This window comes from Triticum urartu, chromosome 4A, assembly GCF_056163025.1.
Source record: "Triticum urartu cultivar PI428250 chromosome 4A, HENAU_Tu73, whole genome shotgun sequence".
Classification (NCBI taxonomy): domain Eukaryota; kingdom Viridiplantae; phylum Streptophyta; class Magnoliopsida; order Poales; family Poaceae; genus Triticum; species Triticum urartu.
The window spans coordinates 12,710,452-12,854,630 of record NC_141876.1 but is presented as its reverse complement, the minus strand read 5'-3'; positions in this window follow the sequence as shown (position 1 = coordinate 12,854,630).

The following is a 144,179-nucleotide window of genomic DNA, read 5'->3' as shown; positions in this document are numbered from 1 at the left end:
ATTAAGCTCGGGGATGCTGATACGTCTCCAACGTATCTATAATTTTTGATTGCTCCATGCTATATTATCTACTGTTTTGAATGTTTATGGGCTTTATTATACACTTTTATATCATTTTTGGGACTAAACTATTAACCCAGAGCCCAGTGCCAGTTTCTGTTTTTTCCTTGTTTTAGAATATTGCAGAAAAGGAAAATCAAACGGAGTCCAATTGACCTGAAACTTCATGGAATTTATTTTTGGATCAGAAGAAGGCCAGAAGACTTGGAGTCCACGTAAGGGAAGCTTCGAGGAGGCCACAAGGTAGGGGGGCCCGCCCTCCACCCTCGTGGGCCCCTCATGGCTCCCCTGACGTACTTCTTCCGCCTATATATCTCCATATACCCTAAAAACAACAAAGAGACAATAGATCGGGAGTTCCGCCGCCAGAAGCCTCCGTAGCCACTGAAAGCCAATCTAGACCCGTTCCGGCACCCTGCCGGAGGGGCAATCCTTCTCCGGTGGCCATCTTCATCATCCCGGTGCTCTCCATGACGAGGATGGAGTAGTTCTCCCTCGGGGCTGAGGGTATGTACCAGTAGCTATGTGTTTGATCTCTCTCTCTCTCTCTCTCGTGTTCTTGATTTGGCACGATCTTGATGTATCGCGAGCTTTGCTATTATAGTTGGATCTTATGATGTTTTCTCCCCCTCTACTCTCTTGTAATGGATTGAGTTTTCCCTTTGAAGTAATCTTATCAGATTGAGTCTTTAAAGATTTGAGAACACTTGATGTATGTCTTGCCGTGTGTATCTGTGGTGACAATGGGATACCACGTGATTCACTTGATGTATGTTTTGGTGATCAACTTGCGGGGTCCTCCCATGAACCTATGCATAGGGGTTGGCACACGTTTTCATAGTGATTCTCCGGTAGAACTTTGGGGCACTCTTTGAGGTCCTATGTGTTGGTTGAATAGATGAATCTGAGATTGTGTGATGCATATCGTATAATCATACCCACGGATACTTGAGGTGACATTGGAGTATCTAGGTGACATTAGGGTTTTGGTTGATTTGTGTCTTAAGGTGTTATTCTAATACGAACTCTAGGGCTGTTTGTGACACTTATAGGAATAGCCCAACGGATTGATTGGAAAGAATAACTTTGAGGTGGTTTCATACCCTACCATAATCTCTTCGTTTGTTCTCCGCTATTAGTGACTTTGGAGTGACTCTTTGTTGCATGTTGAGGGATAGTTATGTGATCCAATTATGTTATTATTGTTGAGAGGACTTGCACTAGTGAAAGTATGAACCCTAGGCCTTGTTTCAACGCATTGCAATACCATTTACGCTCACTCTTATCATTAGTTACCTTGCTGTTTTTATATTTCCAGATTACAAAAACCATTATCTACTATCCATATACCACTTGTATCACCATCTCTTCGCCGAACTAGTGCACCTATACAATTTACCATTGTATTGGGTGTGTTGGGGACACAAGAGACTCTCTGTTATTTGGTTGCAGGGTTGCTTGAGAGAGACTGAGAGAGTCCTGGATTAGGGGGTGTTTGGATAGCCGGACTATACCTTCAGCCGGACTCCTGGACTATGAAGATACAAGATTGAAGACTTCGTCCCGTGTCCGGAAGGGACTTTCCTTGGCGTGGAAGGCAAGCTTGGCGATACGGATATTCAGATCTCTACCATTGTAACCGACTCTATGTAACCCTAACCCTCTCCGGTGTCTATATAAACCGGAGGGTTTTAGTCCGTAGGACAACATACACATCAACAACCATACCATATGCTAGCTTCTAGGGTTTAGCCTCTCCGATCTCGTGGTAGATCTACTCTTGTACTACCCATATCATCAATATTAATCAAGCAGGACGTAGGGTTTTACCTCCATCGAGAGGGCCCGAACCTGGGTAAAACTTCGTGTCCCTTGCCTCCTGTTACCATCCGGCCTAGACGCATAGTTCGGGACCCCCTACCCGAGATCCGCCGGTTTTGACACCGACATTGGTGCTTTCATTGGGAGTTCCTCTGTGTCGTCGCCGTCAGGCCTGATGGCTCCTACGATCATCAATAGCGATGCAGTCCAGGGTGAGATCTTCCTCCCCGGACAGATCTTCGTCTTCGGCGGCTTCGCACTGCGGGCCAATTCACTTGGCCATCTGGAGCAGATCGAAAGCTACGCCCCTGGCTGTCAGGTCAGATTTGGAAGTTTAAACTACACGACTGACATCCGCGGGGACTTGATCTTCGACGGATTTGAGCCACTGCCGAGCGCGCCGCACTGTCACGACGAGCATGATCTAACTCTGCCGCCGAACAGTGCCCTGGAGGCCACACCCGCACCGGCTCCGACCCTTAGTTCGGAGCCAACTGCGCCGATCGAGGATGGGCGGTTGGACGCCACCTCGGGGGCTGCGACCCCAACGGCGATTGAGCCGAACACCAGCCCCGTACTCTGCGAGACTTGTGACTCCAAGGAGCCGGACTCCTCTTCGGACTCTGAACCCTCCGCGCCCCTGCCAATCGAATCCGATTGGGCGCCGATCATGGAGTTCACTGCCGCAGACATCTTTCAGCACTCGCCTTTCGGCGATATCTTGAAGTCGCTGAAGTCTCTCTCTTTATCAGGAGAGCCCTGGCCGGACTACGGTCAGCAAGGTTGGGGTACGGACGATGAAGAAATTCAAAGCCCACCCACCACCCACTTTGTAGCCACTGTCAACGACTTAACCGACATGCTCGACTTCGACTCTAAAGACATCGACGGTATGGACGCCGATGAAGGAGATGATGAAGCACCAGCGCCTACCAGGCCCTGGAAGGCCACCTCGTCATATGACATATACATGGTGGACACCCCAAAAGAAGGAGATGGCGATGGAACAGCGGAGGATGACCCCTCCAAGAAATAGCCTAAGCGCCAGCGTCAGCGGCGCCGCTCAAAATCCCGCCAAAACAAACACGGCGATTCCAGCACGGGAGATAATAATACCCCGAAAAGTGTCGAAGAAAATCCCCTCCAGCAAGATGTAGCACAGGAGGATGGAGAAACCAGCCCTCATGAGGGAGCGGCTGACAGAGAGGTCGAGGACGATAATTATATGCCTCCCTCCGAAGACGAGGCAAGCCTCGACGACGACGAATTCGTCGTGCCAGAGGATCCCGTCGAACAAAAACGTTTTCAACGCAGGCTTATGGCCACGGCAAGAAGCCTCAAGAAAAAACAGCAACAGCTTAAAACTAATCAAGATTTGCTAGTAGATAGATGGACTGAAGTCCTTGCGGCCGAAGAGCATAAACTCGAACGCCCCTCCAAGAGCTACCTAAAGTGCATGTTGCTACCCCGATTAGAGGAGGAAGCACTTGATGCAGCCGACCGGCCACCTCGTGGCCGCGACAGAGAGGCCTCTCGGCCCTCCACACAAGCCGCACCTCGTACCAAGGCATGGGAATACGTGCTGGACTTACGAGACATGTTGGAGGACAAGGCAAGGTAAACACGATCGATCTACGGATCACGTGGGCACCCCACGGCTCGAGATGGTAACCGTCACGCCGGCCACAAATTCGGCAGGGCCGAACACAGTAGACAAAGCTCAATGGAGCTACATGATGATATCACCCAGTACAGAGGCGCCGCACACCCACTATGCTTTACAAATGAAATAATGGATCATCAAATCCCCGAGGGTTTCAAACCCGTAAACATCGAATCATATGATGGCACAACAAATCCTGTGGTATGGATCGAGGATTATCTCCTTCATATCCACATGGCCCGTGACGACGGTTTCCACGCCATCAAATACCTCCCACTCAAGCTTAAAGGACCAGCTCGGCATTGGCTTAACAACTTGCCAACAGGATCAATTAGTTGTTGGGAGGACCTGGAAGCCGCATTCCTCGATAATTTCCAGGGCACTTATATGCGACCCCCAGACGCCGATGACCTAAGTCACGTAATTCAGCAGCCAGAGGAATCAGCCAGGAAATTCTGGACACGGTTCCTAACAAAGAAAAATCAAATAGTCGACTGTCCGGATGCGGAGGCCCTAGCAGCCTTCAAGCACAATATCCGTGACGAGTGGCTGGCCCGGCACCTCGGACAGGAAAAGCCGAAATCTATGGCAGCACTCACGACACTCATGACCTGCTTTTGCGCGGGAGAAGACAGCTGGCTTGCTCATAGCAACAATATGACCAAGAACCCTGGTAATTCGGACACCAGGGACATTAGTGGCAGGTCGCGTCGCAACAAGCAGAAGCGCCGCATTAACGGCGACAATGCTGAGAATACGTCAGTTAATGCCGGATTCAGAGGCTCTAAACCCGGTCAGCGGAAAAAGCCATTCAAAAGGAATACTAGGGGCCCGTCCAGCTTGGACCGAATACTCGACCGCTTGTGCCAAATACATGGCACCCCTGAAAAGCCGGCCAATCACACCAACAGGGATTGTTGGGTGTTCAAGCAGGCAGGCAAGTTAAACGCTGACAATGAAGACAAGGGGCTGCATAGCGATGACGACGAGGAGCCCCGGCCGCCGAACAACAATGGACAGAAGGGTTTTCCCCCACAAGTATGGACGGTGAGCATGATATACGCAACCCACGTCCCCAAAAGGGAGCGGAAGCGCGCGTTAAGGGACGTATATGCGGTAGAGCCAGTCGCCCCAAAGTTCAACCCATGGTCCTCCTGCCCGATCACCTTTGATCGAAGAGACCAACCCACTAGAATCCATCATGGCGGATTTGCCGCATTGGTTCTAGACCCAATTATTGACGGATTTCATCTCACTAGAGTCCTTATGGACGGCGGCAGCAGCCTGAACCTGCTTTACCAGGATACAGTGCGAAAAATGGGCATAGATCCCTCGAGGATTAAGCCCACCAAAACGACCTTTAAAGGCGTAATACCAGGTGTAGAGGCCAACCATACAGGCTCAGTCACACTTGAAGTGGTCTTCGGATCTCCGGATAATTTCTGAAGCAAGGAGTTGATCTTCGACATAGTCCCATTCCGCAGTGGCTATCACGCATTGCTCGGATGAACCGCATTCGCCAGGTTCAATGCGGTACCGCACTACGCATACCTTAAGCTCAAGATGCCAGGCCCTCGTGGAGTAATTACGGTCAATGGAAACACCGAACGCTCCCTCCGAACGGAGGAGCACATGGTGGCCCTTGCAGCGGAAGTACAAAGCAGCCTATCCAGGCAATTCTCTAGTCCGGCCATTAAACGTCCGGACACCGTCAAGCGCGCCCGGAGTAACCCACAACAAAACCGCCTGGCACATTCCGAGCAGGCGTAGCAATGCGGCCCCAACCCCAACCCTTGCAAAAAGGCGACACCAGTACTTCACGTACATAACTACGCTCTAGAAATACCATGGGCATAGGGGGAGGGGCACCATCACGGCACGCCCAAAACACGGCTTAAACCGCATCAGGGGCTGCCGATTTTTTAATTTTCTCTCACTTCCAGGACTCTACTCTTCGGAAGGCCTGTTCGGCAGTTCAATTGCCGCACAAACGATGCAAGAACCAGGGAAGCAGACAAGCCATGCCGCATTACCAAACTCCCACGTGGTCTCTATCACGAGCAGTATACCTTTTTCGCATACTATTCCGCAGCTTGCCCCTGGAGCAGACATGTTAAATAGTCCAACTTTTTGTTTATCGCATTACTTGTATCGTTCTGCTTCGATCGCAACCATTTTTAATCAACAATGCATAGCTTTTGTCTATTTTCGCATTACCTTTTTATAAATATATGTTCCTTAACAACATGTTGCTTCCGTACAATTTGGTACGGCCAAAATACGCCAGGGGCTTTTAGCACCCCCCAATATGGTGTGAGAAGTCCGAACACTTTCACAAGTGCGGCACCCCGAACTTATAGCATTATATGCATCGGCTCCGAATCATGTCTTGGGTCAATAGTTGGGTTTGCCCGGCTCCTATGTTTTGGTGCCTTACGTTCCGCTATATCGGCTAAGGTAGCACTAGGAGAACCACTGCGATTGTGCCCCAGTTGAGCTGGGCCGAGCACCTCAGTGGAGAAAGCTAAAACTGACTGTCATGATGAAGTGAGAGCTGGTCGCTGTTCGAGAGGTTTTTTCGAGTCCCTAAAGACTTATGCCTCTTAGGGCGAGGAGTCGGCTCTGTCCGGCCAAGGCGTGGATAGAGCCCCAAACTCGGTCTTCAGAATACTAGGGGCTTCGCCGAAATTTAAAATTATAGAATTCTATGGCTAAGTGAGAGTGTTCACGCATTATAGTCCGATTGCCTCATTCGTTGGGCTGAGCGCCTCCCTCGAAGGACCCAAATATGGGAAAAAGAGCGTCCAGGTTTATCCCCGAACACCCCAGCACTAGCGGCACGGGGGCAGAAGCCGACGACTCGCCATCTCTCAGTATTGATAAACAGCCGCACAGAAGGTAATATTTTAAATTCAAAAAGCATTGCTCCGCGCATATGAACAAGTTTTCAGCGCACACGACAAAAACGAGCGAGTTTTACTAAAAAATTACATCCCTAGTACATTCATCCGCCACAAGGCGGGCACCCTTCAGAACATCCTTATAGTAATTTTCGGGCTTGCGATGCTCTTTCCCCGGCGGTGGCCCGTCCGTCACAAGCTTCTCAGCATCCAGCCTGCCCCAGTGCACCTTAGCACGGGCAAAGGCCCTACGGGCACCATCAATGCAGACAGAGCGCTTGATGACTTCGAGCCTTGGACAGGCCTCCACCAGCCGCCGCACCAGCCCGAAATAGCTCCCAGGCAGAGCCTCTCCAGGCCACAGCCGAACTAGGAGGCCCTTCATGGCCTGTTCGGCCGCCCTGTGGAGCTCGACCAGTTGCTTCAGCTGGTCGCTCAGGGGCACGGGGTGTCCGGCCTCAGCATACTGAGACCAGAACACCTTCTCTGTCGAGCTACCCTCTGCGGCTCGATAGAATGCGGCGGCATCGGATACACTTCGGGGAAGATCTGCAAATGCTCCTGGAGAGCTCCGGATTCGGGTAAGTATCAAGTAGCTCACGTTTATATGTTTTCTTTGCATAAAGAATGCCTTACCCACCGCTATCTTCTTCACCTCATCCAACTCCTGGAGGGTCTTCTGGGATTCGGCCTTGGCAGACTTGGCATTTTCAATAGCCGCCGCGAGCTCGGACGCTCGCGCCTTTGAGTCAAGCTCCAAACTCTCATGTTTCTTCATGAGAACCTGGAGCTCTTGCCGCACCTTTCCAACCTCGGCCTCATACTTCTCCCACTCGGTGCGCTCCGCGGCTGCACTCTTCTCGGCCTCGAGCAATGCTTGCTTAAGGGTCGCCACCTCAGACGTGGCCCCTACAATAGCCATGTTAATCCTGTCATTTCTTGCAATTGCACCTTTTTTATATATTCAAACAAGGTATTTCTTACCTTCCTTCTCCTCGAGCTGCTTCTTGGCACGCCCGAGCTCTTGCTCGGACTTCTCGAGGCTCTGCTTCAGCGTGTCCACTTCCGCAGTCAGTGTGGCGGACGCCAGCAGAGAAGCCTGCATACGCATATTGACTCCTTTTGTTAGACTCCTGTGAATTCTTTGATCCTCTATTCGGCTTTTCTTCCCGAACGCCCAACAGAGCATCAGGGGCTACTGTCTATGCGGTAATATTATTTACACATTGTTTACTTACCTCAAAGCCTGTCAAAAGGCTAGTACAAGCTTCAGTCAGTCCGCTCTTGGCGGACTGAACCTTCTGGACCACGACACTCATAATAGTGCGGTGCTCCTCGTCGATGGAGGTGCCTTGGAGCGCCTCCAACATATTGTCCGACGCCTCCGGTTGGACGGGGGCCGCCGGCACGGTGGACTTGCTCCTCTTGGAAGGAGGTCCCCCGCCGGACTATGGAACCTTTGAAGGTTCCGGAGCGGTGTCCGGCCTAGAGCCGGACTTGGAGCCCTGGGGAGTTTCATCCCCTTTACTCCTGGAGTCCGGGAGGTCGCCTTGCGGCGCCTCCAGGACCACCTCCTCCCTGCTTGGAGCCTGTTGGGACAACACCTCGGTGTCATCCGTAGGACGGGGGGAGGAAGCCATCGGAAGCGAGTTCACATCCGAAAAGTCTAGTGAGCTGCTCGACGATGCGTCGAGCCGGTCTTTGAGTGGACTGCATAAACATATTCGACATAAGGGAAAGCTGTGCAATAAACGAATACTATGAATTACTCCGGTATCCGGATACTTACGATTTTGCCAAGGGCTTGGCCCTGGGCTGCCACTCCTCTCCGCCGTCGTCGGCGTCGGTGGAGTAGTCCGAAGGAAGGGTTTTCCCCTTCTTGGACCCTCCGGCCTCCTCAGAGAGGGCGGCCTTCCTTTTCTTCTCTCCTCCCGCTGGAGGGGGAGAGGTTTCTTCTTCTTCCTCCTCGTCTTCACGAGAGGAAGGCGCTTCGGGACCGTCGGATGATGAATCCGCCACCTCCTGGCGCCGGGCACTCTTTCGAGTCCCGGTGGCCCTTTTCGTGGCCTTCTTCTCCGGCACCACATAGGGTACCGGAACCAGCAGCTTCGCCAAGCGAGCGTCCGCTGGGCCTTCGGGCAAAGGAGCCGGACAGTTGATCTGTCTGGACGTCACCTGCCAATCCTGTCAAAGATAAGGGAGCTTAGATCCTGCATGGAGTCAAACTATGATAGCCTAATATCCTGTAAAAGGAAAAATAACAGCTTACCGCATGAGCGTGATGCTGCGTACTGAATCCGCGATCCTCGGTAGCGGATGCGGGAGCCTCGGCGCCCTTGAAAAGCATCCTCCAGGCATCTTCGTACGTCGTGTCGAAGAGCCTGTTTAGAGTTCGGTGCTGCGCCGGGTCGAACTCCCACAAGTTGAAGGCCCGTTGTTGACACGGGAGGATCAGGCGGATGAGCATAACCTGGACTAGGTTGACAATCTTGAGCTTCTTGTCCACCAGGGTTTGGATGCATGTTTGGAGTCCGGTCAGCTCTCCTTTTTTACCCCAAGACAGGCCCGTCTCCTTCCAGGAGGTGAGCCGCGTAGGGGGGCCGGATCGAAACTCAGGGGGTGCAACCCATTCGGCGTCGCGCGGCTCGGTGACGTAAAACCACCACGATTGCCACCCCTTCAGGGTCTCCACAAAGGAGCCCTCGAGCCACGGGACGTTGGCCATCTTGCCCACCATGGCACCGCCGCACTCCGCCTGGCTGCCGCGCACCACCTTCGGCTTAACGTTGAAAGTCTTGAGCCATAGGCCGAAATGGGGGAGGATGCGGAGGAAAGCCTCGCACACGATGATAAACGCCGAGATATTGAGGACGAAGTTCGGGGCTAGATCATGGAAATCCAGGCCGTAGTAGAACATGAGCCCCGGACAAATGGATGCAGAGGGAAGCCCAGTCCACGGAGGAAATGGGGGAGGAATACCACCCTCTCATGGGGCCTAGGGGTGGGGATGAGCTGCCCCTTTTCGGGAAGCCGGTGCGCGATGTCGCTAGACAGGTATCCGGCTTTCCTCAGCTTTTTGATGTGTCCCTCCATGACGGAGGAGACCATCCACTTGCCTCCCGCTCCGGACATGACTGGAGAAGGTTGAGGTGGGAGTGCGGACTTGGGCGCTGGAGCTCGAGTGCGCAAGAATGGATAGGCAAAGGAGGAAGAAGGCGTGGGTGAAAAGGTGGATCCTTATCCCCTTATATGGGTGGACACAACTACATGTCCCCACCAGCCTGGTAAAACTCGCTTATCTCCAAGCACCATAATCAAAGGCGCGGTTGGGTTACCCACGCCCGTATTGATGAGAATCCCGGAATAAGGGGACACGATCTCTGCTTTGACAAGATGTGCCAAGGAAACCGCCTCGCATGACGCGCTGAGGTGGGATAATGAAACGACTTGGATAAAGGCTTGGCCGTGGTGTGTCACACTATGGAATACGTCAGCAGATTAGATTTGTGTAACTATTATTATCTCTATGGCAATATGTGGAAAACTTATTTTGCAGAGCCGGACACTATCTTTGTGTTTAAAATTTTCTATGAAGTACTTGGAGGAGGAACCCGCCTTGCAATGCCGAAGACAATCTGCGCGCCGGACTGGTCGTCATTGAAGCCTGGTTCAGGGGCTACTGAGGGAGTCCTGGATTAGGGGGTGTTCGGATAGCCGGACTATACCTTCAGCCGGACTCCTGGACTATGAAGATACAAGATTGAAGACTTCGTCCCGTGTCCGGAAGGGGCTTTCCTTGGCGTGGAAGGCAAGCTTGGCGATACGGATATTCAGATCTCCTACCATTGTAACCGACTCTATGTAACCCTAACCCTCTCTGATGTCTATATAAACCGGAGGGTTTTAGTTCGTAGGACAACATACACATCAACAACCATACCATAGGCTAGCTTCTAGGGTTTAGCCTCTCCGATCTCGTGGTAGATCTACTCTTGTACTACCCATATCATCATTATTAATCAAGCAGGACGTAGGGTTTTACCTCCATCGAGAGGGCCCGAACCTAGGTAAAACTTCGTGTCCCTTGCCTCCTGTTACCATCCGGCCTAGACGCACAGTTCGGGACCCCCTACCCGAGATCCGCCGGTTTTGACACCGACAGAGACCATCTTCATCCTACGCCTCCTATAGATTGATAAACCTTAGGTCATCCACTTGAGGGAAATTTGCTACCGTCCTACAAACCTCTGCACTTGGAGGCCCAACAACGTCTACAAGAAGAAGGTTGTGTAGTAGACATCAATGCGTCAGGTGCATGGATGACACAACATATCGCCAGCTAGATAGAGATCCTGGGTCTTCGAAAACCATGTTCATGGGACATCAAAGGTGGCTTCGCGATGATGACTCATGGAGAAAACGCAAGGATATGTTCGATGGTGAAACCGAACCCCGAAGATGCCCGCGTACGAGGAGCGGCGAGGAAATAGACAAGCTGTTGAAAAATTGGAAAGATTGCCCACCGCCGAGAAAGAAGCAAAAGGCTCCAGAGCCGGGAAAGAAGCGAAAGGCGCCAGAGCCGCTGCTGAAGGTATGGAAAACGAGGTCTGTTTTCTGGGACTTGCCGTACTGGAAGATCCTCCGTGTGCCTCACAGCCTTGATGTCATGCATGTCACGAAGAACGTGTGCGAGAGTCTGCTTGGTAGCCTGCTCAACATGCCAGAGAGGACCAAAGATGGGCCGAAAGTAAGGGTAGACTTGAAATCAATGGGCATCAGGGAGGAGCTTCACGCTAATGATGATGATTATGATGATGATGAGGCGAAGGACACGAAAAGTCGTCGCAAAGGCAAAAAGGCCAAAAAGATCGGAAATACTGCTCTCCCGCGTGCTTCACTCTAAGTGAGGAGGATATCGAGCAATTTTTCACCTGCCTCGTAGGAGTAAAACTTCCTTATGGTTACGCGGGGAAGATAAGCAGATACCTAGACTCAGCGAAGCAGAATTTCAGCGGGATGAAGTCTCACGACTGTCACGTGCTGATGATGCAGATACTTCCAGTTGCAATTTGTGGGATCATGGACGTGCACGTCCGTGAAACGCTATTTGGCCTATGAAACTTTTTCGACGTCATCTCTCGGAAGTCGGTTGGCGTGAGGCAACTCAGAAGGCTACAGGAAGAGATCGTGGTGATGCTATGCGAGCTGGAGATGTACTTCCTGCCCGCATTCTTCGACGTTATGGTGCATCTGCTGGTCCATATCATGGAGGATATCATCCAACTCGGGCCGATGTTCCTGCACAGCATGATGCCGTTCGAAAGGATGAATGGTGTCATCAAAGGATACGTTCAAAACATATCACGTCCAGAGGGAAGCATAGCCAGGGGCTTTCTGACCGAAGAGTGCATCTCCTACTACACGAATTATCTAGGCATCGAGAACCCCGTTGGTCTGCCTGTCAACGGGCACCTCGGCAGGCTTGTTGGATGGGGTCACCGCAAGGGTTGCCGCGAAATGCATGTCAACTTCGAGGGTCGACTCGCCGACTTTGAAAGAGCAAACCTAGTCGTGCTACAACACATAGACGTGGTCGATTCTTGGGTGGTAGAGCACAAAACCTTTATTGAGAAGACGTACAATGACCGAGGCCAACAGAGGACGGACGGAGATATAATCAAAGAGCACAACTCATGTTTCATGCATTGGTTCAAGGAGAAGATTCTGTCGTATCCTTTACATGAGGATTCTTCTGTGGAAGAAAAACTCATATTCGCCTTGTCACAGGGCGCAGAGCACAACCTGATGACCTATCAGGCGTACGATATCAACGGCTACACATTATACACCGAGGACAAGGACATGAAGAGCGATGGTTACGAGAACTCTGGGGTAACGATGGAATCCTACACCGGTAACGACAAGGACAGATACTACGGAAGGATCGAGGAGATCTGGGAGCTGAGCTACGCTGGATAGAAGGTCCCGATGTTCCGTGTCAGATGGGCCAAGAGCGTCCTAAAAGAAGACCGGTACTTCACCACCATGGTTATACCCGAAGCCAATTCCAAGACCGCAGGCGCAAACGTCACCCCGAAAAATGAGCCATGGGTACTGGCTTCCCAAGTGGACCAATGCTTCTTCATTACCGACCCATCAATGCCCAGTCGTGTTGTCGTGAGGAGAGGCAAAAGGAAGATCATCGGAATCGATGGAATTGCCAATGAGCAAGACTTCGACAAGTACGATGACCCGAAGATGGAACATGACGACGACGATGAAGTACCATACACCACAAGAAGAAGCAGGACCACCCTACCTAAAGGACGTCTGTTTAAGAGAAGAACTCCATTTGCGGAAAAAAGGGCAAGAAGATTGTGAAAAGATAGCTAAGATTGTATTTTAACATATGGAAAGCTCAATTATTACGACATGTCGGCCGCGTGTGTGTGTGTCAGTGACAAGCTCAATTATTACATGCAACTAAATTATTACATTTCTCGATTGTATTTCGACATATGAAAATGGCATTTCTGCTGTTCTAGTCCTCTATCCAGTAACCTCTTTTGTTCAAAACAGTGGGGATTAATGTTTTCTTCTGGTATGTTAATTCTTTTTATTTATGTTTATTCTGGTAAAAAAATTTAGTAATGGCGCACCAGGAGAAGGTGCGCCATTGCCATCAAGGTATTTATGGCGCACCCCTAGGAGGTGCGTCATTGATATACCAATTTTTATTTATGTTTATTCTGGTATTTTATTTTTCAGTGTTTCCTTTCCTGCTTAAATTTGCAAACATTTTTTGAAAATGCAAACATTTTTCTAACTCACAAAAAGTATTGAATTTGTTAATATTCTTTGAACTCATGAATATTTTTAAATTTCATGGGCACTTTTTGAATTCATGAATATTTTTTCAAATTTGATGATATTTTTTCATATTCATAAATGTTTTACCAATTCACAAATGTTTTGCAACGCAAGTATTTGAAAATTAGTAATAACTACTTATATCGTAACATTTTAAAATTTATGGTCATTTTCTAAAAAATTATTACATCCAACTAAAAATCCAAAAAAAGTTAGTAATGGCGCACCAGGGGAAGGTGCGCCATTGCTATCACGGTGCTTATGGCGCACCCCTAGTAGGTGCGCCATTGGTATACTTATGTTTATGGCGCACCCCTAAGAGGTGCGCCATTGCTAACCCTCCCCCACTCCACTTGCCCTCTCCCTCTAGCCTCTCTCCCTCCCTCGCCAGATCCACCTCTCGCCCCAAACCTAACCCGACGCCGTCCGCCCGCGCCCGCTCCACCGCCGCCGCCCTGCCTCGCCCTCTCCGCCCTCTCCTCGCCCTCCCTCGCCCTTGCCCTCTCCCTCCCTCGCCCTCTCCTCGCCTTCCCTCTCCCTCGCCCTCTCCCCACCTTCCCTCGCCCTCGCCCTCTCCCTCCCGCGCCCTCTCCTCTCCCCCAGAGCCCAGAAAGCCTCGCCGCCGTCGCACCGTCCTGGACAACCACCTCTGCACATTGGTCGCCGGCCGCGGGGAGACACCAGCGCTTCTTCTCGCTCGGGACGCCGCTGCTCGTCAAGGTAATCCTCGATTTGCTCTTCTCTTCCCTTCCCTTCCATTCCCTTCCCTTTGATTTTCTCATGCACTTTGGCTTCCTTTGCTCATGCAGGTGTACGCGTCAGACGCCACCAACCTTCGATTTGCTGGCCGTGGCACAAGCAGCTCTGCCTGCGCATCTGGTTTGGTCTCTTAGACTAGGTATAATCCCATCCCCCTCTCCTCTGCCCTGCTCTTTCTCTGCCTGTGCTGTTTAGGGATGGAATGCATGCCCAACTGTGCGATTGCTTAATTTGTCTAGCCATTGTTCTAGCTGATTAGGTTGGTTCTTTAGCTGTCCTCATGTAATTACTCAGCCCGATCAAATTGCTTGGAACTCGTTGGCGAAAACCATTAGTAATTGGATAAGTGAACTTTTGCATCTTATTTTTCACACAAAAACCCTCTTTTGGCACTTGAAAAATGAAAATTTATTTTTATTACAAAAAGTTAGAACCTCCCATGTGCAATCTTGTTTGGCATGCTAAGCACCATGTTTGTGCCAACTATCGTCACATTATATAAAAATTGACATGGATATAGCCATGAACTTGGTCATTTGGCTTGAAAGCCATGAACCTTCATATTTTTTAGGAGAGATGCCTCCCAAACAGACACATCTCCGTCCCATTCACACATCTTGTTCTAGAAAAACTGTTTTGAGAACCATGAAACTAGATGGAAAACTATTTGAGAACCTCAGACAACATTTCAAATACTCCATCCAATTCAAAATAGTACACAGTAGTTTTGCCCCAAGCCAAACTTTGTAAATATCACCAAGTTTATAGAGAAACATATCATTGACATTTTTCCCTATAATCAACCTGGTCCAAATTTACAAGGTTTGGTTTTTGAACAGAAACTAACATGCAATGTATTCTGAAATGGTAGGAATATAGTATAATGCAAAAGCACTGCCAACCAACAATCAAACTAAACTACGATAACCATTGGTGATTTTATCTACTTGGTGTCCTCGTTGGCGCTAGGACCCTAGCATAGCAGCGTGCGTACGTGTCTGTGCTGTGCACGGAACTGACCGATGTCAGGGCGGGTTTCACTACGTTTCAATGGTTCTGGTAGGTTGAGCCACCTGCAATTTTTGTGCATTCCATCCCTAAACACCACCACGTAATCAACTGTTGGAGTATGTCTGTTTCCCAGTGCTATTTGGAGCAGCAGCAGGATCCTTCTTGTACTCCTAACATAGCAGGTTGCTTGTACTTCATGTTTGACAGTTTGAGTACTTCTTGTTGAAGGTTGCTGGTACTTCATGTTTGAGCAGTGAACATGACAGGTTAATTTCAGATATGATGTTGTTTACACATTTCAGATATGACACTGTTTGGACATTAATTTGAGTAGACGAACATTTTGTGGTTCTGCTAGGACTTGCTCCAGATTTTTTAACCCTAGGATTTCTTTTCTTTTAGTTCTTTCTTACAGAAAATTTACTGAAAATTCAGAAACTTGGAGTAACCTGTGGACTGTACTTTTGTGATCTCCTACTCCTGAATTTTCATGTTACTTGTGCTATTGCCAAGCATGACATGGCCATTTTTATTCTGTTTTTGATGGAGCTTGGTGTGTGTTGTTTCGTACTACTAAGCAACCTATTTTGAAGTGAGTAATCAGCATGAGCAAAAATAGACTTTAGATCTTAGCGCTAATGAGAGATGAAAATGTCACATATATATGGTCTACTGCTTGCATACAGAGAACAACCTATGAAGCTGTATTTCTGAAATGTGGTGATGATCTTATCTGCAAGAATGAAAATGATGAGCTATGTTTCTGAAATGTGGTGATGATCTTATCTTAGCTGTATTTCTGAACTGGTAGCTAAGTGTATTACTTGTGATGATGCTGCTGCTATACTACTTGTGATGATGTTGCTGCTGTACTACTTGTGATGCTGCTGCTAGTTGTGATTTTGTCAAGTGATGCTGCTGCTACTTGTGATCTTCTAAAATGACCCCTTTCTCCTGAAACATTGATTAATTTCCGTTTCGGTTGAGAAATGGGGCACTCCTAGGTCAAGAAAATTAGCAAAGGTCATGCCCAATTTTCTTGACCTAGAAGGTGCCCGATTCTCAACTGAAATAAAAATTAATTTGCTTTAGTGGTTGAATTAGTTTAGTATTTTTTTCACACACTCAGACACCCTTGCTTGCCATGTGTGTGAGAGAGATAGTGAGAGGAGACAAGAAGAAGGGGGTTAGGAAGATGTTGCCTGCTCATCAAAGCTAACCATCTCCCCCTTTTCACCCCTTTTCCTTTGTCTTTTGTGGGTTGCAAGGAAGCTACTGTCTTAGCTAGCTTAGCTTGTGCACAAATCCCAGTGTTACAAGCTAGAGAATTAGCCTGCAAAGATGAGGTCCCATGCTGGCTGTAGCACTGCATCATGCAACAGTGCCTTCAAGATCCAAGGCAATATCACAAACATTATAGGCAATTTGACCAAACTCACAGCCTCGTATCTTTGCAGCAACCAACTTTCTAGACACACCCCTTGTAACGCCTCAGATGTAACTTCCCAATTTGTACTCCAACTCTTGCCGTTTCCGGCGTTAAGTTATATTTATTTCTCGGGTTCGGGTCTTTGTCTCCGTGTGTTGTTTTCGTTTTCATGCATCTCATATCATGTCATCATGTGCATTGCATTTGCATACGTGTTCATCACATGCATTCGAGCATTTTCCCCGTTGTCCGTTTTGCATTCCGGCGCTTCGTTCTCCTCCGGTGGTCATTTCTAGCTTTCTTTCGTGTGTGGGGGTTAAACATTTCCGGATTGGACCGAGACTTGCCAAGCGGCCTTGGTTTACTACCGGTAGACCGCCTGTCAAGTTTCGTATCATTTGGACTTCGTTTGATACTCCAACGGTTAACCGAGGGACCGAAAAGGCCTCGTGTGTGTTGCAGCCCAACACCCCTCAAATTTGGCCCAAAACCCACCAAACTCTGCTCCATGTCCTAGAGCGTTCGATCACGATCGCGTGGCCGAAAACCGCACCTTATTTGGAGTCTCCTAGCTCCCTCTATGCCTATATATAGCCCCCTCCATTTTCGGATCTCTCCTCCCCCTCGAAACCCTAGTTTAAAAAAAAACAGATCCTCGCACCGACGGGCGTGTCTGCCCCCGGCCGGACAACGTCCGCCGCCGCAGCCCGCCCACTCGCCAGCCGCCACGTGGCACGGACCACTTCGCCGCGCCGCCGAAGCCCGCCGGCCCGCGGGAGGCCCGCCCATGGCCCCCACGGGCCAGATCCGCGCCGCCATCTCTCCGTCCCGCGCCGCCGCTTCTTCCCGCGCTCCGGTGGCCGGAACCGCCACGGCTGCCACCTCGCCTCGCCGACCTCACCGCTGTTCGCCTCCCCGCCGCCACGGCTGCCACCTCGCCTCGCCGACCTCGCCTCCCCGCAGCCCGGCCCGCGCCGCCCCTCGCCGCCCACCGGCCGGCTCCGACGCCCCGCATCCGGCCGGCCCCGCGACCCCACGTCCTCGCCGGCGGGAGCCCCGGCCTCTCCTTCCACGACGAGCTCCGGCAAGACTCCGGCGAGCTTCGAGTTCATCTCCGGCGTTCCTCGGTTTCCGCGCCTGCTACAGTGTTGCCCAGATCTAGATCCAAAAAACCCTAGCCGGTTGACTTTTCCCTCTCCCCCCTAATTTTTATGCCTATTTGACCGCACGTAACTTTGCATCCGTAGCTCCGATTTGGGCTTATAATATATCAAAATGTTCGCCTCGACGAGTACATCATTTCATTCCATTGCATCATTTTCATTTGAGTTCATCTTGATGCCCAAAATGCTGTTAGAAGGAGGCTTCGTGAGTTAATTGTCAGATCTGCTAGTTCATCTTAGACTTTTGTCATTTTTGCCATGATTATTGTGTGCATGCTATGCCTGTGAGTCCTTCATATGTTTTGTTAAGCATTTTGTCTTCTTTCCAGAGGTGCAACCCATGCATTTTTAGGATGTGTGTGGTGACTTGTGCAAGCTTGCAAAGTGAGGCACCCGGGAAATCTGTTTTCAGAGACTTGGTTGTTTTCACTAAGTCTGGGATTATTTAGTTCATGATGCCATATGTTCAGCTTGTTTCCTAGTGATCCGTGCCTCTTTTGAGGATGATCAGTAAGGGACTTTTGTTATTCATGTTATGCTCTATCCATCCATGTCTTTACTTGCTATTTTGGAGCAACATAGCTTGAGTAAATCAAGCTCTACTTTTGCTACGTGGTGAATCTGGGCAGATCGTCAACTCGTTTGCGATTTTTCCGATGTTATTGTAGTTGAACCGTGCATGCTATGCCATTGTTCTTGCCATGTCTAGCTTGTATTTTGTGCCTTCTTAATGGATGTATGCTTTCCTTGCCATGACTTGCACCGTGGTGAGTTCATCAAGCTCGTTTACATGCCTTCGTGAGTTATATTTCAGCATGTCTCAGTTTTCACTAAGTCTGAAAACTGATTGTGTTTTAGCTATGTTCGTGTGCCCGTTACTATATTTTGTGAACCCTTTTGGCCCCAGGTCACTTTGGGTATTTTGTTAAGCTTGTTGAGCAGCTCCATTCCATGTTCTTACTTGTCTTAATCAGGTCATTTATCATGTTGTTTTGCTGCTCCGAAGAGGGCTTCGTGATCTGAAATTTCAGACTAGTGATAATTTCACTAAGTCTGGAATCTGTTTTGCATTTGCGTTTTTGCCATGCTTGTTTGAACCTCTTAATAGATGAATTGGCCGTGGCTCAGTGCTAGTCTTTTGTTAAGCATCTTGTGTGCATCCCTGCCATGTCTTTTGTTGTCATGTTTGGTGGCTGTAGCATGTTCATTTCGTTGCATTTAGATGCCTACTTGCTGTAAATCGCAGACCGGTGTCATATCTTAAAACGCTTGCCTTTTCCAAACCGTAACTCCGATTCCAATGATCTTTATATCGTTTTCAAGCGATTTCATCCCCTCTATCCAGTGGCACCCTTGGAATTCCAAGTTGAGGCCAGGTTCATGCATTTCCTGTCATATCTTGCATTTTGCATCCCGCATCGCATCCCGCATAGCATATCATCATTTCATCATATTGCTTGGTCTTGCACGTGGTTGATTGTATCCTTGTTGCTTGTTTGTCTTGTTGGGTAGAGCCGGGAGACGAGTTCGCTACCGAGGAGCCCGTTGAGTCTGCTTGTGAGGATCCAGTCAACTCTGACAACTGTGCAGGCAAGATGATCATACCCTCGAAATCACTACTATCTTTGCTATGCTAGTTTGCTCGCTCTTGCTATGCCAATGCTACGATGCCTACCTTTTGCTTGTCAGCCTCCCAATTGCCATGTCAAACCTCTAACCCACCATGTCCTAGCAAACCGTTGATTGGCTATGTTACCGCTTTGCTCAGCCCCTCTTATAGCGTTGCTAGTTGCAGGTGAAAATTGGAGGCCGTTCCTTGTTGGAACATCTTTTATTTACTTGTTGGGATATCATTATATTGCTATGTTATCTTAATGCATCTATATACCTGGTAAAGGGTGGAAGGCTCGGCCTCTCGCCTAGTGTTTTGTTCCACTCTTGCCGCCCTAGTTTCCGTCATATCGGTGTTATGTTCCCGGATTTTTGCGTTCCTTACGCGGTTGGGTTATAATGGGAACCCCTTGATATTTCGCCTTGATTAAATCTTGTCCAGCAATGCCCAACCTTGGTTTCACCATTTGCCACCTACCCTTTTTTTGTTCCCTTGGGTTCTGCAGACTCAAGGGTCATCTTATTTTAGCCCCCCCACGGGCCAGTGCTCCCTCTGAGTGTTGGTCCGAACTGAGCTGCCTGCGGGGCCACCTTGGGGAAACTTGAGGGTTGGTTTTACTCGTAGCTAGTCTCATCTGAGTGTGCCCTGAGAAAGAGATATGTGCAGCTGCTATCGGGATTTGTCGGCACATTCGGGCGGTGTTGCTGGTCTTGTTTTAACCTGTCGAAGTGTCTTGAGTTACCGAGATACCGAGTCTGATCGGAACGTCTTGGGAGGAGGTCTATTCCTTCGTTGACCGTGAGAGCTTGTCATGGGCTAAGTTGGGACTCCCCTGCAGGGATTGAACTTTCGAAAGCCATGCCCGCGGTTATGGGCAGATGGGAATTTGTTAATGTCCGGTTGTAGATAACTTGAACCTTAATTAATTAAAATAATCAACCGTGTGTGTTACCGTGAGGGCCTCTTCTCGGCGGAGTCCGGGAAGTGGACACGGTGTTGGAGTTATGCTTGCGCAGGTTGTTCTTCTAGATTCTTGCTCGCGCTTTGCCTCCTCTTCTCGCTCTCTTTTGCGCATAAGATAGCCACCATATATGCTAGTCGCTTGCTGCAGCTCCACCTATATTTGCCTTATCCATTCCTATAAGCTTAAATAGTCTTGATCGCGAGGGTGTGAGATTGCTGAGTCCCTGTGGCTCACAGATACTATAACTCCAGATGCAGGTCCAGGTGACTTCGCTCCAGGTGACGAGTACGAGCTCAAGTGGGAGTTCGACGAGGACTCTCAGCGTTATTATGTTTCCTTTCCCGATGATCAGTAGTGGTGCCTAGTTGGGGTTCGATTCAGGGCCTTGTCGCATGTTGGGTTTTCTTCTATTTTGGCGCCGTAGTCGGGCCATGAGTGTTTGTATGATGGATGTTATTTATGTACTCTGATGTGACGTGGCGATTTAAGCCAACTATGTATCTCCCCCTTTTATCATATATTACATGGGATGTTGTAATGATTGCCTAACTTGCGACATTGCTTTCAATGCGGTTATGTCTCTAAGTCGTGCCTCGACACGTGGGAGCTATAGCCGCATCGAGGGCGTTACAAGTTGGTATCAGAGCCTTCCCCGACCTTAGGAGCCCCATTGCTTGATCGTTTTTAGCAGCCGAGTTGTGTCTAGAAAAAATGTTTTGAGTCTTTAGGAATTATATATCGGAGAGCTTAGGAATTCTTTTTACTTCCCAGTCTCTTCATCGCTCTGGTAAGGCATCCTGATGTAGAGTTTTGACTCTTCTCTTCTCAAATTTCACTAAAAAAAAATTTTAGGATCACGCGAGTATCTTGGATTTGTTCCGATGGCTTATGATGAGAACATTGACTTGGTGCCTCCTGTCAGGGGTTTAGTGGAAGTGTCCCGGGGAGTTGAGCTCTGAGGTGTTGTCATCATAATTTTATCGTTGCAATTCTTGAATACTTGAGATATGTTCGCCGACATCGAAAATCTCTTTTATGCAGTTCGTTGGTGAGATAACCTCGACGCCACCCAGTACTGGGGCGGGAGTTCGGGAGTATCGCCATAAATTGTATAACGGATGCTTTTCGAAGGTTGAGGTAGATGGTTTCCGAAGTTTTTCTTGGTTATGTGTTGAAGGATGGATACAGCTGGATGTAGGATTTGCTAGTTTGGGTGAGATATTATGCTTCCCTTGTATCCCCAACACCTGATTGCATAACCGGAAAAGTTCATGAGTTTCATAGGTGGGAATTCTAGTAGCTCTAGTTCTTCTTCCACGGATATTGGTTTGAAATTGGGATTTCTTACCGATTATTCGTTCTTGATCCGTACCTTGTTGATTTATTTTTCTACCTTAATTTTACGTGGCTTCTCAATTTATGGATATGTGACCATTTGAAGAGGAATGTATTCGTTCATTTTGTTCAGATGTGAAGACTATATGTTGCAATTTTCATTCCGTTGGTTTCAGCTTCATTTATCTGTCTATGTGCTAACGGTGGTCAACCTCTTCAGGATGGCTCCCGCTAAGAGCACCAGTCAGAACCAGAATCAAGATCCACCACCGCCTCCACCTCCTCCAGAGGCATGGCAAGCTGTGATGGCCGCAACCAATGCAAACACTCAGCTGATCATGCAAATTCTCCAAGAGTGCAATCAAGGCAGTCAAGGGAATCAAGGCAGCAATCAGAGTCACTTTGCTACACTCAACCAGTTCCTTGCTAATGGGCCAAAGATTTTCAGCAATTGTGTTGAGGCAACCGATGCTGACGATTGGCTTGTGGATCTGTGTAAGCATTTCGAGTGCAGTAACGTCAGGCCTGAGGACTTTGTCAAGTTCGCTTCCTTCCAACTCAAAGATCAAGTTGCAGAATGGTTCCAGCAGTACAAGGATTCCAGAGGTGGACGTGTTATCACTTGGGATGATTTCCGTCGAGATTTCCGAGCTCATCACATTCCGCAGAGCGTGGTTGAAAGCAAGCGTGAGGAATTCCGCAATCTGAAGCAAGGCTCTTTGTCTGTCTATGACTACAACAAGTTGTTCCAGAAGCTCGCCCGCTTTGCCAAGCAGGACGTTCCTGATGAGAAGAGCATGATATATCAGTTCAGGGGTGGTCTCAGAGAAGATATTCAGCTCGCTCTTGTTCTCTTTGAGCCCTTGGGATACGATGAGTTCTACAACATGGTACTGAAGCAAGAGGCTGCTCAGTTGAGGTGTGATGCTTCCAGGAAGCGAGTCAGAGATGTTACTCCTTCTTCCTCTACTCAAGTGGCCAAGCAGCAGAAGTTTTGGCTTCCTCCTCCTCCGTTCCGTCAGCCGTATCAGCAGAAGAGCAAAGGTGGCAGTGGTTCTTCCCACCCACCCAACCCAGGCTTTCAGAACAAGGCTTCGTCTCAAGCTCCAAGATCGAGTGCTCCGTATCACCGTCCGCTTTCAGAGGTCACGTGCAACAAGTGCCAACAGAAGGGTCACTATGCCAACAAGTGTTTCAACCAGAGGCGTCTTCCTCCTCCTCCTCCTGTGAGATCGGCAAGTACAGCTGTGGTCAAGCATAACCCCAAACATGCCAAGGTCAATTTGATGAATGCAGCTCAGGCAGAGGACTTGTCAGATGTGATCATGGGTAACCTTCCTGTTAACGATGTTCCCGCAAAAGTACTTTTTGACTCTGGTGCATCGCATTCCTTCATGTCATTCCCATTTGCATCGGAGAACAATTTTAGTACTAAGGCTTTACCTAGAGCTATGCAAGTTGTCTCTCCAGCTAAGCGTCTGAGTTCTAGTTTGATGATTCTGGATATTTCTATCTTGATGGGTGATTTCAAGTTTCTGGCTTCTCCAATGATTCTTGGCAACTCGGATATTGATCTTATTCTCGGGATGGATTGGCTTTCTAAGCACAAGGCTCAGCTTGATTGTGCAGCCAAACAGATTCAATTGACTCATTCGTCTGAGGATGTAATTGTCTTTGCCGCTCGGGATAATACTATCCGTCTGTTTTCTCTCAATGAGAAGGGTGAATTGGATGCTATCTCTCAAATTCCAGTCGTTTGCGAATATCAAGACGTCTTTCCAGAAGAGCTCCCAGGAATGCCTCCGCACCGGCCAGTGGAATTCGTTATTGAACTTGAGCCTGGCACGGAACCTGTGTGCAAACGTCCTTACAAGCTCGGACCTGAAGAGTTGAAGGAGCTGAAGAAGCAACTCGATGAGCAAGAAAGAATGGGTCTCATCTGGCCTAGTACTTCTCCGTGGGGTTGTGGTGTTCTTTTTGTGAAGAAGAAGGATGGAACGGACCGACTTTGTGTTGATTACCGTCCAGTGAACAAGAAGACCATCAAGAACAAATACCCACTTCCCAACATCAATGAGCTGTTCGAACAACTCAAAGGTGCCCAAGTATTCTCCAAGCTTGATCTCCGTATGGGTTATCACCAGATTCGCATTCGTGAAGAAGATATTCCCAAGACAGCATCCAGAACAAGCTTTGGTTCATATGAATACACTGTCATGTCTTTTGGCCTCGCCAACGCTCCTCCGACATTCTCTCACATGATGAATTTCATCTTCAACACCTACACCAATGACTTCATTTTGGTCTATCTCGATGACATTCTGGTTTTCTCCAAGAACAAGGAAGACCATGCCAAGCACTTGCGTTTGGTTCTCGATAAGCTCAGGGAACATCAGCTCTACGCCAAGTTCTCCAAGTGTGAATTTTGGCTCGATGAGGTTCTTTATCTTGGTCATATCATCTCTGCCAAGGGCATTTCCATGAATCCCGAGAAGGTATCCGCAATTGTGAATTGGGAACCTCCTCAGAACGTGAAGCAACTCCGAAGTTTTCTCGGTCTCGCAAGCTATTGCCGAAGATTCATTGAAAACTTTTCAAAGATTGCGAAGCCTCTCTCAAATCTTCTTCAGAAGCACGTCAAGTATGTTTGGTCTCCGGAGTGTGATATTGCTTTCAACACTTTGAAAGAGAAGTTGATTACTGCTCCAGTTTTGACTCTGCCTGATGAATCCAAGCCGTATGAGGTCTTTTGTGATGCCTCTCTCCAAGGTCTTGGCGCAGTATTGATGCGAGAGAAGAAAGTTGTTGCTTATACATCTCGCCAGTTGAAGCCTAAAGAGAAGAACTACCCCAATCACGATCTCGAGTTGGCGGCAGTTGTGCATGCTCTTTTGACTTGGAGACATCTTCTATTGGGAAGAAAAGTGGACATTTTCACTGATCACAAGAGTCTCAAGTACATCTTCACTCAGCCTAATCTCAACCTAAGGCAAACTCGATGGGTCGAGATGATTCAAGAGTATAATCCGAGTATTGAGTATACTCCAGGCAAGGCCAATGTGATTGCTGACGCTTTGAGCAGAAAGGCCTACTGCAACAGTCTGATTCTCAAGTCTTATCAACCCGAGCTTTGTGAAGCTTTCCGCAAACTTAATCTGCAAGTTGTTCCTCAAGGTTTCCTCGCCAACCTTCAAGTCTCTCCTACCTTAGAAGACCAGATTCGCCAAGCCCAGCTTCTTGATGCTATGGTGAAAAAGGTGAAGATTGGGATTGCCAAGAGTCAGTCCAAGTACAAGTGCTACCGCCTTGATGACAAGGACACTCTCTTCTTCGAGGATCGTATTGTTGTGCCCAAAGGTGAACTTTGTAAAGTGATCATGAACGAGGCTCACAATTCTCTCCTCTCCATCCACCCTGGGAGCACGAAGATGTATCAGGACCTCAAGCAAGCTTGTTGGTGGACTCGAATGAAGCGCGAGATCGCTCAATTCGTGAATGAATGTGATGTCTGCAGAAGAGTGAAGGCAGAACACCAAAGGCCAGTTGGTCTCCTCCAACCTCTTGCCATTCCAGAATGGAAGTTTGACCACATTGAAATGGACTTCGTGACTGGGTTTCCAAAGTCCAAGCGTGGCAATGATGCTATATTTGTTGTCATCGACAAGCTCACCAAAGTGGCTCACTTTCTGCCTATCAAAGAGTCGATCACTGCAGCTCAATTGGCGGAACTCTATACCTCTCGCATTGTCTCTCTGCACGGTATTCCTCAAGTGATATCTTCAGGCCGTGGCAACATCTTTACCTCCAAGTTTTGGGATTCTTTCCAGAAGGCCATGGGCACTAACATCCGCTTCAGCACTGCTTTCCACCCTCAAACAAGCAGTCAAGTCGAGCATGTCAACCAAATTCTTGAAGATATGCTCAGGGCTTGTGTGATCTCCTTCGGCATGAAGTGGGAGGATTGTCTTCCTTATGCTGAATTCTCCTATAACAACAGTTTTCAAGCAAGTTCGGGCAAGGCACCTTTTGAAATTCTGTATGGCAGGAAGTGTCGTACCCCTCTCAACTGGTCTGAAACCGGTGAACGTCAGCTGCTGGGTAATGACTTAATCACAGAAGCAGAAGAAATGTGCAAAGTCATTCGTGATAACCTCAAAGCAGCCCAATCCCGCCAGAAGAGCTACTATGATAGTAAGCACCGTGATTTGGCTTTCGAGATCGGAGATCATGTTTACCTCCGTGTCTCTCCTATGAAAGGTACTCGTCGCTTCGGTATCAAAGGGAAGCTTGCCCCTAGATACGTGGGACCTTTCAAGATTGTCAGCAAGAGAGGCGACCTCGCCTATCAACTCGAGCTTCCTTCAAACTTTGCAAATGTTCATGATGTGTTCCATGTCTCTCAGCTCCGTAAGTGCTTCAAGACTCCTGACCGCACCGTCAACTTCGAGGACATTGAGCTCCACGAAGATCTCTCCTATCATGAGCACCCAGTTGCTATTCTTGAAGAGACTGAACGCAAGACTCGCAACAAGTCGATCAAATTTCTCAAAGTCAAGTGGTCTCACCATTCCGACCGTGAAGCTACCTGGGAACGCGAGGATCACCTCCGTTTTGAGTACCCGGAGTTCTTTCAGTCCTAGATGTCGGGACGAGATCTTTTCGTAGTGGTGGAGTGTTGTAACGCCCCAGATGTAACTTTCCCAATTTGTACTCCAACTCTTGCCGTTTCCGGCGTTAAGTTATATTTATTTCTCGGGTTCGGGTCTTTGTCTCCGTGTGTTGTTTTCGTTTTCATGCATCTCATATCATGTCATCATGTGCATTGCATTTGCATACGTGTTCATCTCATGCATTCGAGCATTTTCCCCGTTGTCCGTTTTGCATTCCGGCGTTTCGTTCTCCTCCGGTGGTCATTTCTAGCTTTCTTTCGTGTGTGGGGGTTAAACATTTCCAGATTGGACCGAGACTTGCCAAGCGGCCTTGGTTTACTACCGGTAGACCGCCTGTCAAGTTTCGTATCATTTGGACTTCGTTTGATACTCCAACGGTTAACCGAGGGACCGAAAAGGCCTCGTGTGTGTTGCAGCCCAACACCCCTCAAATTTGGCCCAAAACCCACCAAACTCTGCTCCATGTCCTAGAGCGTTCGATCACGATCGCGTGGCCGAAAACCGCACCTTATTTGGAGTCTCCTAGCTCCCTCTATGCCTATATATAGCCCCCTCCATTTTCGGATCTCTCCTCCCCCTCGAAACCCTAGTTTAAAAAAAAACAGATCCTCGCACCGACGGGCGTGTCCGCCCCCGGCCGGACAGCGTCCGCCGCCGCAGCCCGCCCACTCGCCAGCCGCCACGTGGCACGGACCACTTCGCCGCGCCGCCGAAGCCCGCCGGCCCGCGGGAGGCCCGCCCATGGCCCCCACGGGCCAGATCCGCGCCGCCATCTCTCCGTCCCGCGCCGCCGCTTCTTCCCGCGCTCCGGTGGCCGGAACCGCCACGGCTGCCACCTCGCCTCGCCGACCTCACCGCTGTTCGCCTCCCCGCCGCCACGGCTGCCACCTCGCCTCGCCGACCTCGCCTCCCCGCAGCCCGGCCCGCGCCGCCCCTCGCCGCCCACCGGCCGGCTCCGACGCCCCGCATCCGGCCGGCCCCGCGACCCCACGTCCTCGCCGGCGGGAGCCCCGGCCTCTCCTTCCACGACGAGCTCCGGCAAGACTCCGGCGAGCTTCGAGTTCATCTCCGGCGTTCCTCGGTTTCCGCGCCTGCTACAGTGTTGCCCAGATCTAGATCCAAAAAACCCTAGCCGGTTGACTTTTCCCTCTCCCCCCTAATTTTTATGCCTATTTGACCGCACGTAACTTTGCATCCGTAGCTCCGATTTGGGCTTATAATATATCAAAATGTTCGTCTCGACGAGTACATCATTTCATTCCATTGCATCATTTTCATTTGAGTTCATCTTGATGCCCAAAATGCTGTTAGAAGGAGGCTTCGTGAGTTAATTGTCAGATCTGCTAGTTCATCTTAGACTTTTGTCATTTTTGCCATGATTATTGTGTGCATGCTATGCCTGTGAGTCCTTCATATGTTTTGTTAAGCATTTTGTCTTCTTTCCAGAGGTGCAACCCATGCATTTTTAGGATGTGTGTGGTGACTTGTGCAAGCTTGCAAAGTGAGGCACCCGGGAAATCTGTTTTCAGAGACTTGGTTGTTTTCACTAAGTCTGGGATTATTTAGTTCATGATGCCATATGTTCAGCTTGTTTCCTAGTGATCCGTGCCTCTTTTGAGGATGATCAGTAAGGGACTTTTGTTATTCATGTTATGCTCTATCCATCCATGTCTTTACTTGCTATTTTGGAGCAACATAGCTTGAGTAAATCAAGCTCTACTTTTGCTACGTGGTGAATCTGGGCAGATCGTCAACTCGTTTGCGATTTTTCCGATGTTATTGTAGTTGAACCGTGCATGCTATGCCATTGTTCTTGCCATGTCTAGCTTGTATTTTGTGCCTTCTTAATGGATGTATGCTTTCCTTGCCATGACTTGCACCGTGGTGAGTTCATCAAGCTCGTTTACATGCCTTCGTGAGTTATATTTCAGCATGTCTCAGTTTTCACTAAGTCTGAAAACTGATTGTGTTTTAGCTATGTTCGTGTGCCCGTTACTATATTTTGTGAACCCTTTTGGCCCCAGGTCACTTTGGGTATTTTGTTAAGCTTGTTGAGCAGCTCCATTCCATGTTCTTACTTGTCTTAATCAGGTCATTTATCATGTTGTTTTGCTGCTCCGAAGAGGGCTTCGTGATCTGAAATTTCAGACTAGTGATAATTTCACTAAGTCTGGAATCTGTTTTGCATTTGCGTTTTTGCCATGCTTGTTTGAACCTCTTAATAGATGAATTGGCCGTGGCTCAGTGCTAGTCTTTTGTTAAGCATCTTGTGTGCATCCCTGCCATGTCTTTTGTTGTCATGTTTGGTGGCTGTAGCATGTTCATTTCGTTGCATTTAGATGCCTACTTGCTGTAAATCGCAGACCGGTGTCATATCTTAAAACGCTTGCCTTTTCCAAACCGTAACTCCGATTCCAATGATCTTTATATCGTTTTCAAGCGATTTCATCCCCTCTATCCAGTGGCACCCTTGGAATTCCAAGTTGAGGCCAGGTTCATGCATTTCCTGTCATATCTTGCATTTTGCATCCCGCATCGCATCCCGCATAGCATATCATCATTTCATCATATTGCTTGGTCTTGCACGTGGTTGATTGTATCCTTGTTGCTTGTTTGTCTTGTTGGGTAGAGCCGGGAGACGAGTTCGCTACCGAGGAGCCCGTTGAGTCTGCTTGTGAGGATCCAGTCAACTCTGACAACTGTGCAGGCAAGATGATCATACCCTCGAAATCACTACTATCTTTGCTATGCTAGTTTGCTCGCTCTTGCTATGCCAATGCTACGATGCCTACCTTTTGCTTGTCAGCCTCCCAATTGCCATGTCAAACCTCTAACCCACCATGTCCTAGCAAACCGTTGATTGGCTATGTTACCGCTTTGCTCAGCCCCTCTTATAGCGTTGCTAGTTGCAGGTGAAAATTGGAGGCCGTTCCTTGTTGGAACATCTTTTATTTACTTGTTGGGATATCATTATATTGCTATGTTATCTTAATGCATCTATATACCTGGTAAAGGGTGGAAGGCTCGGCCTCTCGCCTAGTGTTTTGTTCCACTCTTGCCGCCCTAGTTTCCGTCATATCGGTGTTATGTTCCCGGATTTTTGCGTTCCTTACGCGGTTGGGTTATAATGGGAACCCCTTGATATTTCGCCTTGATTAAAGCTTGTCCAGCAATGCCCAACCTTGGTTTCACCATTTGCCACCTACCCTTTTTTTGTTCCCTTGGGTTCTGCAGACTCAAGGGTCATCTTATTTTAGCCCCCCCACGGGCCAGTGTTCCCTCTGAGTGTTGGTCCGAACTGAGCTGCCTGCGGGGCCACCTCGGGGAAACTTGAGGGTTGGTTTTACTCGTAGCTAGTCTCATCTGAGTGTGCCCTGAGAAAGAGATATGTGCAGCTCCTATCGGGATTTGTCGGCACATTCGGGCGGTGTTGCTGGTCTTGTTTTAACCTGTCGAAGTGTCTTGAGTTACCGAGATACCGAGTCTGATCGGAACGTCTTGGGAGGAGGTCTATTCCTTCGTTGACCGTGAGAGCTTGTCATGGGCTAAGTTGGGACTCCCCTGCAGGGATTGAACTTTCGAAAGCCGTGCCCGCGGTTATGGGCAGATGGGAATTTGTTAATGTCCAGTTGTAGATAACTTGAACCTTAATTAATTAAAATGAATCAACCGTGTGTGTTACTGTGAGGGCCTCTTCTCGGCGGAGTCCGGGAAGTGGACACGGTGTTGGAGTTATGCTTGCGCAGGTTGTTCTTCTAGATTCTTGCTCGCGCTTTGCCTCCTCTTCTCGCTCTATTTTGCGCATAAGATAGCCACCATATATGCTAGTCGCTTGCTGCAGCTCCACCTATATTTGCCTTATCCATTCCTATAAGCTTAAATAGTCTTGATCGCGAGGGTGTGAGATTGCTGAGTCCCTGTGGCTCATAGATACTATAACTCCAGATGCAGGTCCAGGTGATTTCGCTCCAGGTGACGAGTACGAGCTCAAGTGGGAGTTCGACGAGGACTCTCAGCGTTATTATGTTTCCTTTCCCGATGATCAGTAGTGGTGCCTAGTTGGGGTTCGATTCAGGGCCTTGTCGCATGTTGGGTTTTCTTCTATTTTGGCGCCATAGTCGGGCCATGAGTGTTTGTATGATGGATGTTATTTATGTACTCTGATGTGACGTGGCAAGTGTAAGACAACTATGTATCTCCCCCTTTTATCATATATTACATGGGATGTTGTAATGATTGCCTAACTTGCGACATTGCTTTCAATGCGGTTATGTCTCTAAGTCGTGCCTCGACACGTGGGAGCTATAGCCGCATCGAGGGCGTTACACCCCTCAAGAACTAGGTTACCCTGAGAACGTGGACTTGGACCTTAGCAACAACACACTAACAGGTTCCATCCCAAAACACCTAGGCAATATCACAAACATCTCTCAATTGTTCCTTGACAATAACCAACTTTTTGGCGACATTCCTCGAGAATTAGGTTATTTGGTCAACTTAGAGATCTTGTTCCTTGACAATAACCAACTTTTGACCAAACTTTTTTCCTATTTAGAGCAAACATGGCCCACAACGATGAGGCCGACGGTTCGGGCAAGGCATTCTAGGAGCTGTCCTAGGAGATGGAGGAAGAACCTCACCACTATGAGGACGCCGCGGAAGACACCGATCCCGACTACACAACCCCTAGTGGCGTCGGGGATGACACCACTGATGGTGCCGCCGAGGATGCCACCACTGATGATGGCAGCGCACGCACAAATGGCAGCCAACCGAAGAGGAAATGGAAGGACCCGCGCCCGAACATGCTCAGCATCGTCAAGGAGGAATTTACTGAAGTGTCCTCCAATGGGCATCCAACGACGCCCAAAGAATTAGTCAGTGGGTACGCGGGACAACTCGGGTGCATTCTCGAGCGCACTGTCTCGATCAACACCGAGAACCTAAGGCATCATGACCGAGGGAATTTGCACAACCTCCTCTTCATGAAGCTGCACGAACGATACAAGTTCCCCGGTGACTTCGCAAACACACACCTCTCAGGGAATAAAGTGAACAGTGCCACCCTCACGAAGATGAGCACGGCCCTAGCTACTTGGAGAGCCGCGATGAAGAGAAAGATTCTAAGAGGTGATGTTTATGAGAAGATCAAGGAGACAAATCCTTCGATCAGCAAAGCTGACTACCTGGAGTTCAAGATCAAGTGCGAGAGCAACGCAACTGCGGAATCAAGTCAGTGGGGGAAAGATATGCGGGACTTGAACTTAGGGGTCCACAAACTCGGTCCCGGCGGTTACAGAGTGGCGGAAACTATATGGGACAAGGAGGACGCGGAGCTTGCCGAGCAAGGCCTACCGACCCTCTTCAATAAATACTGTGACAAGCAGACCAGGAACTATTTCAGGGCCGGTACAAGGTGGACCCGGTAACAAAGGAGCTTACCACGGATCCGAAGACCAAGGCGCTTGAGCTTGTTCTGGTAAGGAATACACCCCCGCGTAATTAGCTCCATATGGTTGCATTCTAATTAATGAAGCCAAATTTCTAAATGGTTCATGTTCCTTCCGCTGGAAACTAAAAGCAGTAGCGCGGGGTCATCTCAGAGCTCCCCTTGGGACACCACTTTAAATAGGGTGTTGAACATAATGAAACACAAGGATAAGTTCAGTAAGCCGTCGTCAGCTGGTCGTGTGGCCCGCAAAGGCTTGTCCACGAAATGGTCGGAATATTAATAACGCTGGGCGAAAGGAGAGAAAGACCAGCTCGGAAAGCCAGGAGCGCGAGGTTCAAGAAAAGGCACAAGTGGTGCAGATTCCGGAGATAGTCTAAGAGCAAGTGCGAGACCAACTGGGAGCGACGATCACCGCCATTATGCCTACCTTGCTTGAGGGGCTGCAGGCGTGGATTGCGGGCGGACAACAGGGGCCGCCCCCGATTCCCAGCTTCACGGGAAGCAACTCGCACAACGCGCCGGCGGCGCCATTGGTGTCTCCGGCGGAGGCGGCATTGGTGTCTCCGGCGTCGGCGCCGGCATTGGAGCTTAATGCACCCGGGTGTGGGAAGAATACGCTGTCCGGCACCTCGGCAGCAAGCGGCCCCTCCGTCACTTGCACGCCCGCCATTGGCGGTGCCTCGACATTAGCCGAGCTCGACGCCATCACGGTAACTAAGCCTCTCGGCCGATGACTTCATCTCCTTGCCTTTGACTAGGCATCCCTGACGCCCTACATGTTTTCGCAGGGCGTCACCGACGTTCCACGCACTCTCCTGCACTTCGTGGACGACGAGTTGATCAGTGTTGCCAAGGCCAGAATCGTTCAACCGGGCAACCGCCTGTTCCACGGTAATCCAATGTCACCCACCGTGTATAGGGTTCAACTGGTTCGGGTGCTGCGGGGCTGCGACGACTTGTTACCTCCGTATCGACCCCCTGGGGCCGACGAAGATGATGTGATGACCCTCAGGGCCTGCATAAGCTGGTCCATGCTTTGACCGAAGATCCAGATTCGTTTGGGGGCGGGGGACACCACCCCACAGACAACACCGCCAGTTGTGCCGGCGCCAAGCCATGGCAAGACCGCCGCAACGCTACCACCGTCAGCTGACCCGGACATGCATATGGCACAGGATCCGGACGACGACGACGGTACATTTACCAGGGTCGATAAGTACTTCGACGAACATGGGTATGGTGACGAATTCTTGGGGCCTCCTTCTCAAGAACCCAACCCTGCAAAAGACGATCGCGATCTAGCTGGTACCGCAGAGAAACCCAATTGCAACAAGCGTCGTCTGGCGTTAAGTTCTTAGGAGACGCCTCCAGCTGCCGCCTTCACCGAGCCTCAGATAGCCGAGGTGCGAAATACTATCAGCCCCAACACACTCAAGAAGGTGGTCTCTGAGCAGAACTTGATCCAATTACAACAAAAGGGACAGAAAAAAAAGAATAACAAGGGTGCAAGTCAGCCGGCACCGAGTACGATCCGTGCTCAGGATGGGCCACCTTCACCTAAGGATATCTTGAGGAGGGTGCATGTGGCGGGTAGGCCGATGCTACCGACTAATCTGCTCAATGCTGCAACCGGTGCTATGCGGAGTCTTCATGACAGTGTTCTTTCTTTGGAGAAGCGGCGTCTCTCCGAGAATGATGTGGCATACCCTGTTTTCGTGGCCAAGGTGCCAGAGGGCAAGGGCTTTGTCGATAGCACCATCGGGGGTATGATCGTCCTACGGTTTGATGACATCTTCGCTATGTTTAACCTTCATCCGCTGCACTATACCTTCATTCGGCTATTTTCGCTCAGTATGGGGATGCGGATCATTAGAGACAAGACTCCGGACATCGTGATAGTCGATCCCTTCTACATGCGTGCCAAGATCTTGGGCAGCGCTGGGGACCAGCAAGTCGCGAGTTCATACCTCGAAGGCGTCATTCTGGCGAACCCAGATAAGGATAACTTCCTCGTGCCTTACTTTCCCGAGTAAGTCATCCCCTCACCACCTCGTAACATATGATTTCTTAGATTTCGATCGTTCTTCTAACATTCCGTGTTTTGTGCAGTGACACACGTTGCACACTCATCCTCTTAAGCCCGAACTATTCCATGGCCACATATTTCGACTCAGACCATCAGTCGAATAAAGACTACACAAATATCAAGAAAGTTCTTGATGATGTTCTCCCCAGCTACGCCAAATCTGGAGGCACCTTCAGGAGGCCGATTTTTAGGTACGGCAAGCATGTGTTCACCCACGTAACGATGTTCCCCTGTGTCAAGCAGCCGCCTGGCGGTCAGAAGGATGCCTACTACGCCCTCCATCACATGCGGGCGATCGTACGTGATCATAATCACCTTCTGCTACCAAATAGTCTCAAAGATTGGGCCACACGCTTGTCGGCAATCCAGGACGCGGACCTCAGACAAGAATTCTTTCGCATCCAGTCGGAGTTTGCGGGAATCATCCATCAAGATGTCCTTCGTACCTCGGGGCAGTTCTACCTCAAATATCAACCGTCCAACAGTGAAATAGAAACAACGCTACACATGCAGGCTGACAATGATCGCGATTTCATGACCATCACGAAAGACGGCGGCTTCATCCACGCTCCGGTCCCTGAGTCGAGTCGAAAGTAGTGATGCTATGCAGTTCTGAAATATCGATTAGCTCGTGTTGTAATTAAACTTTAATGAACTTGTATGTCTCTTTGGTTTGGACAGTCATTCAACTTATATGTAATCGATGCTATTTATTAGTAGGACCATGAATCATGCTATTAATGTGTTTCTTTTCTCTTCTGATCCTTTTGTTGCATACTTATATATTGCTTATGTATTGTCTGTGAATTGCTACTAACGTTTTGTTTGTCTAGTGCATAGAGATGCCGTCGTATGTCGTGTACAAGGGTAAGGTTCCCGGAGTCTACGACGACTGGGAGGAGCATCGGAGAAAGGTTCACCATTTCAGCGGTAACAGTTACAAAGGGTACACCACTAGGGTGGAGGCAGAAGCTAGATACGCGCACTATCTAGCGGGAGAGAGGAGGCAGCGGAGGAGGAACCGGATGAAGACCAGTTTCATCGCGATGATGCTCATCATGACCGCAACTCTCTTCTATGTGATGGTAGTTTAGATGATTGGCATCAACTTTGTAATGTGACGACAAACTCGCTACTCGCGGTCTCGAGACTTGTAATGTTCTGACTTTGTTCAGTATTTTGAATTTGGAGACTAATATGATGAATTGTATTCGGAGACTAATCTTCTATTGTATTCGATAAATCTGTTGTTTATATGTTGTGATGTTTATATTCTATGATGTAATGTATTTTGTAACCTGTGCAAATATCAGAAAAGCAAAAAAAAGTTCCTAATATTCATAGTAGTAGCGCACCTTATTGAGCATTAGTGGCGCACCAGGGCTAAATACGAGTGGCGCATTATGGGGCATAGTAATGGCGCACTTGGGGGCATACGTGAAGGTAAATATGGCCCCCTAGGAGGCATAGTAATGGCGCACTGTTGGACATAGTAATGGCGCACTGCCAGGTGCGTCACTATTATCTGGTATACTAATGGCGCACCAGAGGTGCGCCATTAGTATTTGTTACTAATGGCGTGGTAATAGTGGTGCACCTATAGTGCGCCATTAATGGCCAAAATAGGTGCGCCACTAACAGGCCTTTTTCTAGTAGTGTTGTCTATGTCTATTATTTGCTCACATGGCATGATTGCCATGATTTCATCTAGTAAGTTGCATCTTCGCACTACTAGCTTCCACGGCTTGATTACTATGCTTGCTTATGTTGCATCACCAATGATTCATACTTGCTCATTTCATGCGGTTGATGACACACATCTACATGCTTTGCACATGATTGTTATTGCTTCTTGTCATATATCTCCATGTGTTGCCTTTCTCATGCTAGATGATTTTCCATGTATTGAGTGCAATTATGCCTTTAGTCTTGATAATGAGTTTTCCCCCATAGTTCTCACATATATTTGGAGATTTTGACATTTTTCTTGTGAAGCATGCTTGTCTTACCTCTTTGCACCATATACCTAGTGCCATGAATATAGCCATTGTTACATCATATTATTCATGCACTTGTGCTTCTAATGGTTATGTGCAAGAGAAAAGAACCATCATGATGGATGATGTGTTTATCTACCATGCGCATACGTTCTTTGCTTTGTTTTGTGCATGTGTAGGATACTTGGACTTTGTGTCAACTTCCACGTCATGTGAGTTGACAATCCGAGCTCTTGAAAGCAAACCACCTCCTACTACGACGATTCTACATCACATTTGCTTGTACTTCGGTATTGTGAAGAATGCACAAGGACACGCCTTCAAGATGACATCTTTCTTGAGCATGGATATTGCGGATCATTCTACTTGTGTTGCTTGCACCATGAGACTTATTGGTCATCTTGGACCACTTCATTGCGTACATGTTAGAGATCTTGCTTCACCTTGCCATTTTCAAAATTCCATACATCATGATATATATGCCTTGTGTGTTGCATCCAATTCTTGGATTACTTGTTCGTATCACATGTTTGGTTGCAACAATGTCATTTCTTCACATATGACATGTCCCATCGATTGCTACATGCTTGCGTTGATTGCCTCACACATGATGAACAATTGCTCTTTCTATTGTGTTGAGTGCCACACTGTATTCACTACACACTATGCACGTTATGCTTGGATTGTCTTGCACTTGACCCATGTGTTTAGACACTTCATTTCTTTTGATGTTGTGAATGATTGCTATGCCTACCATAGACCTTTCATTGAGCGCTTTGCCCATGTTTGATGTGATCTTGAGGTAGATGCTTATTCACTTGTCCAACATATTTGCATCACTACGTCACATTTACATGCTTATCCCCATGATAGCTTTGCTTGTGCTCAATTTATGTGCTTATATGCCATGTTCACGATCCTTTGTCAAACCATATGTTTTGCATGATGATGACACTTGTTTAGTGAATCACCTCTTCAATGCTTGGTTTTGCACTAACGCTAACCACATTTGTTTTTCCAAGTGTTTGTTGTCTTTGCTCCTTTTGAAGGAATCCCAACATGGTGCGACATTGGAGAGTGCCCATTTCGAGCTTCAAGATGACGAGAACTTGGTGATCGACCACACCTACACGGCGACGCCATCTCTTTCCCATGGTGATTTGGGTTTCGATCCGAGGTCGGATCTTTCCCAGGGGAGGGGAGATGATGCGGAGCATCCCACGGACATCACCATGTCAAGAGTCCGTTTTGCAAGTGACACGTTCGACATCCACTTCACATACACAAAGGTGAATCATCTCCTTTACGCGTGTTCACTTGACCCCTTCAAGGATGGTATACTACTTGACACTTCTCCCGTGTGCATGCATATGTATTTTCGGAATGCTACGGACGACGTGGAGGAGTGCAAGCGCCAAGGAACACCTACACCATCTGCGAGGGAAGCGTGGAAGCGAAAACGGAAGAAGAAGGAGCTGCAGAGTCTACAACAACCGGACGACCGGAAGCCACCGGACGTCCGACACTCTACAGCGCCCGAACGACCGACGTCCGACGCGACCACGCCAGGACCAGCTAGGAGGTCTACAGCGGTCGGACGACCGAAGAACACCGGACGTCCGACAAGTCCCAGCGCCCGGACAACCGACACCGACCGGACGTCCGATGCCACCAGTCCAGAGAAGAAACGTCGGAAGTCCGACGCCCTCCGGACGACCGGACCCCCGCGAGCATCCGGACGTCCGACCCCGACCGGACGTCCGACACTGCTTGTGTGCAGCCAGGCCTTTGGCCTTGTATCCTCCCTCACTTACCCCTTCGTGGCTTAGACTATAAATAGACCACCTCCACCTCCTTTCTAGGGTTAGCGTTGTGATAGCTCATTTGAGAGATAGAGCCTCGCTCATCCATATCGGATCTACTCCTTGAGAGAGATCGCGGCCCCTCTTCGGAGAAGATCCACCTTGGATTCAAGACCCCTCACGGGCAGATCCCCTCGTGGATTCAAGACCTCCTTACAGAGAAGAACCGGTTACCTCTTGTATCGTCCTTTATTGACTTTGGATCTTGTATCTCCTCTCGTGTTCCGAGGATCTAGCACATGTGTGACTTAATCTTGTTGGTTTGAGTGTTCCTCTTTGTGCCCCTTTGTGATTTCCCCTCGTGTTCTTCGTGTTCATCGTGGGATCCGCTCCTTTCGTGAAAGATCGGCCCCTAGGGTTTCCACCCTACATCATATCGGATCTAAGATTATATGCATCTTCATAGTGATCCAGGACATTTATCATAGGGCGAAATATTTTGTTTGCTACTACGTTTCCCAATAGTATCTTCATTTAGGAACATTTCTAACAACATCTAGGTCTTGCTTCGTGTGAGACCGACGGCGGCGGCGTCTCAAGCATCGCGTACGGTGGTAGGTTGGTTGGCTTCATTCTTTACTTAGTATCATTCTTTTTTTACTTTTGTTTACATTTCAAAAATATTGTAAAAACATATTCCATCCGTCCGAAATAAGTGCCGTTGATCTAGTATAACTTAAACAAAAAGTTGTACTAAATCAGCGACACTTATTTTGGAATGGTAAAATATTTCAAAAATTAATTCACTTAGACATTCATCATGCATTTAAAAATGTTAACACCTTGTAGAGCATTTATTCGCACAATTTTATAGGTTTTTTAGTATTATTCAGAAATAATCGTGATATTTTGAAAATTCTCAAGCGTTTCAAAAAAAGTATCATGACTTAAACCAATAATTATAGAAATTTTGAAAATTTTCAAACACTTACAAAATAAATAATTAAAAAATGTTAATGAATTTTAAAAAAGTGTTCACGTGGTCGAACAAATGTTCATGACATTGTTAAAAATATTATAATGTAAAATAGTGGTCGCATATTTAAAAATATTCATACCAACAGAAAATTGTTAACCACTCATTGAAAATATATTTCACATGTATTTGAAAAAATGTTCATAACATGGATTTGAAAAATGTTGACTATCTATTTAAAAAATGTTCAATATATATATATATATATATATAAGGTCATTTCATAGAAAAATGTACAATGTTTATTGAAAAAATAGATAGACATGTATTGGAAAAAGGAAAAGAGATTATAAATTTAATTAAAAAATGAAAAACCAAAAGACCTTAAGACAAACCGATCTACTTAGCCGGCCCACTAAGGAAAGACGCTGCAGAGTGCCCAAGGCGAGCTAAGATAGGTCTGGCAATATTAGACGTATAGCATTTGCGAGAGGTCCTTGCAGCGCTTTATGCGCGGCCGGCGAGCACTCATAGCCCCGCTCGTGTGGGCGGACTCACCAAACGCAGATTACTAGCTAGCCCGTGTTGCCTCCCTCACTCGTTCATTTGACAGGTAGACCGTTGATTTAAGAAAAGACATGTATCTGAATAAATTTGTAATTTTGGAAAAAAATACAAAATTGGAGATAGTTCATTAAATTGAAAAGGGTTCCTGAATTTGATTTTTTTCATGAAATTGAAAACTGTTCACGTCATTGAAAAAAGTTCTCAAAAATTGTTACCAAGTTCAAGAATTTGCAAATTTTCATAAATTTAGAATTCTTTTTGCAAAATTTCTCAAAAGTTCTCACATTTGAGAAAGGTTAAGTTTTTTTAAAAAAATATGTATAATTGAAAAGAGTTCTTGAATTTGAAAAAGGGCAGAAAAGTAAAAAAAGGGGGAAATAAAAGAGTAAATAAAATAGAGAATAATAAGGGAAAATGGAGAAACCGAACAAAAAGCCAGAAAGAACACATCCAAAAGCTATTGAAACCCCAACACCTATACCGGAGATAAGTGTCATAAATGCATCGGTCCATTGCGATCGAAAAGTCTGCATGACGTATGATTAATGCTACAAATAACGCCTTAAGCGCTGAATAAGATCTTGCAGCATTGGCCGTGTACCAAGGAGTAAAAGCATTGGAATTGAGCGTCGAGCAGATTCTTGCACATATTTTGTACCATGAACACCTTGCCTTATTCGTAAGAGGATGCCCATTTTCTCAAGTTATTTTGACATTTGTCATTCCACTAAAATCAAGGTTTCTCACTCTAAAAAAGGTAATTATTAATTTGTGTTCATTCCAAGAACAATAATCCTACACGTGCAAAGCTGTTACACGCGGTTTAGGTGATCTTCCTCTTAATTCCACCGGGGTGGGCCCCTCCTCCCCCGTTATCCTCAATCAAAACTTGCCAACTGGCCTAGCCCGTAGAAACTTTTACGCTAATGAGCCAGTGAAATTTTTTTACTCACCAGCCAAAAAAGAAACTCTTCTTTATTAACATATATCCTTCATAGATTTATTTTCAAAAATGTATCATCCTAATCTAAAACAAGGGTAAATCCACATTCACCTCCTTGGCCGAAATAAGAACCCAGTTTCATGCGAGTGTCATCTTGTGTACCATGGGCACGTCTAGGTCTTGCTTCGTGCCAGACCGAGAGTGGCCTCGCTTGACGCGGGGAGTATGGTGCGCCGGCCTAGTAGTGTTTGGTTCGTTAGTTTCATTCTTTCCTGAATAACATTTTATATATTTTTCTATTTAGTTTTTACATTTTGAAATATTGTAATAATATATCATATATTTCAAAAATTAATTTACTTAAATATTCATCGCACACCAAAACAATATTAACTCCGTTTAGAACATTTTTTCATGCAATTCTTAAATAATAGTATTACTCTAAAACATCGTGGCATTTTGAAAATGCTCATGCATTTTAAAAAAATTATAATTTTTAGAAAGTGTTCACACAATTTTAAAAATCCCATAGTTCAAAAAAATTATTAATAGTATTTTGAAAAAGATCAAGTGTTTAAAAATTATATTTTGATTTTTTTCAAAAACCTTTATAATGTAAGATGTATATTCAGATAGTTAAAAAAAGAACTGCGCACCATTCAGAAAAAAATATTCACCCGTAATTAAAAAACCTTAGCATGTATTCCGAAAATGTCCAAAAATGTAATTGACAAAAAATTCATTATCTATTTGAAAGAGGTTGAATGTGTATAAAAAATGTCCACGTGTATAGGAAATATGTACAACGTGTATTGAAAATAAGGCTAACATGTATTAAAAAACAATGAACATGAATAGAAAACTAGAAAATGAAATACATCCCAATAAAAAATACCTATAAAGAAAAAATCCAGACGAAAGTTTTTTTTTAGAATCATGGGTTCCAACAGCAAAGCAACCTAGAACTATGAATTTTGACCTTTGAAACTTCCAAATTTTTGAAGAGCTGCACCTAGAAAACCCCAAAAAACAAAGTAGTATACAAATTTGGTGGCTTCAAATCATTATGTGTCCGCCTTACTGACATCTATTTGGTTGGCAGGACTCATGTAGATGGAATTTGCAACCAATATGGGCAATATTCTATCAAAATCGGTCAGCATATTGTTATTCCACTTTGATGTTCTTATTTGAGCAAATCACTTTGGCCTGTATTCTAAGGTGATCATTTCAGGCGGTTTGATCCGAACTTAAAATCTTTTCAGGAAAATAGAAGTTTTTTCTCTCGTATATTTGCTGGGGAGTCACTTTTTAAACTGATGATAATCTGCATAAAAGAAAATTCACGAGTAAGCTCCAATTGTTAATTCGCCAGTGCATCCGTTGAAGGAAATATGCCCTAGAGGCAATAATAAAGTTATTATTTATATTTACTTATGTCATGATAAATGTTTATTATTCATGCTAGAATTGTATTAACCGGAAACTTATTACATGTGTGAATACATAGACAAACAGAGTATCCCTAGTATGCCTCTACTTGACTAGCTCGTTAATCAAAGATGGTTAAGTTTCCTATGTGTTGTCATTTGATGAACGAGATCACATCATTAGAGAATGATGTGATGGACAAGACCCATCCGTTAGCTTAGCATAATGATCGTTCAGTTTTATTGCTACTGCTTTCTTCATAACTTATACATGTTCCTCTGACTATGAGATTATGCAACTCCCGAATACCGGAGGAACACCTTGTGTGCTATCAAACGTCACAACGTAACTGGGTGGTTATAAAGATGCTCCACAGGTGTCTCCGATGGTGTTTGTTGAGTTGGCACAGATCGAGATTAGGATTTGTCACTCCGTGTATCGGAGAGGTATCTCTGGGCCCTCTCTGTAATGCACATCACTCTAAGCCTTGCAAGCATTGTGACTAATGAGTTAGTTGCGGGATGATGCATTACGGAACGAGTAAAGAGACTTGCCGATAACGAGATTGAACTAGGTATGAGGATACCGAAGATCGAATCTCGGGCAAGTAACATACCGATGACAAAGGGAACAACATATATCGTTATGCGGTTTGACCGATAAAGATCTTCGTAGAATATGTGGGAGCCAATATGAACATCCAGGTTCCGCTATTGGTTATTGACCAGAGACGTGTCTCGGTCATTTCTACATAGTTCTCGAACCCGTAAGGTCCGCACGCTTAACGTTCGCTGACGATCGGTATTATGAGTTTATGTGTTTTGATGTACCAAAGTTTGTTCGGAGTCCCGGATAAGATCGGGGACATGACGAGGAGTCTCGAAATGGTCGAGGCGTAAAGATCGATATATTGGAAGGCTATATTCGGACATCAGAAAGGTTCCGAGTGATTCGGGTATTTTTCGGAGTACCGAAGAGTTACGGGAATTCGCCGGGAGGGTCAATGGGCCTTAGTGGAAATAGAGGGCAACAAGGAAGTGTGGGGTGCGCCCCCCTAGGCCCAAACCAAATTGGTTTAGGGATTTGGGGGTCAGCCCCCTCTTTCCTTCTCCCCTCCTCCTCTTTCCTTCCCCTCCTAGTTGGACTAGGAAAGGGGGAACCTACTCCTAGTAGGAGTAGGATTCCCTCCTTGGGGCGCACCCTATGAGGCCGCCGGCCTCCTCCCCTTGCTCCTTTATATACGTGGCCAGGGGCACCCCATAGACACACAAGTTGATCATTGAACTTTTAGCCGTGTGCAGTGCCCCCCTCCACCATAATCCACCTCGGTCATATCGTAGCAGTGCTTAGGCGAAGCCCTGCGTCGGTAGCTTCATCAACACCGTCATCACGCTGTCGTGCTGACGGAACCCTCCCTCGAAGCTCTACTGGATCGTGAGTTCGTGGGACGTCACCGAGCTGAACGTGTGCAGATCGCGGAGCTGCCGTACGTTCGGTACTAGGATCGGTCGATCGTGAAGACGTACGACCAAATCAACCGAGTTGTCATAACGCTTCCTCTTACGGTCTACGAGGGTATGTGGACGACACTCTCCCCTCTCGTTGCTATGCATCACCATGATCTTGCGTGTGCGTAGGATTTTTTTTGAAATTACTGCGTTCCCCAATAGTGTCATCCGAGCCAGGTCTATGCATAGATGTTATATGCACGAGTAGAACACAAAGGAGTTGTGGGCGTGGGTATATACATATTTCTTGCCGTCACTAGTTGATTCTTGATTCGGCAGTATTGTTGGATGAAGCGGCCCAGACCGACATTACGCATACGCTTACGTGAGACTGGTTCTACCGACGTGCTTCACAACTAGGTGGCTGGTGGGTGTCAGTTTCTCCAACTTTAGTTGAATCGGTTTCAATGAACATGGTTCTTTCTGAAGATCAAAAAGCAATCACTATACTACGTTGTGGTTTTGATGCATAGGTAAGAATGGTTCTTGCTAGAAGCCCGTAGAAGCCACGTAAAACTTGCAACAACAAAGTAGAGGACGTCTAACTTGTTTTTGCAGGGCATGTTGTGATATGATGTGGTCAAGACATGATGAGATATAAATTGTTGTATGAGATGATCATGTGTTGTTAAAGTTATCGGCAACTGGCAGGAGCCTTATGGTTGTCTCTTTATTGCATAAGATGCAAGCGCCATACAATTGCTTTACTTTATCACTATGCGATAGCAATAGTTGCAAAAGCAATAGTTGGCGAGGCGACCATGTGATGACACGTTGATAGAGATCAAGATGATGGAGATCATGGTGTCATGCCGATGACGATAGAGATCATGACGATGTTTTGGAGATGGAGATCAAAGGCACAAGATGATGATGGCCATATCATGTCACAAATTTTGATTGCATGTGATATTTATTCTTTATGTATCTTATTTTGCTTAGTTTGGCGGTAGCATTATAAGATGATCTCTCACTAAATTTCAAGGTATAAGTGTTCTCCTTGAGTATGCACCATTGCGACAGTTCGTCGTGCCGAGACACCACGTGATGATCGGGTGTGATAAGCTCTACGTTCACATACAATGGGTGCAAGCTAGTTGTGCACACGCGGAATACTCGGGTTAAACTTGACGAGCCTAGCATATGCAGATATGGCCTCGGAACACTGGAGACTGAAAGGTCGAGCGTGAATCATATAGTAGATATGATCAACATAGTGATGTTCACCATTGAAAACTACTCCATCTCACGTGATGATCGGACATGGGTTAGTTGATTTGGATCACGTGATCATTTAGATGACTAGAGGGATGTCTATCTAAGTGGGAGTTCTTAAGTAATATGATTAATTGAACTTTAATTTATCATGAACTTAGTCCTGATAGTATTTGCATATCTATGTTGTAGATCAATAGCTTGCGATGTAGCTCCCCGTTTATTTTTTGATATGTTCCTAGAGAAAAATAAGTTGAAAGATGATAGTAGCAATGATGCGGACTGGGTCCATGATCTAAGGATTATCCTCATTGCCGCACAGAAGAATTATGTCCTTGATGCACCGCTAGGTGACAGACCTATTGCAGGAGCAGATGCAGACGTTATGAACGTTTGACAAGCTCGGTATGATGACTATTTAATAGTTTAGTGCACCATGCTTTACGGCTTAGAACCGGGATTTCAAAAACGTTTTGAACACCATGGAACATATAAGATGTTCTAAGAGTTGAAATTGGTATTTCATACTCATGCCCGTGTCGAAAGGCATGAGACCTCTGACAGTACTTTGCCTACAAGGTGGAGGAGAATAGCTCAACCAGTGAGCATGTGCTCAGATTGTCTGGGTACTACAATTGCTTGAATCAAGTGGGAGTTAATCTTCCAGATAATATAGTAATTGATAAAGTTCTCTAGTCACTATCACCAAGTTACTAGAACTTAGTGATGAACTATAATATGCAAGGGATGACGAAAGTAATTCCCAAGCTCTTCGCGATGCTGAAATCGGTGAAGGTAGAAATCAAGAAATAGCTTCAAGTGTTGATGGTTAACAAGACCAGTAGTTTCAAGAAAAGGGCAAAGGGAAAGAAAGAGGAACTTCAAAGAAGAAAGGCAAGCAAGTTGCCACTCCCATGAAGAAGCTCAAAGTTAGACCCAAGCCTAAAACTGAGTGCTTCTACTGCAAAGGAAATGGTCACTGGAAGTGGAACTACCCTAGATACTTGGCGGATAAGAAGGATGGCATAGTGAACAAAGGTATATTGGATATACATGTTATTGATGTGTACTTTACTAGTGTTTATAGCAACCCCTCGGTATTTGATACTCGTTCAGTTTCTATGAGTAGTAACTCGAAACGGGAGTTGAAAAATAAACAGAAACTAGTTAAGGGTGAGGTGATGATGTGTGTTGGAAGTGATTCCAAGGTTGATAAGATCATCATCACACACTCTCTATACTTTCGAGATTAGTGTTGACCTAAATAAATGTTATTTGGCGTTTGCGTTGAGCATGAATATGATTTGATCATGTTTATTGCAATATTGTTATTCATTTAAGTCAGAGAATAATTGTTGTTCTGTTTACATGAATAAAACCTTCGATGGTCATACACCCAATGAAAATAGTTTGTTGGATCTCCATTGTAGTAATACACATATTCATAATATTGAAGCCAAAAGATGCAAAGTTAATAATGATAGTGCAAATTATATGTGGCACTGCCGTTTAGGTCATATTGGTGTAAAGTGCATGAAGAAACTCCATGCTGATCGACTTTTGGAATCACTTGATGGTTGTGAACCATGCCTCATGGGCAAGATGACTAACACTCCGTTCTCCAGAACAATGGAACGAGCAACTGACTTATTGGAAATAATACATACTGATGCATGCGATCTGATAAGTGTTGAGGCTCGCGGAGGGTATCGTTATTTTCTGACCTTCACAGATGATTTGAGCAGATATGGGTATATCTTCTTAATGAAACCTAAGTCTGAAACATTTGAAAAGTTCAAAGAATTTCAGAGTGAAGTGGAAAATCATCGTAACAAGAAAATAAAGTTTCTGCGATCTGATCATGGAGGAGAATATTTGAGTTACGAGTTTGGTCTTCATTTGAAACAATGCGGAATAGTTTCGCAACTCACGCCACCTGGAACACCACAGCGTAATGGTGTGTCCGAACATCGTAACCATACTTTATTAGATATGGTGCAATCTATGATGTCTCTTACCGATTTACCCCTATCGTTTTGGGGTTATGCATTAGAGACAACTGCATTCACGTTAAATAGGGCACCATCTAAATCCGTTGAGACGACACCATATGAACTGTGGTTTGGCAAGAAACCAAAGTTGTCGTTTCTTAAAGTTTGGGGTTGCGATGCTCATGTGAAAAAGTTTCATCCTAATAAGCTCAAACCCAAATCGGAGAAATGTGTCTTCATAGGATACCCAAAGGAGACAGTTGGGTACACCTTCTATCACAGATCCGAAGGCAAGACATTTGTTGCTAAGAATGGATCCTTTCTAGAGAAGGAGTTTCTCTCGAAAGAAGTGAGTGGGAGGAAAGTAGAACTTGATGAGGTAACTGTACCTGCTCCCTTATTGGAAAGTAGTTCATCACAGAGATCTGTTCCTGTGAGTCTTACACCAATTAGTGAGGAAGCTAATGATGATGATCATGTAACTTTAGATCAAGTTACTACCGAACCTCGTAGGTCAACCAGAGTGAGATCCGCACCAGAGTGGTACGGTAATCCTATTCTAGAGGTCATGTTACTTGACCATGACAAACCTACGAACTATGAGGAAGCGATGATGAGCCCAGATTCCGCGAAATGGCTTGATGCCATGAAATCTGAGATGTGATCCATGTATTAGAACAAAGTATGGACTTTGATTGACTTGCCCATTGATAGGTGAGCCATAATAATAAATGGATTTTCAAGAGGAAGACAGACACTGATAGTAGTGTTACTATCTACAAAGCTCGAATTGTCGCAAAACGTTTTTTGACAAGTTCAAGAGGTTGACTACGATGATATTTTCTCACTCATAGCGATGCTTAACTTTGTCCAAATCATGTTAGCAATTGCCACATTTTATGAAATCTAGCAAGTGGATGTCAAAATTGCATTCCTTAATGGATTTCTTAAAGAAGAGTTGTATATGATGCAACAAGAAGGTTTTGTCAATCCTAAAGGTGCTAACAGAGTGTGCAAGCTCCAGCGATCCATCTATGGACTGGTGCAAGCATCTCGGAGTTGGAATATATACTTTGATAAAGTGATCAAAGCATATGGTTTTATACGGACTTGCGGTGAAGCCTGTATTTACAAGAAAGTGAGTGGGAGCACTACAACATTTCTGATAAGTATATGTGAATGACATATTGTTGATCGAAAATAATGTAGAATTTTCTGGAAAGCATAAATGAGTGTTTGAAAAGAGTTTTTCAAAGAAAGACCTCGATGAAGCTACTTACATGTTGAGCATCAAGATCTATAGAGATAGATCAAGACGCTTGACATATTTTCAATGAGTATATACCTTGACAAGATTTTGAAGTAGTTCAAAATGGAAAAGTCAAAGAAGGAGTTCTTGCCTATGTTGCAAGGTGTGAAGTTGAGTAAAGACTCAAAACCCGACCACAACAGAAAATAGAAAGAGAATGAAAAGTCATTCCCTATGCCTCAGTCATAGGTTCTATAAAGTTTGCTATGCTGTGTACCAGACCTATTGTTTACCTTAGCATGATTTTGGCAAGGGAGTACAATAGTGATCTAGGAGTAGATCACTGAACAGCGGTCAAAATTATCCTTGGAGGACTAAGGATATATTTCTCGGTTATGGAGGTGATAAAAGAGTTTGTCGTAAAGAGTTACGTTGATGCAAGCTTTTGACACCGATCTAGATAACTCTAAGTCTCGATCTAGATACATATTGGAAGTGGGAGCAATTGGCTAGAGTAGCTCTGAGCAAAGCATTGTAGACATAGAAAATTTGCAAAATACGTACGGCTCTGAATGTGGCATACCCGTTGACTAAATTTCTCAAAACATGATCACTCTTTGAGTGTTAATCACATAGCGATGTGAACTAGATTATCGACTCTAGTAAACCTTTGGGTGTTAGTCACATGGAGATGTGAACTACTCACATAAAGATGTGAACTATAGGTGTTAAATCACATGACGATGTGAACTAGATTATTGACTCTAGTGCAAGTGGGAGATTGAAGGAAATATGCCCTAGATGCAATAATAAAGTTGTTATTTATATTTCCTTATGTCATGATAAATGTTTATTATTCATGCTAGAATTGTATTAACCGGAAACTTAGTACATGTGTGAATACATAGACAAACAAAGTATCCCTAGTATGCTTCTACTTGACTAGCTGGTTAATCAAAGATGGTTAAGTTTCCTAACCATGGACATGTGTTGTCATTTGACGAACGGGATCACATCATTAGAGAATGATGTGATGGACAAGACCCATCCATTAGCTTAGCATAATGATCGTTCAATTTTATTGCTACTGCTTTCTTCATAACTTATACATGTTCCTCTAACTATGAGATTATGCAACTCTCGAATAATGGAGGAACACCTTGTGTGCTATCAAACGTCACAGCGTAACTGGGTGATTATAAATATGCTCTATAGGTGTCTCCGATGGTGTCTGTTGAGTTGGCATAGATCGAGATTAGGATTTGTCACTCCGTGTATTGGAGAGGTATCTCTGGGCCCTCTCGGTAATGCACATCACTCTAAGCCTTGAAAGCATTGTGACTAATGAGTAAGTTGCGGGATGATGCATTACAGAATGAGTAAAGAGACTTGCCGGCAACGGGATTGAACTAGGTATGAGGATACCGACGATCGAATCTCGGGCAAGTAACATACCGATGACAAAGGGAACAACGTATATCGTTGTGCGGTTTGACCGATAAAGATCTTTGTAGAATATGTGGGAGCCAATATGAACATCCAGGTTCCGCTATTGGTTATTGACCAGAGACGTTTCTCGGTCATGTCTACATAGTTCTCAAACTCGTAGGGTCCGCACGCTTAACGTTCGGTGACGATCGGTATTATGAGTTTATATGTTTTGATGTACCGAAGTTTGTTCGGAGTCCCGGATGAGATCGGGGACATGACGAGGAGTCCCGAAATGGTCGAGACGTAAAGATCGATATATTGGAAGGCTATATTCGGACATCGGAAAGGTTCCGAGTGATTTGGGTATTTTTCGGAGTACTAAAGAGTTACGGGAATTCGCCGGGAGGGTTAACGGGCCTTAGTGGAAATAGAGGGCAGCAAGGAAGTGTGGGGTGCGCCCCCCTAGGCCCAAACCGAATTGGTTGGGGTCAGCCCCCTCTTTCCTTCTCCCCTCCTCCTCTTTCCTTCCCCTCCTAGTTGGACTAGGAAAGGGGGAACCTACTCTTAGTAGGAGTAGGATTCCCCCCTTGGGGCGCACCCTATGAGGCCGCCAGCATCCTCCCCTTGCTCTTTTATATACGCGGCCAGGGGGCACCCCATAGACACACAAGTTGATCATTGATCTTTTAGCCATGTGCGGTGCCCTCCTCCACCATAATCCACCTCGGTCATATCATAGCAGTGCTTAGGCGAAGCCCTGCGTCGGTAGCTTCATCAACACCGTCATCACGCCGTCATGCTGACGGAACTCTCCCTCGAAGCTCTACTGGATCGTGAGTTCGTGGGACGTCACCGAGCTGAACGTGTGCAGATCGCGGAGGTGCCGTACGTTCGGTACTAGGACCGGTCGATCATGAAGACGTACGACTGCATCAACCGCGTTGTCATAACGCTTCCGCTTATGGTCTACGAGGGTACGTGGACGGACTCTCCCCTTTTGTTGCTATGCATCACCATAATCTTGCGTGTGCGCGTAGGATTTTTTTTTGAAATTACTGTGTTCCCCAACATCCGTAGATGTCGCTTTTCCACCATGGGGCAGTTTCGGAGCTCGTCCTCTCCCTGCACCTCCAGGTCAATTTCCCTCGAGCGTGAAAACCTAAGACTCCGGCATGGGCAGGGCGACAACATTGATTTCCACTTCGCTACCTCCTTTGGGGCGTCCCCTAGAAGGTTATTAATCTCTTATGCGTGTGTTATCCCAGAACTGGACATGCACAACATCGGGGTTGCCAGGTGGTTGACCATTGTTGTGGTTGCGGATGTTGAGGCGACTTCCTCTCGTTCGGTGGTGGTGCTGCTTCTTTGAGTGGCAGCGATGAGGGTGGCAAGAGGAGCAAGGTCGCGGCAATATCCTTCATCATTGATTGTTCGGCATTGCCCTCGAGCATGAAGTCGGAATTGTAGCATTGCAGAGTGACGTGGCGGCAAGGATGGGACACGCTTCTCCTGCGAGGCTTGTTATCGAAGTCGGAGCTGCTTGATCCTCAACGAGTTTCGCTGATTGTTGGGCATAGGCCGACGGGGTTCTCGTATGTCATTCGTTCTGAGGGCTTTTGGTAGGTTGTCTACGGTGGAGTGAGAGTCATTTGATCAGGGAGAAGTGATGACGACGACACTTTGTAGCCAACCTCAGTGGTGTTCTTTTTGACGGTAAGCATGGATCTCGTGGATAGCCAGGTCAGCAGGATTCCTTGTATTGGGGGGTGTTGTAACGGTTTACGTTTGATTTTTCACAAATTGACCGGAGAACTCTTTGCATTTTTTTAATGAATTGATACTTAAGGGTCCTACTTAAAAAAACCAGATTGATTGTTTTAATGAATTGATTCTTAAGGGTCCGACTCACAAATTGATTGTTTTGACACTTTTTTGGGTGCTATGATGTTCTCCCTGTGGTTTGGGTGCATCTTTTGGTGCAGATTCTTAAGGGTCCGACTCACAAATTGATTGTTTTGACACCTTTTTTTTTTCTTGTGATTGTGTCCCTCCTTTGGTGCGTTGCAAAGAAAATAAAAGTGCCATCTTCTCGCCACTTTACAGTGGCGCAACTAGCTAGGACCGGGACGGCAACACGAACTCCTGTTCCCGGACGCGCGGGGGGCGGCCCCCGGTGGGTGGTGGCGCGTCGCGGCCAAGATCCATGGTCACCTCGGAGCGCACGTACCGGTCGATCGGACTGGAATGATCGATTAGACAGCGCTTTTCCTGCTGCGGACTAGGGATATTATAGCTGCTCACTCACCCATCGGTGATTGTCATACCAACAAAGCAACCGCGTCCTTTCATAGCTGGTCGTCGATCGAGCTTGCTTCCTAGGAAGCATCGATTGGTCGTGGAAAGATTGTGTCCTTACAATCTGGTTTGTTAAGGTGAGCACACCAATGAGACGACATGCGTATGATATACTTCCTCCGTTCCTACATATAAGTTTTTGTAAAGATTTCACTATAAACCACATACGAATGTATAGATGCATTTTAAAGTGTAGATTCACTCATTTTGCTTCATATGTGATTTATAGTGAAATCTCTTCAAACACTTATACTCCATTCGTTTCAAAATAGATGATTCAATTTTGTATTCCCTTCATTTTTATATACAAGGCCATTATGAAATATACGTTTTACATCTATACAAGGCCACCAATAGCAATCGAGATAAAATTAATAATATTTTCTCGTACTAGCAACATATTTAATAATTGCATTCATGCAGTCATAATGACAGTCAGCTACTTCCGTCACTCAGTTTTTTTGCATGCATGTGGGGTATTAATGATCTCAGTTAACGAAAAAAGCTGACTTTCAAAGCAGACATTAAATTTTACATTAGTACCTATAATTTGAGTTTGTGGCCTTGTATATAGTAAAAATAAAGGGAGTACTAACTTTAATACAAAGTTGGATCATCTATTGTAGAACGGAGGAAGTTATTTAGTAACAGAGGGAGTACAGTATTTATATATACTGTTGGAACAAGTTTTCCAGTGGTAGTGGGGAATCTGTTGAAGGAACGTAATTTGGAATCGGTGATCTGGGAAGGACATATCTCATGTGCTGATGTCTGCTGGAGTACAACCGGACGAAATGACGTGCGATTGAGACCAAAATCGAAGTGGGGGAAGACGAAGAGGCAAAACTCCCGGGAATCGCGGTCTCGTTTCCATATCTTTTGCCGTCCCTTTTGAGTCTCGTTGCCCTGGACCAGCTCCATGTTAGCTCCATCATCCATTGACGCATGTACACAATCTGATCTACGACTCCACTACAAATCTGTCATCATATTTTTAACCATGGCAAAATATGTTCTCTAGGATGGCAAGTTTAGTAGGTGAGCATGGCACATCAGTCCCCGACTCTGTTCATTTTTTGTCAAGGAATTGATGTGCTTGCAAACTATAATTGTCCTCATCAAGTCTATATAAATTGCCATTAAAAATATCAGATTTTTCATGCCTAAAAGTCCTATGACAGATTTTTAGTGCTTTCGGTAATCTATTAGGGCACACTTTCCATTGCCATAATGTGATGCGTATGGTTCTTACAAGCTGATATACCCCACTTAGAGCAACTCTAGTAGACCCCACATTCAGCCGGCCTGCAAAATGTGTTTGTAGTTCGCGCAAAACAGATTTTGCGGGCGGCGCGGGCCGGCACAGATGCAGACTCCTAAACGGACCGTAAAAAAGTATATTCATGGAATATGCTTTTTTACGGGTCGGCTATGCGGGTTCTGCTCTTTACGCAGCTGCATCCCGCATATCATCAGCCCGCAAATATTAAATCCAACATAATTCAACAATCGAAAACAAACTGAATTATTCAAATCAAACATAATACAAATAACCATCCGCATTATAAATAATTATTCAAATCACCACTAGCAAGCCTAGCAAACAAATGAGACCGTTGCAACACATTGATATCATTGAGAGTGCCCGGCATACCAAAAAAGCAATGCCAAATCCATAAATCCTCGGATGCTACGGCCTTTAGCATAATTTTTGCATCACGAGACTTGTCACAATACATTCCTTGCCAAGCCTTGGGGCAATTTTTCCAATTCCAATGCATACAATCAATGCTACCTAGCATGCCAGGCCAACTTCTCCTCTCATTAGCTGCCATCAATTTTTTTGTGTCATCTTCATTGGGTGCCCGAAGATACTCAAGACCGAAGACACGGACGATCACTTTCGCAAATCTACGCACAGACTCAATTGTGCTATCTTCACCAATGCGAAGATACTCATCGGCATAGTCAGCCAGAACGCCATATGCAATCACCCGCATAGCTGCGGAGATTTTTTGATATGCACTAAATCCCTTTAAGCCCGCGACGTTCCTTCTTTGAGTAAAATACCGGCAATTTGCCTCGCAAGCTTGAACTTCTCGCACGGGGTCAACTCCATATACACGCACACCGGCGGGTCAATCTACTACACAGCTCGCAAAAATCACAAAAAAGGAACTAACCGGTGGCGGGTGATCCCAGGCGGCGACGAGGGGGTGCGCTCGACGGTGGTCGATCCCCGGCGGCGGCGGCGACGGGGGCGGATCTTCTCGCTGGATCCGGAGGAGCGGTGCAGCGGCTCGGCGCGGGAGGGTGTGGGGCGGCCCCGCGGCGCGATTCCGCCCGCAGATATGGCCGGAATCGCCGGCGGCGGGTGGGCGGAAGCAAGGGCGGGCGGCGGCGGAAGGAGGGGAAAAAGAGCGCGGGGCTGAAATGTCCCTCCCGCCAACTGCTTCTCTGTGACGCATGGCACCGCGGCCGCGAGGGGGAAACCCGCGTTTTCCCGGGTTGGGGTCGGGAATTTGCCGCGCCCCCCCCCTCCCCCCAAAAATTTTTTTGTGGGCCGGGGCTGTCGTGGTTCTAAGTTTGACAGTAATGTAGGGGGGTAAGTATGGAGAGGCGAGATCTTAGCTATGGAGAAGTTGTAAGGACGCAAGGTTTACGAGTTCAGGCCCTTCTCGGAAGAAGTAAAAACCCTACGTCTCGGAGCCCGGAGGCGGTCGACTGGATTATGTGAGTATGAGTTACAGAGGTGCGAACCCTTGTCTTGGGGGAGGGGGTGGCTTATATAGAGTGCGTCAGGACCCCGACCAGCCCACGTTACGAAGGGTTCAATGTACATTAAGGCAGGGCGTTACTGGTAACGCTAGTAATAAAGTGCTATGATGACCATAAAAGCTACTTAATGACCGACCGTTAGCGTGTGGAGTGACTTTAGGTCTCCTGGCCGTCGAGTGGTTGGATCTTGGTCGAGTAATTGCTTCTTGGTCGAATGTCTTCGAGTATGTCGAGTGGAACACCTCCAAGTCGATTGAAAGGTGATTTATTCTAGGGGTGTCCTTGGGTAGGGCAGTTAGGACAGGTCCGTGACCCTACCCTAGGTACATAGCTTCATCATTAGCCCCCGAATGGATCGAGGTTTGAGTGGGGAAGGAGTTGAGGACTTCTCCGACTCGTTTTCTATGCCGTGAGCATATCTTGTTTCGGATCAACGGACCTGAGTGATGACAGCAACTCCCTTTTCAGTCGCCTTGATCCATTCTTAACTCTTCGCCGAGTGAGTTTCTTTACTTGTAAGGCTCCGAGTGACGGTGCGGAGGAGATCTTTGGTCTGACAAGTTATTTGCTGCCCGCAGATTAGCGGGATCCGAATTTTGGGAAGCGCGCGGGACGGGGGAGGCCGCAGTAATCGGACGAGATAGAGTGGAGCCGCCTCGATCCCCGCGCCACCTTTTTCACCACGTATCGCTCGTGCGGTCGTTATGGGATTTGACAGAGCCATTTGGGCCTACTTGTCAGCCACTCGGAAGCGGCCTCATATAAGGCGTTGGCCCGGAGTCCCCCGAACAGTGCGCCCCATTATCTCTTCTCCTCCTCACGCCTCTTCTCTGCGCTCGCTCTTGCTCCAGCGCCACCGCGCCACACGCGTCTCTTCGGTGACAATGGTGAAGGAGAAGACAGCGGCTCTGGAGCGGGCAAAGAAGGCGACGGCGAGGTCAAAGGGGAAGGCGACGAGCCGGGGCGGATCTTCCTCGCGGACTGGCCTGCCGAAGGGTTGGATCCAGGGCGACTGGATCCACTCGAGGATCTCCCAAGAAGACCTCAACGACCTGGCCGAGGGAGGGCTGATCCCCTACGACTCGGCGCGGCTTCCGGGGAAGGAATCCGAGCCGCAACCCCGGGAGGGTGAGCGCGTTCTTCTTGCTACCCATGTCGACCGTGGGTTTTCCTTGCCTCCTCATCCTTTCTTCCGAGGGTTTCTGAACTTCTTTGGGGCTCAACTCCACCATTTTACCCCCAACTCAATCGTCTATCTTGCCGCGTTCATTTCCTTGTGTGAGAACTTCTTGGGTTGTCGACCTCACTGGGGTCTTTTCAAGCATATTTTCACTTGTCGCTCCCTGATAGTGAAAAAGGCTAATCCGAGTGACGAGAGGACCCAAGTGATCCAGATGTGTGGGGGTCTTGGCATCCAGACGAGGGGAAAAAGCTCCTTTTCGGCCATGATTCTTCCCGATTCAGTTCGCGGATGGCAATCGACCTGGTTCTACTGCAAAGACCAGTCGACGCTAGGGCAATCGACTGGCCTCCCTCCCTTTACCATGGACCGAGTGGAAAAACCCTCCCCTTTGAAGGTGCTCCCGGAGGAGAAGGCGCACGTGAAGGTGTTGGTCAACCGAGTGGTCCAGCTCATTCGTGACGGGGTCACTGGTATGGATCTCTTGGAGGTCTTCCTTCAGCGGCGCATCCAGCCTCTCCAAGCCCGAGACCACCCGATGTGGATGTATTCGGGTCTAGAAGACTCCACTCGGATCCACCCGGAGGAGGTCGATGACGACACGCTGGAGAAGTGGCTATCGAGCATTACCGGGAACAAGGACAATCCCAGAGGAGCCAGGAGAGTTCCCCCATTCGACCAGTCGCGTGCACCAGAGCCAGGAGAGTTTTTGCTTGTAATCTGAATTCACTCGCGCAGCTGTTTGTATTGCGTCGACTGACTTTGTTCTCCCTGCTTTCTTTCAGGCCATTATTGAAATGTATTCGATGCCCAACGGGGAGCAAGAGCAAGCTCTGGAAGGCGAGGCGAGTGGTGGCGAAAGTGGCGAGTGGACTTCCGATGGTGAAGGGGATGGTGGAAGTGACGACTCAAGTGATGGGGAAGAAGTCGAGTCGCCTCCTCGCATAGAGAGATGATCCAAGCTTGACCAAGAACGGCCGAGTGCCCGCGACAAGGCAACTGCACAGGCTGGTCAGTCTTCGAAGCGTCCTCGGGTCTCTTCACCAACCCCGACTGAGAAGGCGCCAAAGCACCCCAAAGTTGCAGAGCCGAAGACTCGGAAGGCGCTGCCAAAGATCAAGATCGATATCCCTGTTGCCTCCGCGTGAGTGTCTCTCCTTGTATTCACTCGACGCTCCGCGCTGTTTGTTTTTCTTGTTTTAACTGGACGAACTTTGGAATTGTTAGCGCTGCCACTTCCGGGACCTCAGCTTACAGGGATGATGATGAGGTGATGGAGGATGCGGTCACTTCTAATCCGGGTATGATTTCTGCCATACTATCTTTCTTTGGTCGATTCAGCTGCATCGTGCATCATTGGGTGACGTGATTTTGGCAATTTGAACATTGTACAGCTCCCAACATTATTGACCTCCCTGATGATGATGAAGAGCCCGAGAGGTCTTTGACGAGGAAGAGTAGGCGAGCTCCTGTAAGTGAGGCGCTACAGTCGACGCCGAGGGCGGAACCAGTCGTTCAGGACACTGGTGACGTCAATCGGGGTTCTATTACCTTCACGGAGCCCCTGTCGAGTGCCTTGCCTTCTTCTTCGACTGCTCAGGCCCCTGTCGACCTGCCTTCACTTTTTGCAACCCATCATGTCCCGGAGGACGAGGTGAATGCTGCTAGGGAAGCCATACGCCAGGCGGGCATTATGATGGAGAAGATGAAGACGGTGCGGGACGCCAGCCAAGCCGCCTATGATGCCAGCTCGGCTCTCCAGAGCAATGTTCAGGTTAGTTGGTAGCCGCTTGTTCTGTTAGGATATGCTATCTGAAGATTCTTTCCGAAAATCTTTTCATCTGTACACCCACTGGGTGTGTCGATTGAATTTTTTGGACTAGTGGGGGCACGCTGAGTGCACCCACTGGGTGTAGTCCCCGAGGCTACGGCGGACTGCTGGCAGTCGACCGTAGTCTTTGTATTTTGTCGAGTAAAACCGAACTGGTAGTTTGTTTCTTCCACTCGATCCGGTCGAGTGGGATCAGAACCGGTGGGGGCACGCAAAGTGCACCCACTGGGTGTAGTCCCCGAGACCGCGGTTGACTGCTAGCAGTCGACTGTGGTCTGAGTTCTACTTTATCTCTCTTTTTTTTGAACTCGACTCCGGCGGGCCGGTCGAGTGGAATCAGAACCGGTGGGGGCACGCAAAGTGCACCCACTGGGTGTAGTCCCCGAGACTATGGTGGACTGCGGGTAGTCGACTATAGTCTTAGTATTTGTCGTTTTTGCTATGGAATAATTTCTCCCCTTTGATTTCAGAAATCTTGTGATCTTGGAGCTCGCTTCACTGATTTGGAGAGGCAGCAGATTCAACTGAAACTTGACTTGGAGCTGGCCAGGACAGAACTGCTGACGGTCAGAGACGGCGCCGCTGGTAAGACAAGTTTGTCGACTGGTCAGTTTTCAGCTCGAGCATCCTTCTGCTATTTCTGAATCAATCATCATTTCTTTGTAGAAAAACTAAGGGAAGCTTTGGTGAAAAAAGATCAGGATTTGGCTGCTGCCCAGAAGGAGGCTGACAACAGGACCGCTCTGGCCGGACAGAAGCTGGCTTCAGTCGGCCAGTTGGAAGAAGAGAATACCAGGCTGAAGACTGCTCTGAATGAAGCCAACAAGGAGTGCGCACGCTGGAAGAAGGAAAACCTCAACCTGAGCGAAAAGATGGAAGGCATCGCTCGCAGGAGGGACGATCTGGAGAGCTACCTGAGGAGCCTTGCCAAGAAGTTGTATATCAAGCTTGAAGGTGCACATTTAGTTCCGACTGATTTTTTTGTGTCGACTCAGTGTATGAAGATTGACTTATCCTTGGATCGTGAATGCAGAGTTTTGCCAGAACTTTGAAGAAGAGACTGGGAGGATCGAACTAGGTTTGGATCCAATCAACTCTCCAGTGAAAGATGAAACTGCCATGAATCTGCTCCGACTGGAATCTCGCATTGACGGTGCCGTGGACTACTTGGCTCGACTGAAGGTCGCCATGTCATAGATTGACCCGGCACTCTGGCCAGAGGCTACGCTCCAAAACGATCTTGAGTCTCTGATGGCTCGACTTAACGGAATCCTGACCGAGTGTAGGAGTGGAAGAAGTCTTCTGCTCGTTGTGGCGCTGATGTGGCTCTGTCCTTGGTTCGTGTCCACTTCAAGGAGGTGCGACAAGACAAGCTGGCCGCAATCAAGGTCGCAAACACCCAGAAGCAGGACTTCCGAACTTTTATGGAGACCTTCATAGCAGCCGCCACTCGGATTGCCAATGGCGTCGACCTGGACGAGTTCGTTGAGCCTGCCAGCCCTCCTCCCGCGGAGTGAACAAACTCTTGTGTCCTACCTTAAATTTGCCTCGGAATGCCGAGTGGTTTTTGTAACCATTAAACTTTTTCGGGCCGCATGCCCGAGTACCTCGATCCGTGATCCAGAACTTTTAGAATTTTATCTGAACTTGGTTTACCGTTGAATATCTTTATGAATCTCCTGCTGAGTGAACCCAATTTTTATTCGAGACAACTTTCTGTATTCGCAACGCAGCTCCGAAGGAGGGGGAAGCAGTCGACCCATGTCTTGTATTTGTGGCGAAGCTCCCCAGGGGCGGGCGGCGGTCGACCCACACCCTGTTACTGCAGAGTGGGACAGAGCGCACATTGTATTTGTGGCGAAGCTCTCCAGGAGAAGGTGGCAGTCGACCCGTACTTCGTTACTGTAGAGCGGGATGAATCGCGCATTGTATTTGTGGCGAAGCTCTCCAGGAGAAGGTGGCAGTCGACCTGCCCCTCGTCGTCCTTGAGGATTGAGATGTGTTTGGGAGAACTTAGGCGAGTACTGGACTGCAGCTAAGCCCCCGAGTGAGAGGATCGCTCTCCACTCGGTAGGATTTTTTCAAACTTAGGCGAGTACCTGACTGTAGCTAAGTCCTCAAGTGAGAGAACTTAGGCGAGTACTGGACCGCAGCTAAGCCCCCGAGTGGGAGGACTGCTCTTCACTCGGTAGGATTTTTTCAAACTTAGGCGAGTGCTTGACTGCAGCTAAGTCCTCAAGTGAGAGAATTTAGGTGAGTACTGGACTGCGGCTAAGCCCCCGAGTGGGAGGACTGCTCTCCACTCGGTAGGATTTTTTCAAACCTAGGCGAGTGCCTGACTGCAGCTAAGTCCTCAAGTGAGAGAACTTAGGCGAGTACTGGACTGCAGCTAAGCCCCCGAGTGGGAGGACTGCTCTCCACTCAGTAGGATTTTTTCAAACTTAGACGAGTGCCTGACTGCAGCTAAGTCCTCAAGTGAGGGAACTTAGGCGAGTACTGAACTGCAGCTAAGCCCCCAAGTGGGAGGATTGCTCTCCACTCGGTAGGATTTTTTCAAACTTAGGTGAGTGCTTGACTGCAGCTAAGTCCTCAAGTGAGAGAATTTAGGCGAGTACTGGACTGCAGCTAAGCCCCCGAGTGGGAGGACTGCTCTCCACTCGGTAGGATTTTTTCAAACTTAGGCGAGTGCCTGACTGCAGCTAAGTCCTCAAGTGAGAGAACTTAGGCGAGTACTGGACTGCAGCTAAGCCCCCGAGTGGGAGGACTGCTCTCCACTCGGTAGGATTTTTTCAAACTTAGGCGAAACGGATTCGCAGCTAAGCCCCCGAGTGGGAGGATTTCTCTCCACTCGGTAGGATTTTTCAAACTTAGGCGAAACGGATTCGCAGCTAAGCCCCTGAGTGGGAGGCTGGCTCGCCACTCGGTAGGAAACTGTTTTTACAAACTTAGGCGAAGCAGATTCGCAGCTAAGCCACCCACTGGGGGATTTCTTACGCAAACAAAAACAATAATAATCACTGGGAAAATTATAACGCTCTTGTCTTTGATAAATAAACTACAGGAGTTTTTCTTATTACATCTCATCCGAGTGAGAATTCAAGTATAAAAGGGGCGGAGTAGCTCCGCATTCCAGGCTCGTGGCTCATCAATCTGGCGATCGACATTGTAGAGGTGGTATGCTCCATTGTGGAGGACTCTGGTGACTACGAAGGGGCCTTCCCAAGTAGGAGCAAGCTTGTGTGGTTTCCGCTGATCCACTCGAAGGACTGAGTCTCCTTCTTGGAAGGCTCGGCTCTTCACGTTTCTGGCATGGAATCGACGCAAGTCTTGCTGATAGATGGTCGATCGGATCAGGGCCATTTCTCTTTCTTCTCCTAGGAGGTCGACTGCGTCCTGCCGGGCTTGTTCTGCTTCATCTTCTGAGTAGAGCTCAACTCTGGGAGCGTTGTGAAGCAGGTCACTCGGTAAGACTGCCTCGGCTCCGTAGACCAGAAAGAATGGGGTTCTTCCGGTCGATCGATTCGGGGTTGTCCTCAATCCCCAAAGGATTGATGGGAGCTCGTCGACCCATGCACCTGCTGCGTGCTTGAGATCGCGCATCAATCGGGGTTTCAGTCCTTTGAGAATTAGGCCATTTGCCCTTTCTGCTTGTCCATTCGACTGGGGGTGAGCGACCGAAGCATAGTCGACCCGAGTGCCCTGAGAGGCGCAAAAAGCCCTGAACTTGTCGGAATCGAAGTTTGACCCATTGTCCGTGATGATACTGTGCGGAACTCCATATCTGAATATCAACTCTCTGATGAAACGGATAGCGGTGCAAGCATCGAGATTCTTGATAGGCTTGGCTTCAATCCATTTGGTGAACTTGTCGACTGCTACCAGCACATGAGTGAAGCCGCTCCTGCCTGTTCTCAGTGGCCCAACCATGTCCAGCACCCAAACAGCGAAGGGCCAGACGAGTGGAATGGTTTTCAGGGCTGACGCGGGCTTGTGGGGCATATTGGAGTAATACTGACACCCTTCACATTTGTCGACTATCTCTTTAGCCATCTCATTGGCCCTTGGCCAGTAGAACCCCGCTCGGTATGCTTTAGCCACAATGATCCGAGAGGACGCATGATGACCATAGGTCCCCGAGTGGATATCGTTAAGGATCATCTGACCTTCTTCTGGTGTGATACACTTCTGGCCGACCCCAGTCGCGCTTTCCCTATATAATTGTCCCTTTATGACTGTAAAGGCCTTGGATCGACGGACGATCTGTCGAGCCTCTTCCTCGTCTTCTGGGAGTTCTTTCCTTAGGATGTACGCGATGTACGGTTCTATCCATACGGGAGTGATAACCAGCACTTCCATTATCAGATCGACCACAGCTGGAACTTCAACTTCAGTCGAATCCATGGCGCTTTTTGGCTGTGGGGCCTCTTCCGTGAAGGAATCCTCCTGGACTGATGGTGTGTGGATGTGTTCCAAAAACACATTGCTGGGAATGGCTTCTCTTTTGGAACCTATTTTTGCCAAATCGTCAGCTGCTTGATTTTTCAGTCGGGGTATGTGATGAAGCTCTAACCCCTCGAATTTCTTCTCCAGCTTTCTCACTGCATTGCAATAACCAGTCATGGCTGGACTTCTGACATCCCACTCCTTCATCACCTGATTAACCACCAAATCTGAGTCGCCATAGACCATGAGGCGACGGACGCCGAGTGAGATGGCCATGCACAACCCATATAAAAGTGCTTCATATTCTGCCTCTTTATTGGAGGAATCAAAATGGATTTGAAGAACATATCTGAGTTTATCTCCTTTGGGGGAGACCAACACCACTCCGACACCGGAACCACTCAGCATCTTGGAGTCGTCGAAAAACATAGTCCAATGCTCCGAGTGAATCTGAGTCGGCAGCTGCTGTTCAATCCACTCGGCGACGAAATCTGCGATTGCTTGGGACTTGATAGCTTTCTTTGCCTCAAACTTGATATCAAGGGGAAGGAGTTCAATCGCCCATTTTGCCACTCGACCAGTTGCATCCCTGTTATGCAGGATCTCTGATAATGGAGTGTCGCTGACGATTGTAATGGAATGATCAGAGAAGTAGTGAGCAACTTTCTTGGTGGTCATATAAATCCCATATACAAGCTTCTGATAGTGAGGATATCTTTGCTTCGATGGGGTCAAGACTTCAGAAATATAATATACTGGGCGCTGAACTTTGAAGGTTTTCCCTTCTTCTTCCCGCTCGACCGTAAGTACCGTACTGACGACTTGTCCTGTGGCTGCAATGTAAAGCAGCAAAGGCTCTTTGCTGATTGGGGCAGCAAGCATCGGCTGGGTGGAGAGCAGAGCTTTGAGCTCTGCAAACGCTGCATCAGCTTCGGGAGTCCACTCGAACTTCTCGGACTTCTTCATCAATCTGTAAAGAGGTAATGCCTTTTCACCGAGACGAGATATGAATCGACTTAGGGCGGCCAAACAACCAGTAAGCTTCTGGACGTCGTGCACTCGCACAGGGCTTTTCATTCGGAGTATAGTGCCAACTTTTTCTGGATTGGCGTCGATTCCCCGTTCGGAAACGAGAAAGCCGAGTAACTTTCCGCTAGGGACTCCGAATGTACACTTTGATGGATTAAGCTTGATATCATACCTCCTGAGGTTGGCAAAGGTTTCAGCAAGGTCAGTCAGCAGGTCGGAACCCGTCCGTGACTTGACCACAATATCATCCATGTATGCTTCCACGTTCCGACTAATTTGAGTGAGTAAACACTTCTGAATCATCCTCATGAATGTGGCTCCGACATTCTTGAGGCCGAACGGCATGGTAACATAACAGAAGCACCCGAATGGAGTGATGAAAGTTGTCTTGATCTCGTCAGGTCCATACAAACGGATCTGAGGGTACCCGGAATAGGCGTCTAAGAAAGACAGTCGCTCACATCCCGCAGTCGAGTCGACTATCTGGTCGATGCGGGGGAGAGGAAAATGATCTTTCGGGCAGGCCCGATTGATATGTTTAAAGTCAATGCACATGCGAAGTGACTTGTCCTTCTTGGGGACCATGACAACGTTGGCGAGCCACTCGGAGTGGTAGATTTCTTGGATGAACTCCGCTGCTAAGAGCCGAGCCACCTCTTCGCCAATAGCTTTTCTCTTTTGGACGGCGGACCGTCGAAGATGTTCCTTGACAGGTTTTACTTTTGAGTCGACTCTCAGGCGATGCTCAGCCAGCTCCCTGGGAACACCTGGCATGTCAGAAGGCTTCCAGGCGAAGATGTCCCAGTTCTCATGGAGGAACTGGATGAGCACTTCTTCCTATTTGGAGTCGAGTGTTGTCGAGATATGAGTCGGGGCGGCGCTGGGGTCAGTCGGGTGGATGTGAGCTATCTTCGTGTCGCCAGTCAACTGGAAAGCTGACTCTGTAGCGGGCTTCTTGGCTCGCAACAGATCACTCGGGTCTGCAGTCTTCTGGTATTCCTGCAACTCCACCACTGCCATCTGTGCGTCGGCGATCTTCGAACCCTTCTGAAAACATTCTTCCGCTTTCTTCCGATTGCCCGTAATGGTGATCACACCTTTGGGGCCAGGCATCTTCAATTTGAGATACACGTAACATGGTCGGGCCATGAAGCGTGCATAAGCCGGCCTGCCCAAAATAGCGTGATAGGCACTCTGGAAGTCTACAACTTCAAATGTCAATTTTTCTTTGCGGTAATTCTAGGAATCACCGAAAACCACATCAAGAGCAATCTGGCCGAGTGATTCAGCCTTCTTCCCAGGAATGACTCCATGGAAGCTCATGTTGCTGGCACTGAGTCTGGACATCGGAATGCCCATCCCCTTCAACGTCTCAGCGTATAATATGTTCAAACCACTGCCACCATCCATCAAGACTTTGGTCAGTCGAGTGCCTTCCACAACTGGGTCGACCACCAAAGCTTGCCTCCCAGGGGTGGCGATGTGCGTTGGGTGGTCGGACTGGTCGAATGTTATGGCAGTCTGAGACCATTTCAGGTAACTAGGTGTCGCCGGAGCGACCATATTCACCTCTCGGTTAATAACTTTCAGTCGACTTTTGCTCTCAACATCAGCAAAAATCATCAGGGTGGAATTGACTTGAGGATATCCGTCATCACTGTCCTCTTTGTCCTCGACCTTGTCTGACTCCTTTTCCTTTCCCTTGGGCTGCTTGCCCTGGAACTGCTGGATCAAGAGTCGACACTGCCGAGTGGTATGTTTCGGGTAAATAAAATTACCCTCTTCATCTTTCTTCGTGTGGACGAGACACGGTAAGTCCAACACATCATTTCCCTCCTGGTCTTTAACCTTTTTGGGGTTCCAAGGCCCTTTAGGTTTCCATTTAGACTTTCCTTGGGCCAAAGCCAAGGCTTCCCCGGGAGCCGCTGGCTCGGCTTTCCGCTTCTGTTTCCGACTAGAATTGCCTCAGGTTTCTTGAGCAACTGACTTGAGCTTGCCACTCCTGAGTCGATCCTCATCTTCGACGTTAGCGTACTTGGTGGCAATCTCCATCATCCGATTCAGGGACATATCTCGGGTTCGACCGAATTTCAAATTCAGTTCTCTATATTTGACGCCTTCCTTGAAGGCACAAACTGCTTGGTGGTCAGGCACATTCTCCACCGAGTGATGTAACGTGATCCATCTCTGGATGTAATCCCTCAAAGTTTCATTCGGCTTTTGCACACAAGACCGCAGTTCCGTCAGTCCTGCTGGTCGCTTGCATGTGCCTTCAAATGTGGTGACAAACACTCGGGAGAGATCTTCCCAAGTGTAAATGCTGCTAGGCGCTAGCTGGTTTAGCCACGCTCTGGCCGAGCCCTCCAACATGAGAGGTAGGTGCTTCATGGCCACTTCATCATTGTCGCCGCCAATCTGGACGGCCACTCGGTAGTCCTCAAGCCAAGTATCGGGCTTGGACTCGCCAGTGAATTTACTGACTCCAGTCGCCAACCTGAAATTGGGAGGAATCACAGCAGCCCTGATGGCTCTACTAAAGCACTCTGGCCCCGAAACATATACTCTGCTACTGGCAGGCGCATCTCTGTCGTGGCCTTCTCGGTGAGCCCTGTTCCTGTCGACCAGACCTTGGACGAGGATGGATCTCGCGTCAAAGCCTGGCCCTCTGGGGTCGACTGGAATCCTTCGCCCACCACTATGAGGGCGCCTGTCATCCTGCTGGGGAGGCACATACGACCCGCTCCTCGGGGGAGTCGGGGGCACTCGACGTCAACCGTCACGATCGACTCGGTGATCATACTGCTCATGGTTCCCATACTGGTCACGCCGGTCTCCACGTCCCTCACGCCTCGGGGGCGATCTCGGACTGTGAGCCGACTGGACTGTGCCCGCAGCAACGGACCTGCTGTGAATTCTGTTCCGCGACTGAGAAACAGCGGAATTCTGATCTCCTGCTGCCCGGAGTAACGCTCTGATCTGCAGCAAGCCTCTGCCAGCCTCCGACTAGGAAGGCTGAATCGACTCCGCTATACGGGCCGCAGCTGCTAAATTCTGAATTGGAGTCTGATATACCTGCGGGGGCGGGAAGAGCTGATGTCGACTGGATTCGGGAACCCGTTGTCGTGCACGCTCGTCGAGTGCTCGCTGGAGGTTCTCCAGTCGAGTGCGCTCGGCCAAGTTTTCCAGGCGTGCATCCTCCAAGGCGCGAGCCTCGGGGCTCTCTCCAACAATAGGAGTGTGCAGCGCATCCATGTTCCGGCGGCGAAGTTCTTCTCTCTGCAGCGACGTGAGAGGCTCGGGAAGATACTCCTGATGGGGACGCGACGGGTCGCCTCCTCCTGCGCCTTCGTCGGTGCGGGTAAAACCAGGGGGACTGGGCGGTCCGTCGACCATCAGAACCTCTGCCGCCAGATCGCTGTTGTCGCACTTGGATGCAGTCTCTTCGGAGCCAGTCGAACAGGCCGTAGAGGGATTCGTCGGGCTCGATCGCCGCGACTTGAGGGGTGGCCGACTGATGGGCCACCGCGTGTCTCACCCACCGCTGAAGTCTCGACCGACCGGAGCGCTTGCGCCGGCAGGAAACGGGGAGGGAGGACAACACAGGAGCTGACCGGTAGGGGGTCGACGGTTGCCGCAGGAGAACGCCGCGGACGCACGCGCTAAAGTGCGTTGCCCCGCGGACAGGGAGTGCGTCCACGTCGAGCGGAGCCTCCTGAAGCCAGACGGAGTCATCGGCGATGAACGTGAGCGCGCCGAGACGAATCTCGCGGCCCTCCACCAAAACTCCGTCGAAAACCATGATGATTCGGGTCGGAAAAGATCGCAACTCCTCCAACAAAACGCTAAAACACCGGCCCCAAGGTGGGCGCCAACTGTCGTGGTTCTAAGTCTGACAGTAATGTAGGGGGGTAAGTATGGAGAGGCGAGATCTTAGCTATAGAGAAGTTGTAAGGACGCAAGGTTTACGAGTTCAGGCCCTTCTCGGAAAAAGTAAAAACCTTACGTCTCGGAGCCTGGAGGCGGTCGACTGGATTATGTGAGTATGAGTTACAGAGATGCGAACCCTTGTCTCGAGGGAGGGGGTGGCTTATATAGAGTGCGCCAGGACCCCGGCCAGCCCACGTTACGAAGGGTTCAATGTACATTTAGGCAGGGCGTTACTGGTAACGCTAGTAATAAAGTGCTATGATGACCATAAAAGCTACTTAATGACCGACCGTTAGCGTGCGGAGTGACTTTAGGTCTCCTGGCCGTCGAGTGGTTGGATCTTGGTCGAGTAATTGCTTCTTGGTCGAATGTCTTCGAGTCTGTCAAGTGGAACACCTCCAAGTCGATTGAAAGGTGATTTATTTTAGGGGTGTCCTTGGGTAGGGCAGTTAGGACAGGTCTATGACCCTACCCTAGGTACATAGCTTCATCAGGGGCGGGATGCGGGGTCTGGTCAAGCAGGTTTTTTGGCCCGTACCCGCATTTTGGTGGCTATTTTGCGGGCCGGGGGCGGATGCGGGGTCTGCTAGAGTTGCTCTTACATGTTGTCTTATTTTTCTAAAAATAGGTAAATACTTTATTCATTAAAAGTAAAAATCTGATTTCGCGATCCATTTTATTAAACATACATACTTCTCTCTCTTCCTCCCTCTCTTATTTATTCTTTGAGACGTCACCAAATATCATACACTAATTACGAATAATCTTTTCGTCGAGTGTCACAAATACATGAAAAAAGACAAAAAAAGACTCGGCAAGGGCTTTGCCGAGTGTTACACTCGACTTCTAGCACACAACTTACATCAACTCCAATAAATCCCTTATTTGTATAAAAAAACTACCATTTAGGAGAAGTTTGGGAAGAAAAACGTCTCCAGCAGATCTCATAAACCCGGAATAAATTTAGAGGATCCTGTGAACTTGGCCTTAATTTCTCCCTGGTTTAGGGGAAGATGTACTTCCTCCAAATTTTTGGCGTCACTTCTATCTTGAAGTTTCATGATCGTCTCTTCGTCTTCTGCCCTTGCGCACCTCCTCTCCTCCTCCTGATCGATCACCATCGCCGCTGCTACCGCATCAACCATGGACGCCGATGCATCCTCCCTTCCTCCGCCATCGGCGCACATGGCCCCGCTTCCAAGAACCACTACAGCCTCCGCTAGCCGGCACCGCCCGTCGGGTCAAGAGGAGCCGCAAGGCTGTGACCACCGCCGATATAGGTCTTCCTTGCCGAAGAAGCCTCGTACTTCAAGGAAGCCGAATGGAAATGTTGTCTAGGCCCACTCTTCCTTCTTGCCGCCTTTGTCGCCACCGCAAACATTTATGGCGGCATACACCAACATGCCATCACTCTACACAAAGGAGGATGATGACTTTGACTTGTCGAACATCAACGATGACTGCAATAGGTAAATATATTATGCATGTGATTTTTATACAATCATTGTACATGCGATTTTTTTATAGTGATTATTTGTTCCAAATTACGATATTCTTGGCAACAATCATATATGTAGTTGATGAACGATGCGGTAGGCATAGATGACATATCTTTCTCCACTTCGGCTAAGGATGACGAAGAATTGGGTTCCATACTAAAGAAGAGACAAAGCAACTTCAAGAATGACGAGGACAAAGCGTTGATCCTCGCATGGGAAAGTGTCAGTCTTGTTCCAATTGCAGGCACTGATCAAAGCACGAGAACCTACTGGAAGCACATTTCACATCATTATCATCACAATGTCACTAGTTCAATCGCAAGATCATTTAAGTCACTCCAAGGTCGATGGAGCTTTATCTAGTCGTTGGGCAGGTTGTGTAATGTTGATCTTGTGAAACCAAGTGGAATGACAGAGGACATGCTGGTGAGTATTTGTTGTGCATATTTTCTTTGAATTGTTTTTTCCCAAAATTCTAATATGACAATGCTAACTTCTCAGCTGAGGTAGACAAACGACATGTACAAGCACATGCATCCCAAAAATAGGTCTTTCTTGTTGTACATTGTTGGGCATTAACCAAGAACAATCAAAAGTGAAAAAACATGGATAGTGAGCAGTTAAATCCCAAGAAGAAGTTCAAATCAAATTCACAAGAGAGCGGTCATGATGATGATGATGGTGGTGATGGTGATGATGATGCAAAAGAAGAGGCAAATACACCTAGTAGTCTTGTCATCCAGCAAGCAAAAGGCCACCTGGAAGGAGAGGAGAGAAAGATACACAAAAGAATGGGGGTGATGCATCTGTGCTCAAGAGTGTTATGAAGAATGGAGGTTATGGAAGAAAGATAAACAAAAGTAAGGTTGAGGAAGCAAAAATTTTTTGGAGAAGGGCATGAGGTGGGCAGAGCTGAAGGCAATGGAGGAGCGCAAAGTAGCAATCGAAGAAGAGAAACTGAGAGCCATTCAAGAGGAAGAGGAGACAAAAAAAGATGGAGTAAGAGTATGAGATCATGTTAATAAGACTTGGCCCCAGAAGCGATGTAATATTTTGCAGCTCATAAAGTCACAAATTTTAGCATCAAAGCTGGGTGGAGGTGCTAGTGGACAGGGTTTTGGAAGTAGCAACGGTGATGGAAGCATTTGTGATGATCTTCAAATTTATGCTTTTTTATGTCCTTCTTTTCATGAAGACATGTACCCATAGGTCTATGGTGAACTACTCACACATCATCGGTAGGGCGGCAAGGTTGATGTAGAAGTCCTCCGTGATCGATCCCCCCTCCGTTAGAGTATCGGGAAATGCCATCAGATGGGATTGCGGAAGAACAGAGACATGTGGCAGAAAAAATTGTTTCGGGTGGCTCTATGGGGTACCCAATATTTGAGAATTTATAGAAGTAAAATTAGGTCAGACGGTGCTACGTGGGGCCCACAAGGCATCAGGGCGCGTCCTGTTGCCTTGCCGTCTCCTCATTTGCTGTTTGGTCTCCTCCCGAAGCTTCTAGGGTCTCATTTGTCCAGAAAAAATCGTCAAAAAGTTTCATAGCATTTGGACCCCGTTTGATACCGATTTTCCGGAGAGAAAAAAACAGACAAAAAATAGCAACTGACACTAAGCACTGGGTTAATAGGTTAGTTCCCAAAAAGGACATAAAATTGCATATTAAATCATATAAAGTATCCAAGATTGATATATAATAGCATGCAACAATCAAAAGCTATAAATACGTTGGAGACATATAAACTATGAAACAATGTCCGCAGTAATTGTCTAGCCCATCATTGAAACGTCGTCTAGAACTCTACATGACCAATATAACCAGGCTTACGGGTGCATCAATCTAGTATAGTAACAATGGTAAAAATGATTATAGGATGCGTGAAGGTTCATCCTAGGCTACTTGTTTACCTAAGCTGAAATTCCATGACCTTGCTGATTTTTCCCCATGGTTGTCCTTCCACTGCATGTGCCACCTCAGACCCTATACCCTCATATGGATGTCGTGGTAGAAATTCCTCAATGGTCCTGCTTTGAGCCCTTCTATCTTGGCCAAGGAATCCTAGAACACTGTGGTCGCAATGGTGAGGGAAGAGGGTCTAAGTTTTTATCGTTGCTATTATTGCAAGAATTACTCCTCCTGATGTGCCTTCCTAGGTTTATTTCGCTAGTTCGGCGACAAAGGAATGGTGAAGCTTCAAGGTGCGGGAGGGAACGTACGTAAAAAAATCAGCCTGAAAGAAAACAACAGAAGGAGGGGGGTGTATGCAAGCGGAGGGGGTGGAAAAAATCGGTGACCGCGGGATGTGGGTCGAGGGAACGAAACGAACGAAATGATTATGCCTTGCCCTTTAATAGTATAGATGATGCACCTCCCTACCGCGTTGGCTTGTTGCGTCGAGTCGGTGATAGAGGCCGGGTCGGTGATAGAGGCATGGTGAAGCTCCGCAACACTTGGTGACCCGGAGGGGGGGGGGGCAGGGAGGCGAACCATAGCATGTTGTGTGGAGGATGACGGACACAGACAACAGTTGAAGGAATTTTTTGGGTGGAGGCTGACAGAGACAGATGGTGGCTGAAGGAATGGTGCGGCGACACCCTAACCCTAGCTTCCACTGTTGACCACACCATGGATATGCATGAGAAAACGAGGGAGCTGGGAAAAGCGCTTCAAGGTGCGGGAAAGCACATACATAAGAAAAATCGGCCCGAGAGGAAAAAACGGAAGGATGGGAGGATGTATACAAGCGGTGGGCATGGCAAAATGATGGGAGGATGTATACAAGCGGTGGGCATGGCAAAATGATGGGAGGATGTATACAAGCGGTGGGCATGGCAAAATCCAGTGACGGCAGGACATGCGTCGAGGGGACAAAACGAACAAAACAAAATGACTACACATTGCCCTTTAATAGTATAGATACTATATACATATATTGATTATTATTTTAACGATTATATTAAAGGGTCCAGAATTTTAGTTTCACCCTGCCTCCTGAAATCTCACAGCCTTACGCGTATTATAAAAAAACACTAGGCAAAACCTGACGAGTGTAATAATAATAATAAAAAAATATTTGCCGAGTTTGTTTTTCGATTTAGTGTTTTGTTCGGGACACTCGGCAAAGGGCTTGTTCGTGGAGTGCAAAATGAAATGCACTCGGAACTTGGGAAACACTTTTCCCTGTAATTGTATTGTTTTGTCATGTATTAACAAGACCCAGATACATTCCTCGTTAAAGATCCTTCATGCGCAAAAGAGCCAAATACACCATGGCTACTCGATTTCTCGTGCTTACCAGATTTTTTAGTGCCATGGCTGTGTGCGACAAAACGAGGGAGCTCGGGAAAGGCGGGAAGGCACCTACATAACAAAAAATGGCTAGCCATGGTGTATTTGGCTATTGTATTAACGGTACAGAAGAAATGGAAGTAACAGGACTTGCAGGTCAGACTTGGACGTGGAGTTTCTACACCCAGGAGCAAATTTGCTCCTGGTGTGAACAGTAAATCAAAAAGAAAATTCAAAAAATTCCGATTTTTTTGACATACTTTCACAAATGTATGTTATGCATGTAAAATTTCATCACAAAATCACATTGGTGGAAGTGGTGGTAAAAAAATAAAATCAATGCTCTGAAAATGTTACTTATTTCATTTTGGAGCTCAGAATTTGTTTTTTTGGCACGGCTTCCACCAATGTGATTCCATGATGAAATTTTACTTGCACAAACAATTGTGAAAATATGTCACATAAAAAAAATCAATTTTTTTATTTTACTGTTCACACAGGAGCATTTGCTTCTGAGTAGCTACCTTCCTCGTTCAGATCTACCAAATTAAATGATCACGGGTTGGGGCCTCCTTGCTGCTCAATGCTGGAGTCCTGTTATACTGATTAGGGGGCAGAGATCATTAAGCATTGAATCACCTTAATTTCTTCGACGCAGGCGGGTGCTCCCACCTCCGGGTACGGACACCCAGAATTTCACGAGACGTTGTTGCAGCATGTGTACGGACACACGGGGTCTGAAGAAAAAAACTCCAAAGTTCTTACTTTTGAGAGCTTCAAAAAATTATCTACTCTCGTACGGTCAGCCAAACATAAATGGTACTACCAATTAACGTTTGCACATCAAGGTTTAAAGCGCGAAAAACCCAAAAATCTTACGGTCTGACAGATGGTGCTGATGTACGGTCTGACAAACATAAATGGTGCTAACTTTTGCACATCAAGATTTATAGCGCGAAAAGTCCAAAAAAATCTTGCTATTTAAGAGCTTCAAAAAAGTATCTACTCCGGCACGGTCTGCAAAACATAAATGGTGCTAACGTTAGCATATCAAGGTTTATAGCACGAAAATTCCGAAAATCTTACTATTATTTGAGAGCTTCAAAAAACTATATATTCCCGTACTGTCTGCCAAACATAAATGGTGCTAACGTTTGAACATCAAGGTTTATAGCGCGAAAAATCCAAAAAAAACATACTATTTGTGAGCTCGTACTAATAACAAATACTGTTTGTGAGCTTCAAAAAATTATCTACTCCCATACGGTCTGACAAACACAAATCGTGCTAACTTGTGCACATCAAGATTATTGCTCAAAAAATCCAAAAATAATACTATTTGAGAGCTTCTATAAATCATCTACTCCCGTACGGTCTGCCAAACATAAATGGTGTTAACGTTTGCACATCTACAGTTGCACAACAAATTTGAAAACAGAAAATTGAACCACACAGGCAAGATACAGGCGCTCGTGGTAATTTCGTGCCGATGTAGTCGTTCTCATTTAAAAAGCTCCAAACAACATATTTCAACAACTGCGCAGTAAGCTTTTCACAATAACGACTATCAAAACAAGGCCGGCGCTCCCATTCTTACTAACGTGCTAGACTTGCGTGGAATCATGTCGAGCCAGTGAACAAACATATTAGCAACACTAAAAAAGAATATAAAAGTCTGACACGACTTGGATAATTGATCATGTAGCGTGCACAAAATTACAGTGGAAGAAAGGGTATTTTACTGTCTCACCATCGTGACAGAAACAACATTTCTGTTTTACTTCCAGTCCAATTGCGGTGGGCGAGGTTGTTCTATCTGAGGATCACCCATACCATATGATTTATTTTATCTTCAGCGTTACCTCTTATTCCCAAAATCTTTTGTTATTGTCCATTGAAGACTTCAAAGTGGGTGAGTGGCCGGTAAATAGAGTCAACCGAGAATCCTCTGCTCCGGGTTTGATTCCAACGAAAATCATCTTGTCTTTGCTTCCGTTGGACATATGCCAACCGCCCTAAAATGGCATGCCATGAGGCAAGGTGGGGCACGACTAAATCTCATCTAAAATAAATATCGGGCGAGGTCATACTCATGACATGTGCAATTGTATCACTTCTCACATGATATATGTGGTAGAAGGCTTGGTATATTTCTCAGGGGTGTTGCATTAACCAACCATTTGTCCTCCCAAAATCTGCCGGAGACCGCAAATGCAGCTTTCACCGATGGGGCTATTCTCTACAATATGGAAATATCGCTTGTTATTGACCCCTTCAACAATTAATTTATCTTTGGACCGTTAGTATCATTTAACTTCCTCTTTGTGAAGGAGTCATGCCAACTGCTGCGTTCGACTGACTTTTAAGTAGGGAAATTTTACGGTGCATTATAATACACCAGGGCACGTGTATTATATGGGCGATCTAACGGATGAGAATATCTGGTCCTTTTATAGCCCAAGGATATTTTCGACCTAAATTTTTTTGTACTTTTAATCGGCCCAATTAGGTCCAGGGGTATTCTCGTCCTAAATTTTTCAATTAAATTAATTGCATTAATAAAGCACTTCATTATAGAGGTCCAATCATTGTGCGTACTCTTTTGAATTTCGGTTCGAGCGGTTCGTCCTCTCTCCTCCTCTCAAGCCCTAACCTCGGGCGCCCTCGATCGCCGCCGTTCGCCTCCGGCGCCCTCGATCGCCGCCGATCGCACCCGCCGTGTCTACCCCTCCTGCTCCTACTCCCCCCTCCCCCCTCCATCGGAAGTCACCCCACGAGCCGCTAATCACTCCTTCCCCGAGCGGCCGCCACCTTCCCCGACCTGAGAGGCAACATCATCCTCATCGACGTGCATCAACTTTTTCACGCCGGATCTTCGCTGTAAGTGCCTAGCCATCTCAAATCTTTTCTGGTCCCTTCTGCATATAGCACCAATAGGGGTCAAATTTGATTCGGGTTTAGGATATGTCATGTGAGGTTTAGGGTTTATCGTTTCAGAAAGTTGTGACAAGATTTCGATCGGATTTGGTTAGGGTTTAGGATATGTCATGTGAGGATTAGGGTTTATGTTTTCAGAAAGTTGTGACGAGATTACGATTGAAAGGAAGTGTAAGTCGGATGTAGCTAGGACGTATTGAAGGACTTAGTTAGGGTTGTGTGGCATGAGAAAGTTGTCAGCAGATTTGGATTCAAAGAAAGTTATTTTTGATTTAGTTAGGAGATACTTTTGAATTGAGTTTCGAGATATTTTGGATTTAGTTAGGAGATAATTATTTTGTATGGAGTTTGGACTTATTTTGGATTTAGTTAGGAGATAATTTGGATTTAGTTAGGTGATACTTTTGGATTTTGTTAGGAGATAATTTTGATTTAGTTAGGACATAATTTTGAATGGAGTTTGGAGATAATTGATCTATCAGGGTGGATCTATCAAGGCATTTGAAGGACTCGTCGACTTTGGATTTAGTTAGGAGATCATCAGTTAGAGCTAGTACAATCAATTACAAATTTCTGGATTTAGTCAGGGCATATTTACTTACAGCTTTTCAAGGACTGAGTTAGGTACATGAATCCGATATGAAAAATTAAATCAATTATTTAAGCAGAGTAGTGCATAATTTCGCTAACGTATGCTATCCATCCGTAAAATTGACTATCTGTTTTCGCTGGCAGCATAACGGCATGGATGATAAAGGCAACGATGGCAAAAACTTGGGTGATACAGGCAAGGATGACAAGGACATGGGTCATAGAGGCAACGAAGGCAAAGGCATGGATGATAAGGACAATGATTTCGTAGCCATGGACCCCAAAGGAATGGATGGTATGCTCATGGATGATAAGGATAATGAGGATGCATGCAAGGATGGCATAGACATGGATGATGTACACATGCAAGGTAAAGGAATTGATAATAAAGGCATGGCTGGTTCAGACCTGAATGAGTGTATGGAATACTTAGAGATTGTGAAGAAGACTTTCAGTACTGAGAAAGAAGCCTACATGTTCTACGTAGGCTATGCGAGAAAAAAAGGGTTTGGTGTTAGAAAGGATGATCTGAAGTACAGGGGTCCGGGTCCAAAACAAAATGCATACAGAAGGACATACAAGTGCTGCAAACAAGGATGGCGGGCCCTTAAGCACTTTAACAGAGCTGAAAGAAAAAGAACACCGAGGGGTCTTTCTCGGTGTGTGAGGGAGTCCTGGATTAGGGGGTCTCCGGACAGCCGGACTATCTCCATTGGCCGGACTGTTAGACTATGAAGATACAAGATTGAAGACTTCGTCTCGTGTCCGGATGGGACTCTACTTGGTGTGGAAGGCAAGCTAGGCAATACGAATATGGATATCTCCTCCTTTATAACCGACCTTGTGTAACCCTAACCCTCTCCGGTGTCTATATAAACCGAAGGGTTTTAGTCCGTAGGACATACAATCACAACATACAATCATACCATAGGCTAGCTTCTAGGGTTTAGCCTCTCTGATCTCGTGGTAGATCTACTCTTGTACTACCCATATCATCAATATTAATCAAGCAGGACGTAGGGTTTTACCTCCATCAAGAGGGCCTGAACCTGGGTAAAACATCGTGTCCTCTGCCTCCTGTTACCATCCGGCCTAGACGCACAGTTCGGGACCCCCTACCCGAGATCCGCCGGTTTTGACACCGACATTGGTGCTTTCATTGAGAGTTCCTCTGTGTCGTCGCTGTTAGGCTTGATGGCTCCTACTATCATTGATAGCGATGCGGTCCAGGGTGAGACTTTTCTCCCCGGACAGATCTTCGTATTCGGCGGCTTTGCACTGCGGGCTAATTCGCTTGGCCTTCTGGAGCAGATTGAAAGCTACGCCCCTAGCCGTCGGGTCAGATTTGGAAGTTTGAACTACACGGCCGACATCCGCAGAGACTTGATCTTCGACGGATTCGAGCCACAGCCGGGCACGCCGCACTGTCACGATGGGTATGACCTAGCTCTGCCGCCGAACAGTACCCCAGAGGCCGCGCCCGCATCAGCTCCGACCCTTAGCTCGGAGCCAACTGTGCCAATCGAGGACGGGTGGTTAGACACCGCCTCAGGGGCTGCAGTCTCAACGGCGGTCGAGCCGAACACCAGCATAACCCTCTGCGCAGCCCGTGACTCCAAGGTGCCGGACTCTTTTTCGGACTCCGAACCATGCGCACCCCTGCCAATCGAATCCGATTGGGCGCCGATCATGGAATTCACCGCCGCGGATATCTTTCAGCACTCGCCCTTCAGCGACATTCTGAATTCACTAAGGTCTCTCTTTGTCAGGAGAGCCCTGGCCGGACTATGGCCAACAGGATTGGGATGCGGACGACGAAGAAATTCAACGCCCACCCACCACCCACTTTGTAGCCACTTTAGATGATTTAACCGACATGCTCGACTTCGACTCCGAAGACATCGACAATATGGACGACGATGTAGGAGACGAACATGAACCAGCGCCTATAGGGCACTGGAAAGCCACCTCGTCATATGACATATACATGGTGTATACACCCAACGAAGGCAATGGCGACGAGATAGCGGAGGATGACCCCTCCAAGAAGCAACCCAAGCGCCGACGTCAGCGGCGCCGCTCTAAGTCCCGCCAAAGCAAAAGTGGTGATACCGGCACAGGAGATAATAACACTCCGGATAGTGCCGAAGACAACAACAATCCCCTCTAGCAAGATTTAGAGCAGGAGGATGAAGGAGCCAGCTCTCCTGAGAGAGCGGCAGGCGGAGAGGAGGAGGATGAAAATTACATCCCCCCTCCGAAGACGAGGCAAGCCTCAGGGATGATGAATTCGCCGTCCCAGAGGATCCCGTCGAACAAGAGCGCTTCAAGCGCCGGCTTATGGCCACGGCAAATAGCCTGAAGAAAAAGCAGCAGCAGCTTCAAACTGATCAAAATCCGCTAGCTGACAGATGGACTGAATTCCTCGCGGCCGAGGAATATAAACTCGAGCGCCCCTCCAAGAACTACCCAAAGTGCAGGTTACTACCCCGACTGGATGAAGAAGCATATGATACGGCTGATCGGCCACCTCGTGGTCGCGATAGAGAGTCATTCCAGCCAAAAGCTCAGCCTCCACCCCGACGCCATTCAAATAAAAAGGCATGGGGAGATACACCAGACCTGCGAGACATATTGGAGGACAAAGCAAAGCATGCAAGATCGATCTACGGATCACGACGGTGCACCACTCTGCGAGACGATAAATGTCACGCCGGATACAGTAAAAGCAAATCCGGCCGGGCCGAACACAGCGGGCAAGACCCATTCGAGCTGCGTCGCGATATAGCCCAATACAGAGGCGCCGCACACCCCTTATGCTTCACAGACGAAGTAATGGAACATTAATTCCCAGAAGGTTTCAAACCTGTAAATATTGAATCATACGACGACACAACAGATCCCGCAGTATGGATTGAGGATTTCCTCCTCCACATCCACATGGCCCGCGGTGATGACTTACACGCTATCAAATACCTCCCACTAAAGCTCAAAGGACCAACGCGGCATTGGCTTAACAGCTTGCCAGTGGACTCCATTAGCTGTTGGGAAGATCTAGAAGCCGCATTCCTCGACAACTTTCAGGGCACTTATGTGCGACCACCAGACGCCGAAGACTTGAGCCACATAATTCAGCAGCCAGAAGAGTCGGCTAGGCAATTCTGGACTCGGTTCCTTACAAAAAAAATCAAATCGTCAACTGTCCGGATGTGGAGGCCTTAGCGGCTTTCAAACACAACATCCGAGACGAGTGGCTAGCCCGGCACCTTGGTCAGGAAAAGCCGAAATCTATGGCAGCTCTCATGACACTCATGACCCGCTTTTATGCGGGAGAAGACAGCTGGCTGGCTCGCAGTAATAACATATCAAAGAACCATGGTACCTCATATACCAAGGACGGCAATAGCAGGTCACGTCGCAACAAACATAAGCGCCGCATTAACAGCAAAAATACTGAGGATATGGCAGTCAATGCCGGATTCAAAGGCTCTAAACCCGGTCAGCGGGAAATCCATTCAAACAAAGTACGCCGGGTCCGTCCAGCTTGGACCGTATACTCGATCGCTCGTGTCAAATACACAGCACCCCAGACAAGCCAGCCAATCACACCAACAGGGATTGTTGGGTGTTCAAGCAGGCCGGCAAGTTAATTGCCGAAAACAAGGACAAGGGGCCGCATAGCAATGACGAGGAGGAGCCCCGACAGCCGCACACCGGAGGGCAGAAGAGGTTTCCCCCGCAAGTGGGGACGGTGAACATGATATACGTGACCCACATCCCCAAGAGGGAGCGGAAGCGTGCGCTCAGGGACGTATATGCGTTGGAGCCAGTCGCCCCAAAGTTCAACCCTTGGTCCTCCTGCCCGATCACCTTCGATCGCAGGGACCACCCCACTAGTATCCGTCATGGCGGATTCGCCGCACTAGTCCTAGACCCAATCATTGACGGATTTCACCTCACTCGAGTCCTTATGGATGGTGGCAGCAGCCTGAACCTACTTTATCAGGACACAGTGCGCAAAATGGGTATAGACCCCTCAAGGATCAAACCCACAAAAACGGGCGTCATTCCAGGTGTGGAGGCCCATTGCACAGGCTCAGTTACACTGGAAGTGGTCTTCGGATCCCCGGATAATTTCCGAAGCGAAGAGTTAATCTTTGATATAGTCCCGTTCCGCAGTGGTTATCACGCGCTGCTCGGGCGAACCGCATTCACTAGATTCAATGCGGTTCCACATTATGCATACCTCAAGCTCAAGATGCCAGGACCTCGCGGAGTTATTACAGTCAATGGAAACATAGAGCGCTCTCTCTGAACAGAGGAGCACACCGCGGCCCTCGCAGCAGAAGTGCAAAGCAGCCTCTCAAGGCAATCAACCAGTTCGACACTTCAAAGCCCGGACACCTTCAAGCGCGCTCAGGGCAATCGGCAAATAGACTGCCTGGCGCGATCTGAGCTCGCGTAGCAATACGGCGGCCACCCCAATCCCATCCCAACGGCGAAATTCGTGCCGCGCGTACATAATTACGCATTAAAAATATCATGGGCACAGGTGGGGAGGGGCACAACTGCGGCACGCCCCAAAACGCGGCCTAAACCGCACTAGGGGCTTCCCGTTTGGTTATTTCTCTTTTTTCTTTCAGGACCTTAATCTCTGGAAATACGGTCCGGTAGCACTATTGCCAAACACATGATGCAGCAACCAAGAAGGCAGATAGCTACGTCATACCACGGAATTCCCAGGTTGATTACAGTAACGAGTGAAATATTCAATTTAATATCATTCCTCAGCTTGCCCTTGGAAGGGACATAGTCCTACTCTTTGCTTATCGCACTATCTGTATCACTCTGCTTTAACGCAATTTTTTAATAAACAATGCATGACATTACGACTATTATCGCATTCTTGTTATATATATATATATGTGTGTGTGTGTGTGTGTGTGTGTTCATTAATGATGCCTTGCAACCGTACACTCTGGTACGGCCAATACACCAGGGGCTTACGTACCCCACAATATGGTGTGAAAAGTCCGAACACTTTCACAAGTGCGGCACCCCGAACTTATAGCATTATATGCATCAGCTCCGAATCATGTCTTTGGTCAAATGTTGGGTTTGCCCGGCTCCTATGTTTTGGTACCTTAAGTTCCGCTCTATTGGCTAAGGTAGCGCTAGGAGAACTACTGCGATTGTGCCCCGGTTCTACCAGGCTTAGCACCTCAGTAGAGAAAGCTAAAACTGACTGTCATGATAAGGCGAGAGACTGGTCGCTGTTCGGCGAGGTTTTTCGAGTCCCTAAAGACTTATGCCGCTTAGGGCGAGGGGCCGGCCCTGTCCGGCTTACAGGCGTGTATCGCGCCCCGAATTCGGCCTTCTGAATACCAGGGGCTTCGCCGAAACTTAAAATTATAGAATTCTATGGCTAAGTGAGAGTGATAAAGCATTATTAGTCCGGTTGCCTTGTTCGTTGTGCTGAGCACCTCCCTCGAAGGACCCAAATATGGGAACAAGAGTGCTCAGGTTTATCCCGAACACCCCAGCACTCATGGCATGGGGGAAGAAGCCGAGGACTAGCTATCTCTCAGATTGGATAAACGGCCAAACAGAAGGTAATATTTTAAATTCACACAAGCGTTGCATAGCGCATATGAAACAAGTTTTCATCACACATGATCACACGAGCAAGTGTCATTCAAATATTACATCTTTTGAACACTCATCCACGATGAGACGGGCACCCGGCAGAACACCCTCGTAGTACATCTCGGGGTGGCGGTGCTCCTTGCCCTCCGGCGGCCCCTCCTTGATCAGCTTCATGGCGTCTAGCTTGACCCACTGCAATTTCACACGGGCGAAAGCCCGGCGTGCACCTTTAATGCTGACAGATCACTTGACGACCTCCAGCCGCGGGCAGGCATCCACAAGCCGCCTCACTAGGCCGAAGAAGCTGTTCGGAAGGGCGTCGCCAGGCCACAGCCGGATAATAAAGCTCTTCATGGCCCGATCGGCTGCCTTATGTAGCTCGACCATCTGCTTCAGCTGGTTGCTCATTGGCACCGGGTGTTCGGCCTCAGCATACTGAGACCAGAACAACTTCTCCATTGAGCTTTCGTCCTCGTGCTGGTAATATTGTGCGGCATCGGACACACTGTGGGGCAGATCTGCGAATGCTCCTGGAGAGCTCCGGATTCGGGTAAGTAATCGGTAATTTACTTTTACATGCTTGCTTTGCATATAGAAGGCCTTACCCGCAGCTATCTTCTTCATCGTGTCGATCTCTTGGAGGGCCTTTTTGGCTTCGGCCTTGGCACTTTTTACACTCCCGGGTCTTTGAGTCAAGCTCCAACGCCTCGTGCTTCGCCACGAGAGCCTGGAGCTCTTGCTGCACCTCGCCCACCCGAGCCTAGTGCATCTCTCGCTCGGTGTGCTCCTTGGCCGCTTTATCTTCGGCCTTGGTTAGCGCTTGCTTCAGGGTCGCCACCTCGGTCGTGGCCCCTGGCAAACATACAATGATCCTGTCATTTTGCAATCACGTCTTTTTTATATATACATATCTATAGACGGGGTATTACTTACCCTTGTTCTCCTCGAGCTGCCTCTTGGCAAGGCCGAGCTCTTTCCTGGACACCTCGAGGTCTTGCTTCAGTATGGGGACCTCCGCAGTCAGTGCGGCAGACGCCAGCAGCGAAGCCTGCATATGCATATTGACACACTTATATTAGACTCCTGCGATATTATTTGATCCTCTGTTCGGCTTTTCTTTGTGAACACTGAACAAAGCATCAAGGGCTACTGTCTATGCGGTAATATTTCTACTACATTTTAAAACACTTACCTCGAAGCCTGTTAGAAGGCTGGCACAGGCTTCAGTCAATCCGCTCTTGGCGGACTGAGCCTGCTGGATCACCGCACTCATGATAGTGTGGTGCTCCTCGTCGATGGAAGCGCTTCCATCAGACTGCCTCTGGATGGACAGAGGTCACCGGCATAGGCGTCTTGCCCCTCTTAGAAGGAGGCTGCCTGCCCGAGCCTGGAACCGCTGGAGGTTCCGGCACGGTGTTTGGCTGAGGGGCCCCGTCCCCTCGGATCCCAGAGTCCGGAAGGTCGTCTTGAGGCGCCTCCGGGACTGTCTCCCCTCGATCCGGTGCCCCTTGAGACAACACCTCGGCGTCGTCGACAGGATGAGGGGAGGTGGCGGTCGGGACTGGATCGCTATCCATGTCCGACAAGCCCAAGGAGCCGTCCGACGATACATCGATACTGGCTCGGGGCGTCCTGCATAATTGTGTTCGACGTTAGGGAAAGCAGTGCGACAAAGGAATCCTATGGGTTACTCTGGTATCCGAATACTTACGATCTCCCCGGGGGCTTGGCACTGGGCAACCACTCGTCTTTGCCTTCATCGGCGGCGGTGGAGCTGTCCGGAAGGAGAGTCCTTCCCTTCTTGGACCCTTCGGCCCCCCCAGTTGGGGCGGCCTTCCTTTTCCTGTTTCCCCCAGTCGGTGGGGGAGCATCTTCTTCTTCTTCTTCCTCGTCTTCGGGGGAAGAGTGCGCCGCAGAGTCATCGGACGGTGAGTCCGACGACGCCTGGCGTCGGGAACTCTTTCGGGTTCCCTTGGCCTTCTTGGTCTTCTCCGGCACCGTATAAGGGGCCGGAGTCAACATCTTCGCCAGAAGAGCGTCTGTGGGGCCTTCGGGCAAAGGAGCCGGACAGTCGATCTGTCCGGCCATCTTCTGCCAGTCCTGTCAAAGGTATGGGAGTTTAGATCCCGCATAGAGTCAATCTATAAAAAAACAAGTATCCTGTGAAAGGTAAAGTAGCTTACCGCACTGGCTTGGCGCTTCGTGCTGAATCCGCGATCCTCAGTAATAGGAGGGGGGACCTCGGCGCTTTTGAACAGCACCCTCCAGGCATCTTCATGAGTCGTGTCGAAGAGCCTGTTCAGAGTTCGGTGCTGCGCCGAGTCGAACTCCCACAAGTTGAACTCCCGTTGTTGGCACGGGAGGATCCGGCGGATGAGCATAACTTGGACTATGTTGACAAGCTTGAGCTTCTTGTTCACCATGTTTTGAATACATGTTTGGAGTCCGGTCAGCTCTTCCGAACTACCCCAGGACAGGCCCTTCTCTTTCTAGGAGGTGAGCCGCGTGGGGATGCCAGATCGGAACTCGGGGGCCGCTGCCCATACAGGGTCGCGTGGCTCGGTGATGTAGAACCACCCCGATTGCCACCCCTTTATGGTTTCCACAAAGGAGCCCTTGAGCCATGTTACGTTGGGCATCTTGCCCACCATGGTGCCTCCGCACTCCGCCTGGCGGCCGCCCACCACCTTCGGCTTGACATTGAAGGTCTTCATCCATAAGCCGAAGTGGGGATTAATGCGGAGGAAGGCCTCGCACACGATGATAAACGTCGAGATGTTGAGGATGAAGTTCGGGGCCAGATCGTGGAAATCCAGGCCGTAATAGAACATGAGCCCCCGGACGAATGGATGGAGAGGGAATCACAGTCCGTGGAGGAAATGGGTGAGGAATACTACCCTCTCATGGGGCCTGGGGGTGGGGATGAGCTGCCCCTCATCTGGGAGCCGGTGCACGATGTCATCGGGCAGGTATCTGGCTCTCCTCAGTTTCTTGATGTCTCCCTCCGTGACGGAGGAGACCATCCACCCGCCTCCCGCTCCGGACATGGTTGGAGAAGGTTGAGGTGGGAAGTGTGAACTTGGGCGCTAGAGCTCGAGTGTGCGAAAACGGATGAGCAAAGGAGGAAGAAGGCGTGGATAGAAAGGTGAATCCTTATCCCTTTATATGGGCGGACGAAGCTAAGCGTCCCCACTTTCCTGGTAAAACTCGCTTATCCCCCAAGCGTCGTAATTGATGGCGCGGTTGGGTTACCCACGCCCATATTGATGAGAATCCCGTAATAAGGGGACACGATCTCTGCTTTGATAAGACGTGTCGAAAAACTGCCTCGCGTTATGTGCGGGGCTGGTTAAAGGAAATGGTTCGAATAATCACCGGGCCATGACATAACGTCGTGCTGCCAAAACAAGCCAGCAAATTAGATCTGCGAAAATATTATTCTCTCTACAGTGGAATGTGGAACTTATTTTGCAAGGTCGGACACTATCCTCGTATTCAAATTCTTCTGTGATGTATCCGGAGAAGGAACCCGCCTTGCAATGCCGAAGACAATACTACGCGCCGGACTCATCGTCATTGAAGCCTGGTTCAGGTGCTACTGAGGGAGTCCTGGATTAGGGGGTCTCTGGACAGTCGGACTATCTCCATTCGCCGGACTGTTAGACTATGAAGATACAAGATTGAAGACTTCGTCTCGTGTCCGTATGGGACTCTACTTGGCAAGGAAGGAAAGCTAGGCAATACGAATATGAATATCTCCTCCTTTGTAACCGACCTTGTGTAACCCTGACCCTCTCCGATGTCTATATAAACCGAAGGGTTTTAGTCCGTAGGACATACAATCACAACATACAATCATACCATAGGCTAGCTTCTAGGGTTTAGCCTCTCTGATCTCGTGGTATATCTACTCTTGTACTACCCATATCATCAATATTAATCAAGCAGGACGTAGGGTTTTACCTCCATCAAGAGGGCCCGAACCTGGGTAAAACTGTTGGGGAACGTAGCAGAATTTTAAAATTTTCTACCCATCACCAAGATCAATCTATGGAGTCATCTAGCAACGAGGGAGAGGGGAGTGCATCTACATACCCTTGTAGATCGCTAAGCGGAAGCGTTCAAGTGAACGGGGTTGATGGAGTCGTACTCGTCATGATCCAAATCACCGATGATCCTAGTGCCGAACGGACGGCACCTCCGCGTTCAACACACGTACAGCCCGGGGACGTCTCCTCCTTCTTGATCCAGCAAGGGGACAGGAGAAGTTGAGGGAAAACTCCGACAGCACAACGGCATGGTGGTGATGGAGCTCATGGTTCTCCGGCAGGGCTTCGCCAAGCACTACGGAGGAGGACGAGGTGTTGGAGGAGGGAGAGGGCTGCGTCAGGGGAAGGGTGCGGCTGACCTCTCTCTCCCTCACTGTATATAGGGGGAAGGGAGGAGGGGGAGGCGCCCTAGGGTTCCCTAGGGGAGGGGCGGCGGCCACAGGGGAAACCCTAGATGGGTTTGGGCGCCCCCACCCCCTAGGAAACTTGCCCCCCAAGCCGGGAGGGGCGGCTGCCCTAGGGGTGGCGCCCCCACCTCTCCTGGTTACGTGAGATGGGGTGGGAGGGGCGCTCAGCCCCTTAGTGGGCTGATGTGCCCTATCCCCTTGGCCCATAAGGCCCCCTAACGCTTGCCGGGGCCTCCGAAACCCCTTTCGGACACACTGGTCATCACCTGGTACTCCCGGAACAATTCCGGACTCCAATACCCTTCGTCCAATATACCGATCTTCACCTCCGAACCATTCCGGAGCTCCTCGTCATGTCCGGGATCTCATCCGGGACTCCGAACAACCTTCGGTAACCACATACTATTTCCCATAACAACTCTAGCGTCACTGAACCTTAAGTGTGTAGACCCTACGGGTTCGGGAACCATGCAGACATGACCGAGACAACTCTCCGGCCAATAACCAACAGCGAGACCTGGATACCCATGTTGGCTCCCACATGTTCCACGATGATCTCATCGGATGAACCACGATGTCGAGGATTCAATCAATCCCGTATACAATTCCCTTTGTCCAGCGGTATTGTACTTGCCCGAGATTCGATCGTCGGTATCCAATACCTTGTTCAATCTCGTTACCGGCAAGTCTCTTTACTCGTTCTGTAACACATCATCCCGTGATCAACTCCTTGGTCAAATTGTGCACATTATGATGATGTCCTACCGAGTGGGCCCAGAGATACCTCTCCGTCACACGGAGTGACAAATCGCAGTCTCGATTCGTGCCAACCCAACAGACACTTTCGGAGATACCTGTAGTGAACCTTTATAGCCACCCAGTTACGTTGTGATGTTTGGCACACCCAAAGCACTCCTACGGTATCCGGGAGTTGCACAATCTCATGGTCTAAGGAAATGATACTTGACATTAGAAAAACTTTAGCATACGAACTACACGATCTTTGTGCTAGGCTTAGGATTGGGTCTTGTCCATCACATCATTCTCCTAATGATGTGATCCCATTATCAACGACATCCAATGTCCATGGTCAGGAAACCGTAACCATCTATTGATCAACGAGCTAGTCAACTAGAGGCTTACTAGGGACATGGTGTTGTCTATGTATCCACACATGTATCCGAGTTTCCTATCAATACAATTCTAGCATGGATAATAAACGATTATCATGAACAATGAAATATAATAATAATAACTTAATTTATTATTGCCTCTAGGGCATATTTCCAACAGTCTCCCACTTGCACTAGAGTCAATAATCTAGTTCACATCGCCATGTGATTAACACTCACAGGTCACATCGCCATGTGACCAACATCCAAAGAGTTTACTATACTCAATAATCTAGTTCACATCGCTATGTGATAAACACTCGAAGTGTTCTGGGTTTGATCATGTTATGCTTGTGAGAGAGGTTGTAGTCAACGGGTCTTGCCATATTCAGATCCCTATGTATTTCGCAAAACTTTATATCGTAGATACTGCTACCATGTTCCACTTGGAGCTATTCCAAATTTTTGCTCCATTATACGTATCCGGTATCTCTACTCAGAGCTATCCGGACAGGTGTTAAGCTTGCATCGACATAACTCTTTACGTCGAACTCTTTATCACCTCCATAACCGAGAAACATTTCCTTATTCCTATAAGGATAATTTTGACCGCTATCTGGTGATCTACTCCTAGATCACCTTTGTACCCTCTTGCCAGACATGTGGCAAGCACACATCAGGTGCGGTACTTCAGCATGTCATACCGTATAGAGCCTATGAAAAGAGCATAGGGGACGACCTTCGTCCTTCTTCTTTCTTCTGTCGTGGTCAAGCTTTGAGTCTTACTCAACTTCACACCTTACAACTCAGGTAAGAACCCCTTCTTTGACTGATCTATTTTGAACTCCTTCAAAAACATGTCAAGGTGTGCGTTCTTTGAAAGTATCATCAGGCGTTTTGATCTATCTCTATAGATCTTGATGCCCAATATGTAAGCAGCTTTATCCAGGTCTTCCTTTGAAAAACACTCTTCAAACAACCGTTTATGCTTTCCAGAAATTCTACATCATTTCGAATCAACAATATGTCATCCACATATACTTATCAGAAATGTTGTAGTGCTCCCACTCACTTTCTTGTAAATACAAGTTTCTAGCAAACATTGTATAAACCTAAAAGCTTTGATCACTCCATCAAAACATATATTCCGATTCCGAGATGCTTGCTCTAGTCCATAGAAGGATTGCTGGAGCCAGCATACCTTTTAGCATCCATAGGATCGACAAAACTTTGATTGTATCACATACAACTCTTTCTTACAAAACTGGTAAGAAAACTTGTTTTGACATCCATCTATAAGATTTCATAATCGAAAAATACAGCTAATGCTAACACGATTCCGACAGACTTAAGCATCACTATGGGTGAGAAATTCTCATCGTAGTCAACTCCTTGAACTTGTGAAAAGACTCTTTCCCACAAGTCGAGCTTCATAGACGGTAACATTACCGCCCACGTTCGTCTTCTTCTTAAAGATCCATTTATCTTAATGGCTTGCCGATCATCGGGCAAGTCCACCAAAGTCCATACTTTGTTCTGATATATGGATCCTATCTCGGATTTCATGGCTTCTAACCATTTGTCGGAATATGGGCCCACCATCGCTTCTCCATAGCTCGTAGGTTCATTGTTGTCTAACAACCTGATATCTAAGACAGGATTACCGTACCACTCAGGAGTAGTACATATCCTTGTCGACTTATGAGGTTCGATAGCAACTTGATCCGAAGCTTCATGATCACTATCATTAACTTCCTATTCAACAGATGTAGGCGCCACAGAAAACATCTTTCTGTGTTGCATCACTCTCTGGTTGAAGTAAAGGTTCGACAACCTCATCAAGTTCTATCTTCCTCCCACTCAATTCTTTCGAGAGAAACTCCTTCTCGAGAAAGGACCCGTTCTTAGTGATAAACAATTTGCCCTCGGATCTGAGATAGAAGGTATACCCAACTGTCACCCTTGGGTATCCTATGAAGATGTGTTTGTCCGCTTTGGGTTCGAGATTCTCCGGCTGAAGCCTTAAGCATCGCAGCCCCAAACATTAAGAAACGACAACTTTGATTTCTTGCCAAACCAATGTTCATATGACGTCGTCTCAACGGACTTAGATGGTGTCCTATCTAAAGTGAATGCAGCTGCCTCTAATGCATAACCTCAAAATAATAGCGGTAGATCGGTAAGAGACATCATAGATCGCACCATATTTCATAAGGTCCGATTACGACGTCCGGACACACCATTACCCTTGGTGTTCCAGGTGGCTTCAACTGTGAAACAATTCCACAATGTCTTAAGTGATTGCCAAACTCATAACTCAGAAAATCCCCTTTTGATCAGATCGTAGGAACATGATCTTATTGTTATGATGATTCTTAACTTCACTCTGAAATCGCTTGAACTTTTCAAACGTTTCAGACTTGTGCTTCATTAAGTAGATATACCTATATCTACCCAAATCGTCAGTGAAGATGAGAAAATAGCGATATCCACCGCACGCTTCAATTCTCATTGGATCACACGCATCAGCATGCATGATTTCCAACAAGTCACTTGCCCGTTTCATTGTACCTGAAAACAGGGTCTTAGTCATCCTGCCCATGAGGCATGGCTCGCATGTGTCAAGTGATTCAAAATCAAGTGACTCCAAACATCCATCGACATGGAGTTTCTTCATGGATCTTACGCCAATATGACCTAAGCAGCAGTGCCACGAGAAAGTGGTACTATCATTATTAACTCTACATCTTTTGGCGTGAACATGTGTATTACCATGACCTAGATTCAATGAACCATTCACATAGGGTGCATGACCATGAAAGGTATCATTCATGCAAACAGAATAACCATTATTCTCTAACTTAAATGAATGACCGCATTGCAATGAACATGATCTAATCATATTCATGCTCAACGTAGACACCTGATAACATTTATCGAGGTTCAATACTAACCCCGAAGGCAGATGTAGCGTGCGATGGTGATCTCATCAACTTTGGAAACACTTCCAACACACATCGTCACCTCGCCCTTAGCCAGTCTCCGCTTAGTCCGTAGCTTTTGCTTCAAGTCACCAATAATAGCAACTGAACCAGTATCCAATACCTAGGTGCTACCAGGAGTACTAGTGAGGTACACATTAATAAGACGTATATACTTTGTTGAAGTTGCCAGCCTCCTTATCTACCATGCATTTGTTGGGTTTCATAGTAATTTCAAAAAAATTCCTACGCACACGCAAGATCATGTGATGCATAGCAACGAGAGGGGAGAGTGCTGTCTACGTACCCACGCAGATCGACTGCGGAAGCGATGACACAATGTAGAGGAAGTAGTCGTACGTCTTCACGATCCAACCGATCAATCACCGAAACTACGGCACCTCCGAGTTCGAGCACACGTTCAGCTCGATGACGATCCCCGGACTCCGATCCAGCAAAGTGTCGGGGAAGAGTTTCGTCAGCACGACGGCGTGGTGACGATCTTGATGTACTACAGCAGCAGGGCTTTGCCTAAACTCCGCTACAGTATTATCGAGGACTATGGTGGCTGGGGGCACCGCACACGGCTAAGGAATAGATCACGTGGATCAACTTGTGTTTCTTTTTCTCTCTTTGGTGCTAGCCCTGCCCCTCTATTTATATGTTGAGCCCTGGGGTCGAAACTTGGAGTAAAAGCCTCCACAAAGTCGGTTTCACCCGAAAGGCAAGAGTCCTTCTCGGACTCCAGGGCCAGACGCCAGGGTTCCTGGCGTCTGGACCCAGACGCCAGGGACCCTGGCGTCTGGCCCCTGGACTCCGCAAAACTTCCTTTTGCGCTTTCCAAAAACCTTGTGGGCTTTCCCCTTTGGCCCAAATAAAGTGTTCTCGTACCCAAACATTTCGGGAAACATCCGGAACCCCTTCCGGTGATTTCCGGAACCCTTCCGGTGACCAAACACTATTATCATATATATCAAACTTTATCTCCGGACCATTTTGGAGTTCCTCGTCATGTCCGTGATCTCATCTCGGACTCCGAACAACATTCGGTACATCAAAATGCATAAAACTCATAACAACTGTCATCGTAACTTTAAGCGTGCGGACCCTACGGGTTCGAGAAGAATGTAGACATGACCGAGACACGTCTCCGGTCAATAACCAATAGCGGGACCTGGATGCCCATATTGGCTCCTACATATTCTATGAAGATCTTTATCGGTCAGACCGCATAACAACATACGTTGTTCCCTTTGTCATCGGTATGTTACTTGCCCGAGATTCGATCGTCGGTATCCAATACCTAATTCAATCTCGTTACCGACAAGTCTCTTTACTTGTTCCGTAATACATCATCTCACAACTAACATATTAGTTGTAATGCTTGCAAGGCTTATGTGATGTGCATTACCGAGAGGGCCCAGAGATACCTCTCCGACAACCGGAGTGACAAATCCTAATCTCGAAATACGCCAACCCAACATATACCTTTGGAGACACCTGTAATGCTCCTTTATAATCACCAAGTTACGTTGTGACGTTTGGTAGCACCCAAAGTGTTCCTCCGGCAAACGGGAGTTGCATAATCTCATAGTCATAGGAACATGTATAAGTCATGAAGAAAGCAATAGCAACATACTAAACGATCGGGTGCTAAGCTAATGAAATGGGTCATGTCAATCAGATCATTCAACTAATGATGTGATCTCGTTAATCAAATAACAACTCTTTGTCCATGGTTAGGAAACATAACCATCTTTGATTAACGAGCTAGTCAAGTAGAGGCATACTAGTGACACTCTGTTTGTCTATGTATTCACACATGTATTATGTTTCCGGTTAATACAATTCTAGCATGAATAATAAACATTTATCATGATATAAGGAAATAAATAATAACTTATTATTGCCTCTAGGGCATATTTCCTTCAGTCTCCCACTTGCACTAGAGTCAATAATCTAGATCACATCATCATGTGATTAACATCGATAGTTCACATCATCATGTGATTAACACCCATAGTTCACATCGCCATGTGACCAACACCCAAAGGGTTTACTGGATTCGGTAATCTAGTTCACATCGCTATGTGATTAACACCCAAAGAGTACTAAGGTGTGATCATGTTTTGCTTGTGAGAGAATCTTAGTCAACGGTCTTTCACATTCAGATCCGTTATGTATTTTGCAATTTTCTATGTCTACAATGCTCTGCACGGAGCTACTCTAGCTAATTGCTCCCACTTTCAATATGTATCTAGATCGAGACTTAGAGTCATCCAGATCCGTGTCAAAACTTGCATCGACGTAACTTTTTACGCCGAACCTTTTTGTCACGTCCATAATCGAGAAACATATCCTTATTTCACTAAGGATAATTCTGACCGCTATCCAGTGATCTACTCCTAGATCACTATTGTACTCCCTTGCCAAATCAGTGCAGGGTATACAATAGATCTGGTATACAACATGACATACTTTATAGAACCTATGGCCAAGGCATAGGGAATGACTTTCATTTTCTTTCTATCTTCTGCCGTGGTCGGGCTTTGAGTCTTACTCAACTTCACACCTTGTAATACAGGCAAGAACTCTTTCTTTGACTGCTCCATTTTGAACTATTCCAAAATTTTGTCAAGGTATGTACTTATTGAAAAAACTTGTCAAGCGTCTTGATCTATCTTTATAGATCTTGAAGCTCAATATGTAAGCAGCTTCACCGAAGTCTTTCTTTGAAAAACTCCTTTCAAACACTCCTTTATGCTTTACAGAATAATTCTACATTATTTCCGATCAACAATATGTCATTCACATATACTTATCAGAAATGTTGTAGTGCTCCCACTCACTTTCTCGTAAATACAGGCTTCACCGCATGTCTGTATAAAACTATATGCTTTGATCAACTCATCAAAGTGTATATTCCAACTCTGAGATGCTTGCACCAGTTCACAGATGGATCGCTGGAGTTTGCACATTTTGTTAGCACCTTTCGGATTGACAAAACCTTCTGGTTGCATCATATACAACTCTTCTTTAATAAATCCATTAAGGAATGCAGTTTTGTTTATCCATTTGCCAGATTTCATAAAATGCAGCAATTACTAACATGATTCAGACAGACTTAAGCATAGATACGAGTGAGAAACTCTCATCGTAGTCAACACCTTGAACTTGTCGAAAACCTTTTGCGACAATTCTAGCTTTGTAGATAGTAACACTACTATCAGCGTCCGTCTTCCTCTTGAAGATCCATTTATTTTCTATGGCTTGCCGATCATCGGGCAAATCCATCAAAGTCCATACTTTGTTCTCATACATGGATCATATCTCAGATTTCATGGCCTCAAACCATTTCGCGGAATCTGGGCTCATCATCGCTTCCTCATAGTTCGCAAGTTCGTCATGGTCTAGTAACATGACTTCTAGAACAGGATTACCGTACCACTCTGGTGCGGATTTCACTCTGGTTTACCTACGAGATTCAGTAGTAACTTGATCTGAAGTTACATGATCATCATCATTAGCTTCCTCACTAATTGGTGTAGTAGTCACAAGAACAGATTTCTGTGATGAACTACTTTCCAATAAGGGAGAAGGTACAATTACCTTATCAAGTTTTCTACTTTCCTCCCACTCACTTCTTTCGAGAGAAACTCCTTCTCCAGAAAGTTTCCGAATATAGCAACAAAAGTCTTGCCTTCGGATCTGTGATAGAAGGTGTATCCAATAGTTTCCTTTGGATATCCTATGAAGACACATTTCTCCGATTTGGGTTCGAGCTTATCAGGTTGAAGCTTTTTCTCATATGCATCGCAGCCCCAAACTTTCAGAAACGACAACTTTGGTTTCTTGCCAAACCATAGTTCATAAGGCATCGTCTCAACGGATTTTGATGGTGCCCTATTTAACGTGAATGCAGCTGTCTCTAATGCATAACCCCAAAACGATAGATCGGTAAGAGACATCATAGATTGCACTGTATCCAATAAAGTACGGTTATGACGTTCGGACACACCATTATGCTGTGGTGTTCCATGTGGCATGAGTTTGTGAAACTATTCCACATTGTTTTAACTGAAGACCAAACTCGCAACTTAAATATTTTACTTCTGCGATCATATTGTAGAAACTTTCATTTTTTGTTACGATGATTCTCCACTTCACTCTGAAATTCTTTGAACTTTTCAAATGTTTCAGACTTATGTTTCACCAAGTAGATATACTCATATCTGCTCAAATCATCTGCGAAGATCAGAAAATAATGATACCTGTCGCGAGCCTTAATATTCATCGGACCACATACATCAGTATGTATGATTTCCAACAAATCTGTTGCTCGCTCCATTGTTCCGAATAACAGAGTTTTAGTCATCTTGCCCATGAGGCATGGTTCGCAAGCATCAACTGATTCATAATCAAGTGATTCCAAAAACCCCATCAGCATGGAGTTTCTTCATGCGCTTTACACCAATATGACCTAAACGACAGTGCTACAAATAAATTGCACTATCATTATTAACTTTGCATCCTTTGGTTTCAATATTATGATTATGTGTATCACTATGATCGAGATCCAACGAACTATTTTCATTGGGTGTGTAACCATATAAGGTTTTATTCATGTAAACAGAACAACAATTTATTCTCTTACTTAAATGAATAACCGTATTACAATAAACATGATCAAATCATATTCATGCTCAACGCAAACACTAAATAACACTTATTCAGGTTCAACACTAATCCCGAAAGTGTAGGGAGTGTGCGATGATGATCATATCAATCTTGGAACCACTTCCAACACACATCGTCACTTCACCCTTAATTAGTCTCTGTTTATTCTGCAACTCCCGTTTCGAGTTACTAATCTTAGCAACTGAACTTGTATAAAATACTGAGGGGTTGCTATAAACACTAGTAAAGTACACATCAATAACATGTATATCAAATATACTTATGTTCACTTTGCCATCCTTCTTATCCGCCAAATACTTGGGGCAGTTCCACTTCCAGTGACCAGTCCCTTTGCAGTAGAAGCACTTAGTCTCAGGCTTAGGATCAAACTTGGGCTTCTTCACTTGAGCAGCAACTTGCTTGCTGTTCTTCTTGAAGTTCCCCTTCTTCCCTCTGCCCTTTTCTTGAAACTAGTGGTCTTGTCAACCATCAACACTTGATGTTTTTCTTGATTTCTACCTTTGTTGATTTCAGCATCACGAAGAGCTTGGGAGTTGTTTCCGTTATCCCTTGCATATTATAGTTCATCACGAAGTTCTACTAACTTGGTGATGGTGACTAGAGAATTCTGTCAATCACTATCTTATCTGGAAGATTAACTCCCACTTGATTCAAGCGATTGTAGTACCCAGACAATCTGAGCACATGCTCACTAGTTGAGCGATTCTCCTCCATCTTTTAGCTATAGAACTTGTTGGAGACTTCATATCTCTCAACTCAGGTATTTGCTTGAAATATTAACTTCAACTCCTGGAACATCTCATATGGTCCATGACGTTCAAAACGTCTTTGAAGTCCCTATTCTAAGCCATTAAGCATGGTGCACTAAACTATCAAGTAGTCATCATATTGAGCTAGCCAAACGTTCATAGCGTCTGCATCTGCTCCTGCAATAGGTCTGTCACCTAGCGGTGCATCAAGGACATAATTCTTCTGTGCAGCAATGAGATTAAAACCTCAGATCACGGATCCAATCCGCATCATTGCTACTAACATCTTTCAACACAATTTTCTCTAGGAACATAACAAAAATAAACATATGAAAGCAACAACGCGAGCTATTGATCTACAACATAGATATGCTAATACTACCAGGACTAAGTTCATGATAAATTAAAGTTCAATTAATCATATTACTTAAGAACTCCCACTTAGATAGACATCCCTCTAATCTTCTAAGTGATCACGTGATCCAAATCAACTAAACCATAACCGATCATCACGTGAGATGGAGTAGTTTTCAATGGTGAACATCGTTATGTTGATCATATCTACTATATGATTCACGCTCGACCTTTCGGTCTCCATGTTCCGAGGCCATATCTGCATATGCCAGGCTCGTCAAGTTTAACCTGAGTATTCTGCGTGTGCAAAAACTGGCTTGCACCCGTTGTAGATGGACGTAGAGCTTATCACACCCGATCATCACGTGGTGTCTGGGCACGACGAACTTTGGCAACGGTGCATACTCAGGGAGAACACTTCTTGATAATTTAGTGAGAGATCATCTTATAATGCTACCGTCAATCAAAGCAAGATAAGATGCATAAAAGATAAACATCACATGCAATCAATATAAGTGATATGATATGGCCATCATCATCATGTGCCTGTGATCTCCATCTCCGAAGCACCGTCATGATCACCATCGTCACCGGCGCGACACCTTGATTTCCATCGTAGCATCGTTGTCGTCTCACCAATCTTATGCTTCCACGACTATCGCTACCGCTTAGTGATAAAGTAAAGCATTACATCGCGATTGCATTGCATACAATAAAGCGACAACCATATGGCTCCTGCCAGTTGCCGATAACTCGGTTACAAAACATGATCATCTCATACAATAAAATTTAGCATCATGTCTTGACCATATCACATCACAACATGCCCTGCAAAAACAAGTTAGACGTCCTCTACTTTGTTGTTGCAAGTTTTACGTGGCTGCTACGGGCTTAAGCAAGAACCAATCTCACCTACGCATCAAAACCACAACGATAGTTTGTCAATTTGACTCCGTTTTAACCTTCGCAAGGACCGGGATTAGCCATACTTGGTTCAACTAAAGTTGGAGAGACAGTCGCCCGCAAGCCACCTATGTGCAAAGCACGTCGGGGGAACCGGTCTCGCGTAAGCGTACGCGTAATGTTGGTCCGGGTCGTCTCGTCTAACAATGCCGCCGAACCAAAGTATGACATGCTGGTAGGCAGTATGACTTATATCGCCCACAACTCACTTGTGTTCTACTCGTGCATATAACATCAACATAAATAACCTAGGCTCGGATGCCACTGTTGGGTTTCATAGTAATTTCAAAAAAATTCCTACGCGCACGCAAGATCATGTGATGCATAGCAACGAGAGGGGAGAGTGCTGTCTACGTACCCACGCAGACCGACTGCGGAAGCGATGACACAATGTAGAGGAAGTAGTCGTACGTCTTCACGATCCAACCGATCAATCACCGAAACTACGGCACCTCCGAGTTCGAGCACACGTTCAGCTCGATGACGATCCCCGGACTCCGATCCAGCAAAGTGTCGGGGAAGAGTTTCGTCAGCACGACGGCGTGGTGACGATCTTGATGTACTACAGCAGCAGGGCTTCGCCTAAACTCCGCTACAGTATTATCGAGGACTATGGTGGCTGGGGGCACCGCACACGGCTAAGGAATAGATCACGTGGATCAACTTGTGTTTCTTTTTCTCTCTTTGGTGCTAGCCCTTCCCCTCTATTTATATGTTGAGCCCTGGGGTCGAAACTTGGAGTAAAAGCCTCCACAAAGTCGGTTTCACCCGAAAGGCAAGAGTCCTTCTCGGACTCCAGGGCCAGACGCCAGGGTTCCCGGCGTCTGGACCCAGACGCCAGGGACCCTGGCGTCTGGCCCCTGGACTCCGCAAAACTTCCTTTTGCGCTTTCCAAAAACCTTGTGGGCTTTCCCCTTTGGCCCAAATAAAGTGTTCTCGTACCCAAACATTTCGGGAAACATCCGGAACCCCTTCCGGTGATTTCCGGAACCCTTCCGGTGACCAAACACTATTATCATATATATCAAACTTTATCTCCGGACCATTTTGGAGTTCCTCGTCATGTCCGTGATCTCATCTCGGACTCCGAACAACATTCGGTACATCAAAATGCATAAAACTCATAACAACTGTCATCGTAACTTTAAGCGTGCGGACCCTACGGGTTCGAGAACAATGTGGACATGACCGAGACACGTCTCCGGTCAATAACCAATAGCGGGACCTGGATGCCCATATTGGCTCCTACATATTCTACGAAGATCTTTATCGGTCAGACCGCATAACAACATACGTTGTTCCCTTTGTCATCGGTATGTTACTTGCCCGAGATTCGATTGTCGGTATCCAATACATAGTTCAATCTCGTTACCGACAAGTCTCTTTACTCGTTCCGTAATACATCATCTCACAACTAACATATTAGTTGTAATGCTTGCAAGGCTTATGTGATGTGCATTACCGAGAGGGCCCAGAGATACCTCTCCGACAACCGGAGTGACAAATCCTAATCTCGAAATACGCCAACCCAACATCTACCTTTGGAGACACCTGTAATGCTCCTTTATAATCACCCAGTTATGTTGTGACGTTTGGTAGCACCCAAAGTGTTCCTCCGGCAAACGGGAGTTGCATAATCTCATAGTCATAGGAACATGTATAAGTCATGAAGAAAGCAATAGCAACATACTACACGATCGGGTGCAAGCTAATGGAATGGGTCATGTCAATCAGATCATTCAACTAATGATGTGATCTCGTTAATCAAATAACAACTCTTTGTCCATGGTTAGGAAACATAACCATCTTTGATTAACGAGCTAGTCAAGTAGAGGCATACTAGTGACACTCTGTTTGTCTATGTATTCACACATGTATTATGTTTCCGGTTAATACAATTCTAGCATGAATAATAAACATTTATCATGATATAAGGAAATAAATAATAACTTTATTATTGCCTCTAGGGCATATTTCCTTCAGCATTTGGGGTAATTACGCTACCAGTGACCATTCCCCTTACAATAGAAGCACTTAGTCTCGGTTTGGGTTCAACCTTGGGTTCCTTCACTGGAGCGGCAACTGGTTTGCCATCCATGAAGTTTCCCTTCTATCCCTTGCCCTTCTTGAAACCAGTGGTCTTGTTAAACCATCAACACTTGATTCTCCTTCTTGATTTCCACCTTTTGCGGTCTTAAGCACCGCGAACAGCTCTGGGATCAACTCCATCCCTTGCATGTCATAGTTCATCACGAAGATCTAGTAGCTTAGTGATAGTGTCTAGAGAACTCTATCAATCACTATCTTATATGGAAGTTTAACTCCCACTTGATTTAAGTGATTGTAGCACCCAGACATTCTGAGCACATGCTCACTAGCTGAGCTATTCTCCTCCATCTTGTTGACAAAAGAACTTGTCAGAGGTCTCACACCTCTCAACACGGGCATGAGCCTGAAATCCCAATTTCAGCTCTTGGAACATCTCATATGTTCTTATGACGTTCAAAACGTCATTGGAATCCCGATTCTAAGCCGTAAAGTATGGTGCAGTAAACTATCAAGTAGTCATCAGGATGTGTCTGTCAGGTGTTCACAACATCCATAGACGACGTTGTAGGGGTTTGCACATCGAGCGTTGTATCAAAGACATAAGCCTTCTGTGTAGCAGTGAGGACACTCCTCGGACTATGGACCTAGTCCGCATCATTGCTTACAATATCTTTCAACTTAATCTTTCTCTAGGAACGTATTGAAATAGGGAGCTACAACGTGAGCTATTTATCTACAACATATTTGCAAGGACAATTTAGACTATGTTCATGATAATTGAGTTCATCTAATCAAATTATTTAATGAACTCCCACTCAGATAGACATCCCTCTAGTCATCTAAGTGAAACATGATCCGAATCGACTAGGCCGTGTCCGATCATCACGTGAGACGGACTAGTCATCAACGGTGAACATCTCATGTTGATCGTATCTTCTATACGACTCATGTTCGACCTTTCGGTCTTCCGTGTTCCGAGGCCATGTCTATACATGCTAGGCTCGTCAAGTCAACCTAAGTGTATTGCGTGTGTAAATCTGGCTTACACCCGTTGTATTCGAATGTTAGAATCTATCACACCCGATCATCACGTGGTGCTTCGAAACGACGAACCTTCGCAACGGTGCACAGTTAGGGGGGACACTTTCTTGAAATTATTGCGAGGGATCATCTTATTTAAGCTACCGTCGTTCTAAGCAAATAAGATATAAAACATGATAAACATCACATGCAATCAAATAGTGACATGATATGGCCAATATCATTTTGCTCCTTTTGATCTCCATCTTCGGGGCTTCATGATCATCATCGTCACCGGCATGACACCATGATCTCCATCATCGTGTCTTCGTGAAGTTGTCTCGCCAACTATTACTTCTACTACTATGGCTAACGGTTAGCAATAAAGTAAAGTAATTACATGACATTTATGTTGACACGCAGGTCATAAATAAATTAAGACAACACCTATGTCTCCTGCCGGTTGTCATACTCATCGACATGCAAGTCGTGATTCCTATTACAAGAACATGATCAATCTCATACATCACATATATCATTCATCACATCCTTTTTGGCCATATCCCATCACACGGCATATGCTGCAAAAACAAGTTAGACGTCCTCTAATTGTTGTTGAAATTTTTCACGTGGCTGCTATAGGTTTCTTAGCAATGTTTCTTACCTACGCCAAAACCACAACGTGATATGCCAATTTCTATTTACCCTTCATAAGGACCCTTTTCATCGAATCCGATCCGACTAAAGTGGGAGAGACAGACACCCGCTAGCCACCTTATGCAACTAGTGCATGTTAGTCGGTGGAACCTGTCTGATGTAAGAGTACGTGTAAGGTCGGTCCGGGCCGCTTCATCCCACGATGCCGCCAAATCAAGATTAGACTAGTAATGGCAAGTAAATTGACAAAATCGATGCCCACAACTACTTTGTGTTCTACTCGTGCATAGAAACTACGCATAAACCTAGCTCATGATGCCACTGTTGGGGAACGTAGCAGAATTTTAAAATTTTCTACACATCACCAAGATCAATCTATGGAGTCATCTAGCAACGAGGGAGAGGGGAGTGCATCTACATACCCTTGTAGATCGCTAAGCGGAAGCGTTCAAGTGAATGGGGTTGATGGAGTCGTACTCGTCGTGATCCAAATCACCGATGATCCTAGTGCCGAACAGACGGCACCTCCGCGTTCAACACACGTACAGCCCAGGGACGTCTCCTCCTTCTTGATCCAGCAAGGGGAGATGAGAAGTTGATGGAAAACTCCGACAGCACGACGGCATGGTGGTGATGGAGCTCATGGTTCTCCGGCAGGGCTTCGCTAAGCACTACGGAGGAGGACGAGGTGTTGGAGGAGGGAGAAGGCTGCGTCAGGGGAAGGGTGCGGCTGACCTCTCTCTCCCTCACTGTATATAGGGGGAAGGGAGGAGGGGGAGGCGCCCTAGGGTTCCCTAGGGGAGGGGCGGCGGCCACAGGGGAAACCCTAGATGGGTTTGGGCGCCCCCACCCCCTAGGAAACTTGCCCCCCAAGCCGGGAGGGGCGGCTGCCCTAGGGGTGGCGCCCCCACCTCTCCTGGTTACGTGACATGGGGTGGGAGGGGCGCTCAGCCCCTTAGTGGGCTGATGTGCCCTCTCCCCTTGGCCCATAAGGCCCCCTAACGCTTGCCGGGGCCTCCGAAACCCCTTTCGGACACGCTGGTCATCACCTGGTACTCCCGGAACAATTCCGGACTCCAATACCCTTCGTCCAGTATACCGATCTTCACCTCTAGACCATTCCGGAGCTCCTCGTCATGTCCGGGATCTCATCTGGGACTCCGAACAACCTTCGGTAACCACATACTATTTCCCATAACAACTCTAGCGTCACCGAACCTTAAGTGTGTAGACCCTACGGGTTCGGGAACCATGCAGACATGACCGACACAACTCTCCGGCCAATAACCAACAGCGGGATCTGGATACCCATGTTGGCTCCCACATGTTCCACGATGATCTCATCGGATGAACCACAATGTCGAGGATTCAATCAATCCTGTATACAATTCCTTTTGTCCAGCGGTATTGTACTTGCCCGAGATTCGATCGTCGGTATCCGATACCTTGTTCAATCTCGTTACCGGCAAGTCTCTTTACTCGTTCCGTAACACATCATCCCGTGATCAACTCCTTGGTCACATTGTGCACATTATGATGATGTCCTACCGAGTGGGCCCAGAGATACCTCTCCGTCACACGGAGTGACAAATCGCAGTCTCGATTCGTGCCAACCCAACAGACACTTTCGGAGATACCTGTAGTGAACCTTTATAGCCACCCAGTTACGTTGTGATGTTTGGCACACCCAAAGCACTCCTACGGTATCCGGGAGTTGCACAATCTCATGGTCTAAGGAAATGATACTTGACATTAGAAAAGCTTTAGCATACGAACTACACGATCTTTGTGCTAGGCTTAGGATTGGGTCTTGTCCATCACATCATTCTCCTAATGATGTGATCCCGTTATCAACGACATCCAATGTCCATGGTCAGGAAACCGTAACCATCTATTGATCAACGAGCTAGTCAACTAGAGGCTTAGTAGGGACATGGTGTTGTCTATGTATCCACACATGTATCTGAGTTTCCTATCAATACAATTCTAGCATGGATAATAAATGATTATCATGAACATTGAAATATAATAATAATAACTTAATTTATTATTGCCTCTAGGGCATATTTCCAACAAAAACATCGTGTCCTCTGCCTCCTGTTACCATCCGGCCTAGATGCACAGTTCGGGACCCCCTACCCTAGATCCGCCGGTTTTGACACCGACAGTGTGGGTGTCCCGCTCCTTTTCAGGTTGAGCTACAAGATACCAGTGGCCTCTGGTTCATCAAGAATTTTGTGGACAAGCATAACCATCTGTTTGTCCCTGCTGACCTGACTCCCTACTTATCGGCTCATCGTAGAATGACTGACGCACAAAAGGCCGATGTCATCAAGTATGCTGTCGGTGGACTTCGAACACATCAGATTATGAATGTAATGGAGAAGAATGCCGAAGGTCCTGACAAGCTTGGATTTATAGATCGAGATCTATACAACCATGTTTCAATCCAGAAGAAGTGCAAGATAGAAGGCAGTGGCGCTAGATATTTGCTCACCTATATGATTGCACAGAAAAAAGCAGACCCGAAATTCTTTTTCGAATACACAAAAGACAAATAAGGCCATTTGAGGAACATATTCTGGGCTGATTTACAATCCCGGATTGACTATGTTGCCTTTGGTGGTGTCGTGGTGTTCGACAGTACATACCGGTCTAACAAGTACATGCTTCCATTTGTTCCATTTGTTGGTCTGAACCATCACCGCAGGACAGTTTTGTTTGGGGTCGGTCTTGTGTCAGACGAGATAGTTGCATCATACCAGTGGCTTCTCCATGTATTTTTGGAGGCAATGTCCCAGAAGGCACCCATTTCAGCAATCACCGATGGGGACGGTTCAATGGCTAAAGCAATAGCTATTGTTTGGACCGGAACAGATCATCATTTGTGCACATGGCATATTGAGGAGAATACGGTGATGCGCCTCCACAAGAAAAAGCTTGAGGAATTTAGGGAATTCATTTACCGTCATTGGGATGTTGATGAGTTTGAGAAAAGATGAGAGGCTGATAAGGTTCGGTTCAAAATAAAACCAACGGGGAAGAGGTCGTCATGGGTTAACAGGATGTACGAGCTGCGACACAAATGGGCTGCTGCGTACACAAAGGGTAGATATTTCCTAGGCATGATGAGTAATCAGAGGAGTGAGTCTCTCAACTCAAGGCTTCATGTGCACCTGAACAGGAAGATGCAGCTTGTTGATTTGTTGCAGCATGTTGAGCACTGTGTATCCATAATGCGTAAGAATGAAGCAGCATTAGACGTGGTAGCAACACATACGATACCCTTCACTAAGCTGAATGCACACCCTCTGGAGATTGATGACTCTTATATTTATACAACCGTGATGTTTCCAAAGGTAAAGCGTCAGATTGTCGAAGGGACAAATTGGCAGGTCACGGACCGGGTAGGATGTGATGGTTTGGTCATGTTTGGAGTTTTGCGCAAAGCCCCATATGATAAAGTCCCATATGGCAGGGATGCTACAGAATTGCAAGGTAAGGAAGGTAAGTATGCTGAGGACTTGCATGCAAACAAATTGGATGTTGAGGATCCCAATGACTTGGAAGATAAGGATGCTGAGGAGTTGCATGCAAAAAACATGGATGCTGAGGATCCCAATGACTTGGAAGATAAGGATGCTGAGGACTTGCATGCAAAAAACATGGATGCTGAGGATCCCAATGACTTGGAAGGTAAGAATGCTGAGGACTTGCATGCAAAAAACTTGGATGCTGAGGATCCCAATGACTTGGAAGGCAAGGATGGTGTGGGCTTGCATACCAAAAACCTGGATGCTAAGGATCCCAATCACTTGGAAGGTAAGGACAGTGAGGAGTTGGATGCAAAAAAGTTGGATGCACAAGGCGTGGATGCTAAGCCTGTGGATTTTATATATCACGTGACTTGTCTATTTACAGGAGCAAGACTGGATGATGCAACTTGTAAATGTAAAAAGTTGGAAGTCAGGATTACCCATGCGCACATATATTCTGCGTTCTGGATCATCTTGGTGTACGCACATTTCCAAAAAAATTGTCAAGAAAAGATGGACAATGCATGCCAAGCCAGCGTTCCGTTCTTCAAGGATTGCGAATACTCATGTATGGTCTGATCACATGAATAAGTATCATCAACTATGCAACATGGCTAGTGACGCTTTATTCACAGCCGCAGCTAGTGATTCACAGACAGAACAGGTGATGGAGCTCATCCGGAGTATATTGGTTGATGGAGAAAAAACTGATTTGGATGAAGGCCATAAGTCGTTTGTTCCTTTGCCGGCATACTTCTCTGCTGCTCGCGAATGCTGCACTGATGACGTGGAATATCCAATCAAAATAGTTCCAAAAGGGAGACCAACTACCGAAGAATCGAACAAGAGGATTAAATCCAGGCGCGAGCGGATGAGAGGGAAAAAAGCAACGAAGTTAGTGCACATGTTTATCTCATTGTTCATTCCATACATGCTTACAATGTTAATATGTTCTCTCTTTTTCTTCAATTTACTCAGGAACAAATCGGGGAAATCAAAGGTCACAAGGAGGAAGAAGCGAAAAGAGAAAGACTCAGAGACAGAAGAAGACACAGATTCGGATACAGAAGAAGAGGAAGATTCAGAAAAAGCAACAAAGTTAGTGCACATGTTAATCTCACTGTTCATTTCCATACATGCTTACAGTGTTAATATGTTCTCCCAGAGAGTTTTCACATGTTTTTCTTCAATTTACGCAGGAAAAAATCAGGGAAATCAAATAACACAAGGAGGAAGAAGCAAAAAGAAGAGACAGAGTCAGATACAAAAGAAGAGACAGATGCAGATATAGAAGAAGAGACAGAGGCAGATACAGAAGAAGAGGAAGATTCGGGTACATAAGAAGAGGAAGATTTAGATGCCGAAGAAGAGGGAGATTCAGATGCGAAAGAAGAGGAAGATTCAGATGCAAAAGATGGTGGGCTGAGGAGGGCTAGGAAGAGACCATTGGAGGTTGCAGAAAAGGATTACACAAAACCAAACAAGTGGGCATTATCACAATTGTGCGTACTTAAACATGTTTTCGAATGCTGGCTGCCGATTCATCTATTTCGTTTTTTGCAGGAAACGCAAGGGCGCTCCAAATGTCAATGTTGGGAGGAAGAAAAAGAACGATGACAAGGGTGCGTGAGGAAAACCAGTGAAGTTAGTGTCTGTACTTACATGTCCGCTCTAGAAGTCGGGTATTTGCTAGTACTGTGTTGACGTTTCTTAACTTTTCCAGAAAAGACTCTAGTAAGGGCAGTAAAGAACAGGCCAAAGGGGTGATGAAGACAAAAAGGCCTACTAGGAATGTACCACAGGCTGAGCGAATAAGAGCTGTCAAGTTAGCTTCTGTAGGTATGAAGAGAAAATCAGTGAAGTTAGTGTTTTTTCTATTATAGTGTACTGTACATGCTCAAATCTTCTTTGCTATCCTATTAACAAATGTTGTTTCATGCAGGAAAGCTAAAGTGAAGTCGAGATAGGATGTTTAGATGCACAGGGTCAAGCAGATAAAACGAAAGGATTTCTGGGGTCGAAAAATTGAGAACAAATTAAAGTAGACAGTTTTCCATGCCGTGATCCACCTTGTTTCTGATGTATTAGACCTATTTGATGGACTGCCACTATTTTTCTAAATTCCTCGTTTGATTGGCACACCCTCATTTTATTATGGACGGTTCGACATGGTAGGCTAGTTATGATTTATCAACATCGATGAAACAATGCATTTTTAGTCAAGTTGGTTTTCTGTATTTTTTCATTTTTTACATAATATATTGCTGAAATTTGTTTAAAGTGTAGTCAAATTTCATACTTGAAATATAAAATAGAAACCAAAATTTTTTATATATAAGAAAATAGAACGTTAATAGAAACCTCATTTTCAAATAACATTGAAAATCGTTTATTTTCAAATAGAAAATAAGCATACAGATATTTTAAAAATAGCATGCTCATTTGAAAAAAGTATGTTCAATTGAAAATAAAATAGAATGAATATGCTGATTTAAAAATAGCATGCTGATTTTAAAAATAGCATGCTACTTTTAAAATTATAATGCTCTTTTCAATATGCTACTTTTAAAATAACATGCTGATTTCAAAAATATCATGCTAATTTTAAAAATAGCATGCTACTTTTAAAAATGTAATGCTCTTTTCAATATGCTACTTTTAAAATAGCATGCTGTTTTAAAAAATATAATGTAAATTTTAAAAATAGCATGCTTATTTTAAAAATAGCATGCTTATTTTAAAAATATAATGCTCTTTTCAATATGCTACTTTTAAAATAGCATGCCGATTTAAAAAAATCATGTTCTTTTGAATATGTTGTTTTTAAAAATAGCATGCTGATTTCAAAATAACAGCCTCATTCTAAAAATATAACATTGTTTAAAAAAATATAATGCTTATTTTAAAAATATAACGCTGTTTTTAAAATAGCATGCTGATTTCAAAAATTACATGCTTTTTTAAATATGCTGTTTTGAAAGCAGCATGCTGATTTTGAAAACATCATTTTTTAATTACGCTTTTTAAAAAATAGCATGTTTTTTAGTATATTGTTTTTCAAATTAAAAAACATGCTGTTTTGCTCTATTTTTGGAAATAGCATGCCATCTCGAAAGTAACAGAAACATCATTTTTTGCATTGCATTTCGACCCGCGAGTTTTTGTTTTGCATTGCATTTTTTTGTGCAACACACATACAAACCGCATTTGCAAAATAACTCGTACTAGCCAACACAAAAACCTCGTTCAAAAATGAAATTAGTGTCTAATCCATTTGAAACCCGGTTAGATTTGATTCTAAAAATACTAGCATCACTGTGGCAAAAAAATAAATATAATTGCAGTCCATAAAGGTAATTATATCAAGGAGGGTACCAGGATGCGTTATATATATAGACTTGCATAGCAAGTACATTACGCCACATAGGGTTCATACTACCACCAAGTTGGAGTCAAGTTCCACTTACTGGACGATCTTCATATCCAAAAGTTATACCACCAAAGTACCAGTTACTACCAAGTACCAATTACTACTAAGTTGCACTTATTGTACCCAAAAGCTGATACTACCAACTTGCAGTTACTGGCTAGTACATACATATTATAAAACTAGCGTCAAACTACTGCCATGGGTCAACGAATCCTCATGCCACTAACCATGTTCACCCTAAGCCCACCTCCACTCCTTTCCATGAACCTGAAGATAGCCATTTGATCTTCTTTCATTCTGGCACCCTCAACGACTTCTCTCCAGTTCTTCGTCATGATCGCAGGCCCGTCCTTCTTGCCCATCTTGAACAAGACCTTTTTATTACCTTCAAAATGTTCGTTGGTGACATGCACAACCATGGGCTTTCAAAGATAATCTTTGAGGTAGGCCTGACTGTAATTGAGGGAGTCCTGGATTAGGGGGGTCTCCGGACAGCCGGACTATATCCTTTGTCTGGACTATTGGACTATGAAGATACAAGATTGAAGACTTCGTCTCGTGTCCGGATGGGACTCTACTTGGCGTGGAAGGCAAGCTAGGCAGTACGGATATGGATATCTCCTCCTTTGTAACCGACCTTGTGTAACCCTAACCCTCTCCGGTGTCTATATAAACCGAAGGGTTTTAGTCCGTAGGACAACAATCACAACATACAATCATACCATAGGCTAGCTTCTAGGGTTTAGCCTCTCTGATCTCGTGGTAGATCTACTCTTGTACTACCCATATCATCAATATTAATCAAGCAGGACATAGGGTTTTACCTCCATCAAGAGGGCCCGAACCTGGGTAAAACACCGTGTCCCCTGCCTCCTGTTACCATCCGGCCTAGACGCACAGTTCGGGACCCCCTACCCGAGATCCGCCGGTTTTGACACCGACATTGGTGCTTTCATTGAGAGTTCCGCTGTGCCGTCGCCACCAGGAAGGATGTGTCATCCCGTCTTCAAAGATGGCACTATTGCTGAGGGAGCTTTGGCTATTGGCCAAACTCTCCGGCTAGGTGGTTTTCTTATGACCGCCTGTTCGGCCGCTGCGCCGACGATGACTTCTCGGGTCATCGAAAGCAATCTTCACGTTAACTCGAACTCGCCGAGCAGTTAGATCCAATGGAGCTCTCCTCCCTGAATGAGATCTTGGATCGCATCGCCGCCCTGGGAGTCGCTACAGACTACGATCAGATTGAGCCTAAACCCGATCTGAGAGATATCAACTCTCCCCAGGTCACCCATCACGTTGTAGTGGTGGAGGAACAATGCGGAAACCCTTCATTTATCTTAAGGACTAGCTATGTCCGGATTCCCGATCCCTCCAAGCCAGATACCCGCGGAGGAGAGGACATCACTCAAGGCCTGAACCTAGAATCAGGCAGCGGGCTAGATTTATCAGAAAACATCCAAGAATCCAAAATTTCGAGTTCGGAAACTCCTTGGCCCCTGAGTCTCAGATTGGGTAAGGATTCGGATTCAATTGCACCCACCCACCCAAACATACGCGATCTATCCCAAATTAGGCAAGAGCCCGAAGAAACAGTACACCATTACTGGGCCAGATTCCTCCTGGTCATGAACAGGATAAAGGACTGCCGCGAGGAAGACGCAATTTCATTCTTCTGCAATAATTGCACGGACAAGGGAATCCTCAACGCCATAAGTCGCCGCGAAATTACACGCTTTGCCGACTTGGTGTCCATAGTACGAAAGTACTGTGCGATGGAAAGCACCTAGAAAACCGAAATAAAATTTTGGGATAATCTGGCCCTGAATACAAACCCAGTCCGAAATAAAATGGTGCATTATCACAATACACCTAGGTTAACTACCAAAAAGCAAAAGCCCTCTACGGGGCAAGGAACCATACTGGAGGGATGGATCAACGGACCCTGCAAAATTCATAGTACAACGGATGCAATACCAACGCACAGCCTTAGAGCATGTTGGATACTCCGACAGGTGGCCAAAAGTGGTGAGGATCTACTCCTCCCAAAAACCACAGAGCACCATCCCGTGGACAACAATACGGTGTTAACGGTCTTTGAGACCTTCGCGTCAAATAATAGACGCAAGCGAACACTCCGCAGCATGGCCGAAATCTGCCACATAGCAGAAATAAATCCTTGGAGTGACACGACTATTACCTTCAATGCCAGTGACGAACCCAAATTCCGAACAGCCCGAGCACCAGCCGCACTGGTCCTCAATCCAATCGTGGACGGCTTTCAACTCACCAAGGTACTCATGGACGGCGGCAGCGGATTAAACCTCATCTATGAGGAAACTCTTCAAAAGATGGAAATAGACTGGAGCCACATTGAGCAAAGTAGCACAACCTTTAGAGGAATCATCCCTAGTCGGGAAGCACGCTGTGCTGGGAAAATCACACTAGATGTGGTATTCGGCACGCCGGATAATTACAGGTCCTAAGAAATTACATTCCAAGTGGCCCCGTTTAGCAGCGGATACCACACTCTACTAGGGCGCGAGGCGTTTACAATCTTCCAAGCCATACCCCATTACGAGTACATGAAGCTCAAAATGCCCGGGACCAATGGAATCATCACTCTTGCTAGTGATCCGGACATAGCACTCCGCGCCGAAAATAAGACAGCCGCACTGGCCCTCGAGGCACTATCCGAAGCCCTAGCAGCAGAGGAACTAACTGCGCTGCACTCCACGGTGAACAAGGAAGATGTGATACTCGATAAAAGATCTAAGTCCACCTCCTTTAAACCGGCGGATGAAATAGTCAAATTCCAAGTCCATCCAACGGACCCTACAAAAACAGCTTCCATCGGGGCACAATTAAACCTTGATGTCGATGCCGCACTGCGAGAGTTCCTACGCGAGAACTGGAACATTTTTGCCTTGGCACCCTTCAGACATGCCAGGAATCCCACGCAGGCTAGCTGAGCACAACCTAAATATCCTAAAAGGATTCAAGCCAGTCAAGCAGGCTCTTCGACGTTTCTCCGAGCCTAAGAGACAAGCCATGGGAGAGGAACTAGCCAAGCTATTGGAGGCCAGATTCATCAGAGACATAAAACATCTGGACTGGCTAGCAAACCTGGTGATGGTACCAAAGAAGGACAAATCCTGGCGCTTGTGCGTCGATTTCAAGGACCTTAACAAGGCCTGCCCAAAGGACCCCTCCCTCTCCCCCGCATCGATCAAATCATCGATGCTACCGCAGGACACGATTCATTGTGTTTCCTCGACGCATACTCCGGCTACCATCAAATTAAAATGGCGGAGCCAGACCAAGCCGCAACGGCATTCATCACACCATACGGCCCATTCTGCTTCAACACAATGCCCTTCGGGCTCAAAAACGCCGGCGCAACATATCAGCGCATGATTCAGACATGTCTGGCAAACCAGATCGGCAAAATAGTGGAGGCATACATGGATGACGTGGTCATTAAAACCAAGCATGTCAAAACTCTAGTAGACGACTTGAGGCTCACATTCGACAACCTCCGAACATATGACATCAAGCTCAATCCGGAAAAATGCGTTTTTGGCGTACCAGCCGGAAAGCTCCTGGGATTCATTGTCTCCAGTACAGGTATTGAAGCTAATCCGGCCAAAATCCGAGCGTTGTCACAGTTGACTACCCCAACAAACCTCAAACAAATACAAAAAATTGACTAGATGCGTGGCGGCTCTAAGCCGCTTTATCTCCCGCTTGGGAGAAAAGGCATTACCCCTTTATCGCCTCCTCCGGCGCACCGAACACTTCGAGTGGACGGATGCTGCCTCGGCCGGACTCAATGAAATAAAAGCCATATTGGCAACAAACCCAGTCCTGGCCGCGCCAAACATTGGCGAGCCAATGCTATTATACATTGCGGCAACTCATCAAGTAGTAAGCGCAGTGCTCGTCGTCGAGCGAGAAGCGGACGGACACAAATTCCCCCTTCAAAAGCCGGTTTACTATGTGTCCACTATCCTTACTCCATGCAAATCACGGTACCCGCATTATCAAAAGATAGAGTACGCGGTATTTATGGCATCCTGGAAGCTGCGACACTACTTTCAAGAGTGTTCGATCACGGTAGCCTCGGAAGTACCACTTAATGATATTATAAACAACCGCGACGCGACGGGCCGGATTGCCAAATGGGCCATTGAGCTCCTCCCGTTCGACATACCCTACAAGCCACGGCGAGCTATTAAGTCGCAAGTTTTGGCTGACTTCGTCGCTGAGTGGACGGAAGCCGAACTCCCTAAAGAGTACGACACATATTCAAACTGGATCATGCACTTCGACGGCTCCAAAATGTTGGCTGGTCTGGGGGCTGGCGTCGTTTGACGTCCCCAACAGGAGATACCGTTCAATACGTACTACAAATAATGTATACGGACTCCAACAACGCAGGCGAATATGAGGCCCTTCTACATGGTCTCTGGATGGCAGTATCCATGGGAATTCAACGCCTAGAGGTGCGCGGGGATTCAAACCTCGCGATATCCCAAATAAATGGAGACTTCGATGCCAAGGATCCGAAAACGGAAGCTTATCGCAATGCCGTCCTAAAAATGTCAGCTCGGTTCGAGGGGCTCGAATTTCACCATGTGGCTCGGGAAAACAACCAGGCGGCGGATATCCTCGCCCGCATCGGCGCAAAACGCGACGCGGTCCCTCCCAACATATTTATGGAACGGCTCTTCAAGCCATCCGTAGCATGGGAAGGGGACACCGGTAAAAATAGTCCGGACCCGGCCAAAATACCCGATACCGAACTCTCTGACACAATTGGAGGCTCCGCCACCGAAATAACACAATCAGCCCACGAAATAATGGCCATTATTGCCCCGTGGATAGAATCATTCCTGGCCTACCTAACTAGACAGGAACTTCCGGAGGACCAAAATGAGGCACGCTGCATAGTGCGGCGATCCAAGGCCTACAGGGTCCATGAGGGAGAATTATTCAAAAAAAAGCGCTACCGGAGTCCTTCAAAGGTGCATCTCCGAAGAGGAAGGGCGGAACCTTTTGGCAGAAATTCACGCCGGACTCGGCGGTCATCACGCCGCAGCCCGGGACCTTGTAAGCAAGGCCTTCCTGTTGGAAATATGCCCTAGAGGCTATAATAAAATGGTTATTATTATATTTCTTTGTTCATGATAAATGTCTATTGTTCATGCTATAATTGTGTTATCCGGAAATCATAATACATGTGTGAATACATAGACCACAACACGTCCCTAGTGAGCCTCTAGTTGATTAGCTCGTTGATCAAAAGATAGTCATGGTTTCCTGACTATGGACATTGGATGTCATTGATAACGGGATCACATCATTAGGAGAATGATGTGATGGACAAGACCCAATCCTAAGCATAGCTCAAAGATCGTGTAGTTCGTTTGCTGTAGCTTTTCCGAATGTCAAGTATCATTTCCTTAGACCATGAGATTGTGCAACTCCCATAACATAGGAGTGCCTTGGGTGTGCCAAACGTCACAACGTAACTGGGTGACTATAAAGGTACACTACAGGTATCTCCGAAAATGTCTGTTGGGTTGGCACAAATCGAGAGTGGGATTTGTCACTCCGTATGATGGAGAGGTATCTCTGGGCCCACTCGGTAATGCATCATCGTAATGAGCTCAATGTGACCAAGTGGTTGATCACGGGATCATGCATTACGGCACGAGTAAAGTGACTTGCCGGTAACAAGATTGAACGAGGTATTGGGATACCGACGATCGAGTCTCGGGCAAGTAACGTACCGATTGACAAAGGGAATTGTATATGGATTGATTGAATCCTCGACATCGTGGTTCATCTGATGAGATCATCGTGGATCATGTGGGAGCCAACATGGGTATCGAGATCCCGCTGTTGGTTATTGACCGGAGAGGCATCTCGGTCATGTCTGCATGTCTCCCGAACCCGTAGGGTCTACACACTTAAGGTTCGGTGACGCTAGGGTTGTAGAGATATTAGTATGCAGTAACCCGGAAGTTGTTCGGAGTCCCGGATGAGATCCCGAACGTCACGAGGAGTTCTGGAATGGTCCGCAGGTAAAGATTTATATATAGGAAGTCCAGTTTCGGCCATCGGGAAGGTTTCGGGGGTCGCCGGTATTGTACCGGGACCACCGGAAGGGTCTCGGGGGTCCACTGGATGAGGCCACCTATCCCGGAGGGCCCCATGGGCTGAATTGGGAGGGGAACCAGCCCCTAGTGGGCTGGTGCGCCCCCCCCCTTGGGCCTCCCCTGCGCCTAGGGTTAGCAAACCCTAGGGTTGGGGGCGCCCCCCACTTAGCTTGGGGGGGAAGCCACCCATTGGCCGCCGCCACCTTGGAGATTCATCTCCTAGGGCCGGCGCCCCCAAGGCCCCTATATAAAGAGGGGGGAGGGAGGGCAGCCGCACCCCTTGCTCTTGGCGCCTCCCTCTCCCTCCGCAACACCTCTCCTCCCTGCTTGCGCTTGGCGAAGCCCTGCCGGGATCCTGCTGCATCCACCACCACGCCGTCGTGTTGTTGGATCTTCATCAACCTCTCCTTCCCCCTTGCTGGATCAAGTTGGAGGAGACATCTTCCCAACCGTACATGTGTTGAACGCAGAGGTGCCGTCCGTTGAGCACTAGGTGATCGGTGATTTGGATCACGTCGAATACGACTCCATCAACCCCGTTCTCTTGAACGCTTCCGCGCGCGATCTACAAGGGTATGTAGATGCGCTCCTCTCTCCCTCGTTGCTAGATGACTCCATAGATTGATCTTGGTGATGCGTAGAAAATTTTAAAATTCTGCTACGTTACCCAACAATGGTATCAGAGCTAGGTCTATGCGTAGTTCCTATGCACGAGTAGAACACAAAGCAGTTGTGGGCGTCGATATTGTTAATTTACTTGTTGTTACTAGTCTTATCTTGATTCGGCGGCATCGTGGGATGAAGCAGTCCGGACCGACGTTACACGTACGCTTACGTGAGACTGGTTCCACCGATTGACATGCACTAGTTGCATAAGGTGGCTGGCGGGTGTCTGTCTCTCCCACTTTAGTCGGATCGGATTCGATGAAAAGGGTCCTTATGAAGGGTAAATAGAAATTGGCAATTCACGTTGTGGTTTTGGCGTAGGTAAGAAACGTTCTTGCTAGAAACCTATAGCAGCCACGTAAAAACTTGCAACAACAATTAGAGGACGTCTAACTTGTTTTTGCAGCATGTGCCTTGTGATGTGATATGGCCAAAAGGATGTGATGAATGATATATGTGATATATGAGATTGATCATGTTCTTGTAATAGGAATCACGACTTGCATGTCGATGAGTATGACAACCGGCAGGAGCCATAGGAGTTGTCTTTATTTATTTAGGACCTGCGTGTCAACATAAACGTCATGTAATTACTTTACTTTATCGCTAATGCGTTAGCCATAGTAGTAGAAGTAATAGATGACGAGACAAGTTCAAGAAGACACGATGATGTAGATCATGATGATGGAGATCATGGTGTCATGCCGGTGACAATGATGATCATGGAGCCCCGAAGATGGAGATCAAAAGGAGCAAATGATATTGGCCATATCATGTCACTATTTGATTGCATGTGATGTTTATGATGTTTTACATCTTATTTGCTTAGAACGACGGTAGCTTAAATAAGATGATCCCTCATAATAATTTCAAGAAAGTGTTCCCCCTAACTGCGCACCGTTGCGAAGGACCGTTGTTTCGAAGCACCACGTGATGATCGGGTGTGATAGATTCTAACATTCGAATACAACGGGTGTAAGCCAGATTTACACACGCAATACACTTAGGATGACTTGACGAGCCTAGCATGTACAGACATGGTCTCGGAACACAGAAGACCGAAAGGTCGAGCATGAGTCGTATAGAAGATACGATCAACATGAAGATGTTCACCGATGTTCACTAGTCCGTCTTACGTGATGATCGGACACGGCCTAGTTAACTCGGATCATGTTACACTTAGATGACTGGAGGGATGTCTATCTGAGTGGGAGTTCATTGAATAATTTGATTAGATGAACTTAATTATCATGAACTTAGTCTAAAATATTTACAATATGTCTTGTAGATCAAATGGCCCATGCTGTCCTCAACTTCAACGCGTTCCTAGAGAAAACCAAGCTGAAAGATGATGGCAGCAACTATACGGACTGGGTCTGGAACCTGAGGATCATCCTCATAGCTGCCAAGAAAGATTATATCCTAGAAGCACCGCTAGGTAACGCACCTGTCCCAGAGAACCAAGACGTTATGAATGCTTGGCAGTCATGTGCTGATGATTACTCCCTCATTCAGTGCGGCATGCTTTACAGCTTAGAACTGGGGCTCCAAAAGCGTTTTGAGAGACACAGAGCATATGCGATGTTCGAAGAGCTGAAAATGGTTTTCCAAGCTCATGCCCGGGTCGAGAGATATGAAGTCTCCGACAAGTTCTTCAGCTGTAAGATGGAGGAAAATAGTTCTGTCAGTGAGCACATACTCAAAATGTCTGGGTTGCATAACCACTTGACTCAGCTGGGAGTTAATCTCCCGGATGACGCGGTCATTGACAGAATCCTTCAGTCGCTTCCACCGAGCTACAAGAGCTTTGTGATGAACTTCAATATGCAGGGGATGGAAAAGACCATTCCTGAGGTATATTCAATGCTGAAATCAGCAGAGGTGGAAATCAAAAAGGAACATCAAGTGTTGATGGTGAATAAAACCACTAAGTTCAAGAAAGGCAAGGGTAAGAAGAACTTCAAGAAGGACGGCAAGGGAGTTGCCGCGCCCGGTAAGCAAGCTGCCGGGAAGAAGCCAAAGAATGGACCCAAGCCTGAGACTGAGTGTTTTTATTGCAAGGGAAGTGGTCACTGGAAGTGGAACTGCCCCAAATACTTAGCGGACAAGAAGGCCGGCAACACTAAAGGTATATGTGATATGCATGTAATTGATGTGTACCTTACCAGTACTCGTAGTAGCTCCCGGGTATTTGATACCGGTGCGGTTGCTCACATTTGTAACTCAAAGCAGGAGTTGCGGAATAAACGGAGACTGGCGAAGGACGAGGTGACAATGCACGTCGGGAATGGTTCCAAGGTCGATGTGATCGCTGTCGGCACGCTACCTCTACATTTACCTACGGGATTAGTTTTAAACCTCAATAATTGTTATTTAGCGCCATCTTTGAGCATGAACATTGTATTAGGATCTCGTTTAATTCGAGATAGCTACTCATTTAAATCCGAGAATAATGGTTGTTCTATTTATATGAGAGATATGTTTTATGGTCATGCTCCGTTGGTGAATGGTTTATTCTTAATGATTCTCGAGCGTAATGTTACACATATTCATAGTGTGAATACCAAAAGATGTAAGGTTGATAATGATCTTCCCACATACTTGTGGCACTACCGCCTTGGTCACATAGGTGTCAAACGCATGAAGAAGCTCCATGCAGATGGACTTTTGGAGTCTCTTGATTACGAATCATTTGACACGTGCGAACCATGCCTCATGGGTAAAATGACCAAGACTCCGTTCTTAGGAACGATGGAGCGAGCAACCTACTTGTTGGAAATTATACATACTGATGTGTGCGGTCCAATGAGTGTTGAGGCTCGCAGTGGCTATCGTTATGTTCTCACCCTCACTGATGACTTGAGTAGATATGGGTATGTATACTTAATGAAACACAAGTCTGAGACCTTTGAAAAGTTCAAAGAATTTCAGAGCGAGGTTGAGAATCAACGTGACAGAAAAATCAAGTTCTTGCGATCAGATCATGAGGGAGAATACTTGAGTCACGAATTTGGCACACACTTAAGAAAATGTGGAATAGTTTCACAACTCACGCCGCCTGGAACACCTCAGCGTAATGGTGTGTCCGAACGTCGTAATTGCACTCCATTGGATATGGTGCGATCTATGATGTCTCTTACCGATCTACCGCTATCATTTTGGGGCTATGCTTTAGAGACCGCCACATTCACTTTAAATAGGGCTCCGTCGAAATCCGTTGAGATGACACCGTATGAATTATGGTTTGGGAAGAAACCTAAGCTGTCATTTCTAAAAGTTTGGGGATGCGATGCTTATGTCAAGAAACTTCAACCTGAAAAGCTCGAACCCAAATCGGAAAAATGTGTCTTCATAGGATACCCTAAAGGAAATATTGGGTATACCTTCTACCTCAGATCCGAAGGCAAGATCTTTGTTGCCAAGAATGGGTCCTTTCTAGAGAAAGAGTTTCTCTCGAAAGAAATAAGTGCGAGGAAAGTAGAACTTCATGAAGTATTACCTCTTGAACCGGTTAGTGGCGCAACTCAAGAAAATGTTCCTGAGGTGCCTGCACCGACTAGAGAGGAAGTTGATGATGATGATCATGAAACTTCAGATCAAGTTGCTACTGAACTTCGTAGGTCCATAAGGACACGATTCCGCACCAGAGTTGTACGGCAACCCTGTCTTGGAAATCATGTTGTTAGACAACGGTGAACCTTCGAACTATGAAGAAGCGATGGCGGGCCCGGATTCCGACAAATGGCTGGAAGCCTTGAAATCCGAGATAGGATCCATGTATGAAAACGAAGTATGGACTTTGACTGACTTGCCCGATGATCGGCGAGCCATAGAAAATAAATGGATCTTTAAGAAGAAGACAGACGCGGATGGTAACGTAACCATCTATAAAGCCCGGCTTGTCGCTAAGGGTTATCGACAAGTTCAAGGGGTTGACTACGATTAGACTTTCTCACCCGTAGCGAAGCTGAAGTCTGTCCGAATCATGTTAGCAATTGCCGCACTCTATGATTATGAGATATGGCAAATGGACGTCAAAATGGCATTCCTTAAGGAAGAATTGTATATGATGCAGCCAGAAGGTTTTGTCGATCCTAAGAATGCTGACAAGGTGTGCAAGCTCCAACGCTCGATTTATGGGCTGGTGCAAGCATCTCGGAGTTGGAACATTCGTTTTGATGAGATGATCAAAGCGTTTGGGTTTACGCAGACTTATGGAGAAGCCTGCATTTACAAGAAAGTGAGTGGGAGCTCTGTAGCATTTCTCATATTGTACGTGGATGACATACTGTTGATGGGAAATGATATAGAATTCTTGGAAAGCATAAAGGCCTACTTGAACAAGTGTTTTTCAATGAAGGATCTTGGAGAAGCTGCTTATATATTAGGCATCAAGATCTATAGAGATAGATCGAGACGCCTCATTGGTCTTTCACAGAGTACGTACCTTCACAAGATATTGAAGAAGTTCAAAATGGATCAGTCAAAGAAGGGGTTCTTGCCTGTATTGCAAGGTACGATATTGAGCACAGCTCAATGCCCGACCACGGCAGAAGATAGAGGAAAGATGAGTGTCGTCCCCTATGCCTCGGCCATAGGGTCTATCATGTATGCTATGCTGTGTACCAGACCTGATGTAAACCTTACCGTAAGTTTGGTAGGAAGGTACCAAAGTAATCCCGGCATGGAACACTGGACAGCGGTCAAGAATGTCCTGAAGTACCTGAAAAGGACTAAGGATATGTTTCTCGTTTATGGAGGTGACGAAGAGCTCGTCCTAAAGGGTTACGTCGATGCTAGCTTCGACACAGATCTGGATGACTCTAAGTCACAAACCGGATACGTGTATATTTTGAATGGTGGGGCAGTAAGCTGGTGCAGTTGCAAGCAAAGCGTTGTGGCGGGATCTACATGTGAAGCGGAGTACATGGCAGCCTCGGAGGCAGCACAAGAAGCAGTCTGGGTGAAGGAGTTAATTACCGACCTAGGAGTCATACTCAATGCGTCAGGCCCGATGACTCTCTTCTGTGACAACACTGGAGCTATTGCCCTTGCCAAGGATCCCAGGTTTCACAGGAAGACCAGGCATATCAAGTGTCGCTTCAACTCCATTCGTGAAAGTGTTCAAAATGGAGGCATAGAGATTTGTAAAGTACATATGGACCTGAATGTGGCAGATCCGTTGACTAAACCTCTCCCTAGAGCAAAACATGATCAACACCAGAACTGCATGGGTGTTCGATTCATCACAATGTAACTAGACTATTGACTCTAGTGCAAGTGGGAGACTGTTGGAAATATGCCCTAGAGGCAATAATAAAATGGTTATTATTATATTTCTTTGTTCATGATAATTGTCTATTGTTCATGCTATAATTGTGTTATCCGGAAATCATAATACATGTGTGAATACATAGACCACAACACGTCCCTAGTGAGCGTCTAGTTGACTAGCTCGTTGATCAAAAGATAGTCATGGTTTCCTGACTATGGACATTGGATGTCATTGATAACGGGATCACATCATTAGGAGAATGATGTGATGGACAAGACCCAATCCTAAGCATAGCTCAAAGATCGTGTAGTTCGTTTGCTGTAGCTTTTCCGAATGTCAAGTATCATTTCCTTAGACCATGAGATTGTGCAACTCCCATAACGTAGGAGTGCCTTGGGTGTGCCAAACGTCACAACGTAACTGGGTGACTATAAAGGTACACTACAGGTATCTCCGAAAGTGTCTGTTGGGTTGGCACGAATCGAGACTGGGATTTGTCACTCAGTATGACGGAGAGGTATCTCTGGGCCCACTCGGTAATGCATCATCATAATGAGCTCAATGTGACCAAGTGGTTGATCACGGGATCATGCATTACGGCACGAGTAAAGTGACTTTCCGGTAACGAGATTGAACGAGGTATTGGGATACCGACGATCGAGTCTCGGGAAAGTAACGTACCGATTGACAAAGGGAATTGTATACGGATTGATTGAATCCTCGACATCGTGGTTCATCCGATGAGATCATCATGGAGCATGTGGGAGCCAACATGGGTATCGAGATCCCTCTGTTGGTTATTGACCGGAGAGGCGTCTCGGTCATGTCTGCATGTCTCCCGAACCCGTAGGGTCTACACACTTAAGGTTCGGTGACGCTAGGGTTGTAGAGATATTAGTATGCAGTAACCCAAAAGTTGTTCGGAGTCCCGGATGAGATCCCGGACATCACGAGGAGTTCCGGAATGGTCCGGAGGTAAAGATTTATATATAGGAAGTCCAGTTTCGGCCATCGGGAAGGTTTCGGGGGTCGCCGGTATTGTACCGGGACCACCGGAAGGGTCCCGGGGGTCCACCGGATGAGGCCACCTATCCCGGAGGGCCCCATGGGCTGAATTGGGAGGGGAACCAGCCCCTAGTGGGCTGGTGCGCCCTCCCCCCCTTGGGCCTCCCCTGCGCCTAGGGTTGGGAAACCCTAGGGTTGGGGGCGCCCCCGACTTGGCTTGGGGGGGAAGCCACCCCTTGGTCGCCGCCCCCTTGGAGATTCATCTCCTAGGGCCGACGCCCCCCAAGGCCCCTATATAAAGAGGGGGGAGGGAGGGCAGCCGCACCCCTTGCTCTTGGCGCCTCCCTCTCCCTCCGTAACACCTCTCCTCCCCGCTTGCGCTTGGCGAAGCCCTGTCGGGATCCTGCTGCATCCACCACCACGCCATCGTGCTGCTGGATCTTCATCAACCTCTCCTTCCCCCTTGCTGGATCAAGTTGGAGGAGACGTCTTCCCAACCGTACATGTGTTGAACGCGGAGGTGCCGTCCGTTTGGCACTAGGTCATCGGTGATTTGGATCACGTCGAATACGACTCCATCAACCCCGTTCTCTTGAACGCTTCCGCACGCGATCTACAAGGGTATGTAGATGCACTCCTCTCTCCCTCGTTGCTAGATGACTCCATAGATTGATCTTGGTGATGCGTAGAAAATTTTAAAATTCTGCTACGTTACCCAACACTTCCGTACAGGATTCTATTGGCCAACGGCCCGGGCAGATGCACAGGACTTGGTCCAACGTTGCGCCGGTTGCCAGCCTTTTGCAAATCAAAGCCACATGCCACCCACCGCCCTCCAAACAATCCCCATTACATGGCCCTTCGCGGTCTGGGGGCTCGACTTGGTTGGACCCCTTAAAGGGGGAACCCACAAGAAAAAATACTTATTGATCATGGTGGATAAGTTCACCAAATGGATAGAGGCTAAACCTGTTAAAACAGCCAAATCCGGACCGGTGACAGATTTCATATCCGGGGTTGTAGACCGCTACGGTGTCCCCCACAGCATCATCACTGATAACGGCACGAACTTCACGGCCGACGAGGTAAAACTCTGGTGCAGCAAAATGGGCATCAAGCTCGATTATGCTTCAGTCCATCACCCACAAACCAACGATCAAGTCGAACGAGCAAATGGTCTTATAATGAGCGGCATTAAACCTAGATTAGTGCGCTCCTTAACAGAGTGTGACACGCACTGGGTAGAGGAGCTCGACTCCGTACTCTGGGGGCTGCGGACCACGCCGAATCATAGTACCGGATATACACCATTTTTTATGGTGTACGGCGCAGAGGCAGTCCTGCCCTGTGACATAATTCATGACTCACCTCGAGTGTGCATGTATGAAGAAAGAGAAGCCGGGCTCGATCGGTAGGACAGTCTGGACACCTTGGAGGAAGAGCGCAACGTAGCCAAAGCCCGTTCCGCATTTTACCAGCAACAGGCTCGCAGATACCAAAGCAAAAAAGTACGGGCCAAAACCTATAACGTTGGCGAACTAGTTCTACAGCTGTCGGATAAGAAAAAGAACAAACTCGAGCCCAAATGGGAAGGTCCCTTCATTATTGACCAAGTTCTGACCGGTGGAGCGTAGCGACTGCGGGATGCATCGACTAGTCGACTCGAGCCGAATCCATGGAACGCAGCCAGGCTTCGAAGATTCTACACCTAGCACCGGACTCTATGTTAGTCCCCTCCCTTTGTCCATTTTCTGCATATGCATCATCTGTCCTGTTTCCCTTTCTTTCTTTTATTTTCTTTAGGCCTTCAAAGGTCACCTTGTGCCTCACTCGTACATTACAGATGTGCTAGCCGCACTCTTCATACCTGGGGGCTTCTTTCACAGAAGCTTAAGTTATTTACCTGGGCCTCACGCCCAACACATGTGTTATACTTCCGCATGTACCTTTTTTTCACCATTATATGCATCGATATGACTTAAGTTTTGGCCAAGCTGGGTTGCCTGGCTCTTGTATTTATGCCCTACGTTCCCATTAATTCGGCTAGGGCATAAGCGGAGCACCTCTGCGATTGTTACCACCGGGTCAGCCGGACGTGTACCTCAGACTAGGTGAAGCCGAAAGCTAGCGTTCTTAAGGGAATATTCGGTCGATGAACAAAAGATGACTTTTATTATCCATATTTTCCCCCAGATGATTTTTCTGCGCTTCTTACAGCAGTTTGGACATGCACTTTAGGGCATGCTTACCCAGGGAAAGGAACCCTTAACGGAACTATTCTCTCTGGAAGATGTTTCTTACTACCCATGTAATATAACATAATTAGTTGGGCACTTGTCTGATAAAGCACTAATGACCCCTACGCCTGGTCTCCACGCATGCCCCGGTTCTTACATAACCGAGAGGGTATTCGGATACATTCCGGACTATCGGGTCCCGAGGTTGAAGCGAAAAGGTCTGCCACGACAAACGATCTACAATCCGGCTAGAAGGCATTATACATGTCACTTTAAAATTACATAGTCAATTTGACTGGTTGAATTCCTCCTCAATACCATCTAACAGGCTGTCTAGTCTACAGCCCTGTTGGGAATACTTTGCGGCCAATTCTACTTGGTCGTACACTAAGCTCACAGGGATCTCCTTCCCATCAGGCCCCACTGGTCCGACTTCGGCCATGTGGTTCGGGTCAGCCTTTGTGTACCGTGTCTTCACCATTGCCCAGGCTTCCCTGGCGCCCTGACGGCAGGCCGATATCTTCCATAATCGGAAGCACCGCCGTGCTCCCTTCAGCTTTTCTGCAAGCTCTCCAAGGCCTTCGGGTATGGAGACGGATGGCCACAAGGCCTGGGCGACGCCTTGCATCACCTGCCAAACTCGTTCATGTAGCTGTGAGAGATCGGGAAGAAGATCACCCATTGAACCGGGCATCTCCTCGGCAGGACGACCTGTTAGCATACCTACAGACATAATTCTGTCAGCCAGCTTCCTCGCCGAACTCTTTTTCAAAGTTCGTTCAAGCACTTAATAAATATGCCGCTTCGGAGCCACCGATTCTCCTTAACAGAGTCCGACAGTTGGGCCCGAACATCTTTTAGTTCCACGCCCAGCTTGGTGTTGGCATCTAGGAGATCATTCTTCTCCTGCCTCACCCTCATAAGCACGCTCTCACCGGCCTTCAGCTGGCGTATGAGCTGTTGCTTATCCGGATTCACTCCAGCGTCATCTGCAATTTTATCGTCAGATCTGCATATACGCCACATTCTAATATGATACTTACCATTCGAAGGATATGTTACCAGAGGGGGTCTCTTTGGGCTCCCCTGCTGCGGCCAGTGCGGCCTGAAGTTGGGCTTTGCACTCTTCCAGCTCCTGGGACAGCTGAGTATTCTTTTCTGTAAGAACCTGCATAACAAATGATCCTTAAATCAGTTATCCTATCTGTTTCAAGTCTCAGGGGCTACTGATATATATATAATCATCAAATTTTCTCACCCGTATGTCTTTTACATACTACTTCGTGGCTCTGGCTAGACCATTTTGAGCAGCACGGAGGTGCGCGTCTCCCGAATTGAAGGCATCTAATGCCTCTTGGGAGAAACAAGCGTCATGAAGAACAGTCCGGCGACGCCTGTGGTTCATGGCACTTTCCACCTCGGAATGGGTGGCGGACAGTTTATCCGCATCCTCTGTCGGAGGAGCACCCGGCGCATGCCTTGTATTCGTTCCCGCCTTCGAATCCGGCCTTGGAGCCTGGCTTGTGGAGGCGCGATTGGTATCCTCTCCGGGTATAGTCCGGCAAGCGCTCTTTTTGCTGAAAAGAAGGCATGGTCGTTAATATGCCTCTGAGAATAATGTCTTGCAATAAAGACGGCGTGATATACCGCTGCGCCAGTGTCTCAATCCGGACTGCGGATCTTTTCAGCCTGCCTGGCCTCGCGGTCCCTTGTTGGCTAGTTGCCACAGGCTCGGCCTTCTGCCCCGAGGACCTCCCCTGCAAAACACTGCTGTTACACAGCAATCAAAAAAGCACAAGAACGGATCCCTTTTTAAGTGCTGGGACTTCGGTCTCAGTCACCTGTGAGGCTGGAACTAGCCCAGGGTAATCGGCCGTAATGGCCACCAAATCATAGTCATTACTCGATTGGTAAAATACCCCATCGATCAGCTCCAGAGATATGTCTGGATCCTCCTGGGAGGCCGGATCAAGGGACCGTCCAGGGTCCTCGGGTTGTGGAGGAGGGCTGTTTATCTCCTTTATAGCCTGGTGCAGCTCCTGCGATGAAATTGCTAGAATGAATACTTAACTACGGGAATACGGAATGGATGGGTGATAAAAAGTCTCCGCTTACCCAGATCGGAGGGTTGTACATAGAAAAACCGCCCTGCGGGTTGACACAAAGGAATTCCTCCTCTTCTCCCTTGTACAAAGTGGATAAGATCTTTATTAGATCAGCAGCCGATCCCGACCCTTTGCGGCCGTGGCGGGTGGCGTCATCCTCCTCGTTGAAATCCCACATGGGGTGGCCTCTATACTGAAGCGTCTGCACCCCCACATGGTACATGTGGCCATGACCTCGATCATGGTCAATCTGGATCGAGCTAAAAAACTTATCCGTCTCATCAGGTAAAGAATGTCCCTGTCATCTTCCTCCAGGGGGCTCCGTGGACGCCAGCTCCGGCACTTCTTCAAAGGGGCGTTGTTGAACTCAGGAAGGCCGATTTGAATAGGATCCGGGAGGGGGGCGTCTTCTATATAAAACCATTCTGAAGGCCAGTCTTCGGACGTCTTCTTTGGGGTTCCAGACAGGTATCCGGTCCCAGCGACACGCCACACTTCGGCTCCGCCCACTTGATATATTGACCCCTTCTGAGAACGGGGCACAAGGCAGAACAGCTTCTTCCACAGAGCGAAGTGCGCTTCACAGCCCAAAAACAACTCGCAAAGGGCTACGAATCCCGCAATATGCAGCAGGGAGGCAGGCGTAGGATTGTGCAACTGGAGGCCGTAGAACTCCAGGAGCCCCCGGAGAAACAGATGAATTGGAAATCCAAGCCCTCTTACCAAATAAGGGACAAGGCAAACTTGCTCTCCCTTGGAGGGATTGGGAAGGCTCTCCGCTTGCTCTCCGCCATTATAGGTGGCAAGCCTGGCTCGAACCGGGACTAGGTACGCTGGGGGAAGAAATCCCTTGGATTGAAGCATCACTAACTTGCTATGCGGGATGGAATATTTCTCCCAATCTCTAGGCTTGGAGCTAGGGGTGCGAGAGGAGGAGCTGCGTCGACCGGCCATGATGGAATGGATCTCTGTCGGGTGCGCTCTGATGAAGGCTCACCAAGGGAGGATGGTTTGATTTGGATCTGAATCCTCGTCTTTTTAAATAGGCGGCACATTCACACAGCTAGGGGGGTAAATGTGAAAACACCCTGGCTCTTCACATTCGCTCGACACGTGGAAAGTGGCCATTATTGGGCGTAGAAGCCAAGGAGTACAAACCTTCACAACAAACCGGACATTATTTCGATAGGTACACAGAATTTGGAGAGGAACCCGCCTTGCAATGCCGAAGACAATACTGCGCGCCGGACTCATCGTCATTGAAGCCTGGTTCGGGGGCTACTGAGGGAGTCCTGGATTAGGGGGTCTCCGGACAGCCGGACTATATCCTTTGTACGGACTGTTGGACTATGAAGATACAAAATTGAAGACTTCGTCTCGTGTCCGGATGGGACTCTACTTGGCGTGGAAGGCAAGCTAGGTAATACGAATATGGATATCTCCTCCTTTGTAACCGACCTTGTGTAACCCTAACCCTTTCCGGTGTCTATATAAACCGAAGGGTTTTAGTCCGTAGGACAACAATCACAACATACAATCATACCATAGGCTAGCTTCTAGGGTTTAGCCTCTCTGATCTCGTGGTAGATCTACTCTTGTACTACCCATATCATCAACATTAATCAAGCAGGACGTAGGGTTTTACCTCCATCAAGAGGGCCCAAACCTGGGTAAAACATCGTGTCCCCTGCCTCCTGTTACCATCCGGCCTAGACGCACAGTTCGGGACCCCCTACCCGAGATCCGCCGGTTTTGACACTGACAGTAATCCTTTGAGAAGCACTAATTGCACAGGGAAATAAATAATGTTACATAAAAAATGAAGTATGATTTGCACAAAAAAAGTAAGTATGATTTGCACAACCACGCCCGTCCTCCTCTCTGTCTCTACATGATGGCATTTTCACTAGTGAAGTATGATTTGCAAAAAGAAAAGTCCAAGTGTTTACCATCTTGCTCTTCCCTCTGATGACTGGCGAGCGAGTGACGGTGCTGACATAGTATGGTATGGGAGGTTGGCACTGCTTTACTATGGATTTGAGACAGTCCCACCGATCCTCGTTTAGCGATACATGGTTGCCATAGAAGATGCGATCCTCGAAAGTTCCTTTTCTCACAAGGTATCCCGGACCTGTATAAAAAAAATTTAAGATGACAGTGTAGTAAATAATTTCATACGTAAGATCTACAACATCAGCACTGGGTTAATGATCAATGCCTACTCCAATGATCAAGAAATGAAGGACATAGATAACCCAATCACATCCACCCAGCAATATCTCGTAGAAACATGGGCAAATTGAATATTTGATTTATTTAAACTAACAACTAAACACTGCTCTATGTAAGCTCTAGTTCAGTCAATGTTGATTTGGAAGGTCATCTAGAACCCAAACAGAGTAATGTGTGGTAATCAAGTGTCACTCAAACATCAAATTTCGATATTTCACGGTTCATTTAATAACCGACCAGCCATATAGAACTTTACCCCGTAGTGCCAAGATAGGATCGTGGTCCACATCTCCATCTCCATCAGAACTATCATTAGTGTCATAGTCGCTAGAGGTGTCGTCATCACCGTTATAGCCGTCACTCCCACATGAAGTGCCATTTGAAGCATCATCTGAGGTGGTCCGGTGATCACTCTCTTCACTGCTGATGAGGATGGTTTCCCTTTCCATTCAAACCTGTTGCATGCATTGCAATGAACAAATGTTAGTTATTGATATATGAAATCAGTCTTCCATTAGGACTTGTTAGCACCATATACAATGTGAATAATCTTTTCGCATACTTCTTGCTAAGTACGTAGTTCATGTATAAACATCTAAACGAAAAAGCTAGTCAACAACTATTCGCACGACTAGTCAAGACTAGTGGTTAGACTCATAATCATTGGGCAGACATAACCAATTAGGATATTTCAAGGTTACAATTTTGTGAGATGGACAAGAAAACTTGGTAACCAACCAATTAGTAGCCATGTAAAAATGAACCATGATTGACTGCTCTCATCGAGCAATACCTGAAACTATAACTGATCTGCCTTTGATCACTACAAATTTCCTGATGGGATGTTGTGTGGTACCATCAGGTAATAAATATAAAGTCTTTAAATTGTCCCAACAAAACAAATAATGCATTTGTTGTTGTACATAACATTTTTAGAGGTAGTTGTGGAGGTTAATTTTCCAATTTCCAATGAGAATAAGGACATGATAGAATCTCTCAAGCAAGATGACAACATAGTGAAGGCTATGAGAACGAGCAAGGTATGCTGACCAATAGTCACCCTTTTGTATACTTGCTATTTATTTACTCATTACTACCCATACCAACAAGTAAAATCATGATTATGAAGTATAATGGCAGAAAATTCATCAATGAGGCATTTGTTGCAATGTGAACTACTAGCTCACAGCAAATTTTCATTGAGCCCAACAAGCCCATACCATATCTTGGAGATAGGCTGACATAATTCAAGTAAGCAGTAATAACAATCAGCAAAAATATGCACCGACCAAAAATATTACATCTGTGCACATATCATCAAAAACATGCACCAATCAAGAGCAGTCTATACTTGACAAATCCTTCAAAATATGCACTAATCATCATACTACCATCGAGTAATACATGAAACTATAATTGATCCTCATTCCATCATTACAAATTTCCTCATGGACTGCTTCTGTGCTCGCCTTTTTAGTTTTTAATAACTAAGCATCAGCAAATACATATACACAGTCTTCAAACTATCCCAACAAACCAAAACATGTGTATGCTCCTGTGAATATACTTTTTCTATATCTAGTAGTGGGGGGTCATTTTCCAGGGGAAAAAGTACTTGATAGCATCTGTCAAGCAAGATGATAGCATAGTGAAGGCTATGTTGACGAGCAAGGTATGCTAGCCAACACCTACCTTTTTCTCTTACTTGCACGAAAGTGTTTACCCATTACTACCCATACGAACAAGTAAAACCATGATTACGCAGTACATTGTCAGATAATCTTGCTGTAAAATTACTTGTTGCAATATGACCTACTAGTTGACAGTAAATCCGCGAATACCTGAAACATGCACACAAGAAAGTGTCAGATTTTAACTTGGGCGATGCTTCTAGATCACAAAATTAAGGTCAGATCGACATTCGAAGGGCAGGGAAGATCAATCTTACCTGCGAAGTGGTACCAGATGGGGCTGGAGTAGACTTTTTCGAAGCTGGCACCACCGGAACTTCGGGCGGCGCGACCAGGGTTGGGGGAGAAGAGGTGCCCTTGTCGTACCTTGTTGTCGACGAAGCAATGGAGAATCGTGGCCGGAGCAGGGGGGAGTGGGTGGCCTCGCGGATCCGGCCGATTTGACAACGACGGGGGCGGCCAAGGTGACGGCTTGGCAAACCCTAGACATCGCCCTCCGCGTTGCCTCCCTATCTCTACAAAGAACGAAGTGTGGTGGGATTGGAAATGGGGGTGGGGTTGGGGTTGGGGCCATCGCTCGCTTTTCTCTCAGCCTCCCACTTGTGCAGGCCCACAAAAGGAAGAAAGTGTTGGGCCGGATCAGATGCAGATTTGGCAGCTTTACCAATTCTGGCCAAACAGAAAAGATCAGCATGACCACATGTGTTCTTTTGAAGAAACCCTAAAAATACACTGTTGTTCATATTGCATGTGGATGATCCTTTCAGTACACCAATTGATCTTGAATAATTTTAAGCACTCCATGGTATATATATATATATATATATGAAAATAATGGTTAACCAATAAAATGGTAAACTATTAGATGCAAGGTTACAAATATTTGAAAAATCAATAATTGAATTGTATGTATTTTTATGATTAAATCTAATAAATGTAACATTTTTGCAAAAACTATGATAACTAAAATATTCATTGGTATTTTAAAAAAACCGCAAATGACTACTTATGCCAACCAGAACTTCTTCAGGGTTTTGTTTATTCATCTATTCTTTGGCATGCTGGTTCTCATAAGGCCTTCTTCGGACCTTCTCTTTGTCCGACAAATTCCTAAGATATTGGGCTAGCGCCTTGTGTTTCGCCCTCACACCATGCTTCATTTGGTATCCTTTGGCAACTCCTTTCGCGTGCTCAAGACACTACTAGGAAAAGGCCTACTAATGGCGCACCAGTTTTGCCTACTAATGGCGCATCACTGGTGCGCCATTAGTATCACGCCACTAGTATTTATTACTAATGGCGCACCACAGGTGCGCCATTAGTATCTGGTATACTAATGGCGCACCACCCAGTGCGCCATTAGTATATAACACCATGCACCATTAGTATGCCTCCCAGGGCCATATTTAACCATGTGCTTTGGCACACTAATGGCGCACTGCGGATGGATGCGCCATTAGTATGAATATTAGGTTTTTTTTTACTTTTCTGATTTTTGCACAGGTTACAAAATATATTATTTGACTGAATATAGACAGTAGCACACAGCAACAGCATATTCATCGAATACAATAGAAGATTAGTCTCCGAATACAATTCATCATATTAGTCTCCGAATTCAAAAGACCGAACAAAGATAAAACATTACAAGTCTCAAGACCGCGAGTATCGAGTTTGTCGGAAGTAATACTAATCCTAAGAAGTCCTACTAATCATCATCATACAACTTCTACTCGTTATTCATAACAAGTCATACGATCATCATCTTGATAGTCATCGAACCAACCCTACTTAATTGTTCTTAGCACATGATCATCAGTATTAGGCAGGACCTAAATACCCTATTTAAGCTAAAATAGCATAAAACAATATAGACCCTGACTCTCCATTATGGAGAATGGAGAACATCCTGTCTCCAATTCTTGCGCTTCGCTTCCTTTTGCTTCCAAGAAGCTCCTTACGACTGTCATACATTTTTTCCACCCTTTGATTTTCATGTCTCCACTTCTTGTAGAAATCTCGTATGGACAGTTGAGATTCGTAGGACGACCTGGCTGTATGTTCAAAATATTAACACTACCTTTCTGATACATCATATGAGGCACACAATTCTCTGGGATTATCTGTTGAAAAACATAGTAATAACTTCATAGTTAGCAATGATGTACTAGTTTTAGAAGTATGCAAAAGATGCACGGATGTCGTAATAGTAAAAATCTTACCAGGGTATCTCCATGGTAGTTACCGTAGTTGAACACATGCACTAGTGGCATGTATTTACCATAATGTTGAGGAGTTTGATTGTGGATAGTGTAATTCTCAATGTCAGTACAAAATCCGACCAGATGATTTTTCTCCTTGTAAGTTGTTAATTCGGAGCCATCGGTGTAGTGGGTTTTGTCTACCATCTCCCGCACATTCTTTGAACAATAAAAATAAGATGTTAATGGAAATAAGCTGTCAACTATTTTGAAATAAACAATATAAATTAGCTAATAACTGTGTTTGAGAAACTCACATAGCGGTAGAACTGGAGGCGTATCAACAAGGACCCAAATGTCCATATTGTCTTGGTTGATGTCAGGATTACCAAGATCCATGGTGATAAGCATACCCTCATCAAAACCATACATCTTGCAAAATGCTTCCCAATTTTTGCAACCAAAATGGGTTACGCTCTCAGAATTATATAGATTTACTTCAAAGTCCACATCGTGATGAGTCCTTAGGTGAATTTTCTTTGTTTCAGAAATTTCATGGTCTTCAAAATCCATCCTCTCCAAGACATAGCGTCTTGCATGGCATGGGATAAGCTATACTCGAATTGTAAAAGATGAAAATTACACGTTGAAATAGTTGAAGTCATGCTTAATTATGTAAATAACACTTGTCGTCGTTGTCTACCGTTTGAACTTCGAAGGTCTCCTCGAGCTTAATGCTGAAGCGCCGATCATCGTCCAGGTGAGGCATGTCGCACATACCTCGATTGTCGTGGCACTAGTCGCACTCCGTCGGGAGACTTTCCTCGTCCGATGATGATGACGACATATCCAACGTTCATAATTCAAAACTACATCATTTAGGGTTTGTCGACACCGAGGCATCCTAAAAGCTAAGCTTTTATCATTTAGGGTTTGTCGACGCTGAGGCACCCTAAAAGCCTAAGCTTTCATCATTTAGGTTCTTATCGACACCGAGGCACCCTAAAAGCCAAGGTTTTATCATTTAGGTTTTGTTGACGTCAAGGCACCCTAAAAGCCTAAGCTTTCATCATTTAGGTTTTGTCGACGCCGATGCATGCATTAGTCGCAAGTACCCCATATGTCCTATTTTTAGCAAACTCATGCTAAAATTCACGGAAAATTTCGGCATGGCCTTTGCTAAAAATAGGACATATGGAGTACCCGAATTTGCCGGAACAGAAGTTAATCGACATTCTGGCAAACTCAAGGGCCTCTCGGGGTACCTGCAAATTCATCACGACACAATGGTCGAAGACAAAACCCAGAAAACTAGCAAGATGATCATCATCTTTAAAAGTCATTACTTGTCAAATACAGAAGAAGGAACAATTTATTTGTGACATAGTTGGCCCATACAGAAGAAGCAACACCCTGCACTAGCCTAAAAACAAGTGAAGTTTCACCCATATAAGAACAACTTTATAAAAACAGAGAAGTTGCTATGTTTTTTCTACTGCTAGGAAAAACATCACTCATTGGAAATGAAAATCTCAGTACCAGCATTTTGAACTTTGAAATGAAATACAGTAGTAGTATTAGTAGTATATGGAGTAGTATCTTGTCTAGTAGTAGTATTAGTTGTATATGGAGTAGCAAGTTTTGCCTCAGAGACCACAAAAGCTATGTTTTTTATCAATTCAGATAGCTAAGTGGAAAACCACGTCAAGTCCTGTTTTAATACTCTATTTCTCAATGCATGCAATTGGTTTCATCTGGACTACATCATAGAACCACCAATAAAGGACACTGAAAAAATATATAGAGATGCCTACGGTTCCTATCCTTGAGTAGCATGATTAGAGATGAGTAGATCTCCTAAAGGTGTCATAAGCACCTACTGTTACTCTTGGAAGCATTGCAAACATGTAAAAGTTATTACTGTTGACAATACTACTCAAATATCCAACTATCAGGACATAAGGCATGATAATCCATCTAATCTAATGAAATCTGAACTCAACTTGATCATGGTTCATGCCCTCAGACACATCAGCACCTCAAGAATGCCATGACAAAAATGAAAAGGACCAAGACAATCACCACACAAGTGAAGAGAGAACTCGGGGCCTCTTTGACAAAAATGAAAAGGACCAATATAATGAAAAGGACCAGTGAGATGAAAAAACTAAGGTAAGGGGGGACATCAAAACGCAGAAGTGCATAACACAAGCTCACCGACATAGACACACATAACAGCCGCACAACAGCATAGACATTAAACATGTGCAGAGATCACAATCAACAGAGGCATAACAGTAGAAATTACAGGTGTAGATTGCTATGTTCAACAAACTTCCTATCAGTCCAACAATGTTTTTGAATCTAAACTTTTTCAGTTAAAAGAACCTAAACCTGACAATGTTCAGTTAACAGAAAGGGGGGGAGGGGAACCGGTGTAGCTCACCGAGAGGAAGATGATGGCGAGCTCGTGCGGGGATCGACGGTGAGGCCGTGGTGGCTGGAGGTGGAAGAAGGCGCATACGCCCTAGACGGTGGAGGCGTCGGTGTCATAGAGGTGCCGGAGACCTTGCCCTGCGAGACAAAGAAGGGGCCGTCAGCCCCGGCGCAGGCGGGGGGCAAGGGGAGGAGGAGGAGGGGAAGGGGAGGAGGAGGGGAAGGGGAGGAGGAGGGGAAGGGGAGGAGGAGGGTCGGGGGGGCGTACGGTGCTGCGTCGCTGCTCGGCGCCGACGGCGAGGAGGAAGGCGAAGACGTTGAGGGTCGGGGCGGTGGGAGTGGGGGCACGGGGGCGGTGGGGCGGCGGGGGTGGGGGCACGGGGGCGCGTGGGCGGCGGGGGTGGAGTCAAGCGGGGGTCGGGGCGGCGGCGTCGTGGGTCTGGCAAGGGAGAGAGGGACGAAAGGGGATCTCTGGCGAGGGAGAGGGAGGACTTAGCTATAGGGGGAAGCTTACTAATGGCGCACCACCTGTCGGTGCGCCATTAGAAATCTTTTTTTAGATAGCAATGGCGCACCCACCGCTGGTGCGCCATTAGAAATCTTTTTTTAGATAGCAATGGCGCACCACCAGGCTGGTGCGCCATTAGTATATTTATTATTATTATTTTTTAATAAATGAATATGAATATGAAATAGTAATATTTTTTATAAAAACAGTAATAATTGTTGTTTAACAACAATTATAGTCTACAATTTTTTATAATTATTTTTTAGAAAATGAATATGAATATGAAACAGTAATAATTTTTTTATAAAAACAGTAATAATTTTTTAAAAATATCATCAAATTTGTTATTTGAAAATATCATTGGCGGCGGCGGTGGAGCGGGGGAGGGTGCGGTGGGTCGTCGTCGGCGGTGGAGCGGGGGAGGGTGCGGGGGGTCGTCGGCGGCGGTGGAGCGGGGGGAGGCTGCGGGGGGGGGGGGGGGTGCTCGGCGGCGAGGGGGATCTGGCGAGGGGGATAGCTATCGAGAGGGAGGGGGATTGAGATCGAGTGTCCTCATGAATATTCAATATTTTTTCATATGGAATATGAAAAAATATCATCAAATTTGAAAAAATATTCATGAATTCAAAAAGTGCACATGAAATTTAAAAATATTCATGATATCAAAAAGTAAAAAAAGTGCCCACTACTAGTTTAAACTAGTAATGCCGCACTATGCAACGGTGCGCCATTAGTAGTTTTGCAAAAAAGTAAAAAAATACAGTAGTGGCGCACTCTACGGCTGGTGCGCCATTAGTAGTTCTAACTACTAATGGCGCACTCTGCCCGGATGCGCCATTAGTATGTTTGAAAAAATGAAAAAAAAACATTTTGTTACTAGTGGCGCACCATGTGCCTGGTGCGCCATTAGTGTCTTCCACACTAATGGCGCACCAACAGATGGTGCGCCATTAGTATATAGTAATGGCGCACCACATGTCTGGTGCGCCATTAGTGTCATTTCCATCTATAGCCCTTTTCCTAGTAGTGAGAATACTAACGAAAGCCGGGTCCAGATATTTGCCACAGAACGCGCAACGATACGCCATACGCTTAAGCACGTTGCACTGTCCATTCTGCAATTCTTCAAGGGTTTTCTGAGTGTGTGCATCCATCTCTCCTTCGGAAATGTCCGCATAATCATGAGAATAAGGCTGCAAGTTCAAATTATGTATGATATAAGCTGCACCATTGTTTACAGTACCTAATATTCCCTAAGTTTCATACTGTAGTGCCTATAAATTATTTTTAAAGTAAATATTTCTTAACTTTGAAAATTTAAGGAGAAAAAAGCAATATCTAATCCATATGAAAGCATAAATCATATGATGTACTTTTAAAAAATTGTCAATAAACATGCACAACCTTTATGATGTCTGACTTTTAGCATAAAACCAAAACGCACTAAATTGTGGAGTGGATGAACCATTAATTTCTCGAAGATTGATTGAATAAATAATGATCATTACGTACTGATGATCAACATTATATTTAGAGCTAGATTCCATTATGCCAATTCAACAATGTATTGATGGTTTAATGATTAACCTCTAACCTTAAACTTGAAGACAGATCTAGGGTTAAAAAATTAAAATTACCGTAACGGAATTCCAGTCCATGTCGTGCATGTGCTGCTGCTTGTGATCGACGACGGAGTACTGCACCTCGTTGACACGATGCTTCTCTGGGTCGGACACCGAGTAATCGAAAGCTTTCTCGTGGTGATCCTGATCCATGCGATGGACGGCGACATCAGTGGTTAGCCCCGCAAGTCCACGATCTGTCACGACGGCGTCCATGACAGGCCCCTCACGTCCATGGCCACGATCTGTCACGACGGCCAATCAACCTCCACGAGTGGATTTCATATCCAGTGGCAGGGAGGCGGGCGTGTGAGTGGCGGCGATGGTTTTAGAGCGTACCCTAGGGGGAGAGATGCGGGGAGTAATTGGTAGTTACCTACTATAGTGGAAATACTTATGAGAAAAATTGATTGGTCAGCGTTGGGCACCTTCAATGCAGCGGCGCTTATTTAGGCGCTTAATTAGGATCCTGGAAAAAAATCACAAGCGTAGGCGCTTGGGGCAGGAGCTAGGAACTGGATTTTGTACATCTACGTGATGCAATCCAAAGATCGTGTCCGGGGTGGATTGGTTGGGGATTGAAAATTGTGTACATAAACCCTAATGCTCAAGACTTGTGAAAACATCAGATCAACTTGTCATCAAGTGATATAGTATTACTTGGATCAACACCTTAGGCATCAAACTAGTGCATTTCCTTTTTGAGTCACCATCTTCCTTCTTGAAAACCACATGTACACACTCATCATGTATACCAAAACACATCAGAATCTGTTAACGAGCGCTCACAAGCTTAACTAGCTTCAAACGAACCTAGCCAATCAGGGTTTTATGCTACTTAATCTAAATGAGCCGATGATTAATGAGCACGAGTTTAACAAGCAGAGATGCCAAACCACACACCAATTAACATGTTCTAACTTAGTTCAACGCTTCCATAAATACAAAAGCAAGCACCACTTAGTAGTAGTGGTGCACATAGTTCGACCAGAAACATTCACCAACAAAGTATAGCATAGGGTAGTACTTAGCATAGTTAAAACCAAAAGAGCATCAGTTCTAGCTGCGAGGGTGCGCACTTCCCTAAAGCCTCAAAGAAGCCTCATCAAGTACTCAGCATACGCGGCGTGCTTCACCCTGAAAGCGTAGCCATTCTTGATGCTGCCTTGGAATGTTCTGACTGCATGGTTGATGGTACTTCTCAGGTCGCCTTTCATCATCTTGTTGCGGTAAGGGCATCCATAGCCCCCCCCCTTTCGATTCTTGGCCTGGCACGTTTCTCGAGCACACCACTGTCCATCTCCCTCACCTTCTACCTCCTGTAGATCCTCTAGGTTTCTGGGTCGCTGTCGACGTCGTCACTTAGGACCTACATGTAATACAAAATGTTGCGTAAGTATCTAATATGAGAATTCAGCAGGCACGGAGTCTATGAAACATAATGTAATTGATGACAGCGTAAAATATCTTCAAATGATGTTGAAAAAAATTAATGCATAACTTATTAGTTGCTACATAAGCAACTAAATGGGATAGTACCATATAGTAAAAAAATGAAGGATCAACCATACATGTCGAAGAGAGCACTAGCATTGCCACATTTTGCCACACATTTTTCCCAAGCTTGCCTAAGGTTAGTTCATCAAAATGAGAGCCACAAGTTGCCAAGCCTAAGGGAACCTTGCCACACTTTTTGTGTGTATGCCATGTGGGACCCAAGTGTGGCTTGCCTAAGGTGTGGCTGGAACCAAACACTCACTTAAGTTGGTCAAACTTGCCTAAGCTTAGGTATGGCAATCTTTGGCAAAGTTAGTCACAAACCAAACAGCCCTTTAGTGCAACAAAATTCACTTGTTACGTAAAAATGCATGAACTAATGTTGTAACATGGCAGAGCAGCATACAGATGTACTAATGCAAAAAAAGACTTATAACTTACATGCATGACTAGATAAAATAGCTCGTGAGATGTATCTATTTAGGGTTAGAATTTTGTGTGCTTATGATGATGGATATTGAAAGTCCACATGTTATCGTCGTGGAAGTTTCCCCTGTTGATCGATACCCCACCCATCAATGTTCCTGAACCATTCAACGTTCTAGGTAAAGTAGTTAATTATTATGAATTCTAACAATAAGTGATCCCAAATGTTGTACTTACAAAAAATGGTTTTTATCATTTATGCCACCAGTTGTGTCCCACAACTAAGTATCACCACTAGGAATTTCTAATGCTAAAAAGCCATCGCTTCGTTAGACACATGCTCAAAAATGCCACTGCACATCATCATTGTGATATCAAACCTATCTTGACATGCTATAATGGCATCAATACCTATGGACCAACATGCCAGCTCTCCCTCTATCTCACTACAATAAAGTGTGGGCCCACTTGATCCCAACAGCGTTCTTATTTTCCTATAAAATTATTCACTTACTTACTCCTCACAAGAGGGGCCACACTTATCATTGTGAGATAGAGAGAACTGAAATGTGGGCCTGGGCTTTTTTTGTCATATTGGATGGTCAACAAGTTTTAAATGAAAATAACAATGTCGAATGGCATTATTGAGCAAACATCTAACGGAACGATGGCATTTCTGATACATCTAATGGCATTTCTGATACATCTAATGGCATTTCTGATACATCTAATGTCATTTTTGAGTAAGCATCTCACAAATCGATGGCATTTTTGAGCGGCTGTAACTTCTAAGGGAAAAACTGAGTAGTGGGATACAACTGGTGGCATAAATGATAAAAATCCTACAAAAGAACTAATTAAAACAACTCAAGTAAAACATTGATGATATCCAATTTCTTTCTAAAATAGCCATTGCTTAGAGATAATCAATGTTTAAAATCATTGCCACAGCCACTTATGGAACATTTAAACCAAAGATCGATCAAGTGCATCCAAACATGTACTCAACATTTTAATACCTTATTTGCCTTGTACTGACCAGAGAAAACCTAGGATATTACAAAATAAATAAATAAATAAATAAAGGGGATAGATGACTAACCTCTTCTTTGTTCTCGTCGGCGACGACCACAGGTGGGGGCTGGGGAGGCAACAACCGCGGCAGAAGAACACCCGGCTGAGGCTGAGGAGCCACCACCTGCTCTGGCAGAGAAGCCAGAGGAGCTGCCTGTTCCCGATTATTAGTAGAATAATTTATATAGGTCAAAAACTGACATATACATGCCTCAATAAATGTAATCTAGCTACACAGCTGCGGATCCAGGATTTCATACTTGGGTGTTCAAAAATTTATATTGCAAACTAAAACCACAATAATATTTTTCAAATGGAGGGAGTAATATCTAAATTTTTCATGTGAAAAGATTCTTTGTCCATCGTAATGATAGTATTCACATGAATGACAGAAAACGAAGATTATTTACTTCATGACCATACAATATGACATTTTCATAAACAAGGCATGGTGTTGTTATCCTTAAGTTGCAGAAAATATTTTCACAATCACCTACGTATGCAATTCAATTCCAAGGTCAAGCTACATATTTGTATTAGCACAGTCACCAAACCTAGGTGGATTTATTAGCAGAATAATTTATCTAGATCAAAATATTGCCTATACCTGGCTCAACACATGTAACCTAGCTAGTTACCAAACACATCTACAGAATATTGATATGGAGTCCATAGATCAAAGATAAAAAGAAACCCTGGCCTTCCCCAAAAATAGACAAAAGGACTTACCAGAGCACACCTAGGATTTTACAAAAAATTAAAGGAGATAGATGACTAACGTCTTCTTTGTTGACATCGCTGACGACCACATGCTCGGGCACAGGAGGCGTCACCTGCTCCGTCTGAGGAGCCAGAGCAGCTACCTCGTCCCACATAAATAGCAGAATATTTTATATAGATCAAAAAATGTCATATACATGCCTAAACTAATGCAACCTAGCAACACAGCTTCAGATCCAGGATTTCAAAGTTGGGTGTTCAAAAATTTATATTGCAAACCAAAACCACAACAATATTTTTCAAATGGCTGAGATCAAGTTGGCTTTTGAGTCCAAAAGGCATTCTTTTGCCTCTGCTTCTGTTACTCAAGAAATTAAAGAGTTAGGAGTAATATCTAAAATGTTCATGTGAAAATATTATTTTCCATCATACTGACAGTACAGACATGAATGACAGAAAATGAAGAATATTTAGTATGACATTTTCGTAAACAAGGCATGGTGTTGCTATCCTTTACTTGCAGAAAATATTATGTTGAAAATAAGCAACCAAATAATATATTTCAAGTAGGGATGATAGCAAGTCTAAAATATTACAGCCTATGGTAATTGGACTCCAGGAATCAAGCAATTGGTGTTGAGCAAATTGAACGACAAAAAACGTGTCTGCTGGATTAAGCGTGAGAGGCTAGTTTTATACAAATTGACACGAAGTTTAGTGCATAAAATACACCACTTTTAGTCCATTTAGCAATAAAAGAACCACATATAAGAAATTTCGGGCAAAAAGATTCGGGTGGTTGGTACATCTATCTTAAAATTTGGCATCAACACAATTTGGATGCACGAGAGCCATGGATCAGAGTGGTTGGTAGATCTTAAAAACAAGATAACCTATACAATGAGGAGCCGACCCCCACACCCATGCACCCATGTGGATCCGCCCTTGAAACCTACCGGATCTAACGAATCTAGGTACGGATTTCATAGACGGAAGAAAAGCAGAAACCCTAGCCATGCCCAAAAATAGATAAGGGACTGAACAAGGAAACCTAGGATATTTCCTAAAATAGGACTGACCTCTTATTCGTCAGCGTTGCCGTCGACATTGACCACGGGCTGCGGCAGAGGAGTCACCTGCTCCAGCGGAGGAGCCACCTACTCCGGCGTAGGTGACACCTGCACCGGAGCCTGGACGTGGACGACGACATCAAGGCTGCCCTGCTGCCGGCTGGACCCCTCGCCGGCGGGGAGGGGTTTCTCTAGGTGCAGCTTCGCACGGCGCTTGGATGCTTCGTGCGCCATGGCGTCTGATACGTCTCCGTCGTATCTATAATTTTTGATTGTTCCATGCCAATATTCTACAACTTTCATATACTTTTGGCAACTTTTTATTCTATTTTTGGGACTAACATATTGATCCAGTGCCCAATGCCAGTTCCTGTTTGTTGCATGTTTTTTGTTTCACAGAAAACCCATACCAAACGGAATAAAAACTGTCAGAGATTTATTTTGGAATATTTATGAATTTTGGGAAGTGGAATCATCGCGAGACGGTGCCCGAGGGGGGCACGAGGTAGGGGGCGCGCCCCAGGGTGTCAGGCGCGCCCCTGACCCTCGTGGCCACCCCGTAAGGCGGTTGGAGCCCTTCTTTCGCCGCAAGAAATCTAATATACGGATAGAGATCGTGTTAAAATTTCAGCCCAATCGGAGTTACGGATCTCCGAGAATATAATAAACGGTGAAAGGGAAGAATCTGAGAACGCAGAAACAGAGAGAGACAGAGAGACAGATCCAATCTCGGAGGGGCTCTCGCCCCTCCCGTGCCATGGAGGCCATGGACCAGAGGGGAAACCATTCTCCCATCTAGGGAGGAGGTCAAGGAAGAATAAGAAGGAGGGGGCTCTCTCCCCCTCGCTTCCGGTGGCGCCGAAACGCCGTCGGGGGCCATCATCATCACCGCGATCTACACCAACACCTCCGCCATCTTCACCAACATCTCCATCACCTTCACCAACAACTCCTTGATCACATTGTGCACATTATGATGATGTCCTACCGAGTGGGCCCAGAGATACCTCTCCGTCACACGTAGTGACAAATCCCAGTCTCGATTCGTGCCAACCCAACAGACACTTCCGGAGATACCCGTAGTGCACCTTTATAGCCACCCAGTTACGTTGTGACGTTTGGCACACCCAAAGTATTCCTACGGTATCCGGGAGTTGCACAATCTCATGGGAAATGATACTTGACATTAGAAAAGCTTTAGCATGCGAACTACACGATCTTGTGCTATGCTTAGGACTGGGTCTTGTCCATCACATCATTCTTCTAATGATGTGATCCCGTTATCAATGACATCCAATGTCCATGGTCAGGAAACCGTAACCATCTATGGATCAACGAGCTAGTCAACTAGAGGCTTACTAGGGACATGGTGTTCTCTATGTATCCACACATGTATCTGAGTTTCCTATCAATACAATTCTAGCATGGATAATAAACGATTATCATGAACAAGGAAATATAATAATAATAATAATAATAATAATAATAACCAATTTATTATTGCCTCTAGGGCATATTTCCAACAGCATGATAGTCCTATTATCTTTTTGAATTCTCCCAACTACACTTTATCGGAGAAGTTTGCACTTATTAAGGATTATATTGATGGGTTGCCTTTTACCGTTGCACATGATGATTTTGGTAGATATAATATGCATGTGATTGCTTCTCCTACTTGCAATTATTATGAGAGAGGAACTATATCTCCACCTCTCTATGTTTCCAATATGATAAAATTGCAAGAAACTGTTTATACTATGCATTGGCCTTTACTATGTGTGCATGAATTGTTCTTTTATGACATGCCAATGCATAGGAAGAGAGTTAGACTTCGTCATTACATGATATATGTTACCTTGTGCTCACCACTAAATTACAAATCATTGTTAATTAAAATTGGCTTTGATATACCTTGGGATCCGGGTGGATCCATTACTTGAGCACTATATGCCTAGCTTAATGGCTTTAAAGAAAGCGCTGCCAGGGAGACAACCCGGAAGTTTTATAGAGTCATTTATTTCTGTTGAGTGCTTTTACATATTTTAAAAACAACAAAAATAATGAGGGGAACCCAAAACTTTTTCAAAAAGGAAAGCGAAAGTGAGAAAGACAAGCATTGTTGAAGTGGGAGCTAGCCTTGAACTTTGTTCATTCTCATGGAAGCTTTGTGAATCTTGATTACAGAAACTTTTCAATAAAAATAATTATCCCCTTGTACAATTTCATTGTATTATAAAAATAATGTGCCAATGTTTGCCTTTACATTTGCTTGATGGTTTGTACGGTGCAGGACAGAAACTTTGGCTGTAGTGAGCGATTTTACATTTTTAGATGGAACGGCAAATGGTTATGATTCTTTTTGCACTGTCTTCCTATACAAATTTTTTATTTTTCCTAATGTTTTTAGAATTTTTCAAGTATCAGAAGTATGGTGAATGTTCAGATTATTACAGACTGTTCTGTTTTAGACAGATTCTGTTTTTGATGCATAGTTTGCTTATTTTGATGAAACTATCAATTTATATTAGTGGATTAAGCCATGAAAAAGTTATATTACAGTAGACACAATGCAAAAACAAAATATGAATTGGTTTGCAACAGTACTTAGAGTAGTGATTTGCTTTATTATACTAACGGATCTTACCGAGTTTTCTGTTGAAGTTTTGTGTGGATGAAGTGTTCGATGATTGAGAAGGTCTCGATGTGAGAAGAAGGAAGAGAGGAAAGAGCTCAAGATTGGGATGCCCGAGGTACCCCAAGTAAATATTCAAGGAGACTCAAGCGTCTAAGCTTGGGGATGTTGGGGCATCCCCTCTTTCTTCAACAAGTATTGGTATGTTTTCGGATTCGTTTCGTTCATGTGATATGTGCAATCTTGGAGTGTCTTTTGCATTTAGTTTTCATCTTTCTTTTATGCACCATGCTGGTATGAGATAGTCCTTGTTTGATTTATAGAATGCTCTGTGCACTTCACTTATATCTTTTGAGTATGGCTTTATAGAATGCTTCTTGTGCTTCACTTATATCATTTGAAGTTTGGATTGCCTGTTTCTCTTTATATAGACAACCGCCATTTGTAGAATGCTCTTTTATTTCACTTATATTTGTTAGAGCGTGGGCATATCTTTTGTACAAAGAACTAAACTCTCTTCCTTCACTTATATCTATTTAGAGAGATGACAGGAATTGGCCATTCACATGGTTAGTTATAAAATCCTACATAAAACTTGTAGATCACTGAATATGATGTGTTTGATTCCTTGCAATACTTTTGCGATATAAAGATGGTGATATTAGAGTCATGCTAGTGGGTAGTTGTGGATTGTAGAAATACTTGTGTTGAGGTTTGTGATTCCCGTAGCATGCACGTATGGTGAACCGTTATGTAACGAAGTCGGAGCATGAGGTGTTTATTGATTGTCTTCCTTATGAGTGGCGGTCGGGGACGAGCGATGGTCTTTTCCTACCAATCTATCCCCCTAGGAGCATGTGCGTAGTACTTTGTTTCGATGACTAATATATTTTTGCAATAAGTATGTGAATTCTTTATGACTAATGTTGAGTCCATGGATTATACACACTCTCACCCGTCCATCATTGCTAGCCTCTCTAGTACCGCACAACTTTCGCCGGTACCATAAACCCACCATATACCTTTCTCAAAACAGCCACCATACCTACCTATTATGGCATTTCCATAGCCATTCCGAGATATATTGCCATGCAACTTCCATCATCATCATATACATGACTTGAGCATTCATTGTCATATTGCTTTGCATGATTGTAAGATAGCTAGCATGATGTTTTCATGGCTTGTCCATTTTTTGATATCATTGCTACGCTAGATCATTGCACATCCCGGTACACCGCCGGAGGCATTCATATAGAGTCATATCTTTGTTCTATTATCGAGTTGTAATATTTAGTTGTAAGTAAATAAAAGTGTGATGATCATCATTATTAGAGCATCGCCCCAGTGAGGAAAGGATGATGGAGACTTTGATTCCCCCATAAGTTGGGATGAGACTCCGGACTTTACAAAAAAATAAAAGAGGCCAAAGAAGCCCCCCCCCCAAAATAGGCCAAAGAAGCCCATCAAAAAAATAAAAAAAATAAAAAAATGAGAGAAAAAGAGAGAAGGGGCAGTGCTACTATCCTTTTTCCACACGTGTGCTTCAAAGTAGCACCATGTTCTTCATATAGAGAGTCTCTTGAGTTATCACTTTCATATACTAGTGGGAATTTTCATTATAGAACTTGGCTTGTATATTCCAATGATGGGCTTCCTCAAATGCCCGAGGTCTTCATGAGCAAGCAAGTTGGATGCGCACCCACTTAGTTTCAATTAGAGCTTTCATACACTTCTAGCTCTAGTGCATCCGTTGCATGGCAATCCCTACTCACTCACATTGATATCTATTGATGGGCATCTCCATAGCCCATTGATATGCCTAGTTGATGTGAGACTATCTTCTCCTTTTTGTCTTCTCCACCATCATATTCTATTCCACCTATAGTGCTATGTCCATGGCTCACGCTCATGTATTGCGTGAAAGTTGAAAAGGTTTGAGAACATCAAAAGTATGAAACAATTGCTTGGCTTGTCATCGGGGTTGTGCATGATGTGAATATTTTGTGTGGTGAAGATGGAGCATAGCCAGACTATATGATTTTGTAGGGATAACTTTCTTTGGCCATGTTATTTTGAAAAGACATTATTGCTTTATTAGTAGGCTTGAAGTATTATTGTTTTTATGTCAAATGATAGACTATTGCTTTGAATCACTCGTGTCTTAATATTCATGCCATGATTAGATTACATGATCAAG